We start from the raw sequence: 144,179 nt of genomic DNA, 5'->3' as shown, positions 1-144,179 counted from the left end.
AATAATAATTCAAACCATATATATTGCTCCAGGAATTTTGTGAGTCTCAATTGCTTTGAAGAAGCCACATACTTTGAAAACATCAGATGTCATGATGATAACAGTTATCATCTCAATTGTTCATATAATATGAAGTATAATGAAAGGATTTAAAAAAAATGATTTACTTACCCTTCTACCTCAAGGTCAGAGAATTATGTAGAAGTTTTTTGATTTTTAAGTTCATAAAGATTTACTTTTTTGTAGTTTATTTCAGGAATAATTTATTTAAGAAGTAGAACCAAAATTTCTCAGTGAGCATGACAAAATGCATATAGGTAGAAATCTCTACCTTCTATTCTAAACACTTAGGAATGAGAGAGAACTATTAAATAATATATACAATCACATTTACAAACAACTGAAATAACCATTATGAACAAACACAGAGAGGGAATCTACAAAGGTACACAGCTTCTTCAGGAAGCTGAGATTGGAAACAGGAAAAGGACATTAATGCCTTCATAGGAGCAGAAGCTAACCATGCTCCAGTCATGATGAAGGTGGAAATCAAGTTCTTTTTTTTCAATAAGGGGGACAAGGGCTATTTTCTTTGCATTCAAATGTCCTGTGTGTCCTGTGTTTAAAGACAGGAAATAAATTCACCTATCCATCTGAGATCTGTCCAAGCTGATAGTTGAAACAGGTTTCTGTGTGAAACAACTGGTGAGGCAAGGGTGAGGTAACTAACTCTGTCCTACACATGGGCTAAATATAGGAGAGATGCTGCCCTGAAAATGATCTTTCAAATAATAAGAACACAAGGACACTCAGTGTCAGGAAAAACAGGTTATAGAATCCATAAATTTAGAAACTTCATCACCATGGAAAGAGTGCTAACAGAATAATCTGTAAGAACCTTAGAATTTAAAACCATCGAAAAGGAAAGGAAAGAAAGAAAAGAAAAAAGGAAAGAAAAGAAAAAACAATTCATATAAGGCAAAGTTATCATCCATAAAATAAGGTTAGGATTTTATGAAATAGAGTCGGATATAAGAAAGAACTTATTGGAAATCTGGAAATAAAATATAGTCACAAAGTTAAAAAATATAATGAATGAGCTAAATAGTAATTTTGAAAAATCCAAAGAGAGAGTTAATGAGTTGAAAAATAGAAGAAATCTCTCAGGAGACAAAGACAAAGAGATGTGAAAATAAAAGAGAATTTGAGAAATATAGAAGGTAGAATGGGGTTCAGAGCATTAAAAAAAGTTAAAATTTGAGAAGTCACTAGAGAAAAATCACAGATTACCTACAATGATATATCAACCAGGTCAATAGTAGACTTCTCAGCAATAGCAATAAAAGCCAGACAACGATGCAGTTATTTTTTCAAAGTACTGAAAAAAATAAACGTAAACATAAAATCTGACACTCAGAAAAGTTATTTAAGAAAGAGTTCTAAAGAAAGCACAGTTTTTAAAAACTATATGAGGCTTATGAAAGCTTACTACTGACAAACTCTTATAGGAAAAACTATTGAAAGATAAACTTCAGCAAGAAGAAAAATGAATCCAGAAGGAAGAATTGTTATATGAGAATCTTGCGTGTGCCAATTAATCTTGATAGATCTAAATAAGTGTTGGTCATATAAATAGTAATAATGATGATAATAACAATAATGCTGTTGACATTAAAACAGAGAACTAAAGATCTAAACAATAATTACATAAGTGTTGGAAGATATCAGAGAGAATGAAAGGTTCTAATGTTCTTGTCTTAATTTAGAAGGAGAATAGAGATGCTGAGTAAGTTTAGGTTTTAATGCAAAGTGAATATATATATCATATATATATATTGGATTATTGAGTTAATCCTTCAAAGAATAGAAACAAAATAATTTTCTAGTCAATAGAGGGAAAATGAACAGAGAACAAAACAAAACAACGTTATGATACCAGGCAGGGAAAGAAAAACTACTAGTAAGGAAAATATGTGGAAAACATAAAATGTTAGAAATATTTCAGAACAGTCTCATAAATATAAATAATTTGAATCCACCTATTCAAAGATATACATTCAAATTAAATTTAAAAAGTTATCTGTAGTTCAGAGAGACATATAAAGCAAATTATACATATGCTAAAAAGAAAGAAATTTAAAAGTTATTAGATTTGTGGATAAAACAGTTATAAATGTTATAAATCAAAATAATAAATGTTATAAATCAAAAAGGAATATGAAATAATTATGATTTCTGGGATTTCCATTAAAATATTCTAGGAGAAATAAGGAAAGAAAGGGAGAATGAAAGAAAACAAAACAAAATAATTAAAATGATGGGAATAAGCATAAATATAACAAGACTGGCAAAAAATTTGTAATCACTAAAACTTAAGGTTTGTTATATTACTTCTATTTTTGTGTGGTTAAAAAGTACTAAAAAGGGAGGAGAATTAGAATAGATAAGGGAGAATTTGAAAAAATCTAGGAAAATACAATGAAAAGCAGTATTAAAATTATAAAAAGATGATATGGACAATTTTCTAGTAATATAAATTGCTAGAATAGACATAAGAAGAAATGGAAAACTTATTAAATAGGACCTCTAACCATAAAAAAAATCATGAAATTAGTAGTCAAAAATGTTCTCTGACACTTCAAGAAGATCACCAGGCTCACATACTGTAGTTTAATAGACTCGTTGTTGTAAACCTTAAAAAAAAAAAATCTATTTTACACAAACTGTTTCAGCGAAAGAAGAAAAACAAAACAACCTACCTATCAGGCTAGTATAATCTGGATGCTGAATCTAAAAGGATTGATTATAGAACTTGGATTAAACATCAAACTCAGGGCAGTTGTTTTATCTGGGGAGGTGGGAAGGAGCACAGAACTGGGAATTGTAGTTCAACAAGACCTCAGCTTTTTCCGTAATATTTTAGTTTTCTTATTTAAAAAAGACAGGAGACAATATGACAAAGATATTAGGATTTGTTAATCTGTAGAATGAACACTTTAATTATTTTTTATATTTAAAATTTTTTAAATGTTATAAAAAATCTACAACAAATTACATTGTTTGCTGTTCAACTTTAACAGCAGAAAAAAATCATTTTTTTTTAAAGCTTATTATATGCCAGTTGTCAGACTCGGTCAGTGGTAACAGGCATATTCTTAAATAAAGACATCATGAGTAAGTAGTTCAAGTTACTCCAGGTCTTGTTACATCACTATCTTTTCTCACATAAATTGATAAAAGATTGGAGTTTTATTATGAAAATATTCATTTACCCATGACTCTCCAGAGTTGAACAGTTATTAATTAATCAATCACTTTACTTTTTTTTTCTTGTGGCAGAGACAGAGAGAGGGGCAGATAGGGACAGACAGACAGGAAGGGAGAGAGATGAGAAACACCAATTCTTCGTTGAGACACTTTAGTTGTCCATTGATTGATTTCTCATATATGCCTTGACTGGGGGCTACAGCAGACCGAGTGACCCCTTGCTCAAGCCAGCGACCTTGGGCTCAAGCTGGTGAGCCTTGCTCAAACTTGATGAGCCCACACTCAAGCTGGCGACCTGGGGTCTCGAACCTGGGTCTTCTGTGTCCCAGTCCAATGCTCCATCCACTGCACCACCGCCTGGTCAGGCTACATTTTATTTTTTTTAATTTTTATTAATTTTAATTTATTGTGTTAACATGGATTAAAATGTCCCATTGAATATAACACCCTCACCTCCTACTCTTGTGTCCCTCTTTACACTCTTTTTGCCCCCCCAACATTCTCCTCCTTTCCCTCTGGGATTTGCTGTCCTGTTATCTGTACCAGACATATTTTTATTCAACTAAGTTTTATGGAGTGCCCATTACATTCTGTGTACTACATGACTAGGAACTGGTTCTACAGGGGTGAGAGACAAATCCACTCTTGAAGAGAGGAGATGGACAATGAGGTCAGTGCAATGGAGAGAAACCAGTGGTGTTATATGGCTGCAGAGATCACAGCGATCCATCTACTCCAGCATTAAGGATCGGGAACTACGATGCTTGAATCAAGTATCATTGTTGATCATCAAACAAAGGTAGGAGGTGTTGAGGGAAGGGAAGAAGAAAGATAAGCAAAGGGATTGGCATATGCACACGTGCAAAGAATATCTGAACAAGTGCAAGTTTGAGATTTGCTGGAGAGGAGGTTTGAGAAGTGAGACACTGATAGGGTCTTGCCTCTGCAGCTGAAGATTTTTAACTTAATTTGGGAGCTACAGGAAACCATTGAAATAAGAAATAAAATTCAGAGTGCAGAGAAGTCAATTTCTACTCTGACTCCAATGGAAAAATAATTGGTAGAAATCATGACATTTCCAAGGACACTGATGGGGTGGGGTCTCAGCTTGAGCCTCAGATGTATCTATGATGCATTTCAAGATATGTCAGCACATGTCTCATGTACCGATGGGGCAGACCAGATAGAAGTTGATTTTCTCTGGGAACCTAGACACCTCCTGAGGGATAGTTTACCCTAAAAGAAGGAGAGTTTAACATACTATCAACCTTAGAGGGGGAAGGGAAGAAGTGGGTTTGAGATAAAATGTCTATTACATCTATATATTCCTTAGCTGCACTTCCCTACAAACTCATATCTGGAAGGACACTGGGGTGATAACAAAGAAGTATTTCTTTGGTACTCTTTAACAAGTGCGACCCGAAGAAAGATGCACATTTCTTCACCTCCACTCCTCATTTTGCATCAGAAGTAAGTGTAACTTTGATTTCTCCAATGCTCAGAAGCTGTGGTGCCCAGCAGAAAAAGGGCTATCTTGTCCTTTGTTGGTACTCAGTGGGAATAGTTGACATGTAAGTGCCTGGTAAGTCCTGTGACATCTAGCAAAAGAGGAATGGAATATAAGAAGAGGAAGAAAATGTTAGCTTGTTGAATTTCTGTTAGCACAAAAGGTATACCCCCAAAACAACACAGCTACAATTGGCCTGAGGTATGGACCCCCTTTTCTGTTCTACACTGGCAAACGAGGGCAGGAACTGGCATGGTGCAAATTAAAGAGAGTAGGCCTGAAGCATCTTTCCCAGACACGCTGCCCAAATCCACGGAATACCAGCTCCTGGCAACTCCACATTCACTTACTGTAAAAGTGTAAAAGGTTAGGTTACTCCCTAGGCTGTAGAACAAGTGTCCAGTTGCCCTCACAGATAGCACATCTCTCATCAAAAAGGAAACCTAGCCTGAAGCTTGCGTCCAGCTAATCTTCCACATGGCTGTGTCTAGGCACTTCCGTTTTCTCATTGCTTTCACGGGGGGTGGAGATAGATTTTCATGATTCTTCACAGGCGCTGTTCTCTCTGCTTTGAAAGCCAACAGCTAAAGTCAGATGAACTCGTTCACAGAGAACAATAAACAATTTTGTCTGAGTTTTATTATTATTGCTGAAACTGCAATGGTGTTTTTCTGACTGACAGATTCTCAAAAGAGAGTCATTGAATATATCCTTGATCAAATTCACTAAAGAACAGAATGTTTCAAATGGGTGTGTCTGGCTAGAATCATCCTTAATGATTTGGTAACAGTCCATCAAAAAGATGGCTGAATTTTATTTCCCATCAGAAAAATAAAGCCAATCTGAAATCTGGGAGTTTTTGAGGGCAGATGGTATTAGCCTAGTTGTAAACATATTTTTGGCTGCTTCTCCCCCCCACCCGCTCCACAGTAGCTATGTTTAATGTGCTGACAGAAACTGTTTGCTTGCAGAATGTTATTTCAGAGCAGAAATATACTTGTTCCGGAGAAGAGGAATTCAACTGGTTCCAAGTCAAATGATGTTAACAGCTGTCACCTTACCAATTCAGGACTGAAATGGGTTATAAACAGGACTAAAATGAATTTTTCTGGTTCTTGATACATCTTTTATGCAAGACTGCATGTCCCTGTCATGTTCCTCCTGATTATTTCCAGAGATCCTGGGGGGGTTTCACATGTGCTCACACACAATTCCTGTTGGAGGCCACACTGTGTCTGCCATTTTCTTGCTCTTTAGCCAAAGCTCCTCTCTGCTGCTATTGTAAGGCCTGCACAGATTAATATAACCTTAAATAAATCAAATCAGTATTGCTGCTTCTGCCAGGCTCGGAGACACTACAACAGAAGGCCATTGCATTGCTAGGTCCACGGATGTGCTGAGGTCCTCAAGATGGCACAGGTAAAGGGGAAGAACTCTCTCCCCCGTCCGCGTTCCATACTGTTGATTGAGGTTCATTGTTAAAAGAGTTATGTGGTTTTTATCTATAGCTCTCTGTCTTCCTAGAACCCCGACTCCAAGCTGTAGAGAAGTGGCAGGGTAGTATGTGGGTATGGTGGCCACAAGAATGTGCCTTTCAGATGTGACTGCATAGTAACTGAGGTGGACCCCAGGTGCTGCACTCTGAAATCATGATCATGTTTGTGCAAAGGCCACGCTTTCTGTGGGCTTCCCCCAGTGAATGACGGAGTGTGGGGAGAATGGGAAGGTTGGCTCATCCCTGGAAGACATAGGACACCTCTGACAGGTGAGTTTAACTTGAGGTTTCATAACAGACTTCTCAGACTTTCCTTAGAACTGAATTGCAGTCTAAGATGTTTCTATTCAATGTTCCCTTTTTCCTGTCTCTTGTTATTTGATGACTCTCTCTGTTTCCCCAGTCTCTCCATATTTTTTCCTTACAGGCATTTCCTCAATATATTTTATTTTTGTACATTTAGTCCCACCTTGGCATGTACTTCTCACAGGACTGGACTAACCTGGAGAATTTGTGTTATGTGTGGTGGAATGACTATTCTCTCTGTTGCTGAACTACATGTACCTTCTTGATTACTTCCCTTCAGAGTTTTCTCTCTCAGGTGGCTTCCAGTTTTTTTATTAGTAGATTTGATGTTGACTTCAACTTCCCCCACTCATGTTTGCTAGGCATGTCCAGATCTCAGAAGAAGATGTGAAGGAGGCTCGGAATGAACCCCTTCATCCTTTATGATTTTTTGCTGGTTTGATGCACAGCTAGAGAAACAAAAGAAATACAAGAAATGATCTCTGCCTTTGAAATTAAAATCCAGTTAGTGAGACAAAAATCACACATGTGCCATAAATGGTTAAAGAAACAGCTAATAATCATTAACTTTTCAAAGACATGGAGAGAACTTCAAGAACTAAGATTCCCTCTTTCACTAGGCTTTACTGTGTGTCTGAAATCATGAAAGAGAATAGCAGAAAGCTGTTCTTTTCTTTCTAAGCAGCTTCATGACCAGCTGGATGTGAAGATGTGAAGGTGAGAAAGGCCCCATGATCATCATACTCATTACTGTGATGTGCTAAGAGCTTATCGCCTATCATGAGGACCTTGCTGAATTCTCCCATTGTGTCACAGACTGGAAGAATTCATGGACTGATATGAGGTTTTCACTTTTTGCTTCCCAAAGTAAAAATGTGATGGATGGAAATGGGGAATAAATTTGAAAAGCTAGTTTAGTTCTTAATCAGGCACAAAAGTTCAGTATGGATTCTCAAAGGATATTTATTTTACATTTAAAAATATAGATAGTGGTGATGGGGATAAATGCCGTAGATCGTCAATACCAATGTCAATTGTGAATGTTGTTTTCTTGACATTTTTGGTCCTTGGCTAAATTCTAGATTAATAGGTACAGAAATAATATCAATGATTATTTAGTATGTTCTCCTGATGATGGGCAGAACAGCACCTTGAGAGGAAGTTGGTGTATAATAAGTGCTGCTAAGTCATGGGAACTGCTCACAGAAAAAGAAATGTTAGCACGATTAAGTAAGGCTAATTGAAAGGGATGAAATTGCTTTGGCACTGAGATTTGAAAACTTGTTATTCTCAGTTTCTTAAGTGAGAGACAATGATATTGATTTTTTTTAATGGACTGGTATTGATCCTCATGGTTAAACTCTCCCTTAGGCCTTTGAACAGTTGTCAGGTGACTCCGGGTGGCTTGCTTACTGTTCTGGAGAGGGTTCAGTCAAACTAATGACAAGCTACATTCCTAGTGTAATTCCACTCTCATGATGTCACCGGATAAACCATGAATGGGTAGAGGCTTCTGAAGTCTCTATCTGGGGATTTGTGAATGTACTGGGCGCAATAGTCCCTGGTGTAATGTTGGATAAACTTAAGCAAGACAACCAAATAGACAAATCGAACTGACTCATGAATAAGTGGTAGGATTTCCTTCCAAGTTACACTGAAATTAAGCAATTCAACTAAATTGACCAATTGGTGATGTTTTGTGGTATGTTAATATTTCCCTATTGTAGTTAATGTTTTCAATATTGTAGAGCTAGTTCCTATTGTAACATATACAAAATATATGCTCATCCCGTAAACTCAATGCCAACGCATGGTACATAGTATGAGTAATTTGATTCTGCATGAATTAAAAAAAAAAAAGATGTTTCAAGTATCAAATTCCTTTACCAAAAATATCAGGAGTTTGAGACTGTATCTATGCGACCTCCAACATGAATAAAAATGTAACATAACGCTTTTCTCCTCCCTTTGGTTGCTGAAATGAAAGGTAATTAAAATTTTCTGTATACTTTAATATTTTCAATTTTTTTTACAAGAAATATATCTTTTTAATTAGGCAAAAAATAATTTTGAGTGGTTAAAAAAGGGACAGGTGTAGTTTGGTGACTAGGAAAACATTCCCAGCGTTTGAAACAATCTGGCAAGGGCTTGGAGGCAAAAGAGAGAAAGCTGACTACATTCAGGGAGTCTGCCAGATGGCAACAAATGACAGCCGGTGTTCAGTTTCGCTATGATTATTATATACTATTTGTCACTTCAGCAAGCTATCTTTTTACAAGGCATGTGGCAACAGAATGTTGTTTTAAGATTACCCGTGGTGGGGTTTATTATACTGAAATGAAGAAATGGAGTGGAAGGTCTTTGAGTAATGTCGCAGGGCTGTGAGCATTTTGTTTGTTTACGCCTCCTGGGAGTGCACTATCTGGATTAACCCTGATTGGGAATTCAGAGGGGAGATTTGCCTTATTATCTATAAAGAAAGGATTTGCTGAGCAAACACTATTTTGGGGATCATGTGTAAAGTGCTTAAGTGATGTGCTTTCAAGTTTAGTTAAACACTTTAGAGAGGCTCCTTTGTACCCCAGACATTTGCAATGTTGATTACAAACTCAACAGTCTAGTTTTAGTCAGTGCTGATATTCAAAAATGACACTATTTCTTTCTGATATATATTCTATGAATTATGTTTTTCACTAGTTTTGACCAGTTCTCCTTCTACCTCCGTTCTATCCAAATGACTGAGTTTTGCTGTTTGACTTCACTGATGCATTATTAGTTTACGGATACATGGCTTCCACAGCTGTTTTCGATGAAACTGTATATTCATGTTTAAACTTGCAACATACAGCTTTAGCTGGAAAGGTATGCGGAGCAGGAGAGTGAGGAGATAAATTTTCCTGCTTGGACTAAAGTTAGTTCTTAAAGAGAGATTTACTGAATTTAGAGAGAGAGAGAGAGAGAAAGAGGAAGGGAGAGAAAGAGAAACATTTATTTGTTGTTCCACTGAATTTATGCATTCATTAGTTAGTTCTTTTATGTGCCCTGACTGGGGATCGAATCCACAATGTTGGTATGTCAGGAGGACACCATAACCAACTGAGCTACCCGGCCAGGCTAAAGTCAGTTTTGAAGGAGCTAAGATGCCTGCTGAATTTGGGTGTGTGTGTGTGTGTGTGTGTGTGTGTGTGTGTGTGCGCGCGCGCGCGCGATTTGGGATATGCATGTGCAAGGCAAGAACTCTTCACATTTCAAATAGCTAAAAAATGGGTAGTAAAATGAAGTCCCATTTTACACTCTCGCATGCTGAGCACGAGAAACAGCCAAATGCAGCATTGATTTGTTAACATTAATCTATCGCTTTTGGTTTACGATGTTTTAAACACATGTTAAATATATTCATGAAGATGTAAAAGATAAATTTAAAACCTGCATCATTTGTAACAAAAGGCAAATGGAAAGAAAAGATTTTAAGTCCCTGGGTGTTCATACAAATTGGCAACCAAAAGAACATAGTCTTAGTCAACATATTTCCATGTCCCCCTAAACACAAATAGCTTCAAACCTTTGGAGGCTGTTCCTTTGAGATGTTTCATCAGTGACATCACAGTGATTGCCACCTCCCTGGGACTACTTTAGGCCCTGCTCAGAGTCCAGGACTCCACACAGCCCAGGAACCAAGCAGGAGTTGGACCCTGAGTTAGAGAGAAAGACGGGAGAAGCCTACCACAGCAGGTATGTTCCTGACCCTCTTCAAGAACAGCAGGATTTTTATGCTTAGCATACGGGGTGTGTGTGTGTGTGTGTGTATACAAGTTGCAAATAAGGAAGGCAGAGGAATGTTGACATTTCTTAAAGAAATAGGCAATGCTCATTTTACATAGTATGTCTTAAGATATAAAGTGAATACTATTGATTTTTGTTTTTCTTTTTTTTAACCTCATAATATGCATTTTCTCTCTTCCTTTAAAAATTTTTTTATTAAAATTTTTTATATCATGAAGAAAGTTTGTCTTCCATCTTTTCAAAGTCTCCATTCAAAGGAAGTCAAGGGCAAACAATTTATTCAGAGTGTATTTGGTTTTTATTTCATCCATATGGCAATCACTTTGGATCAGCTGGTGTGGTCTTGATTCCAGGGAAAATTTAAAATAAAAACAAAAATTGTCTTTGCCGCAGAAAAATGAAGGTCGCTGATCTGAATTTTTGTCTAACTTTGGTATAAATGTGTGTAAAAGTTAAGTCAAGTCTGTCCCTTACAATAAATGTGTATTGATTGAGTTGACGTCATTAAAAATTTTCACCTTAACTCTGTGTTTTATTCATTAAAATACAGAAAACACCAAATATTTAAGTTCACCATCAAAGCACAAGAAAGAGATTACTGAAAAAACGTGAAGAGTTTGTAAAATATAGTTTGACTCTAATTATAAAGCAACACCTGTATAACTATTACTCAGATGAAGAAACAGTCTTGCCAGCACCTCAGAAATCCATTCCTGGTCACCTCCCCCTTGTGCCCCCCATTTGTAATCACAATCAAGATTATTGAGATAATTTTGTCCATGCTTCTCTTTATATATTTTTTATCATCTATGTCTGCATTCCTAAACAATATGATTAAGTTCCCTGTTTAGACTAATAAATGGAATCATATTTTATGTTTCTTTTGCCCAACAATTAGTTATGAGATCTACCCATTTTGTTGAGTATTGTTAGTTTATATATTTTCTTAAGTCTATAGCATTCAAGTATATAAATATACCATGATTTATCATCCATTCTATTGTTGCTAAACATTCGAATTGTTTCCAGCTTAGGGATATTGTAAAAATGTTGTTGTGAACATCCTTGTATAAGCATCTTGGTTCATATGTGCTTGAGTTTCTAAAGTAGAAGTGTAATCACTGGATAATAAGAAATGGGCACTATCAACTTTAATAAAAAAAGTCAAATTGTTTTTTCAAAGTGGTTGAAGATTCAAACTAACTTTGTTTAACTAGGGCAGTTAATTGTATTAGTAACTCATTCTTATAATCACTCCTAGGGAGTAATCACAATTCTAGCAACTAGTTCTAGTCTGCAGTGCTAGCTCGGCCTCTAACTTGCTATATGTTGTCACACAATTTAACCTCTCTCTAACAGCCACTGTCTTAGCTGTAATCTAAGAGATAACAATCATAATAATATTTATACTTGCCTGAGTTGTGAAGGTCACCGAATTGTTGTGAAGGTCACATGACAAAAGCTATGGTCAACTTTCAATTACATTTTCCCAGTATGTTCTTGTTGGGCCATTCTGAACAATTCCCTCTATTTAAGAACTTAATCTAAAGCAGATCAGGTGGGATGGTTGTTTTGTCCTCCCTAAATTGTTTTGTGCATCTCTGCATTTCTTCAGAATTTACCCAAATACGTGGGTATTTGGACCAGGACTTGATTTTATTAAGAGATTCACAAGGAAAAGTCTGTATTTGATTCTCATGCCTTTGCCTCCAGGCTCCCTGACTGCATTCAGCATCTTCCTGTTCCCCTCTGTTCTTTTGTACATTTTTATGCATTCTCTCTACTTCCTTTATCCATTTATTTTATTCTGTTTACTTTCTACTTCAGGCATGTATTTGTATAAAGATCTTTAATGGCAATTTACTATATTTTTCATGCAGAGGGCCAAAAGATGAGTAAGAGTTAGAAGGAAAATAAAACATAACTCAATCATCACTGGCCATATTTTAAACCAAGATTCAATAACCTACCGATTCGCACCATATGATCTGAATTTATGTGTTATACTAATAATTAAATAATATAAAAAATGATTATTCAGCTGCTTTATACCATTAATAATTTGATCCACTAATAATCCAACAAATGTAGTCAAGTTAGATGGTTAAAAATACTAGTCAGGACAAAAACTTGCAAAGGATCATTTCTGCCCCTTGCCTGGCCTGAGGTGGCCCAGTGGATAAAGCGTTGACCTGGAACGCTGAGGTTGCCGGTTCAAATCCCTAGGCTTACCTGGTCAAGGCACATATGGGAGTTGATGCTTCCTGCTGCTCCCCCCCCTTCTCTCTGTCTCTCTCTCTCTCTGTCTCTTTTCTCTAAACTAAATAAATAAATTTAAAAAAAAGACCTCCCACCCCTTAGAAAATAAAAATCACCTTTTCCCCTTAAACTTCTTCATTCTATAGGAAACTTTTGTCCTAAGTTTCTAAAATATTATCTTTTATCTTTAATTTTGTTTGGTTTTCATACACAAAATGTTAATAATGCCACATTACTGAAGGTAATATTTTGATTGACTACATTTGCATATGTTCTCAAAGTACAATTTCCTAAGTGTAATATATGTACAAACTATAAAGATACCATCTCTGCTCTTTGAAGTGTTTACAATCTAGGCACATCCTAGGCCTGCTAAAAATAGCTGGCACAAGCCTTTGTTGCAATAGAAGTAGCCATGAGGTTAACACTTGCTCTTTGGATTGAGTACTTGTTACGTGAGGGACTTTGGGTTGACTCCACTAGGCTCTGTGCCCAATGCAGTGCTTATAAAAGGCCAAACAGATGTTGAAACTACTCATGCTTTCCACAGAGTTAGATTAAGCCCTGTAGCAGCCTGAAACCTGCAAAATTATGGTGTTCTACTTCTATATTTAATTTAAAGTAAGAACCATATTAAAACATAAATTTTTTTTTCTGTTTTGGTGATTTTGCTGGCTGGTAAGTTAGCAGAGCAAGTGCACACATACACACAAACACAGAAATTGGAAAGAGAAAAAATATAATATTTTGCATTTTATCAAAAGTATCAATATAATCATTACAGGAAAAAAAATCAGGACTATATTGGTTTCTTTGACATCAGGCAGAAAACACAGTCTGTCTGTACTAGTTAGGATTCTTCAGAGAAATAGAACCAATAGGATGTGTGATTTTTTTATATGCATATATACATTATATATCTATAGATATATAATTGGCTTATGCGATCGTGGAGTCTGGCAACTCCAAAGTCTGCAGGATAGGTCGGCAGGCTGGAGAACCAGAAAGAGTTATAGCTATAGTCCAAAGATATAGTTTGGAGGTTAGAAATCTGAGAGCAAGGTGTTGAAGAGTTGATTTCATCTGAGCCCTCTCTCCTTGGCTTGCAGATGACTGTCTTCTTCCTGTCTTCACATGGTCTTCCCTTGTACATGTACGTGTCCTAATCTCCACTTCATATAAGGACCGTGGTCATATTGGATTAGGGCCCATTTTCCTGAACTCATTTTATCTTAATAACCTCTTGAAAGACCCTATGTCTAAACACAGTCATATTTTGAGATATTGGGGGTTAGGAATTCAACATATGATTGGGGGGGGCACAATTTATGCCGTAACACTTTTCTCTTCCACAGTGCTTCTGTTTCCTTTGAGGAAGAAATGCTCACCGATCTTTCCACGTTTTCTTTGTCACTTTCTGTTAGGAGGTGAGGACAAGCAGGAGGTCTCTGGTGTGCCCTCAGGAATCGGCCTTCGGTTCTCCCTGAGCCACTCTGAGAATGGAGCGATCGGGCCGGGAGCTGTGTCTCAACTTCGCTATTGTCCTGATTACAGTTCTGCTTATGTGGCTTATTGTGAGGTCCTATCAATGACCTGAGCCGGCATGCCACTGTCCTGGGATTGACTGCAACGCTCCAGAGCCGCCTGCTATCCCTGGGATCCCATTGCTGTGATGGGATGCCTTCCTCAGCACCCTGAGGCTGTGTGTGTCTGTGTGTGTGTCTGACCTGCACACACAGTATCTGAGGTTCCTCCAGTGTCAGGATCAGTTGTGTGCTCTCTAAAGATGCTGCTCTCAAGAGCTGTCAAGTGTTTGCCAGTGAACATTAGATTTTCTCCCCAGCTCTTATGGCAAATGTGTTAGATAAGCCACAAGGTTAAGATGAAGCTGGATTCATGATGACATAGAATTCTAAAAAGCCCCTCATCTGTCTCACCGCACATCCCTTCAGCCCATCCTGTCTGCAGCCAAACTTGAAATCACCCTGCCTGAAGAAAGAAATGCTAGAGGAAGTCTTTGTCAGCCCCTGTCACAGCTATCATGTGAATAAAGCTAAGTCAACCACAAAAATGATGTTTAGAATTTATTTTAGCTTCTATTTGTGATGCTGCATTTGACCCTTGGCTGGGATTGAAGTGACAAATGTTACAGTATTTCCAACATTTGAGCTAAGCCAAGCTGCTCCAACTGCTGAGGATTTGAAACCCAGTCAATTAAAAGTGTCACATTTCAAATAATTCCATTGGCTCGGTGCACCTCAAATTTTCCTTCTAAACTAGTCCCAAGGGCACACAGAGAATAAATCCATTCCACCAGGAGGCCCAGGCCAGAGCCTGACGTGTCCACTAAAAGCACAATATTTCTTTGAAATCTTATGTGTTATTTTTAAAATTCTCAGGAAATGTATATTATATCCTATAGTGTCTCCATGTTTGTTTTAATATAAGTATTTAAAATTATTTACCACAGAGTGAAAGTAGAATATGAGTCATGTTTCATGATTGGTTATTCCAGTTTGGTTATTGTCATTATGCAAATAAAGCTAGTCATTAATAATCTACAATTATAACAAAGAGGAATACAGAATATACAAATTTAGATGAATGTTTATAAAAGAGACATATGAAATAGGCATTTCTTAAACATGTTGCTAGAACACCCCACATAGATAGACCAGATTTGTTGTTTGTGCCAATTCTGAGATAACCGCGGAGAAAGGGAATGCTGCTAACCCTCACTGGTCAAAGCAGTAAGGGATCCCAGAGGTGGTCCAACCTAGAAACCAGGTGGATGCAGTCGCAATCTTGATTTCTGCCCTTATGTGGCATAAAGTCTCCCAGGGGCTGGAGAGGCACTCCATGTTTCAGCTCTACAGATATTTTCAATTTCTTGAATTTGTTATGTTCTCTGACCTTTGGACCTTTATTCATGCTGTTCCCTGAGGTTCCAGAGAAAGTTATACATAAAAAGAGATTTATAAAGCCCTGGCTCTTCAGCTCAGCCTGTTAGAGCAGTGTCCTGAAACACCAAGATTGAGGAGGATTCGATCCCCAGTCAATGCACATACTGGAGGTGACCGATAAATGAACAACTAAGTGGAAAAACAAATAAATACTTCTTTCTCTCTCTTTTTCCTTTCCTTTTGCTGTCTCTCTAAAATCAACCAATAAAAAATAAATTTTTTAAAAAAGGAGATTTATGTCAGACTGAAATTTAGCCATAATGACTACTCCTGAATGTGGGAGAAATTAGGCATCATTGCTAGCCATACAACTGAGATTGCTAATGGAAGTCCCACTCAAAAGGTGGCCCATGATGTGGTCTGTAAATGGGTCCTATCAGTGGATCCCATCACAGGAAGTTACGAAGAGAAAGGCAGGAGAAAGGAAGTGAGGACTGACAAGCAAAGAGAAACTACAAAGGGAATTACCAGTGTTACTTTTATTAATTAGGCTATTTTAGAATGCTAAAGAATGTGAGGGTAATAACATAATCAAATGGTTTGGAAATCTCTAACAAAGCCTAATTTTATGCAGTCCCCCGGCAGAGATTAAGATGATACTTTTTGCCTGGCTTCATTACGTCTGGTTATGTGTATGTAAGATCTATGATCCTCAGTTCCTGTATCTGCTAAATGGCATGTAATGTATGGAAAGTGCCCAGTACAGGGCTTCACATGCAATATGTTCAATAACTGATACTTGTTGTAGATGTTGGCACCAGGGACTCAGCCATAGGTGGAAAGCATATCACTCATTTTGTTCATTCCCCTCCCTGCCATTATATACACATTTTTTTCTCAAACACCGGTAGATTCTCTGAGGGTTTTTTTTGTTGTTGTTGTTCATTTGCTTTTTTTTTTTTTAAAATTTATTATTTTTTGGGGGTATTTTTCTGAAGCTGGAAACAGGGAGAGACAGTCAGACTCCCGCATGCGCCCTACCGGGATCCACCGGGCACGCCCACCAGGGGGCGACGCTCTGCCCACCAGGGGGCGATGCTCTGCCCCTCCGGGGCGTCGCTCTGCCGCAACCAGAGCCACTCCAGCGCCTGGGGCAGAGGTCAAGGAGCCATCCCCAACGCCTGGGCCATCTTTGCTCTAATGGAGCCTTGCTGGGGGAGGGGAAGAGAGAGACAGAGAGGAAGGAGAGGGGGAGGGGTGGAGAAGCAAATGGGCGCCTCTCCTGTGTGCCCTGGCCGGAAATCGAACCCGGGACTTCTGCACGCCAGGCCGACGCTCTACCACTGAGCCAACGGCCAGGGCCGCTTTTTTTTTTTTTTTTTTTTTGAGTAAGAAAAGACTAGTAACCAACTGCCACGGGACCTAGAGCCTCATATTGATGAGTAGGGATGCTGCACACCAAATCATTAACAATAGCACAACCATATGTGTAGTTTGGCTCTGAAATTAGGAACAGGACATTGAAGACCATACACTACTATATCTCAACTTTGTCTGGGAACCCCTAAAAATAATAACATTTCCCCTTTAACTAGATCAAGGTTTTTACTCCTAGTTACACATTAAAATAATTGGAGTCTTTCCAAAAAAAATGATCAGATTCACCCCACACCAGTTAAATTAGAACTCTTGGGAATAGCTTTCAAGTTTGGGTTTCTAAAAGCTCCAGGCAACTCTTTTTTTTTTTTTTTTTTTTCCTAAGATTTTATTTATTGATTTTTCAGAGCGAGGAAGGGGAGGGGTGAGAAGTATCAACTCACTGTTGCTTTTTTTTTGTTGTTTGTTGATTGCTTGTCGTATGTGCCTTGACCAGGCAAGCCTGGGGTTTTGAACTGGTGACCTCAGCATTCCAGGTCAATACTTTATCCACTGCCAGGCCCAGGTAATTCTAATGAACTAATTCATGTGTAGACCATAGACCATAGCATTGGCATCACTTAGGAGCTTGTTTAGAATGTAGAATCTCAGGCCCCAGTCCAGACCAAATCAGAGTCAGACTGAATGAGAGTCTGCACTTACAAGGGACTTCTCTCAGTGGCTCACGATCACATCAGAAGTTGATAAGTACTGATAGGTATTAGTGAGGCTCAACTCTGGCTACACATATAATCATCTAGAGGACTTTCGAAAAATGCAGATGCTTGGACTCTACCCCCTTAGTTTTTTATTTAATTGGTCTGAGTGGGACCTAGCATAAATATTTTGAAAAATCACCCTTGAGTGTACAAACTAATTCCTTCCACATTCAAGAGTCCTAGTCATTATGACTAAATTCCAGTCTGATTTATAAATCTCTTTTTTTAAAATGTTATTCTTAATTAATTAATTTTAGAGAGACAAAGAGAGGAAGGGAGAGAGAGAAGCATTCCATTTGTTATTTCACTTAGTTGTCCATTCATTGGTGGCTTTCCATGTGTACCTTGACTGAGGTTTGAACCGACAGCCTTGGTGTTTCAGGACGATGCTATAACTGACTGAGTTAACCAGCCAGAGCCTTATAAATCTCTTTTTATGTAAAACTTTCTCTGGGACCTCAGGGAACAGCATGGAGAAATTTCCAAAGGTCAGAGAGCATGACAAATTCAGGAAACTGAAAATATCTGTAGAGCTGAAGCATGGAGTGCCTCTCCAACCACTGGCAGAAGTTATGCCACATAAGGGCACATATCAAAATTGCATCTGTCTGATTTCCAAGTTGGACCACCTCTGGGATCCCTCATGTCTCACTCACTGAAAAGGATCTCTGCCATCAACAAGTGTCCAAACAAAGTTTGAACTTGCACAGAGCTTAGAACTGAGCCTTGGAACACCTGGCTGCCTTTATCCATAGCAGCCTGGTCAGTTCTTCCCATTCACTATTTCACCCTTTGAGCAGCTCTCTGTTGAGTGATGGTCTTTTTTTTTTTTTTTTAAATAATTTTATTTTTTTAATGGGGTGACATCAATAAATCAGGATACATATATTCAAAGATAACAAGTCCAGGTTATCTTGTCGTTCAATTATGTTGCATACCCACCACCCAAAGTCAGATTGTCCTCTGTCACCTTCTATCTTGTTTTCTTTGTGCCCCTCCCCACCCCCTATCCCTCTCCCATTCCCCCCTCCCCCCCGTAACCACCACACTCTTATAAATGTCTCTTAGTTTCACTTTTATGTCCCACCTACGTATGGAATAATACAGTTCCTGTTTTTTTCTGATTTACTTATTTCGCTTCGTATCATGTTATCAAGATCCCACCATTTTGCTGTAAATGTTCCGATGTCATCATTTCTTATGGCTGAGTAGTATTCCATAGTGTATATGTGCCACATCTTCTTTATCCAGTCATCTATTGATGGGCTTTTTGGTTGTTTCCATGTCCTGGCCACTGTGAACAATGCTGCAATAAACATGGGGCTGCATGTGTCTTTACGTATCAATGTTTCTGAGTTTTTGGGATATATACCCAGTAGAGGGATTGCTGGGTCATAAGGTAGTTCTATTTTCAGTTTTTTGAGGAACCACCATACATTCTTCCATAATGGTTGTACTACTTTACATTCCCACCAACAGTGTATGAGGGTTCCTTTTTCTCCACAGCCTCTCCAACATTTGCTGTTACCTGACTTGCTAATAACAGCTAATCGAACAGGTGTGAGGTGGTATCTCATTGCCGTTTTGATTTGCATTTCTCTAATAGCTAAAGAAGATGAGCATCTTTTCATATATCTGTTGGCCATTTGTATTTCTTCCTGGGAGAAGTGTCTATTCATATCCTCTTCCCATTTTTTTATTGGATTGTTTGTTTGTTTGTTGTTGAGTTTTATGAATTCTTTGTATATTTTGGATATTAGGCCCTTATCGGAGCTGTCGTTTGAAAAAATCATTTCCCATTTAGTTGGCTTTCTGTTTATTTTGTTATCAGTTTCTCTTGCTGAGCAAAAACTTCTTAGTCTGATGTAGTCCCATTCATTAATTTTTGAATGGTCTTTTTTTCCATAGCTCTGGGCTGCCAAGATCCCAGCACATCTTAATGTTGAAATGCTCATATTTCAATGCCAACAAAACATGAACTTTGAAAAGAGGTTATCTTGTGGTTCTGGCTTAGTCTTTTCTCCCACTCTTTCCTAAACTTAGTACTAAACTGGACATCATTTGGAACATTTTATTTTAATTTAACTATTTTCTTATACCGAGAAAACACACAATGTTTTATCGATTTCTGGCAGTCCTGACACCATATCTGGTCACCAACTCCTCTCCCTAGGATTGCCCTATAGTTGGGCTCATAGGCATAAAAAATTATCCAGATAATTCATCCCCAAGCCATGGCTCTACAAAAGAGCCCCAAGGTACTTCAAGAGCTGGGGCCAGAAGACCAATAATTAAGTGCTCTTAGCAAAAACTGACTTAAGGATATGCACTTTGGAACCTCACTTTGACTCAGTTTGTCCATCTGTGAAATAGGATCACTGAAGGTCCAAGAGAGAGAATGAAGGGGTGAAATAACACATTTGAGAGAGGCTGGTAGGGAAGAGGGCACTGATAAGAAGGGACAAGAATATTGATGGGTGATTAAGCTGTTATCAATGTGTTAGTGTCATCTAGGGAGAGATTAAGTGGAAATGACAGCTTCACCTACATCATTGGCTAGTTATACACACTTGCAGGAATTTGTCACGTGGAGATGTTTTCATCTCTTAGAATATTTTAAAATAAAGCATTGGAAAAAAGTACTGTCAAAAAACCCCACCCTGTCTTTATATTTATAGATTGTATTTTCTTACTAATATGTGACCTCAGACAAGTTATTAAACTTCTGTGAACCACACAAAAAAATGAGTGTATACACACACACACACACACACACACACACACACACACGGGCTCTATAGCCATATAAACAGGGTGAAGCAAAAGTAGGTTTATAGTTGTGAGTACAAGAGACAGAATTTTTTCTAGTATCACTATTTAATTACTGTATTATTTTCCACATGAACACCTGTAAACCTACTTTCACCCCACCCTGTTATGTATGTATGAAATACATAAAATCAATGTATTTTATGTTACATGATGAGGAAACAAGAGATGAAAGAAAATAAGATTACCTATATATGCACAAATTCATATACTTAAAATATTTTTTATTGACTTCTTTGGGATGACATTTATTAATAAAACTCTACAGGTTTCAGGTGCACGATTCTATAACACATCCTCTGTGTATTGCACTGGGTGCTCACCACCCCGAGTCAGGTATCCCTCCATCACCATTGGTTCCTCCCTACCTCCTCTACCTCCCTCCACCTCCTTTTTCCATGCTGCAATCTCCACACTGTTCTCTGTGTCTCTAAGTTTCTTCTTTGCTTAAGAAAAAAGCACTGTCAAAAAAAATAAAATAAAAAAGCACTGTTTTTATATTTACAGATGGTATTTTGCTTACTAATATGTGACCTCAGACAAGTTTCTTTATGTATACTTTTATGTATATATAAAATCTTTGTTTTCATATATATAAAAATAATTTTTGTTTTCTTCCTTCTCTTATTCCCTCATAATTTGGCATAAGATATATTGACCTTATATTATAGTATTTAAGTATTGTTAATTTTCTTTTTTTTTGAATTGCTACCAACTATATAGTTTTATTTTATTATTTTTAAAAATTTTTATTAATTTTTAATTTATTGTGTTTACATGGATTCAAGTGTCCCACTGAATATAACTCCCTCACCCCGTACCCCCGTGTCCCTTTTTATACCCCCTTTGCCCCCTCCCCCTAATACCTCCCCCCTTCCCTCTAGGATTTGCTGTCCTTTTATCTATATCTCTGTGCTATGTATATATAGTTTCACTAATCCCCTTACCTTCTCTGATCCCATCCCCTCATCCCTCTTTCCTCTGACTGCTGTCCCTCTGATCCCTGTGACCCTGCCTCTGCCTCTATTTCATTCTTCAGTTCACTTTGTTCATTAGATTCCACATAAAAATGAGATCATATGATATTTTTCTTTCTCTGCCTGGCTTATTTCATTTAGTATAATAATCACCAGATCTATCCATGCTGTCACAAAAGGCAAGATTTTCCTCTTTTTCACAGCCTCATAGTATTCTATTGTGTATATGTACTACAGCTTTTTAATCCACTCATCTACTGATGGACACTTGGGCTGTTTACAGATCTTGGCTATTGTAAACAATGCTGCAATAAACATGGGGGTGCATATCTTCTTTTGAATCAGTGATTTGGTATTTGTAGGATATACTCCTAAAATTGGGATAGCTGGGTCAAAAGGCAGTTCCATTTTTAATTTTTTGAGGAATCTCCATACTGTTTCCACAGTGGATTCACAAGTCTGCATTCTCACCAACAGTACAGGAAGGTTCCTTTTTCTCTACACTCTCCCCAGCACTTACTGTGTGTTGTTTTGTTAATGAGCACCATTCTGACAGGTGTGAGGTGGTCTCATTGTGGTTTTAATTTGCATTTCTCTGATGATTAGTGATGTTGAACATTTTTTCATATGCCTATTGGCTATCTGTATGTCCTCTTTGGGGAAGTGTCTATTCAGTTCCTTTGCCCATTTTTTAAATTGGATTGTTTATCTTCCTGGTGTTGAGTTTTAGAAGTTCTTTATAAATTTTGGTTATTAACCCCTTATCAGACGTATTGGTGAATATGTTTTCTCATTGTGTGGGTTGTCTTTTTATTTTGTTCATGGTGTCTTTTGCTGTGCAAAAGCTTTTTAGTTTGATATAGTCCCATTTGTTCATCCTGTCCTTTATTTCACTTGCCCATGGAGATAAATCAGCAAAAACATTGCTACGAGTGATATTAAAGAGTTAACTGCCTATGCTTTCTTCCAAGATGTTTATGGTTTCATGACTTACATTTAAGTCTTTTATCCATTTTGAGTTTATTTTTGTGAATGATGTAAGTCGGTGGTCTAGTTTCATTTTTTGCATGTACCTGTCCAATTTTCCCAACACCATTTATTAAAAAAACTGTCTTTACTCCATTGAATGCTCTTACTTCCTTTGTCAAATATCAATTGACCATAAAGGCATGGGTTTATTTCTGGTATCTCTGTTCTGTTCCATTGATCTGTATGACTGTTCTTATGCCAGTACCAAGCTGTTTTGAGTACAATGGCCTTGTAGTATAACTTGATATCAGGAATTGTGATAACTCCCACTTTATTCTTTATTTTCAAGATTGCTGAGGCTATTCGTGTTCATTTTTGGTTCCATATAAATTTTTGAAATATTTGTTCCATATCTTTGAAGTGTGCCATTGGTATTTTAATAGGAATTGCATTGAATTTATATTATAGATTGCTTTGGGTAATATAGACATTTTAATGATGTTTATTCTTCCTATCCATGAACATGTTATATGTTTCCATTTGTTTGTATCTTCCTTGATTTCTTTTATCAATGTTTTATAATTTTACGAGTACAAATCCTTTACCTCCTTGGTTAAATTTGCTCCTAGGTTCTTAATTATTTTTGTTGCAATAGTGAAGGGAATTTTTCCCTTAAATTCTCTTTCAGACAGTTTATTGTTGGTGTATAAAAATGCCACTGACTTCTGAACATTAATTTTATATACTGCCACCTTGAATTCATTTATCAGGTCCAGTAGTTTTTTGACTGAGACTTTATGGTTTTCTATATACAGTATCATGTCATCAGCAAATAATAATAGTTTAACTTCTTCTTTTTGAATTTGGATGCCTTTTATTTCTTCTTGTCTGATTGCTGAGGCTAGAACTTCTAGCACTATGCTGAATAAGAGTGGTAAAAGGGGGCACCACTGCCTTATTCCTGATCTTAAGGGAATTGTTTTTAATTTTTGCCCATTGAGTATGATGTTGGCCATGGGTTTGTCATAGAATTTCTTTATTATGTTGAGGTATGTTCCCTGTATTCTCACTTTGCTGAGAGTTTTGATCATAAATAGGTGCTGGATTTTATCAAATGCTTTTTCTGCATCTATTGATATTATCACGTGATTTTTATCCTTCCTTTTGTATATGTAATGAGTCACATATATTGATTTGTGAATACTGTAATAGCCTTGCCTCCCCAGAATAAATCCTACTTGATCATGATGTATGATTTTTTTCATTTATTGCTGGATCTGGTTTGCTAATATTTTGTTGAGAATTTTTAGCATCTAAGTTCATCAGGAATATTGGCTTATAGTTTTTTCTGTAGTGTCTTTACGTGGTTTTGGAATGAAGATTATGCTTGCCTCATAAAAGGAGCTTGGAAGTCATTCTCCTCTTGAATTTTTTGAAATACTTTGAGAAGGATAGGTGTTAGTTCTTCTTTGAATATTTGGCAAAATTTGCCTATGAAACCATTTGGTCCAGGACTTTTGTTTGCTGGGAGTTGTTTGATAACTATTTCAATTTCATTTGTTGTAATCGGTCTGTTTAGGTTTTCTGAATCTTCCAGATTGAGTTTTGGAAGTTTATGTGTTTCTAAGAGTTTATCCATTTTATCTAGTTTGTCCAATTTTTTGGCATACAGATCTTCATAGTATTTTTTTTTTTACAATTCTTTGTATTTCTGTGGTGTCCATTGTTACTTTTCCACTTTCATTTCTAATTTTATTTATTTGAGTCCTCTTTTTCTCTTGATGAGTCTAGTTAAAGGTTCATCAATATTGTTTACCTTTTCAAAAAAGCAGCTCTTGGTTTTATTGATCCTCTGTATTGTTTTTTAAACCTCTATGTGAGCGTCGGCCTAGCGTGCGGAGGACCCGGGTTCGATTCCCGGCCAGGGCACACAGGAGAAGCGCCCATTTGCTTCTCCACCCCTCCGCCGCGCTTTCCTCTCTGTCTCTCTCTTCCCCTCCCGCAGCCAAGGCTCCATTGGAGCAAAGATGGCCCGAGCGCTGGGGATGGCTCTGTGGCCTCTGCCTCAGGCGCTGGAGTGGCTCTGGTCGCAACATGGCAACGCCCAGGATGGGCAGAGCATCGCCCCCTGGTGGGCAGAGCGTCGCCCCTGGTGGGCGTGCAGGGTGGATCCCGGTCGGGCGCATGCGGGAGTCTGTCTGACTGTCTCTCCCCGTTTCCAGCTTCAGAAAAATGAAAAGGAAAAAAAAAATTAAAAAAAAAAATAAACCTCTATGTCATTTATTTTCACTCTGATCTGTATCATTTCCTCCCTTCTACTTCCCCTAGGCTTTATTTGTTCTTCTTTTTCTAGTTCTTTTAAATGCAGGTTAAGTTGTTTATTTGAGCTTTTTCTTGCTTTTAAGGTATGCCTGTCATGCTATAAACTTCCCTCTCAGGACTGCTTTTGTTGTGTCCCATAAATTTTGAGTTGTTGTATGTTCATTTTCATTTGTTTCAAAGAAATTTTTGTTTTTCTTTGATATCATTGTTAGCCCATTCATTATTTAATTACATGCTATTTAGCCTCCAAGTGTTTGAATGCTTTTCAGTTTTTCTATTGTAGTTGATTTCTAGTTTCATGCCATTGTAATCAGAGAAGATGCTTGATATTATTTCAACCTTCTTAAATTTATTGAGACTTATTTTGTGCTCTAACATGTGGTCTATCCTAGAGAATGTACCATGAGCACTTGAAAAGAATGTATATTCTGTTGCTTTAGAGCAAAAGGTTCTGAAAATATCTATTAAATCCAGTTGATCTAGTGTGTCATTTAATGTTGTTGTTTCTTGATTAATTTTCAGTCTGGAGGATCTACCCATTGATGTTAGTGGGGTATTAAAATCCCCTACTATTATAGTATTGCTGTTGATCTCGCCCGTTTTGTCCATCAAAATCTGCTTTATATATTTAGGTGCTCCTGTATTAGGTGCATAGATATTTACAATCGTTATATACTTCTGTTGGATTGCTCCCTTTATCATTATGTAGTGACCTTCTTTATCCCTTTGTTTTAAAGTCAATTTTGTTTTAAAGTCTTTTTTTATCATTATGTAGTGACCTTCTTTATCCCTTTGTTTTAAAGTCGATTTTGTCAGATATAAATATTGCTACCCCAGCTTTTTTTAATTTTCCATTTGCATGAAATACTTTTTTTCCATCCCTTCACTTTTAGTCTATGTGTATCTTTTGTTCTGAGGTGGGTCTATTATAGACAGCATATGTATGGATCCTGTTTTCTTATCTACTCAGCTACCCTATGCTTTTTTATTGGAGCATTTAATCTATTTACATTTAAGGTTATTATTGATATGTAGTTGTTTATTGCCATTTTATTTTTTAAATCTACAATCCTGTTTTTCTCAATTTCTTTTTTGTTCTTACAGCAGGCCCCTTAACATTTCTTTCAGTACTGGTTTGGTTGTAATTAATTCCTTGAGTTTTTTTTTTTCTTTGTTTGTTTTTTGTCTGGGAAGCTTTTTATTTCTCTTTCAATTTTAAACAATAGCCTTGCTGGATAGAGAAGTCTTGGTTGTAAGTTCTTGCTTTGCATCACTTTGAATATTTCTTGCCAATCCCTTCTGTCCTCAAGTGCTTCTGTTGAGAAGTCTGATATCATCCTTATGAGGGCCTCTCTGTAGGTAATTAACTGCCTTTCTCTTGCAGCTTTAAGTATTCTTTCTTTGTCTCTTAACTGACACTTTAATTATGATGTATCTTGCTGTAGGCCTCCTTGGGTTTCTCTCTTTTTTTTTTTAATTTTTATTTATTTATTTATTTTTTACAGAGACAGAGAGTGAGTCAGAGAGAGGGATAGACAGGGACAGACAGACAGTAACAGAGAGAGATGAGAAGCATCAATCATTAGTTTTTCATTGCGCGTTGCAACACCTTAGTTGTTCATTGATTGCTTTCTCACATGTGCCTTGACCACGGGCCTTCAGCAGGCTGAGCAACCCCTTGCTGGAGCCAGCGACCTTGGGTCCAAGCTGGTGAGCCTTGCTCAAACCAGATGAGCCCGCACTCAAGCTGGTGACCTCGGGGTCTCGAACCTGGGTCCTTTCGCATCCCAGTCCGACGCTCTATCCACTGCACCACCACCAGGTCAGGCCTTGGGTTTCTCTTTAATGGAACTGTCTGTGCATCTTGAACTTGTGTGACTTTTTTTTTTGTGTATTTTTCCGAAGCTTGAAACGGGGAGAGACAGCCCGACAGACTCCCACTCCCACATGCGCCTGACCAGGATCCACCCGGCACGCCCACCAGGGGGTGACGCTCTGCCCACCAGGGGGCGATGCTCTGCTCCTCTGGGGTGTCGCTCTGTCGCAACCAGAGCCACTCTAGTGCCTGGGGCAGAGGCCAAGGAGCCATCCCCAGTGCCCAGGCCATCTTTGCTCCAATGGAGCCTCACTGCAGGAGGGGAAGAGAGAGACAGAGAGGAAGGAGAGGGGGAGGGGTGGAGAAGCAGATGGGCACTTCTCCTGTGTGCCCTGGCCGGGAATCGAACCTGGGACCCCTTGCACGCCAGGCTGACGCTCTACCACTGAGCCAAGCCAGGGCTTGTGTGACTTTTTCCTTCATCAATTTATGGAAATTTTCAGCTATGCTTTTTTCAAACAGATTCTTTATCCTTTGTTGGTTCTCTTCTCCTTCAGGAACCCCTATGATGTGGATGTTTTTTCTCTTATATTGTCACAGAGCTCTCTTATATTTTTCTCAGACTTTTTGAGCCTCTTTTCTTTTTGCTGCTCTGCTTCTTTGCTTTCATTTATCTTGTCTTCTAAATCAGTGATTCAATCCTCTGCTTCATGCAGCCTGTTATTAGTTCCTTCTAGTGCAGTCTTCATTTCTGATATTGTTTTTGTCATTTCTGACTGGTTCTTTTTTATGATTTCAATGTCTTTTTTGTTGTTGCTATCTCTTTATTTAGGTGCTCATTATGTCCATCCATTGTAGCTCTAGATCCTTGAGCAACCTAAAAATCACTGTTTTAAACTCTGCATCTGCTATTTTGGTTACTTCCATCTCATTCAGTTCTTTTTCTGGGGATTTCTCTTGTTGATTCATTTGGGTCACATTTCTCTGTCTGCCCATTTTGTCTGTGTATTAGGTAGCGCTGTCTGACTTTGAAATTTTTGTGTGGTCTTTATTGCCGTGGACCTGAGTGGCTCCTAAGAATGGTGCAGAATTAAGGAAACAGACTTATTAAAAAAGATGGGACCAGGAGGACTCTTCAAATGCTGATGGCAATATTCGAGCACCCCATAGCCCCAGTTTGCTTTATTATATAGTCATATGCAAATCAAGGAAGTCCTTATTACAAAGTTACACATCTGAGGCTAAAACAGAAACTCTCCCAAGGCATAAACAGGAATCTCCCCACCATGCATAAGTGAAATCAACCAACATCTGAACAAACAAAGAGTAAGAGGAAGGACATGTAAATTGTTTCCAGCAACTTAAGGAAGCAAGGGAAGTGGGTGCAAATACTCAGCATCATAGCCAATATGGAGGTGGTGGGGTGAGAACTTAGCCTTTTGCTAAACCTCGAATCTACAATGGCTTTTTGCCATTTACGGTCCACAGCACTTTATGAAGAAGATGGGTTTGGTGGTACTGTCCTCCAGGCCTCTTGTTTTCCTTGATCTAGGAATGCTTCTTGAGGGTACTATTTTCCCTCTTGTTGTATGTGAGTATTAGATGCAGTTGGTCCTTTTGTGGGTACATTTATCCCTTCAGGCTGGCTGGCTCTAAGGGTCAACCTTGATTATGTGTATTACACACTGTGCAATGTCTGTCCTGTTGGTCGTATTTATTCTCCACAGTGTTTGGTGCCTGCTAGACTCCACCTTTGGGTGTGCTGATTGTGTAGGTAGCTGAGTCTAGGGTTGGTGCTGTCTGCCACTCACTACCAGTAGTGTTGGCTCTAGTTCACCTTGAGTTGGCATCAGCTATTTTTTGTAACCCACTGTGGGCTACCAGTCTGCAGCTACTGCACTTTTTGCTGTTTGTGTCTGAGAACTGTGGGAGGAGCCAAATTTTGTATAAGGATCAGCTTTCTCATGCTTAGAGATGACAACAGCTCCATAAAAGCCCCAAGTTCTATAAAATTTGCCTCTACTTTTCAGCTGCTCCACCTCTTCTTGCAATTGCCTGGTCTTCCCACAGAGTCTTCTGTAGAAAGACTGTAGTGTGGGCTCAGATTGCCCTCACCTAACCAATCCCTCTACAGGTTGTATGCTTGGTGGGTTAGGGCAGCTGAGGTTGTGAAAACAACTTTTGTGGGACCCTCTACTTCAAGGGTCACTTGGTCAGGAGCTTAGTATGGGGAAATTGGCCCCTACTCCAGAGCTTGATCCCTCAGCCACTGCTGGATACTTAAATTTTATTTCTCCCCAACAAGGTGATCAGCAAGTTCAGACCATGTGTGGCTGACAGTCCTCTCTGCAGAAGTTCTTTCAGCTGTTGAGACCCTGGTCTCAGGGAGGAAGAGAGTGAGTCCTCTCCTGGGGCTGACTGTGCCCCTCCCAAACGTGGCTAAGCCCTTTGACCAGATCCAACAATAGATTCACAAGGATGCACACTTTAAATGTCCATGCTCCAAGCCTCTCTCTCTTCCCCCTGTGGAATCTAGCCTAATTGGACAGAATATTCATTGCCCAGGCCAGCTAACTATGAAGCTCCACCGTATCCATTGCACATGAGCCACTGTGGTGGTGCTGATCACAGAAAGCATAATTCACCCCAGCTGGGCCCAGTGTGGGAGCTTTTCCTTAGGATACCACTCTAGCAAGGGTTGCTAGGTCCTGAACCAATGCTTTCTGCAGCTGGCCCCTGGATGTGCCAGCCCTGGGACTCCCAAGCAGGAACCCAGTGCAGACCAGTGGGAGACACTGCCTGTGACTGGCCCTCAGCAACCTTTATGGAGCTACAAGCAATTCAGAGTTCGTGGCTGCCTCTGCTGGGCCCAGGTGCACATGGAAATACCATGCTGCACTCCTAGGCCTGCTTTTACTTACTCTAGTCCTGGGGGAAAGTTTGCTTAAATGCCAAGTTTTCCTGAGTCCCACCTCCTTCAGCCTGTCTGCTGGCTGCTTATTGGGCTCAGCCACTGAAAAAGCCTCTGCTAGAGTCTAGAGCCTGCAGCAATTCAGGAATTAGGAAGGTTGGTGGGTATGCCTCCACCCCTCACCCCCAGGTATCAGTCTGTCCAGACTTTTTTCACAGACCTCTGGAGGGTGTGGCCCCAGGAGTTTGGTGAGTGTGGCCTCTGAGACCCAGAGGTGTGGCCTGCCTGCCCACTGTTTCAACTGAGTCTCTTGTGAGGTGGAAGCAGCAGTCATAGACTCAGGAGAGTGTGGGGGAGCTCTGGTCTCAACACTAGAAAACGGAGTCACTGACGCACCTCCCTGCTTCTTAGCATCTCAGAACAACCCATTGCCATGATGTAGGAGCAACTCTCCAGGGCAGAGCAGTTGCTTTTCCCCAGGCCAGTGCCACTCAGAGGGGATTGCTCCACCCAAGAAATATGGCAACTGCAGTACTGGAAAATGACTCAGCACAGGGGTTCCAATGGCCGTCCCCCATAGTGTTTCTCCCTGGGCCTCCAACTTTACAGTCTCCTTCCGCAACTCCAGTCTTCTCAGCTCTCCCCCACCAGAGCTCTGGGTAAGTGGCTGTAAACGAAGGTTTTGCCCAGGCCCTTTAAAATGAAGTCTGCGTCCAAGAGCTGTGTCTCCTTCTCACAGACAGAAACTTGGCTCTTTTCACAGCTAAATGCTGTCTGGGTGCCTCTTTTAGGCTCTGGGCCTGGAGCTGAGAACCCAAACTTCTCAGGGAAACCCACCCCACCATGAGTCCCTCTGGACCCTCACCTGCAGTTCGCTCCTGGGAGCAGGCAGCCCTTTCCGCGTCTCTGCCCTTCCTACCAGTCTTGGTGTGATCCTTGGTTATATACTCCTCTTAATTTAGTCCAAAGTTGATTTTTTAAGATGATTGTTCTTAAATTAAGTTGTAATCCAATTTGGTCCTGGGAGGTGGCAGTTAGAATGTCTGCCTACTCTGTCACCATCTTTCTTTCCCCCTTGTTAATTTTCCATCATAGTATTTAAGTTATTGTCTATCAAGGAGAAGAGTAAACATTATTCAAAGACTTTACCTTCTCTTTTGAAGAAGGTGAAGAATAAATGAGTTTGACCAGGCAGTGGCACAGTGGATAGAATGTCGGCCTGGGACACAGAGGACCCAGGTTCAAAACCCCGAGGTCGCCAGCTTGAGTGCAGGGTTGCTGGCTTTAGCAAGGGTTCACTCACTCTGCTGGTGCCTTCTGGTCAAGGCACATATGAGAAAGCAATCATTGAACAACTAAGATGCTGCAATGAAGAATCGATTCTCATCTCTCTCCCTTCCTGCTGTTTGTCCCTGTCTGTCCCTCGCTCTATCTCTTTTTCTGTCTTGCTAAAAACAATAAAAGAAAAGAAAATGATTAGTTCTGTTACTCTGGAGAATTCTGACTAGTGCAGACATATTTCATAACTTTTAGTTTAAATATGTTATGAGTTCAAAGGTTTGAGATCAAGGCCTCTGTAGCCATATCTATGTGATTAATGTTCATGAAGTAATATAGAGGAAGAAAGGGTGTGGGGTGTGGTATATATTTTTTAATGTGGTGAAAACCTTTTACTTATAGAAAATATAGAATCCCCTTAAATTAAGGCTTCCCGTTGGGTGGCACCCAGTGATGGTACTTAAACTTGACCACACATTGTAGGCACAAAGTTAGACAGGAAGGCAGGGGAGATAGCCCCACAATACTTTGGAGCTAATTTCAAACAGAGGATGTAATTGTCTTTTCACTACCAGACCTTCCAATAAGGTTTCTGGAATGTTTCAGCTGGAGGGGACTTCAAAGATACTTGATTCAACAGTGAAGTATTATAGAAGGGAGACAGGCTCAGAAAAGGTAAGCAACTACTCATGATTCTTTAGTGGTAATGCTGGGGTGAGAAGCCAGATCCCTTGAATGTTTAGGCCAACATTTCTGAACTGGGAACACTGGACAAATGGATTCCTTTACTGGGATCTCTCTTCACAGCTCTCAGATGGGGGGAAAAAAAGGCAGATTCTAATTCTTTTAGGCTGTGGCCCAAAGAGTTTATCTCACTCCGCACGTTTCTCTTGCTATGGGCTGAGCAGTATATTACCACTTTATTTTAGATAGGTGGTCAGGCCCCTCTACTTAAGATTCAGCTTTCTGTTAGTGCAGTTATCAGAAAAGAGTGGACTCAGGGGTGTGGGAATCAGAAGCCAGTGGAATCTCTCAGCATCTTTCTTATGCTGATTTAATGATAAACACTTTCTTTCCCTTCATTATGGTTGAAAGTAGAAAGAAAATTTCAGCAAGTCTTGAAATTTTATCTGTGGGGAGGAATAAATAGCACCTATGACCTCTGAGATTTGCTACAATATCATGGATGGTTTCCCTGAGAACTTTCTTTACAACTCTCAGATGCTAAAACCAGCTGCTTACGGATATCTTTCCCTACTCTCAAGGAACATGATCTAAACATGAATCATCATAGGCACCAAGATCTTGGCTAGGAGATCTTCCTAGTGACACAGTGTTCTATTCCCTGAAAGTTGCCAAAGGAATTCTTTCCACAGCATCTTCCTCAGAAGAGAGGTAACAGGGCATAGTGGAAAATGCCCTGGCTTTGGCAACCAACATTCAGACGTAATCCTGACTCAGCCTTTTATGAACTGTTTGACCTACGACAAGTAAAATCTCTGAGCTACAGTTTTCTCATCTAAAACTGGAGACAATATTACTTACCTCATAAAGTAGTGGGAAAAGGAGAAACAGTGCATATAAAGTATCCAAACATAGAAGGTTCTAGATTAATTATAACTTGCAGTTATGACTATTAGGTTGAGTCTGAGTGATAGAACGGAGCGCCATCTCTCTCTGTAAGGTAATCTTTTGAGAGTTGAATGCCCGTAAGTCTCTCACACTAATCAGTGTATGTGTGTATGTGGTGGGGCTTAGGGGTGGCGATGAGGGACAGCAAGAATAATTGTAATGACTATTTCTCCTTATTTTGTTATAAACATATTTATGATAGAAACAAGGTATGAAATAAGAGCCAAAACATTTTGGTTCTTCGGAAAACAACACGATGGTGGCATCTATAAAACAAAGAGCCCGTGTATAGCAATGGGGAGGGGAGCAGTACCCCTTGGTTAAGGAAGTAGACCTTTAGCCTGGAATGAGCTTTTAGGGAAACTTGCTAGCTTTATTTGGAGTGCTTCAGAAGTTTCACCCAGATGTATGAACAGACTCATACACAGCAGAGGGCGCTCCAGTATAATACAAGAGCCCAGGGCCACTGAACCCCCCCTCCTTAGAGATTATTGGATCTGTGCTCAGTTCTTACACATCTGGTGATATCTCTTCAACACACATCTGTGAGTGTTTACTGTACGCTAGGCACATATATGCATTAAGCACTTCAGACATAATGATGAATTTGGCTCAGTTCCTGCTATCAAGAAACTTACACACAATCAAGTAGGGAAGAGGAGAATATGTTCTAATTAAAAGGAACAACTGCTAGCCTTTATTTCCCACTTACTATTTTTCATGCATCATGTTAAAGGTTTTGCCTTGATGATTTGGTCTTTCTTCATAAGATTTCTTCAGGTTAGGTACTGTATTATATCTGGTATTATACTATGAGAAGTGCTGTATTTGAGAAATGTCAATGCTTGGGAAGAAATAGAAAAGACTGAAGTCTACTTAAGAGAGGTAGGGAAAGTGATAAGAAAGAGACATGAGCTATTTACTTGTGTAACTTGTCTTCAAGTGTGAGCAGAGTAAGTGTAGACTGTGTTTAGCTCAGTTTTGAAGCTTTAGTGCCTAGCTTCAATAAATATTTCATAAGTGAAAGAATATTTGAGTTCAATCTTAAATGATGAGTAGATTTTCACAAGACAAGAAAAGAAAAGGGCCTTCTAGGCAGAGGGTTAGCATGATAGAGGCAGTAAAACACAATTGTGAGATATTCAGGGGCTGTCAAGTAATTTGGGTTGCTGGAATATTGGGTACAAGATACTGAGTGGGAGAAGAAGCTGGTTAGCAAGTTGGTGTCTCAGTTAGCTGTAGCTGTATAACAAGTTGCTTTAAATAGAGTGACTTAATCAATAAGTATTTATTATTGCTTATGAGTGTACAACCGTGATGGCGAACCTTTTTATAAAAACCACCCACTTTTTCAGTGCTGGTCAACCTGGTACCTCCTGCCCACTGGTGGGCGGTCTAGCTTTCATCGTGGGCCAATCACGGCGCCGTTTGGTTGCTCCACTACCGCCCACCATGAAAGCAGGAATGCCCACTAGTGGGCGGGAGGGACCAGGTTGACCAGCACTGCAAAAGTGGGCAGTTTTTATAAAAAGGTTCGCCATCATGGGTGTACAGGCCAATTGGGGGATTCTGCTGATCTGGGCCAGACTTGGCTGATTTCAGCTAAGCTTGGTCATATCTCTGCAGTGATTTGATGGGTAGGCTGGCCTAGGATGCCTCATCTATACATGTGGTGGTCTGATGGATGTGCCCAAGTGGGTGGTGGTAATTGGACCATGTGTCTCTCACCATTTAGTAGCCTAGTTTGTTCACAAAGCAGAGGCAGGATTCTAAGAAAGTGAGTGGAAGTGGGCAAAGCCTCCAGAGGCCTAAGCTTGGTATTGTTACTTACTTATTTCTGTTACATTCTATTGACCAAAGGAAGTCAGAAGGCCAGTCTAAATTCAGAAGGTGGGGAAATAAACAGACTCCACCCTTTGACTGGAAGAACTGCAAAGTCAGACTACAAAACATAGGGAAACAGAGAAAGATAAAGAATTAGAGACATGTTTGAGCTCAATCTATTGTAACTGAGGTCAGATAACAAAAGGTTATCACCATGTGAATACCTAGTGTGGACTTTATTTTGTAAGAATGGGCAGCTTTCAAAGGCATGGCAGAGATTTGAGTTTTAGAAAGATATCTCATGTGGTAGTAAGATACAAAGTTTGGAGGGAGGAGAGGTTAAAGGCAAGGTGCCTCTGAGGAAGCTAATTAAGTTAGGTGGGTTTAAATAGAAGCTATATTACTTCACTCTAGTCTGCCAAGTCAGAGCAAGACAGTCTCTCTTATGCTCTGCCCCCACCAATTCATTTTGCGTAAAGATAGAAAGATTTGAGTTTAAATATGTGCTTGCCCACAACCTAACTTAGGTGGCTTCTAAACTTCTTCCCTATGTTAAGTTCCTGTCATTCTAAGAAATGCCTTGTGGATAAAATATTGTCTAAAAGTTATTATATATATATAATATTATATAATATATATATTACATAAACTAAATATGTGTTGTGGGGCATCAAGGAAGATTTTTGAAGAAGAGAAAACTGTGATAGATTCCATTGGAAAGTCAAATTTCATAATGAAGAGTAGGATAGGTTGATGGGAGAAGGTTGCGGTGGGGGAACCATTTGTAACCCATATAAATCATTCATATCTAAATTCTTAAAGCCTGAATTAGACAGGGTGAGGGGGCTGGGTCCTAGGAGTGGATAGGGAGGAATGGATGTACAGGGTGCTTTTATTAAGAGTAGAAGGAACTTAGAGCCGGACTGGATGTGGGGGTGGGACAAGGAAGAAGAAGAGTTGATAAATTTATAGATTAATGTCAATCTGATTCATTTTTACCTCCAAGATTATATTTTAGAAAAATTAAATTTTATTGTTTATAAAAGTAAGACCTAGTCATCATAGAAAATACATTAGCTCTTATGTCCACTTACTGAACAAATAGTTCGGGAGGGTCTCCAACATGCCAGTCATTATTCTAGGCACTAAGGATATAGTAAAAAACAAAGTGAAGCAGAAATTTCTCCCCTTATAGAGCTCATGTAGAGAAAAGTAAGGACAAAAAATAAGAAAAATCACCCAGGTCCTTTATCCTGACCCAACTTAACATGTTGGAGTATCTTCATTCTCTCTCTCCTTCTCCCTCTTCCTCTGTCTCTCTTATTCTCTCACGATCTGTGTGTATGTGCTGTATATTTGTTATTTGTCTAGCAGCCTTTGATCGCTAAATAAAAATACTGCTGTCTCCCCATGCCAGTACCTACCGTTACTGTCCAGACTAGCTGTGTGAACACGGGCAACCTCTGTGCCTCTGTTTTAGAAGTAAAATAATGGTAATGCTTCCCTCATAGCATTGTTGTGAGGGCTGAATTAGTACATTTAAAATGCAGAGAACAGTCTATATAACAGTGTAAGCACTTAATGAATGAGGCAATAAGTACTTTTTTTTTTTTCTGAAGTTGGAAATGGGGAGGCAGTCAGACAGACTCCCGCATGCACCTGACTGGGATCCACCCGTCATGCCTACCAGGGGGCAATGTTCTGCCCATCTGGGGCATTGCTCTGTTGCAACCAGAGCCATTCTAGCGCCTGAGGCAGAGGCCATGGAGCCATCCTCAGTGCCCGGGCAAACTTTGCTCCAATGGAGCCTTGGCTGCGGGAGGGGAAGAGAGAGACAGAGAGGAAGGAGAGGGGGAGAGGTGAAGAAGCAGATGGGCGCTTCTCCTGTGTGCCCTGGCTGGGAATCGAACCTGGGATTCCTGCACACCAGCCAATGCTCTACCACTGAGCCAACCGGCCAGGGCCAATAAGTACTATTTTTATCATTAATATGTTAAAACATGATTACTTACCACTATACTATTGTTTTTAATTATTTACATTGCTTTTATTTTAAAGTAACACTAAATAAACATCTCTTTATATGAAGCCCCCCCCCCCACCCAGATTATATCCTAGGAACTGATTAGACAGTGAATTACATGGTTAAAAATTACACATGATTATTGAGCCTTCTGATTTGATTTTTGGGGTGTTGACTGACCACACAGATTAAGCTAACTACTTGCGAACTCTGCATTTCTCTGTGTTGTCACAGAGATTCCAGATTGACTCTAGGCAAAGCTGAGGTGAAGATGAAAATTATTTACTTTCTTTTCTATTCTCTTTTTATGCTCTTCCCTTCCTTCATTCAGCTATTTTGCAGAGCACTTGTGTGGTAGACATTGTGTCGGGTACTGACTGGGAAAATAGCCCAGCTCCTGCCTTGAAGGAGCGTGAGATTCAGAGGCGCAATTAAAACTTAGTGAAACTGGTGGCAGGACGAGACATGAACTAAACTGTGGCAGCACCAGAGAGCTCCCACCACCCGGGTGTGGGGTTGCAAGGCTTTCTGGAGGAGATAAAGCAGGGGAATACAGGCAGCAGAGTTAGTCAGACACAGACATGAAATGGATCCTGCCATTGTTATTATAGTGCAACCAAGCCAGCTTTTAACTTCTCTGAGCCTACTTTCCTCCCAGGTAAAATGGGAATGACTATATTCTACTTGACAAATTATTGTGAAAGTCACAGAGAATTGTTTGTAAAGTCTTGGCAATAGCAAACAATTATACAGCCCTTAACCAGACATTATTCTCATTCAATATGTTACTGAATTTTTCAGGCATTATAACTCATTGAATCCTCATTACAATCCTATGATGTGGATGCTTCTATTATATTCATCTTGCAAATGAAGAAACTGAAACCAAAGGTGATGACAACTAGTTTGTTACATACTTTATAAGTGCATAGACTAGAATGTAAATCTATGTTTTAAACTGCTATCTATAGGTTAGTCTCCATAAAAAAATGCAAAAATAGTCTATTATTAAGGGAGGCAGTGAAAATGACAGAAAACAGTATATAAAAGGACAGAAAGTAAGAGACAGCATAACACTTTGACTAAGTATAAGACTGGTTTTGAGCCCTGGCCAGTTAGCTCAGTCGGTTAAGAGTGTCATCCTGAAACAACAAGGTTGTGGGTTCAATCTGTGATCAGGGCACACATGGGAAGCAGTCAAAAAATGTACGACTGGGTGAAACAACAAATGAATGCCTCCCTTTTCCCTTCCTTCTTTCCTTTCCTCTCTGTCTCTCCAAAAGTCAACTAATAAATAAAGCCTTGGCCCCATAGCTCGGTTGGTTGGAGTGTCATCCTTGTGTGGAGGTTGCTGGTTTGATTCAGCCAGGGCACACCTAGGAGCAGCTTGATGTTCCTGTCTCTCTCTCCCTGCCTTTCTCTCTCTCTCAAAAACAAGGACATTTTTTTTTTGAGAGAGAGAGCAAGAGCAAGATAAGGACAGAGAGGGACAGACAGGACAGACAGGAAGGGAAAGAGATGAGAAGCATCAATTCTTCATTGCAGCATCTTAGTTGTTTAATGACTGCTTTCTCAAATGTGCCTTGACTGGGGGGCTACAGCAGAGCAAGTGATCTCTTGCTCAAGCCAGTGACCTGGGATCATGTCTATGATCCCACACTCAAGCCAGAGATCCCATGCTAAAGCCAGCAACCCTGCACTCAAGCCAGTGCTCAAGCTAGTGAGCTCTCGCTCAAGCCGGATGGATGAGCCCGTGCTCAAGCCTTCGACCTTGGGGTTTGGAACCTGGGTCCTTTGCATCCCAGTCTGAGGCTCTATCTGCTGTGCCATCACCTGGTCAGGTGAAGAAAAGGACTGGTTTTGGTGGAATATTAACGTATCAGTTAAGATTCTCAGTTACCAATGGTAGAAACCCATTCAGAATAGCTACAAACTAAAGGGGACTCACACCATAGATGAGAGGCTTGGAAACATGTAAAATCTATGAAAATTCATGGAAACCTTAATAGGCATATGGGAAAGGAACAGTGGGGTGAACAACACCTGGAAAGAATAACAACCAACCCTCACCCCGCTGACACAGTTCAGAGTCTTCAGAGAGTGACTTATTGGCCAATAGTGTGCCTCACCCGTGGGACCAGGGGAAGGAGGATATGAGTCCTTCATCTTCTACTATAGGAAATGATTTCCTGGAATTTTCCTCTTTCCAAGATGACACGTGGGGAAGAGTTATTTCTCTACAAGAAAATTGGAGGAGGGGTGCTTTTAGTTTGGGGATGGGTGTTAGAAGCTAAATAACGTGATCTACTACATTATTAATAGAGCATTGACAGTTGATACTGAGGTACCATTCCTTACATCATCAAACACTGAGATGTTTTGAACACCGAGGCTTTGTGTTTCAAGAAGAGAAAGCCATTTGATCATTTTCACATCATCAAAAAAGTAGACAGAGGCCTCATTACACTTGGGAGGTTTGAAACATTTCTGGAAAAAGATAATAGACAAGAGATTATTCTTTTTCATCCTGTATTTGAAGCCTAACGTGTATCTCTCCCTTAGCCTCAGCTTTTAAATGATAGTTTGCCGGCATTTTCTCCCCTCTTTTAGCTTTCTGGTGAAGAATTGATTCTTGGACCAAAATTAAGGTAGAAGAAATACCCTAGAAATCATTTCTGTTTTATAGTTGGGTTCTTCTTTCATATAGAGTTGGAGAATTTTAGAAGGAAATGGTAGAGATTACCTAATTTTTTTATTTATAAAAGATGAGGGAACTAAAATCCAAAGTGATCCTGTGGCCTGCCCAAGGTCAAGCAGAAGCAAAACTCACATCTCCTGATCTCAACTCTTCACTTTTCTATTATAGCACATAACCAATTAAATAATTTTTCCATTAAAAGATTTGCAATGTAATGGCAATTTTGCAATGTAAATTTGAGCTTCTAAATCTCTGAGGATTATGTTCTTCTGATTTCAGGGGAAAAAATGGCTGTTTTTCTCCTCCAGTTTTTTGCACCCCAGTGCTGTCTCCCTTCTGCTGTTTCTACCAGGCTGAGCTCCTGCCTCTGGCCAGTGTGCACTTGATCACATCACAAGGATCATCATGCTCTGCTTATTTCATGAGGTATGAATCTCCTCTCCTCACCTCCTTTCTCTTTGCCCCAGGGCTTAGGCCATTGCACCACTTAATAGTATTTCAATTTCAATAAATGTGCAAATGGAAACTTGTAAATTGACTGGTTTGATTCTCCAATCACTCTTTTTTGCAACTTACTTTTGGCTTTTAGTACTTCTTGTTCCTGTTCTCCAAGACCTCAGGCTGCCAGCATGCCCACTGTACCAGCTTACTCAGGCCACAGCCAGGAGTCTGTCTTTTTCCTGTTATCTCCTTAAATATTAAAATAGAATATTTGAAAAGAGACAACAAGAAACTGGATAGGAAGATTTCATATTTAAATACATAAAATTTCCATAAACCAGTCTACAATTTATTTTAAGTGAGAGAGAGAGAGAGAGAGAGAGAGAGAGAGAGAGAGATAGGGACAGACAGACAGGAAGGGAGAGAGATGAGAAGCATCAACTCTTCCCTGAGGCACTTTAGTTATTCAGTGATTGCTTTCTCATTTGTGCCTTGATGGGGGGGGGGGTACAGCTGAGCCAGTGACCCCTTGCTCAAGCCAGCAACCTTGGGCTTCAAGTCAGTGACCTTTGGGATCAAGCCAGCAACCATGGGGTCATGCTTATGATTCCACACTCAAGCTGGTGAGCCTGCAATCAAGCCAGTGATCTTGGGGTTTCGAACCTAGGTCCTCAGCATCCTGGGCTGATGCTCTCTGTCCACTGTGCCACTGCCTGGTCAGGCTAGTCTACAATTTTTTCTATTTATTGGTTCCTTCTTCTCTCATTCCCATACTCTGATACTTTTACTCCAACCTTTCTGTTGGTCAAATAAGTTTATAAATATGATATATATGTTTGCTCGCTTATAGTTTGTATTGGGTGTGGGGGACATGCTGTAAGCAGACTGGGTCGTTATAGCCGCCTAAGGCTTAGTTTTAAGACTAAGCTTTTCCCCACACCCTTGACTGATTGCATGATGTGGGGTGGTGCACTCTCATGAGGAATCCCATTATGCCTCAGATAAGTGACTTTGTATCAGAGACTTTCTTGTTTGTATATAGGATTAAAGGTTTTGGTTTCAACACTATAAAGTGGGGCAGAGCAGGAGCTTGCTCTCTCTTGGTTCCTGAGATTAGCATTAGAGGAGAGAGCATTAGAGATGAAAGCAGAGAAAGGCCACGTAAAGGAGAGGAGAAGCAGCCAAGATGGTGGAGTGCTGAAAGAGAAGTCAGTTAGTGCAGAGTTTGTGTAGAGAGAAGGAGATAGGGAACAGATGTGAATAAGGCTGGTGAGCTAGAAACCTTTGATTCTAGGAAACTCAGATAAGTCAGTGGCTTTGGGAGCCCTGAATGGAAAGGGAAGAGTTTTCCCACTGTGTGTATTTCTTGCCCACAGTGCAAGCTAGGATTATAGATGATGGCCCTCCAGTTTTTGGTTCCATTGTTTCATTACCATCTGTCCGAATCTAATGCGAACCTGCATGGGCCAGGCGGCTGTGATAGTGGCTGTGCCTACTGGCTTTACACTTTCCAAGTGCATATTCTCTTCTTCCTGTAATCTGGTACCAATTCCTTCTAATTTAGTCTTTAAAATAGTTTCTGCATCTGTTTACATACCCACCCCTACAATTCCAGCTTGGTCCACCAAAATGTGTTACCTGGACTGCACTACTAATCTCCCAATAATAATACTGTCCTATTATTTGACCCCTCAAGTTCACCTTCAAGTTCTAGCTCATTAAAAAAAGCCTTCAAGGCCATTCTCATCCCCTCTCCTGTGCCCTCTGACAACACTGAGCTTTTTGTGATGCTCTGCCCAGACTGAACACCTTTTGCCTTCATTCATGTTGTATGTTAAGTGCTATCTCCCATAGCACCTGCTTAGCGCTGACCATTGAACTCACCTTATTGTCAGATGGTAGGCTGTTTACGTGCCTACCTTCTGGTAAGATTTGCAGGCAAGGAGCTTGTCTTATTCTGTGTATCCTGGCACTTAGCACAGTGTACAGCAGTTTATCGGTGAACATTTGTTTATGAAGGGATGAATGAGCGTGGTTCCCTAGCTCTCTGATGCACGTGAACAGAAAATGAATATTTTTTTGAGGGGTGTTCCACCTGCATAACAGGACCATAAGCAAGTCTACAACAAGGTGTTTGGAGCTGCTGAGTGAGAGGAAACAACAACAGCACATTTGGGGTTGAGCAGTGAGAAGAAAACAAATATGGTCACTTGCACTGAAACTGTCACTCCTCGCAGTAGGGATGACATGATATACATATTCATGGTGCCATTATTCAGAGAGTTATGAAGTGTTAGCAGAGGACGTGCTGTCTGGAATTTTTGCTTCAGTGCCTGAAATTATTACTCATAAAATTTTTAAAAAGAGAAAAATCAACATGCTAGTGCTCTGGTGCGAACCAGTGAGATGATGAGACACTCTCAAGGTAATGGGTCGGAGGAGGGTCATGGCCAGCACCAGCCCAGGGGGCTGCTGTCTGACAAGACCTTTCCTGGGGATATGGTAAGGGTTGGCTCTTGCTCCTACTGGCAACCCGGGCCTGAATATTGAAGACAGTCTCTTCTTCCCTGCCAAAGAACACGCATCGATTTAGATTCCCAAGGCCCTTCTTCCTTTCTCATTGGATGTTTTTTATTATTTAAATGAAAACATTTATTATTTTCTTCAGATTATAGATACCATGCACACTCATGAGAGAAAATCTAGAAAACGTAAACATTTATAAAATAAAAATTACATAATTCTGCTACCCAAAGGTAACCATTTTGGTACATTTTCTTTTGGTCTCTTTTCTGTAAAACAGAATTTAAGTTCTGAACTGGTAGGCTGTGGCACAGATCTGTGTGATAGGGACCCGGCCTGTCCCTAGTGTCTTTCCTGATATGAGCTCTAATCCCATTCTTGAGGCTGTTCCCTCATTCCCTCATCACTCCCAAAGGACCCACCTCCTAATGACCATCAGATTGGGGTTTAGAATTTCTATGTATGAATTTGGGAGGGATGCAAACATCCAGTCCATAACGGCCCTCTAACTCCGGTTTTATATCTCTGGGTGGATGACAGCAGAACATACTAGAAATGGGTACAGGGTCAAGCTATACTGACAAAGTAAGTTGAAGGAAAGCAAAGGGAATGCTTGACTTATTTCCAAACTGTTAACAGCTGAGACTAAACCTGATCAGGTTTCAGTGGAGAGTGACCAGATCAAGAGCACTGCTTCTCAAACTGTAGTGTGCCCATGAATCATCTAGAGAGAATGTTGAAATGATTCTCCTTCAGTAGGTCCAGAAACGGAGCAGTGATGACTAATTTCTAACAGTGTCAGTAGTCCAAAGATCAGACTTTCAGAAGCAAGGACAATTTAGATGATTTAGAGGAGGTCCATGACAAAGACACTGTCTTCTTCTCCACTGTATCCCTGGACTTGGTGTGATGCCTGGCACAGAAATAAGTTCTCATTAAATATTTGCTGAATTGAATTGAGGGAGGACACTGGCTCCAAGGACAAATTTTGTAGCTGAATTTTCCATTAGGGTAAGATCATAACGAAATGGATGAAAAATGAACATAATCCAACACGTGTTCATCTAGCACTCTGGCATTTCCTACGTGCTTTAATGAATGATTGCTTATTTGATTTTTACTCTTAAAATAATCCTCTGAAGAGGAGGGTAAGTCATTGTTGGTCAAAGGAAGGCTAGCAGCAAGTCCACTGGAACAGTCTCCTGTTAGTGTGTCTGTGAGCTGGTTTTTTCCTGCTGTACTCTAAAAAAGAAGTAATAACTTGACTAAAAGTGGATTATGAAACTCTTAGTATTATATAGCTTGAGGCTGTCGATGTCCCTATTCCTCTGAAATTGCTACATATTTGGCACAGAAGAGCTAATATATCCAGAATATAAGTGTATGGGTGTGATATAAGATATGTCAAAAAGAAATAACTCACACACTTTCTCTGGGCTGCTGGAACGAGCCAGCTGTGCCTGAAGGTTTGTCTCTCTCTCAGCAGAAGAGGTTCTATCCTAGCTCAGCTTCCCTCAGGACCAGAGCTTTCCTTCCCCACACAACATCTCTCAGACCCCAGTGTCTGCAGGAGCAAGGCAGTGGGTACTCCCACACGGCTCCCGACAGCAGACAGCCAGACCCAGACGGCCTGGCTGCAGAGTGATCCTATCAGATCATCAGCCCTCTGCTAAGTTTTTCTTCAGGCTTGCCCTAAAAGAAGAGAGAAAAACATCAGGCTGGGGCTCTCCCCCTGACTCAGACTTACAGTGAGTCTAGCATTGCACACAGGCCCTGGCATGTCTTGGGACAAGGGGAAGCATTTGCACCTTCTTTTATCTTGCTGATCCTTGGTTTAGAAATTTCCCTAGTAAAGTCTATTCCAAAACCCATGCCTTGTGATGCCATGGAATTCACCTGGGCCCTTGTACCGTAGGCAGCAATCCTGAAGGGACCCACCTTTATTCCCCTCGTATGACAGAGGGGGCTTAACTAGTTTTACATGTTCCGATCCAGTCTTCCCTCCTCTTTCCACACTTTTCTAGATGCCATAAACTTTTTTTGCTGTAGCTTCTTTCCTAAAGCAGACCACATAAGAGATAAAATAACAGAAAGGTACCAAGTCAATATTTTATTTTTTGTAACCCTGTTCTGACCCTTCTCTGTGGAGCATTCATGGTTGTCAATGGACAACATCATACCTGTTAGTGTGTCTGTGAGTAGTAGCATTCTGGAGACTAAGTCAGGTCAATGGGGAATAAGAACCTCAACAGTGAAAGGAGTGTTATATTTACGAAGAGTTTGCCTGTCCAAAGTCCTACATGTTTCTCTTTCCACGGAAATGCCTGTAGTTTCCAGCCTGAATGTAACAGAGGGCAGGATCTGTAAGCCCACCTCCTTGAGATTTCCCATAAGCCAGTAGGAAGGGAGAATGCTGGCTTCCAGTGCTCTTGCGGAAGACAAGGGTCAGGAGAAAGAGCTCACAATTTTGTCAGAATTGTTCTTTGTGAAACAAGGAAGAAATGTGACCAAAAATGTAAGAAGTCTTGAGGGACAGAATGGTAGCATTGGTGATTTGCAGGTATAAATCCACCCTACAGAAATCTGAGCAAAAAATGTTATTTACAAATATATTTTGACTTGGGGGTTGGGTGTGTATGTGTGTTTATAACCCACCAGTTCCCTGGACAGCAGAGAATAATTTTAATTAGGTAGGGCAGCTTAATGGTTAAAAGTCTGGGCTTAAGGTCCTGGATTCAAGGTCTAGTTATGCCATTTACTTTTTTGGGGGGTACTTTTTGACCATTGTAACCTATTTTGTCCCCCATCCCCACCACCCCACCTCTGACAACTAGCTCTCTGTTCTCTGTATGTATAAATTAGTGGTTTTTTTAGATTCCACATATAAGTAAGATCATGTGATATTTGTCTTCCTCTGTCTGACTTATTTCACTTAGCACAATAGACTCTAGGTCCATCCATGTTATTGCAAATGGCAAGATTTCATTCTTTTTTATGGATGAATAGTATTTTATTATATATATTACATCATCTTTATTCATTCATTTAACGATGGACACTTAGGTTACTTCCATGTCTTGGCTATTGTAAATAATACTTTAATAAGACAAACTTCTGCATGTGTCCTGACCAGGATCCACTCGGCAACCCCATCTAGGGCCAATGCTTGAATCAACCAAGCTATCCTCAGCACCTGGGGCCACGCTTGGACCAATTGAGCTACTGGCTGTGAGAGGGGAAGAGAGAAAGAAGGGTAGAGGGAGGGGGAGAGAAGCAGATGGTGGTTTCTCATGTGTGCCCTGACTGGGGATCAAACCAGGGACATCCACAATAGGCCGAAATTCTATCCACTGAGCCAATCAGCCAGGGCACTTTCCTTTTTATCTGTTCCCTTTTTTTTTCTACCTCCCATCCTCTGTCTACACACTACACTAACTCTGGTCCTTCCTCATTCCCATTTAGTTTGGATATGGCTCCAAGTGTTTATAGATCAAGGTAATTTGTAGCCATGAAGTTTGATGGCCAAGTTTTATTTCCCCATTGCTGACTTGCTAGAAACCCAGCAACTTCAGCTGACCTTCCAGCTCAGACCAAGCCCACCCTCGGATGGGTCTTTAAGATTTCAGGTGGTATTCTGGATATATTCAAAATATCTATGTACTTATAATGTACTTCTCCTGCAAAGGTTAGAAAGTGAAGGAATTGGGTTGTGTTCATCCAATTAAGTTGTGGGGAGATTATCTTTATTTATGTCTGTCTCTAGGTCTTTCTTAATCACCTAACATCTGTTTCCTTTAACTGTCTCAGTTTATCCTATTGTCCTAAAGAAATTTTAATAACATCCTCTTTCTCTCTCAAAAGTGTCCTGGTTTGGAGCATACATTGTAAAGTCATCCTATCATTTGGGATTGGCTTACAGGGGTGGGCAAAAGTACATTCATAGTTATGAATGAGTGAAAGTTTGTTCTTGTATTGTTATTTGTTAATTAGTGTATTATTTGTATTATACTGTAAATCTACTCTTGCCCATGCTGTAGTAGTTAAGCTTTTTTTTTTTTCAAATAGAAAAGATGGTGGGCTACCAGGCAAAAGATATTTTATAGCACAATAACAAGAACCGTGAGTACGAAAGTCAGGTTGAAGTTGTAATTTTCAGAAATGGTGCTCCAAAGAGATCTTTTTTGTTTTGTTTTGTTTTGTTTTTCTGTAGTGTGAACTGGAATGTATTTTTTTCATAGCAAGTAGTGTTTTGGAAAATGTGGAAGAGGCTTGCTATATCATTTGCATTTTCAGTGGTCAACCGTTGTTCTGTGGAATTAGTAAAAGCAAGCTAAGAATGCTCAAGGGAAACACATCACACATTTTTAATGCTAACCTTCTGCTTTGCTTTTCTCATCTCACTTCACGAATGTTACTGGGTAGAATGCATATTCCACCATGAGGTGTGAATAAGAAATCTAATAATACTCTGAACTAGAAAGAACTGGCAGAGTTTATTTTTTCCCCCTAAAATTGTGCAGCCTTGTTCAGATACAACAGACAGAAATTATTCAAGGACCTGGAAGTGGAAACTCCCAGCATTGTTACCGTCAACTATCTCTACCCGAATTGAAGAGACGTGAGCTGGTGTAAATGCCACATACCATCAAGCCACGTCAGCGACGCAGACCACAGTGGCTAGACAGAGACAATACACACACATGGCTGACAAAGGCTGGGCTGCATATGGAATAATGCTTTCATCTATGTCAGCTGCAGCTGCAGTAGAAATTCAGGGCTCCCAAGACAGGCCATTTACCTGGTTCACAGGTTCTTACCTCCTCAGAGAGGACTATATATTCTTAACATTACACACAGTGCACATCATGTGTTAACCAACTCCGCCCCTCCCCCCCATTCTAAGAAAAGGCACAGGGCTGTAAGAGATGCAATGCAAAATGTTGCCACCTGGTGCACAGCTGAGAGGGACAGGAAAGCCAAATCCCAGCTGAACTAGAATGGACGCAAAACAACAGGCAGCTTAATGTTTCCTTTATTGGCCGCCTAACAGCACACAAATCAGGCTTTATAGGAAGCTACAAAAAAAAAGGTGGATCTCATTCTATTGTTAAAGCACCACCAGGCCTCAAGAGCAGTGAAATAAAAGGAGTTTCTCAGACATGACACTCTTGGATGTATTTCTGGTTACTCTGAAGGATGGCATGATGTATATTCAGCCCCAGGTGGTCTGTCTTTGATAAGCTACCCACTTGCATATTTACATATTCAGAAGATCTATGAACAAAAAGGTATGAAAATGGAATCCACTACTACATGTTACAGTAGAATGACATGTAATTTATTCATATAACCGACAGGCAGTACTCAAAATTCATTTAAATAAGCAAGTGATTACACAAACATCTAATAATACTAAAATTGATAAAAGGTATAAAATACCATGGGTATGAAATGCCATGGTAAATACTACTCAACAGACAACAATCATAATTCCAAACTAAATCATGAATTTTTAAATGATGTTTAGCAGTTTTGGAATGATTTGATCTTTTCCCCCTTCCAAGCAATTTATTTCTTCTTTTGATATAAGACAAGGTCATTATTTTCAAGAAATATTGCAGAATGACATAGCTTAGGTTACTCTTCTGCAACACATTTTTTTTCTTGCAATTTTTTAAAAAAAATATTGCCTCTTGACAGAGAAAACAAACCAGTCAGCACTCAGTTCCCCAAGCAAAGATGCTTGGATCAGAACAGTGCCAGGGTGTAACTCTGAATTCAGCAAGAGGCAGGCAGTGAAAAACCTTTTGCAGCTTTTGAAGTAGGTATACATTCTTCTTTTTTGAGGTGCTAAGCGTCATAAACATATTTAGGCATCCAAGCTCATGAAATTATGGGAACAAAATAATTTTATATCCAAATGACTATGACAGATTTGGGGGTAATTACAATATAATTCTGCAGTGCTTCAAACAAAAACAACACCTATCTAAATTTGCTCCTTTTAAGCCTCGTTACAATTTTGTGAAGCGCGGCTACGTTTGCAGGAATGGTTTGGCTTATCATGTGTCTGTATTATTTTAAAGTCTTATACTTTATTGGAATGAGTCCCAGGCATAAACCTGGCTTGAAAAGCTAGCAGCAGCAGTCATGAAACATATCAATAAATTAAAAGGCTTCCACAGAATAAGAGTCAGCAAAATCTCTGACATACAAAATACAGCGAGAGAAATACAGTTCTTCAGTGCTGAATTATGCGAGGGAGGAAAACAATCTAAAAAAATAGAAAACTTTTTCCATACCTGGCGTCAAGGCAGGATGTAACACCGCAAAATGCCACAATATGAGCAGTCACTGGATGACAGATACTCCAGAAATAGTGGTTATCTGGGCATCTGATAATTATGACAAAGAGATGAAAATACTGTACCAAAAGGCATGCATACAATCAGTGTGCATTCAGTGTGCGAGCCGGGACCTAAGCAGAGATCTAACACGACAATGAGGCAGTGTTCCGGGGTGTCCGTTAAAATCAGTGTGGGCAATTACATGTTGATTAAACCTTCTGAGGCAGCAAAGTGTGGGCACAGAGCCATGTCTGGGTTCTGCAGCTGTTTTACGATCCTCTTGCGGAATTTCTCCCGCACGCGATTAAATTCCATTATGTCCATGGGGTCCTCGTCAATCCAAAACTTGTGAAACTCGTGCATCAAATAGCCTGTTAGAGATAAGACAGTGATAAGAACACAGGAGAAAAAATATCCTTAATCACATTCAAAATCATCCTGAATGGCTCAAAGTGTTGTTAGACCAAACAGCAGCTCAAAGAAATAAAGGTATTTCACAGCAAATACTACTGTTAAAAATTATTCTTTAAACCAGTGCAGTAGGAGCTATTGATCTATAAGATTTTTGCAATTAGTCTTGGAACTATTCTCACCCCTCTCAAGCAGGAATACGCATAGATTCTGCCATCTCCTGAATACGAATTTCATCTGCATCATATTCTGAAAGGCCAACAGCGACAGCGACTACTTCATTCTTCCCCTCCTGATTAAATTAACATAATGGTCTAATTTTTCAAAATTACTCAACTCAGTCTTTTCTTTCCTCCTGATACCTAATTTGAGTAAAGCTTTATATTACCCTGACAAATCAAACAAATGCATTCTGACAATCTATTATGAGACAATAAAAATTATAAATCAACTCTAAACAACACAGACTGGTCATTAAACTACATGAAATTATTATTATTATATTATTATTTTTGTGTGACAGAGACAGAGAGAGGGACAGATAGGAACAGACAGGAAGGGAGAGAGATGAGAAGCATCAACTCTTCCTTGCAGCATCTTAGTGTTCGTTGATTGCTTTCTCATATGTGCCTTGATGGGAGGAGGGGGGCTACAGCAGACCAAAGACTTCTTGCTCAAGCCAGTGACGTTTGGGCTCAAGCCAGCTACCATGGGTCATGTCTATGATCCCGAGCTCAAGCCAGTGACCCCTGTGCTTAAGCTGGATGAGTCTGTGCTTAAGCCAGCGACCTCGGGATTTTGAGACTGGATCCTCTGTGTTCCAGCCTGACATTCTATCCACTGTGCCACCGCCTGGTCAGGCTACATGAAATTATTAATAAGACTTCCTTGCTCTGAAGCATAACTTCATATTCAACTACTTTTTTTTTTTGTATTTTTCTGAAGTGAGAATCAGGGAGGCAGAGAGATAGACTCCAGCCTGTGCCCCACTGGGATCCACCTGGAAAGCCCAGTAGGGGGCAATGCTCTGCCCATCTGGGGTGTTGCTCTGTTGTAACCAAAACCATTCTAGTGCCTGAGGCAGAGGCCATGGAGTCATCCTCAGCGCTTGAGCCAACTTTGCTCCAATGGAGCCTTGGCTGTGGGAGGGGAAGAGAGAGGTAGAGAGAAAGGAGAGGGTGAAGGGTGGAGAAGCAGATGGGAGCTTCTCCTGTGTGCCCTGGTTGGAAATCGAACTCAGGACATCCACATGCCAGGCGAATGCTCTACCACTGAGCCAACTGGCCAGGGCCTTAACTACTCTTATATCTCCAAATGTTATCTATGAATGATCTGGATTGAGGAAGTTTTTGGAATAAATGTTAAGTGTTTGACAGGAGAATCTATTTATTATGTTCTGTTTCCCTCCACCACATTCAGAAGGGATATATGAGCAGTTTTTTTAAAAAGATAATGATATTTATATATAGTAAACCTATTGCAAACTCAAGTGTCTCTGTATATTTTTTAAAAATTGAGAAAATAATATAGTTGCAAATATGGCCTGACTGGTGGTGGTGGAGTGGGTAAAGTGTTGACTGAGATGCAGAAGTTCCAGGTTTGAAACCCCAAGGTTGCCGGCTTGAGTACAGTGTCACCAGCTTGAGTGCAGGATCATCAGTATGATCCTAAGGTCGCTTGGTTGAGCAAGGAGTCACTGTTTTGGCTTAGTTTTCCTCCCCCAATCAAGGCATGTATGAGAAGCAATCAGTGAACAACTAAAGTGACTCAACCATGAGTTGATGCTTCTCATCTCTCTCCCTTCCCCTCTCTTTCTCAAGAAAAAAAAAATAATGTCAAACATTACAAAAGGTTTTCTTTCTTTTTTTTTAAATTATGGTTTTTAAAATAATTTCCCCTGATTTGAGAGAGAGCAAGGGAGAGAGGGAGAAAGAGAAGCAACAACTTGTTGTTTTACTTAGTTGTTCCCTTTTGCTTGTGTACTCATCAATTGCTTTTTCTATATCCCCTGGCCAGGGGGTGAGCCTGTGACTTCTGGCATGTTGGGTCAGCACTTCATCTACTAACCCACCTGGCCAGGGCCCACAGGCTTTTCCTCATGTTAACATTAGAATGCAGTAGAAAGTAGGAGCAAGAATTTTGGAGTCAGGAACCTGGTTTGAATCCCAGCTTTTTCATCTCCGTTTGAAAGGAGTGAGCATCAGAGATGATAAGAGGATTTTGGTTTAACACATGCAATTCTAATTGTAAAAAAAAAAAAAAAAATCAATACTTTTTGCTTTTCTGATAACTAGTTACTTATGAGAAAAACTTTAAAATAATTTTATAAACAGAATTTTAAAATTTGTTATTCATATCTTACTATAATACAAATTGTAAAAGTGACCTTTGTTCCCAATTACTGCTAATACACACTGCCAGATATTGGTCCACTTCCACAAATCCATGTGATTACTCATTTATTACATTGCTAGGTGTGTTTGTGTCTCCTTAAGGATATGGTCTCTATACAACTACAGGAGGAAGGGTACTAAGAGGAGAAAGAAATTATATTGCTTTTCTTTGGCAGTTGACTGCTTCATTTCTTTTAGGACTGGGCTGTCATTGGGCCTTCCACACCCATTAGCATGTTATAATTTGTGTTAACACAAGTTAACACAACCGTCTCTGATGGGGACATACACCAACCCTCATCCACATGCCTCAGTCATGAGACACAGTCATGAGAACGTGATGCATCTGAGCAGCCCTAGATCAGAGGTATCAGCAACCCCAGGAGACGTCCATCTACCTCTGCCCCAGCCCACACTGGGATTTACCCCAGCACCATCCAGCTGGGACTCCTCTGGTGGCAACTCTGACATTAGCCTGTTCCATGGATGAAGAATCTGATTTTTATTTTTCCCTCAATGGATAATAGGAATTTATTTTCAGGAAAAAAGTTCAAATGAGAATGGAGTTACTTGAAGCCTACAAGTTCTATCTAGGTAAATTATCTCTCTCTCTGGGTCCTAAACAGAGACCTCTAGATGAAACTTTGTTTTTCTTTTTTTTTTTAAATTTTTTATTGAATTTATTGAGGTGACATTGGTTAATAAAATAAATGTTTCAGATGTATAATTCTATAATATATCATCTGTATATTGTATTGTGTGTTCATCACCCCAAGTCAAGTCCTCTTCCATCACCATTTATCCCCCACATGCCCTCTTCTACCTCCCCCCAACCCTTCCCCTCTGGTAATCACCACACTGTTGTCTGTGTCTATGAAGTTTTTTTCTTAATCCCTTCACATTTTTCACCCGACCACAAACCCTCTTCCTTCCTGAGAGCTGTCTGTTCTCTAAGAGTCTGTTTCTATTTTGTTAGTTAATTTTGTTCATTAGATCCCACATATGAGTGAAATCATATTTCACTTAACATAATACTCTCCAGATTCATTCATGCTGTCGCAAAAGGTAAGATCTCCTTTTTAATGGACAGGTAGTATTCCAAGAACCTGATTCTTAAAAGGTTCTTCCTTTCACCTAGCCAAACTATGTTGCCCTGTATTTTGGGGAACAAAGTCAATACTTCTCCAATTCAAGTACGTGAAGTGCCCTTTCTGCTCTGAGCTTATCTCCTTTCCAGGTAAAGCATCCAATTTCTCCTCACCATGGCTTGCACACCATGACTTGGAGTCCGCTTATCAAGCTGGGTTTGCAGTGCACACCAACAAAAACTTATTTTCTCTAATCTCAGTACCTTAGTTTACCAAAACAGTTCAATCATTTGGCCATCTCAGGAACTGTGCAAACTCCTCTAGTATGCCAAAAATGGTGTAGGGGTCCCTGTTAAAAATGCTGACCCTCCCAGACTCAAACAGACATCACAGTTCAGTTAGATGAATCTCATTCATGTCACCAAAGTGTGAGAACCATTGGTCTAGAAAAAACACCCTCTTTTTAAGGTCCTTTGGCTTCTTTATAAATATTATAATTTTTATGGTTCTAAATGAAATCTATGATCATTTATAATTTCTTCTTTCCTTTTATATAAAATACAGTTTTCCTGACTTGGCCTCTGAGCTCAAATAAAAACACCTGATATATATATTTTTTTAATATAGAGCCAGGTTTCCAACATAAATTAAAATCATCCATGGTGAAAAAAAGGTATTTCATTATATCTCATGAGTTCTCAATTCCTATTGACAATAATAAACAAGCACTGTGAAAAGTTCTCTTTAATGAAGGATTCATGTTTCCACACTACACATAAAAATGTTCACTCTTCTATAATGTGCAGGTAAATTGGCAACAGTCTAAAGGTGATGTAGTATAGCACAGAGTTTTATAAGAATACAGATCCATTTGGTTTCCCCATTTTTCTACTTTCATGCAAAAATGTACATAGAGAAAAATGTTTTGAAAAGTTGAAAAGTGAGGATTCCAAGATGGCAATGGAATAGGCGGATGTTCCAACTGCCACCTCCCAGGACCAAATTGAATTACAACTTAATTCAAGAACAATCATCTTGAAAAACCAACTTCAGACTAAACAAAGAGGAGTCTATAATCAAGGATCACAGAAAGAAGCCACACTAAGACTGTTAGGAAGGGTGGAGACACAGAAAGGACTGCCCAGCTCCCAGGAGGACTCTCACTGTGGGGAGGTTTTCCCTGAAAGGTGTGGGCCCTCAGCCCCAAGCTCGAGCCCCAGTCTAGAACCTCAAAGCCTAGAAAAGGTGCCCAGACAGCATTTGGCAGTGAAAAGAGCCAGAGTTTCTGTCTGTGAGAAAGAGACAGAGCTCTCGGAGATGCAGGCTCCATCTCAAAGGGCCAGTACAGAAAACCTCATTCACAGCTACTTACCAGGGGCTTTAGCAGGGGAGAACTGAGAAGACTAGTTACATGAAGAGAATCTGATGTTGGAGGCCTAGGAAGAGACACTGTGGGGATAGCCACTAGAACCCCTGTGCCGAGTCATTCTCCAATACTGCAGTCACCATCTTTCTTAGGTGGAAGTCACCTCTGAGCGGCATCAGCCTGGGGAAAAACAACTGCTCTGCCCTTGGGAGTCTCTCCTGCTCCAGTCAAGGAGAAGGGTCATTCTGAGAGGCCAGGAAGCAGGGGGAGCATCAGTGACTCAGTTTTCTGGTGTTGAGGCTGGAGCTTTCCACCACACGCTTCTGAGTCTAAGACTAGTAATTCTGCCTCTTGGAAGACTCAGTAGAAACTGTCCAGACTGTGGGAGACCACACCTCTGGGTCTCAGAGGCCACATCCTATAGATGTATGTGAAAAAAGTCTAGACAGACTGACACTTGGAACCAAGGGGCAGAGCCACATCCACTGCTAACTCAAGAAGATTTAGAACTAACACAACAGGTGGTGGGTGGCAGACAGCACCAACCCTAGACTCAGATAGCTATACAAGCAGTATGACCAAAGAAGGAGTCTAGCAGGCACCAGAAACTGTGGAAAATAAATACATCCAACAGGGCAGACATTGTACAACATGTAATACGCATGATCAAGGTTGACCTTAGAGCCAGCCAGCCTAAGGGATAACTGTACCCATGAAAAGACCGACTGCATTCAATACTCACATACAACAGGAGGGAAAATATTACCCTCAAGAAGCATTTCTAGAACAAGGAAAACAGGTGGTACTGAGCTTCTACACCTGTGGAGCTCAGTACCACCGAGCCTATCTTCCTCATAAAGACACCACAAATATTTCAAAATCTGACAGTGCTACCTAATACACAGAGAAAATGGGCAAAGAAATGTGACCCAAATGAATTAACAAAAGACATCCCCAGAGAAAGAACTAAATGAAATGGAAGTAACCAAACTACCAGTCACAGAGTTTAAAATAATGACTTATAGAATGCTCAAGGATCTTAGAGCAACAATGGATGGTCATAATGAGCATCTAAATAAAGAGATAGAAAGCATCAAAAAGAACATAGAAATCATGAACCAGTCAGAAATGACAAATACAATATCAGAAATGAAGGCAGCACTAGAAGAAATCAACAGCAGGCTGGATGAAGTAGAGGATCAAATCAGCGATTTAGAAGACAAGGTAAACAAGCATAAAAGTAGAGTATCAAAACAAAAAGAAGTGCAAAAAGACTGAGGAAACTCTAAGAGACCTCTCTGACAACATGAAGAGAAACAACATCCATATCATAGGGTGTCCTGAAGGAGAAGAGAATGAACAAGGGATAGAGAATCTGTTTGAAAAACCATAGCTAAAAATTTCACTAAACCAATGAAGGAAAAAGTCACACAAGTACAAGAAGCACAGAGAGTCCCATTAAAGAGGAACCCAAGGAGGCCTACACAAAGGCACATCATAATTAAAATGCCAAAGAGACAAAGAAAGAATACTAAAAGCTGCAAGAGAAAAGCCATTAATTACCTACAGAGGAGCCCCATAAAGATGACATTGACTTCTCAACAGATACACTTGAGGCCAGAAGGGATTGGCAAGAAATATTTAAAGTGATTTAAACAAGAACCTATAACCAAGACTACTTTATTCAGTAAGGCTATCATTAAAAACTGAAGGAGAAATAAAAAACTTCCCAGACAAAAAAAACCCAAAAAACAAAACTCAAGGAATTCATTACAACCAAACCAATACTGCAAGAAATGTTATGGGTCCTGCTCCAAAAACCACAAAGGAAAAATAAAATTGAGAGAAAGAGGATTGTGGATCTAAAGAATAAATGACAACAAATAAGTACATGTTGCCTGACCAGGCAGTGGTGTAGTGGATAGAGCATTGGAATGGGATGCAGAGGACCCAGATTTGAGACCCCAAGGTTGCCAGCTTTAGCGTGGGCTCATCTGGTTTGAACAAAGCTCACCAGCTTGGACCCAAGGTCGCTGGCTTGAGCAAGGGGTTACTCAGGCTGCTGAAGGCCCATGGTCAAGGCAAATATGAGAAAGCAATCAAAGAACAACTAAGGTATCACAACAAAAAACTGATGATTTATGCTTCTCATTTCTCTCTGTTCCTGTCTGTCTGTCCCTATCTATCTCTCTCTCTGACTCTCTCTCTGTTTCTACAAAAAAAAAGTACATGTCAATAATAACCTTAAATGTAAATGAATTAAATGCTCCAATAAAAAGATATAGAGTAGCTGCATGGATAAGAAAACAAGACCCGTCTACAAGACCTGTCTACAAGATGCTGTCTACAAGAGACCCACCTCAGAACAAAAGATACACATAGACTGAAAGTGGAGGGATGGAGAAAAGTATTTCATGCAAATGAAAATGGAAAAACAAGCTAGGGTAGCAACACTTATATTGGACAAAATAGACTTTAAAACATAGGCTATAGTAAAGGATAAAGAAGGTCACTACATAATGATAAAAGGAGCAATCCAACAGGAGGATATAACCATTGTAAATATTTATGCACCTAATATAGGAGCACTTAAATATATAAAGCAGATTTTGATGGACATAAAGGGTGAGATCAACAGCAATACAATAATAGTAGGGGATTTTAATACCCCACTAACATCAATGAATAGATTCCCCAAACAGAAAATTAACAAAGAAACAGCTGTCTTAAATGACACTCTAGATCAACTGGATTTAATAAATATCTTCAGAACCTTTCACCCCAAAGCAGCAGAATATACATTCTTTTCAAGTGCTCATTGTACATTCTCTAGGATAGACCACATGTTAGGACACAAAACAAGTCTCAATAAATTTAAGAAGAATGAAATCATATCAAGCATCTTCTCTGATCACAATGGCATGAAACTAGAAATCAACTACAATAGAAAAAGTGAAAAACATTCAAATGCTTGGAGGCTAAATATCATGTTATTAAATAACAAATGGGTTAACAATGAGATCAAGGAAGAAATAAAAAATTTTCCTGAAACAATTAAAAATGAACAGACAACTCAAAATCTATGGGACACAGCAACAGCAGTCCTATCAGGGAAGTTCATAGTATTACAGGCATACCTTAAGAAGCAAGAAAAAGCTCAAATAAACAGCTTAACCCTACACCTAAAGGAACTAGAAAAAGACAACAAATAAAGCCCAGAGGAAGTAAAAGGAAGCAAATAATAAAGACCAGAGTGAAAATAAATGGCATAGAGGCTAAAACAAAACAAAACAAAAGATCAATGAAACCAAGAGCTGGTTCTTTGAAATGGTAAACAAGATTGATGAACCTTTAATCAGACTCATCAAGAAAAATGATAAAGGACTCAAATAAATAAAATTAGAAATGAAAGTAGAGATGTAACAACTGACACCACAGAAATACAAAGGATTGTAAGAAAATACTATGATGGCCCTGGCCGGTTGGCTCAGCGGTAGAATGTCGGCCTGGCGTGCGGGGACCTGGGTTTGATTCCCGGCCAGGGCACATAGGAGAAGCGCCCATTTGCTTCTCCACCCCCCCTTCCTCTCTGTCTCTCTCTTACCCTCCTGCAGCCAAGGCTCCATTGGAGCAAAGATGGCCCGGGCACTGGGGATGGCTCCTTGGCCTCTGCCCCAGGCGCTAGAGTGGCTCTGGTCCCGGCAGAGTGACGCCCTGGAGGGGCAGAGCATCGACCCCTGGTGGGCAGAGAGTCGCCCCTGGTGGGCGTGCCGGGTGGTTCCCGGTCGGGCGCATGCGGGAGTCTGTCTGACTGTCTCTCTCCATTTCCAGCTTCAGAAAAAATACAAAAAAAAAAAAAAAAAAAAAAAGAAAATACTATGACAATATATATGCTAAAAAATTGGAACACCTAGATGAAATGGATAAATTCCTAGAAACATACAATCTTCCAAAATTCAATAGGGAAAAATTAGAAAACCTAAACAGAAATATTATAGCAAATGAAATTGAAACAGTTATCAAAAAACTCCCAGCAAACAAAAGTCTTGGACTGGATGGCTTCACAGGCGAATTTTACCAAACATTCAAGGAAGAATTAACACTTCTCTTTTTCAAGCTCTTTCAAAAAATTCAAGAGAAGTGAAGACTTCAAGGCTCCTTTTGTGAGGCAAGCATTATCTTTATTTCAAAACCATGTAAATACACTACAAAGAAAGAAAACTGTAGGCCTATATTCCTGATTAACATGGATGCTATAATTCTCAACAAAATATTAGCAAACCAGATCCAGCAATACATCAAAAAGTTCATCCATCATGATCAAGTGGGATTCATTCCAGGGAGGCAAGGCTGGTACAACATTCACAAATCAATAGATGTGACTCATTACATAAAAAAAAGGAAGGATAAAAATCACATGATAATATCAATAGATGCAAAAAAAGTATTTGATAAAATCTAGCACCTATTTGTGATCAAAACTCTGAGCAAAGTGGGAATACAGGGAACATACCTCAACGTAATAAAGGCCATCTATGACAAACCCACGGCCAACATCATATTCAATGGGCCAAAATTAAAAGCAATCCCCTTAAAATCAGGAACAAGGCAGGGGTACCACCTTTGACCACTTATTCAACATAGTTCTGAAAGTTCTAGTCACAGCAAACAGACAAGAAGAAGAAATAAAAGACATCCAAATTGGAAAAGAAGAAGTTAAACTGTCATTATTTGCTGATGACATGATACTATACATAGAAAACCCTAAAGTCACAGTCAAAAACTACTAGACCTGATAAATGAATTCAGCAAGGTGGCAGGATATAAAATTAATATTCAAAATTAGTGGCATTTTTATACACCAACAATAACCTGTCTGAAAGAGAAATTAAGGAAAAAATCCCCTTCACTATTACAACAATAAAAATAAAGTATCTAAGAGTAAATTTAACTGAGGAATCAAAAAAAATTATATGGAATCAAAAAAGAACACAAATAGCCTCAGCAATCTTGAAAATGAAGAATAAAGTTGGAGGTATCACAATTCCTGATATCAAGTTATACTACAAAGCCATTTTACTCAAAACAGCTTGGTACTGGCATAAGAACAGACACACAAATCAATAGAACACAACAGAGAAACCAGAAATAAACCCAGGCCTTTATGGTCAATTGATATTTGACAAAGGAGGTAAGAGCATACAATGGAGTAAAGATTGTCTCTTTAACAAATGGTGTTGGGGAAATTGGACAGGTATATGCAAAAAAATGAAACTAGACCACCAACTTACACAATTCGCAAAAATAAACTCAAAATGGATGAAAGACTTAAATGTAAGACATGAAATCATGAACATCTTGGAAGAAAACATAGGCAGTAAATTCTTCTATATCTCTTGTAACAATATTTTTGCTGATTTATCTCCATGGGCAAGTGAAATAAAGGACAAAATAGACAAATAGGACTATATCAAACTAAAAAGGTTTTGCATAGCAAAAGAGGCCATTAAGAAAATTAAAAGAAAAACCATACAACGGGAGAACATATTTGCCAATACATCTGATAAAGGGTTACTAACCAAAATTTATAAAGAACTTCTAAAACTCAACACCAGGAAGGTAAACAATTCATTTAAAAAATGGGCAAAAGAACTCTATAGACACTTCTCCAAAGAGCAGAGACAGATGGCCAAGAGGTATATGAAAAAATGTTCAACATAACTAATCATCAGAGAAATGCAAATTAAAAAACCGAGATACTACTTCACACCTGCCAGAATGGCACTCATTAAAAAATCAACACACAATAAGTGCTGGTGAGGGTGTGGAGAAAAGGGAACCCTCCTGCACTGCTGGTAAGAATGCAGACTGTGCAGCCACTGTGGAAAACAGTATGGCATTTCCTCAGAAAATTAAAAATGGAGCTGCCTTCTGACCCAGCTGTCCCACTTTTAGAAATATATCCTAACAATACCAAATTACTGATTCAAAAGAAGATATGCACCCCCATGTTTACTGCAGCATTATTTACAATAGCCAAGATCTGTAAACAGCCGAAGTGTCCATCAGTGAATGAGTGGATTAAAAAGCAGTGGTACATATACACAATGGAATACTATGTGGCCATGAAACAGAAGGAAATCTTACCTTTTGTGATGACATGAATGAACCTAGAGATTATTATGCTAAGTGAAATAAGCCAGGCAGAGAAAGAAAAAATATGATCATATGATTTCATTTATATGTGGAATCTAGTGAACAAAGTGAATTGAGGAATGGAATAGAGGCAGAGGTAGGGTCACAGGGAGCAGAGAGACAGCAGTCAGAGGGAAGGGGGATGAGGAAATGGGATCAGAGAAGGTAAAAGGATTAGTGAAATTATATATACATAACACAGAGATATAGATAACAGGACAGAAAATCCCAGAGGGCAGGGGAGAGGGAGTTTTAGGGGAAGAGGGAAAAGGGGGTGTAATTGGGGACATAGGGGTAGAGGATAAAGGTGTTATATTGAGTGGGACACTCGAATCCATGTTAACAGAATAAATTAAAATTAATACAAATTTAAAATAAGTTGAAAAGACAGGTTAGGATAAGCATAGAGGAAAGGGTAGTTAATCATCTGATACCATCCTTAGGCTCCTTCCTCTTAAAGTTGCAAAAGTCAAGGTATAAAGCTTATACATTGAATTCCTGGGATTCTCTCTCTATTAAAACAATAATTAGAGACCGTATAACATGATCTTAATCAAAATGCAGAAATAGTGGCGTGGCTTCCAGGGTACATATTATAATCATAAGTCTTCACACATTTATATAACATTACAGCGTGTTCTTTAATCTGTTTGGTCAGTTGGTCATTGGCCCATCTTCCAACTAGCAAATAAGTAGATACAAGAACAAAGTAGAATTCCTACACCCCCCCCCCCCCAATTTTCATTCTTTTAGAGAGAGGAACCCAGGTAGATAATTTCAGATGATTATTGATTAGATAAGGAAACTAAAATAGTGTGGAAAGCAGAGAAAGGAAATGGGCCAAGCTATTGTTTGTAGTTTCTTATTTAATTCTTCCAACAGTTTTTCAGGGTAGGTAATGCTGTTATATTGTCATTTTGTAGATGAGGATGCCAGGTTTAGAAAAAATACTTGAATGGGGTACAATTACACAGAGTATACAGCTGGAGTCTGGAAGCCAGGACCTAAAATCAGTTGCCTTTCCACTTCTGTGCCAGCTGCCTTTTCTAGTGTTCTCTTTTCCTCTGGTTCTTGTTTCCACCAATAGTTCCTTTTTTGAAGGTCAGAGGAAAGATAATTCTTTCTTGTCCTCTGGCCATTTTACTTTCTGTTTGCTCATTACAACTAAATTTACTTCATTTCAATGGACCTATTTGCTCAGTGGAGCTTTAGATTGAATGCAATTTTTGTAGAATACCACGTTGGTAGTGCAGTGTTCACTGAGTAATATTGTAAAGGCAGACTGATAGAGCTATTATCTTCTTACATTCCTTCACCTAGATGAAACACCTCTTTTGAATACTGATTTGGCCTTCCAGTCTAAGCCTGTAGCGTGTTTGTTGGTGCTTGAATATGTCTTGGTTTTGCTTCACCGCAGTCAGTGAATAGATAGTAGAGACAGATGCCAGGACGCAGGTAAATTGCGAGATTTTTACAGGGGAAACAGGCAGAACTGATCGTGTCGGATGGAGGAACAATGAATTCAGAGCACTGCTTTCTTCCTCTAGAAAGGCCTGAGTACCTCTGCTTAGATGCCAATTGATAGGGAGATTGCTGCTCTTTCTATAACCTGGTGAAAGCCTTGGGAAAAGTAACCCTATTGCATGCTTACTCAACTGGGCTAAGGTTTCTTGGAAGCATATGAATTCAGGCCAAGGCTAAATTTGTGCCGAGAAACTAGACTCCCTTTCTCCCACAAAGGACATCATCCAATATTTTAGCCTCCCGTTCATCTGTCCATTCACCCGTCCATCCATCCATCCATCCATCCATCCATCCATCCATCCATCCATCCAACAAATTTCAGTAAGTACCTACTCTGTAGTAGGTTCTATGCTGAGGTTTCAGCAGTGAACAAAACAAACATTCCTGTCCTTAAATGTCAATTGCTCTGATTCTAACTTTGATTCTCTCCTGTAAGAGTTCCCCCACTGTGTGGCTGATTTTTTCCTCAATGCGGATGAGTCTCAAATCTGCCCTTGTAATTCTTCAGAGCTCCAGAGCTTTTCACTAGAGTGCCCACTATGCCACTCCATGTGGACTTCCCAAAATGAACTCACCCATGGTGTGCCTAAAACCAAACTCATTCTATTTTCTCTCAAAGCTGCTTCCCTAAAGAGCATGGTAAGCATAGAACAGGCTAAGTACAAGGAGTAAAAAAACTTAGCAACAGGTCTAACTTATGTACATGTTTATGCTCTTTCAAATGGTTTAAAAGCTCTTCAATATATGTGCCCCCCATTCCTGCTTGTACTATTGACACCTCCAGCCACCAACCCCAACCCCCAAACCCTGTGCTCTTTCTTGAATCTGCCATACTCTCTAGCCCTGCAGCCTTTGCTGTGCCACACCCCCTGGCTGGACCACTCAGCTGCCACTGCTTTTTTTCCTGCCACTCATCCTTTGGGACTCACGGAGTGGTATTTGCTTTGAGAAACTTTCCCTGACTCCCCGACTAAATGAGCTATGCCAGCCAATGTTTTAAAATTTTAAAAGCAATATCTTTACTTCCTCAATCATAAAATTCTTCTTACTATGTTTTAATTACTTGTTTCAATGTTTGTTTTCCTTAATCAGAGCCTGATCTGTAGTAAAACCTCAATAATATTTGTTGGATATGATCAGAATTATTACAGGAGTAAGTATAACCATCTACTTGTCAGACTAGGAACCATAATCACATAGGTAAAGGACTTCCATTTACCATTAAAATGCCATAAAGCAGTGGTCCCCAACCTATTTTGGGTCACGGACTGGTTTAATGTCAGAAAATATTTTCACGGACCGGCCTTTAGGGTGGGATGGATAAATGCACAAAATAAAATTATGCGACCGGCGTAAAAACTGTGGTATTTTTAAATATTATTGTTGAACTTACGATATTTATTGGGCTAAGTTAAAGGAGGAACGAGCATGTCCTCATTATTCAGGCTGTATTTAAATTTGTTATTCTGACAACGTTTCATGTCTGACATCAATATGTAATATGATAGGTTCAGGCTCACTACCAATTATGAACCTATGACAATAAAAATAAACATGAATCCACTGTGTACTCGTATGCAACTTTATTAGACGCATCCTCTTAACATCACACAACAACATAATATGAGTAACATCCTCTCTGCCTCCAAACACTTCCCAGTCGCTATGGTAACGTTTAAACATGATACAACACAAAAACAAATATAAAGTGCATGAAAAATACAACTCACCATTGTTATGAGTATTGTAAGTTAAGGGTTATTTATTATAATGTTTATATAGAATGAGAGATAGTAGCCTATCTCTCAACAACCATAACACTAAATTAGTGGGAGCCCTGAGCTTGTTTTTCTGCAACGAGACGGTCCCATCTAGGGGTAATGGGAGACAATGACACCCAAAGTGTGTTGCTTATGTCCAGTCTATTCCGTAATTTTGTTTTGGTTGCTGTCACTGCAGAAAATCTCGCTTCACACAAATAGGATGTCAGAAATGGCAACAGGGTTTTTAGTGCTTTTGTGGCGATCTCGGGGTATTCTGCCATGACTTTAATCCAGAACACCAGCAGAGTTGTAGTCTCAAACATATTTTTAAGGCTGCCGTCATTTGCGATCTCCAGTAGTTGATCCTCTTCTTGCATAGACACACTTGATTCACCTGGTTTGTTGACAAATGGATCGCGGATCCATTTCTTGGCAACTCGTGTGTCTTTTGTGGTGGGAAGTAGCATTCAAACTCTTTTAAAAGCAAATACAGGTGATCGTGCACCATCTGGGACAATGAAGGCTTGGGCTCAGTCTCTTCCAAAATTCCCGTGAATGTTTGAAACATGTCAAATATACCCCTGTTCACGCGTTGTTCCCACAAATCCAGTTTGGCTTTAAATGCAGCTACTTTAACTGCCAACTTGAAGACAGTTGTCATTTTAGCCTGAAGTGACCGATTGAGTTCATTGAGGTGGTTAAATATGTCGCACAAGTAAGCGAGTTTTGTGAACCATTCCTCGTCACTGAAATGTGCTGCTAGTGGTGACTTTTTTTCTGAGAGAAATCTCTGCAGCAGCTCTCGTAATTCAAACACTCTGGCCAGGGACCTCCCTCGGGATAACCATCTTATTTCTGTGTATAAGAGAAGGTGTCTGTGCTCCGCATTCATTTCCTCACAAAGCTGCTCGAACAGGCGCAAGTGAAGGGCGTGTGCTTTGATGTGGTTAATAACTTTAACAACATCATTCAATATGCTGTTAAGTTCTGGTGGTATATTTCGGCTAGCCAGCATTTCCCTGTGAATGACACAATGCGTAGACTCGCATTCAGGTGCAACGTCCTTAATCCGAGTAGTTAAACCAGACATCCTTCTGGTCATGGCAGCAGCTCCATCTGTGCATATGCTGACACAAAAAGACCATTTCAGTTTTCCTGATATATAGTCATCCATCGATTTAAATAGTTCTGCGGCTGTGGTTTTGGTCGGAAATGATAGTGCACATAACATATCCTCATGCACATCCTCTTGATAAAGATAACGCATGTAAACAAGTAGCATTGCCTTGTCAATATCTGTAGATTCGTCAACCTGGAGAGCGTACCACAGTGATTTATTAATCCTTTCCAACAATTGTGATTCAATGTCCTCTGCTATTTCCTCAAAGCACCGTGTGACGGTGGTAGCCGAAAGAGGCATCTGTGCTATCTTTTTAACCGCAGCCTCTCTTAGAAGGCTTAGAAGTTTACAAATATCTTTAGTGGCTGGAAGGATCAATTCTTCACCAATGGTGAATGGCTTCTTAGCCTTAGCAATACGATTAGCCACCAAGTATGATGCTCTCAGTTCACTCGCATTTATTGATGTAGTAGCCACCAGTTATTGTTTCTGTCCTTCTTGTTTATGCTTTTTACTTTCGAAATACTCAGAAGGCTTGTCTTTTAAAGTAGGGTGCTTGGTCTCCAAGTGCGAAGCAATTTTGAAGGCTTCATTGCCTCATTACTTAGCCAGTCACCACATATTATGCAGAGTGGCCTTGGTGCGTGAGAATCACCAGTTGCAATAAATCCATACTTCAAGTAGGACTCCTGATATTGTTTGTTAAATGAAGCCTTCTTTTTCTTCGAGGTCATAGGTTCTTCTTCTGTCTCCTCACTGGCCCTTTTCCACTTCACAAAAAAACTTTCGATGGAATTTTGTTTTTCACTCATTTTGCTAGTTTATGGGTTTAATTTTAGCAGCAACATATCACGTGACCGAGACAAGTGTCAGGAGTGAGTCTTAGATGGATGTAACAGAGGGAATCTGGTCATTTTAAAAAAATAAAACACCGTTCAGACTTAAATATAAACAAAATGGAAATAATGTAAGTTATTTATTCTTTCTCTGCCTACCGGTACCAAATGGCCCACGGACTGGTACCGGTCCGCGGCCCGGGGATTAAGGACCACTGCTCTATAGCATCTTGTTCCTGTTTCATAGTTGCAATTTCTTTTCTTATAATTTTGGGGACATTAATGATACAGATTTTTGAAGTTTTCTTCTCCATGTATAGTTTCTATTTCCTTTGAGTGACTTTATTTCTGCTGTTTCATTCTCTTTCATGCTTGAGGCTTTTCTCACTGTTTGTTGTTATCAAGCGCTGCTTCATAAATTATTTCCAAATCCAGTGGCCTAAGACAACCATTTTTATATACTCATGAATTCAGTGGGTTAGAAATTCAGGAAGGGCATTGGAGGGATGGATCCACAATGTTCAGAGTCTTGACTGGGAGGACCTGAAGGTTGGGTATGACTTAACAGCTGGTGGTGGGAACCATTTTGAGACATCTTACATGTCTGGTGGTAGATGCTGGATATCAGTTGGGACTGCATCTGGAGCTGTCAGCCAGATCACCTACAGTCAGCTGCTTCATGTGTCCTAGACTTCCTCACAACAGGAGGAACTGGAACCCTTACACAGTGGTTCATGCCTCCAAAGGTGGCTTAGTCCCAGAGAACCAGACAAAAGCCTTTTCTGACTTAGTCACATAGTGTCAATTCTGCTATACTCAATTGATCAACCAACAGTCAGTCCAGATTCAAGGGGTGAAAAGGACAAATAAATATTACTTCTTAGTGGGAAGAGTGTGAAAGAATATGAAGATATGTGTTTAACTACCACATTCAGACATCTGATAATCACTGGCTGTCCGTGAATATGTTTGACTGAAGAAAAAGCTAGCTGGACAAAAATCTGATTGGGAGCTCTGAGCACATAGGTAGGGTTTGGTGGCTGTGAGCATGACTGTAGAATGACATGGCTGGGCTACTTCATTGGGGAGATCTAGATCAGTACCACCCACTAAACCCATACCTCTTTCTAATGTTCAATGAGCACTAATTATGGGGCTAGCCAATAAAAACTTTTTATCCTCATCTCATTTTATCTACATAACAGCTCGTAAAGAAAAGACTCATTTTATAGATGCAATAACTGAGACTTAGAGAGGTTAGTAAACATTGATCTGGGAGTTGACTCAGGTTGCCTTGAGAGCCTGTACTCTTAAGTGCTATGCCAATGCCACGCTGGATCAAAGGGAGAGAGATACCCAAGATGTCTTAAATCAGACCAAGATGTCTTAAATACATTGGATAGGATGCAATGGCTGGGAAAGAGGATAAATCCTGAAAATATAAATGTAAGAAAAAAAAATCAAACCAAAAGAGGAAATTCAAAGTTCTCAAAGCAGCTAAATCACAAAGCTATCTCCCCTTCGTCCCTTGTCTAGAGTGTTCTGTAGAACACTCCACATTGTTAATTGAGCAACAGGACACTTACAGAATGTTTGTTGGAAGTGTGACAGCGTTGGAGCTTCTGGAGCGATGTTATAGAAATGAGTTTTGAGAGCTCCGCTCACCAGTAGATTATATGCCAGGTCAGTTATGTTGATTCCCACGATTGCAAAGGAGTACCTGTAAAGTGTAAACCACAAAACCAATTGTGTGTCACATATGGGAAATAAGATGTAAAAATATGATACTCTGATTTTTAAATAATTATTTGAGTAGCAGTTTTCTCTTCCCTTTCTACCTTATCAAAATTGAATTTTGTAATTTACCAGAAAATTTCAATAATGTATACCAAGATAACTGAGAGTTCATATACTTGGACTTAGTCATTTCATTTCCAAATATAGGAGAGAAAACAATACCAGTTGACAAAGCTTCATATGCAGGAATACTCATTATAGCATTATTTATAATGGCAAAGAGATGGAAACTATCCAAATATCCTAAAACAGGTGATTGGTGAAACAAATTATGGTAATCTCATGCAAAATATTCAGTTAATAAAAACTATATTCCTAAAGACTATTTAAGCAGAATGTAAATAAAGCATTATATATTGAATAAGCCAAGTGTTATTATATATACACGCAAATGTGCACACAAAACAGGCTAGAATAAAATGCTATAAAATATTAATATGGGTATATTAGAGTAATAAGATTGGGGTTTTATATTTACTTTTGTTTACCTTTTTATATTTACTAAATTATTTATAATAAATCATATATTCTAAAATGAAGGAAATAAAAATAAGTATTTTAATGCTCAGGGTATATTTTCTAGACCCTTTTCTACAATTAAATTAAACAGTTCTTAAATCCTATTTGGTAATATGTACCTAGCACATTAAAAAGAAAGAGTTCTCTGTTCAAATTATTTTGAGATGAAATGGGCATTATAAAAAACCTCCTATAGTCAATTTTTATCTAATAGCCTGATACTTGATAGAAATCCTTAAAAGAATACCACCACATACAATTATAAAAGATGATTTCTGAAAATGATTTCCATATAGTTATAACTTTCTAAACCTTGTAGTTGGTGATGGGCAAAGTAGTATTATATATATAATCATACAAATATAAATATATCCAAAACCATAAATAAGTCCTTTAAAAAATCCAATTGGACAATATATTTCTATCAGGAGAAGTTGGTTTTCATCCCTGTTATCTTTCACAGTGCTCCAGGGACATTTCTGTTCTGGTGCAGACTGCCAACCTTTATTGAAATCCCACACTCACCCAATTGCTTTGTCCATCCTTTTCTGCTCCCATTCTGCTTTGCTGAATTTGCTGAATGAACGAATAAATAAATAAATAAATAAATAAATAAATAAAATTGAATCCCTAATTGGTACTTGTTCTCTCTCTCTCTCTCTCTCTCTCTCTCTTTTTTTTTTTTTTTGTATTTTTCTGAAGCTGGAAACAGGGAGAGACAGTCAGACAGACTCCCGCATGCGCCCGACCAGGATCCACCTGGCACACCCACCAGGGGTGATGCTCTCCCCCTCCGGGGCGTCGCTCTGTTGCGACCAGAGCCACTCTAGCACCTGAGGCAGAGGCCAAGGAGCCATCCCCAGCTCCCGGGCCATCTTTGCTCCAATGGAGCCTCGGTTGCGGGAGGGGAAGAGAGAGACAGAGAGGAAGGAGAGGGGGAGGGGTGGAGAAGCAGATGGGCGCCTCTCCTGTGTGCCCTGGCTGGGAATTGAACCCGGGACTTCTGCACGCCAGGCCGACGCTCTACCACTGAGCCAACCGGCCAGGGCGGTACTTGTTCTCTTTTAATGAGCATGTTGAACTATTGACTAGATACAGAGATGTCAATAACTCAGTTATCAAACACCAACCAATTAAAATGTTATTAACTGAAAAGCCACAATACCATTTATATAGACCTCAGAAATGGAATTATTTAAAGCCATGCTACTTATGCCCCATTTCACTTTAGTTCAGTTGTGGGAGATAGCCCTAAAGGCCAAACTTTAAGATCCTCTTTTACTCTCTCATTAATTACCAGACAACAACTCCTCCATGGAATCTCTCCTGGTGTCCTTCTCCTCTAACTAGGTGCCACTTCACTCTCCCGTGGTTCCCCATGCTTGGTTTTATCTCGTGGCTTTTATCCTACTTAGCTTTGTTTGTGATGTCTGGCAAACAGTAGATGCCAAATAAGTATTTATTTATAAATAAATAATTGAATTAATGAAGAAAAGGAAGGAGGCAAGAAAGGAAAAAAGGAAAGGAGAGAAAGAGAGAGGGAGGATGGAATACCACATAGGTTTTAAAAATTCCGTTTCAACAAGTGCTACGGCATTTCCTCTCGTTAAACTAAAACGGTTATGCCATCGAGTTCCACTCCTAATCCATTTTTTAATCTGAACTTCTGATTAAGACTGTTTGAAGAAAGGATTCTATGGTTGAAGTATTCTGAAAACACTGCTGTGCATTGTATTACTGTGTGTACTGGCACATGGCTCCCCCGTCTCACCCCCTCTGTATTGCTAATGACTTGTTGGCAGGAATCATGTTCCACGCTTCCTTGTGGCTAATGGGACCTTCATTCAGTGTTTAACACTAAAAAATATGGTTAACATTTGAACTAAATATAAATTCAAAACTAGAGTTATTATGAGCATTCAACTTCCATCTAAGTAGGAATTTTCTATAGTACACTGCAAACATTACATTAAAAGACACACATGTAATACACACAGCACAAGACCACAAAAACACAATGCAAAGCTTATATTTAACTTCAATATATGGACTTGCTACACTGTAAATGATTACCTGTATTTTTCAAAGCAACAGTCTTTAACTTATGATAAAATATGCCACCTCTTTTTAAAGTAAAACTGCCAACCAGCAAACCAATCAACCAACCAAAGAACATCAGTAAATTTTTACCTTAAAAACTCATATTCAAATTAAAATGAATTGTGTGTGAAATTTAAGAAACTTTATGTAAATGAATTTGTAAACACCTATTTTCTCTTCAAAATAATCACTCCATATTTGTTAAATCTCTATATGCATTGAAAATGTAAGAAAAGGCCAAAGGACTTCCACTCATTTGATTACCTATAGGATACCCTGGTCCCCAAAGAATAAATTCTTCTTTTCAGGAAGCACACACACTCCTCAAACAAACAACCCTAATAGTTAAAATTCTCCTTTTGAACTTGAATCTACTTTTATCCCTCAAGTAACTTCAGGACTCAATAGATGGATGTTCACAAGAGTAATAACATATAATGCTTGCTGAAGGATAGACAGGAGACAGTTTTCCTTAGTATGTATAGGCTTTGCCCTGTTGAACACATGAAATATTCAAGGCATGACAGAAGCTATGTTGATATCACAATCAGTAAATATATACTTCTTTCAGACATTAGTGAAGGACAGTAACATTTCAAAACATTCTGATTTGTATTCAGTGACATTTACCATTGATTTGAAGTTATACATTCTTGAACTCCATCTAGTCAATTTTGTAGCTTGGGGGACAAAGCAAGATGGTTTTATCTACACAGCCTGTGTGAGTGTGTGTGCATGCGCGCGCACACACACACACATACACACATATATGCTAGTCTCTCCTTAAAATAGGAGTAATTACACAAACCCTCAAATACTTCTTATCTGACGGCTGACACAGGAGATAAAATTAGCATGCCTTTCTCTAAAAATGGCTGAAGACAAAATTAATCTCCCTCCAATAGTTAATCAAAAATATTTTAAGTTTATTGTCTCTTCCCAAGGACCATGGAGGATTCATGTCCTTTGGCAGAGGCTCGTCCAGGCAATATTACCTGACAGTGCACAAAGAACCCGCGGTCCATTGTAACTAGAGGGAGTTCAGAATCCCTGCACTACCAAACTATGCAATTCAGAAAACGGAGCTAAAAAAGTAGCTCAATTTTAACCATGTAATATATCAAAAAAGAGCTGATTTTAGTGGTTTTCCAAAGTAAATAAAAGATGAAGAAAGTAATAATTTAATCTTATGAAGGATTATAAATATAAATTTGAGAAGTAGAATATAAGTAAATGAAACTTAACCAATAGAAGCTAGAATTAAGTATAACAGTAAAGTGAAAAGGGGACCCCAAAGTCAATCTGCTTTTGAATTTTGAGAATGGTATGATAAAACTTAGAACTTATTTAGAAAACATTAACACTAACAAGGAACTTGCCATGCTGAGGAGAAAAAAGTGATACAGAACCATGATTACAAAATAGCAGGACTCCTTATAGTATGAATGACTAAAACATATACAATAACTACTATATAATAATGAAACTAGAAAGATATTAACAGAAGAGCAAATTTGCTCTGTGAAACAGAACTCCCACATAAAATGTCCCTCTCTGGGGAGCAGGTGGGGTCAGAGCATGTGTGGAGATATGGTCAGCCTTTAGGTAAAATGTTCAAAATGTTTCTCCAACCCAGGTATAGCCATGGTTGTAGAAAGAGTTTGTGACATTTTCTATCAGGTTGGTCTAACTGGTTTTTTTTTCTCCCTAAAACAGCCCAAATATAATAAACTATATTAAATTAAAAGATAGAAAATTCTTGCTTTTTGAAAAATTTTCATGAATTTATATTTCTCTAAAAATTATTATTGCCCATACTTATTCTAAAAGGAAATAAAAGCAACAAAACACAAAAGCAAAGAACAAATACCTTATTTCCTCTTTAGTGATATCCCTTCATGTAATCAGTTAAAGAGAAAAAAATTTAGAAAGGTATGAAAATGCAAATAATTTAGAATTTAAAATTTTATTAAAAAAAAAAGGCCTCAGCAACTCCAGACATTTTTCAGTGAGCCCTTGATTTCATGACTCTCATTCTCCCGCCACTCCCTCATCACGCCCCTTTGTCTCCGAATTTTTTCTTCCAGACTCTACTTTCTCCTTCTCTGCCCACCTTCTCAATCTTCCTGGACATCACTGATGTTATCTGTCCCTTTAAATACATCTCATTCTAACGATTTTATTTATATCTTCAATCCCATAAGTACCTGAAGTTATATTTTTTTTGTAGGCGATATCAATTTACTTCGCAAATAAGCATGTTTCAGACCTATGGTTCTCATTGAATAGCAACAAAAACAATCTGTACAGAAAATCCTAAGGCAAACATAGAGCATAATATGTAAATATGCAAATGTACTTTAAAACTCGAGTTATTCTATAGTATTTGTAAGGCAGAACTTTTTAGTCACTAAGGTATCTTCTTTATGCTAGCTAATTTAATAATCCTTTCCAAGTATAACCGATGCAAATAAGTACCCGAGATTTTAACTGTCTTATTCAGAATTTGTCAGAAGGGCTTGTTTGAAAGAGCTTTAAGCCTCACTTTCGGAGGGTTTACTCCCGAGAATCTTATCAACAGATTCATGTAGAAGATGAAGTTAATTCTACCTCATCCATAAAGCCTAATCCACCTTTTATTTTCAACAATTACCTGCATTTTGGATGAAGAGAGTCAGAGAGGACCTGCTGAGCTGCTGTAGCATCCCTTTCCGCAAAATACCTGCATTTGGAGGAAAGAAAACCATGACTCCATACCTGTCAAATACATTTATTTTAATCCAATTTGAGGCCATTTTGGATTCAGAGAGGGACACTAGCATGAGACTATCACTTGTTTCAGTTCCTTAGAGAAAAACGTTCCCTAATAAAAATTTCCAAAAATAATGACAATATAATAGAGTAGTTGTAAAACTTATACAGATTTAGGAATGATTCCATTAGGTTTGAAATTTTAATTACAAACTTTGCCATTCCCCACAGAGTCAAAGCTATCCTTATTAAGAGGGGCTACAGACCAGGGGGTGGGGGACAGAAAGAGGCCCTGCAGAAGGCAGAAGAGACTGGACGAAGGGACATGATGGGGGACTGTTATAGCCAAAAAACACAGAAAGAAGGACATTAGAGGAGAAAGGATGTGTTTCAAATGCATTTTTCTTGGAGAATATTGGGATCTTTGAATTCTGGATGAATGGAGAATATAGAGCTTAAAGATGTTAAAAATAAAATTTTATTCTTGGGAAAAGGGGGAAATGAAGTTTCCTAGAATATAAAACTATAGCATGGTTATTTAATTTGATGTGAATATATTTCCCACATAAATCTAAAGAATAAAACAAGCTCTTGAATTTTGTCTCAGAAAATTTCAAACTGAAGTCAGCAAATTTAACACACATGGCAATGATTGGTAATGAAATTGAATGTCTTTTTATACTTTTGTCAGTCATCTAGGTTTTCTCTTTTCTGTCCTGTCTGTTCATTTTTCTTGGTCCAGTATATCTGAAAATGTCCTCATGTTAATAAGACAAATAAGCCTGTAGAGAATAATGTAGTGCTGGAGATGGATCCTTTGTCATTTATGTGAGTGTCAGCCTTGGCTTGTCTTTTCACTTTGTTTATGGTAGCTTATCTTATTGAAGTTTTCAATTTTAATGTGTGAAATTTACTGATTTTTCTTCTACAGTTTATGCCATTGAGGTAGGTAGAGATTTAATTTAATTTTCCTAAGTGGAAGGCCAAATGTCCCACCACCTTTGTCATCAAAAACCTACTTTTTATTCATTTACATTACATAATAATGTAGCATTTATAACATTTCATAAAAGAATGAGTGATTATAAAACTTCCTAAATTTAAAATAAAGGTAAAGATCTAGTAAGGAAATGGGGTGTCATCAAAAATGACTAAGGCTTAATTTCTTTTAAAAAATACATCATAGGCCCTGGCCGGTTGGCTCAGTGGATAGAATGTTGGCCCGGCGTGTGGACATCCCACGTTCAATTCCCCAGTCAGAGCACACATGAGAAGCAACAATATGCTTTTCTTCTCCTCCTTCTCCCCTTTTCTCTCCCTTCCCTCTCACAGCCAGTGGCTTGACTGGCTTGAGCATCAGCCTCAGGTGCTAAAAATAGCTTGGTTGATTAGAGCATCATCCCCAGACAGGGGTTGCCAGGTAGATCCTGGTTGGGCACATGTGGGAGTCTGTCTCACTATCTCCCCTCCTCTCACTTAAAAAAAATACATCACAGTTTTTGCTAATAGTGTATGTCAAAAGATAAAAGAACCAACTTAAAAAGACTCCCTTTGGCTTGGAAAATGACCACACATGATTCATGAAAAAATAATGAGCAAAATTAGTTGAATTGCAATAAACATATAAAACCAGGATTACAAATAATATTTAAAATATAGAAAAATAAAGTAAAAAAATGTTGTTTGATCACTAACATGGGAACTAGGACACCAAGTTTTCATGCCAAAAAATTGGCAACTTAGTTAGTGAGCATCTGTCCTGCCTATATTGTAGAGAAACCAAATAACCATTGTTGATAAAGGAAACTGAATTTCTACGGAATTCTAGCCAACAATTGTGGAAAGAATAACAGAGTTAGAGAAACAGTTTCTGCACAATTACTTAACTGGTTCAGTGAACCCCACTGAAGGAGGAAATAATTAGGATGACGGGGGAATTTGCAATGCAGCCCTCAGACTGTGCTACCTCTGACCCATCTTAGCTTAGGAATGAGAGTGGGGACACTGCAAGCCTCCCACTGTGATGTCAGCCGAAACCTGTTCAAACCTCTCTGATTACCTGCGATTTTCAGGACATAAAAGGGAGGGGTATAAATGCAAACAGACAAGTCTAACCATGGACGTTTTGCAGGATAATTGACTGGCAACCTAGCACAAATTAATGACACGGCAGAGGGGCAAGGGAAGAGGGAAGAGGGAGACAGACTGCTCTCTTTAATAAAGACCAGAGAGACATCATAACAAAGTACAATATGGAGATCTTGAATAAAATTGGATTAGAACAAACCAGCCATAAAAAGAGATTTTTGAGAGACCTGGGAAAATTGAGTATGGACTGAATATAGAAGAAATCAAGTAATTATTGTTAATTTTGTTAGGTGTGATAATGGCGTTTGGGTCAATGGAAGGTAATATTGATGTTTCTTAGAGCTTAAGGGGGAAGTGAATACCAGTATGAGATTTTTATTAACATGCTTCTACCCCCCCAAAAAAAACCCCCAAACAGGACAAATATTTCAAAGCCTTGATAATTACTGAATCTGGGTGATTAGTATAAGGCAAGTTCTTTATAATCTTCTCTCTGTTTTTGTATATACTTAAAAATTTTCATAATAAAAAATTAGAATAAATTTGAGGTTTGCTTAAAAGGATTCATGAAGTTTGCCAGATAAAAGTAAGATGGTTGCAGCTTTTTAAATTTTATAAACCTGCATTATCTCTCAGGGGACTCGAATGTTTTCTTGGTGTCTTCTTGGAAGTGGATTTCAGAACTAATAGCTCAATTTTGTCATTTCAATATGAGGAGACCTGAATGTCACTTTTTTACTCACCCGCCTTCATTCTACTTACTGCAAATTATACAGTCCCAGAAGTCCCATTCCTCGGAAATCAGTTTTAGGGTCATCGCCTTGGAAACCAATTTCACACCATTGCTTAGAAATCCGAGATTCCAGTGGCGTATTGGGCTTCAAGAATTTCCATAACTGGAGAAAAGAAAGACAATTGATCTGTTGATATACACACATAAATATTCTTTCCTGCGGGCTCAGATTTTGTAAACTACATCATTAGCAGGAGCCTTGTAAGTTGAATATATGTAAATGTATTACAATTAAAAATCAGATCATCTTTCTGTTATCTACGACAGCAGTTTTCAAACTATTATCTGAACTCTCCTGGAGGGACCCCATGGCCTTTTCGGAGGGGCTCAGAGGTAAAAATGATTTCATAATAAAACTGAAGGTTATTTGCCTTTTTGTTTCTCATTTCCTCATAGGAGTACTCCAGAGTACAAAGGAGTGCTCCAGAGACTGCATGACATGTGATAATGACATCCTCTGAAAGCAATGGAATGCGTACTTTTATATTTTAGTGATTTAAATATATTTTTTGATTTCTAATCAATATTAGATCACCCACAAAAACTGTTTGGAGTCCTCCAAAAATATATAAGATAATAAAGGGAAGAAGAGAACAGAAAATTTTGAGGCCATGCATTATTCAAATCTTCAGAAGTGTTTATCATACTTTATAGCAAAATTTTTAGCAGCATTATGAACCAAAGGAAAAGTGAACAGACTTGAGTTTTATTTCTTAGGGCTCACTTATAATGAGGTAAGAGTAAACCTCAGCTAGCTAAGGAAGGCCAGAAATGTTCAAGAATAAACCTAGGCCCTGGCTGGGTGGCTCAGCAGTAGAGCGTTGGCCTGGTGTGTGGAAGTCCCAGGTTCAATTCCCGGGTAGGGCACACAGGAGAAGTGCCCATCTGCTTCTCTGCCCTTCCCCTCCTCCTTTCTCTATCTCTCTCTTCCCTTCCTGCAGCCAAGGCTCCACTGTAGCAAAGTTGGCCCAAATGCTGAGGATGGCTCCACAGCCTCTGCCTCAGATGCTAGAATGGCTCCAGTTGCAATGGAGCAATGCCCCAGATAGGCAAAGCATTGCCCTGTGGTGGGCATGTTGGGTGGATCCCGGTCAGGCACATACAGGAGTCTGTTTGTCTGCCTCCTTGCTTCTCACTTCAGAAGAATTAAAAAAGAAAAACAACCCCAAAATATAATATTATTTTTAAGAGTTACCTTAAAATGTTTCAATTACAATCAATTTCATATTAATGGACAAATACAAATTCTAAGCACTATGTTCTTCACTGCTTAAGAAACCAGTTCTATTTTTCTAAGTGTGCTGTAAAATGGTAAGTTTAATACGTCATTACCTGAGAGAGAAAGAGATACCACAGCTGTGTAAATATGTAATACTCTCTTAGTTCTTTCTAATAAATAGTGGTTGACATATAAGCAAATTTATATTTAAGAATATTAATAATATTTATATTATATTTTCACTCTAGAGATAAAAGTAAAATTTCCTTATTACTATTTTGACATAACTTAACTTCTAAATTGCTTAGTCTATGCTATATAGATTTTAAAGTTTAAGCACAACTGGAATACACAAACATCTAGCTTTATGAACTAGATGAACTGTCACATTTCGGACACAGTATAAAACAATGTTCAACAACAGAAAACAATGTATAACAACCAAAAAGAGTTATAATTCATCAAAGTTATTTTAGGCACTAATCCAAAATTATGTGTTATTCAAATGATATAATATTTTATTTTAGTGGCACAACCAGTAAATTCAATCTAAAGAGTGAGAGAAAAATTTCAGAGGAAAGAAAGTAAATACGTCATAATTGAAAGCAAAATATGAAACATGAGAATAAGAAATATCTTTTCATATTATCCATATAAGAACTTGCCAGTGCTCTGTATTCATCAGAACAGAAAATGTTTCTGAGTTCATTGGAAGAGTACTAAAAAATGAGAGAAAAGCTCTCTTTTTAAAAGCCCTTTAGGAACTGATTTGGTTACTGTCACAATAGGGGGAAAAACAGACTGTCAAACTCATGACACTCATGTGGAGAATAATTTAAAGTAATTACTGGATTCTTTTCTAATAGATAGGCGTGTCCCAGAGAAAATTAAGGGTAGGAGGCAGGGAGCCCTGAAGGGTGAGGTCATTTCTTGCATGTTGGAAGCCAGCCTGAAATGTGAACTTAGGTGTTGGGCCTCTGGTGGGGGCTTCTGAGGAGTCCAGCCATCTAAGAGTGTGCTACTGGGAGTAGAGTAATTACAGAGCCACCTGCCAAGAGCAGGAGACCAGAGCTAAAAAGGGTGATTCCCGTGGCAGAGACAAGCTGCAGTGTGGAAGCTGCAGGCTGAATCAGACTATTATCCGCCAGGACTGTGCTCTGTTTAGCTCTGTTCTCTTCGCACTGAGCCTTTACTGCCAGCTTATTTGAACACTCCTGCCTTGTCTCAGGTCTGCTGCCGAGCAAAAAGGCGAGGCCTTTCATCTACCTACTCATTCAAAATCAGCTTTTCACTGAAACCACCATGAGATTGCCTCTTCCCATCAGGAGAACATCTTTTATTTCTGGGTTATATTTTTTCTATTAAGTCAGGAATCCCCCTAAAATTTTGCCTGTATTATTAATTTGGTTAGAAATGTTTAATAGAAATGTCTATTTGAATAACTCATATGGACAGTGCCACAGAAATATAAAGTGATATTATTCAGTGTTATTCCAGCCCATGTTTAAATGATTCTAAAATCCAGATTTTTTTTTTTTTTTTTTTACAGAGACAGAGAGAGTCAGAGAGAAGGATAGATAGGGACAGACAGACAGGAACGGAGAGAGATGAGAAGCATCAATCATCAGTTTTTCATTGCGACACCTTAGTTGTTCATTGGTTGCTTTCCCATATGTGCCTTGACCGTGGGCCTTCAGCAGACCAAGTAACCCTTTGTTCCAGCCAGCGACCTTGAGTCGAAGCTGGTGAGCTTTTGCTCAAACCAGATGAGCCTGCGCTCAAGCTGGTGACCTCAGGGCCTCGAACCTGGGTCCTCCGCATCCCAGTTCGACACTCTATCCACTGCGCCACTGCCTGGTCAGGCTCTAAAATCCAGATTTCATTTATCCTTCAGTTGAAATATTGATAATAATATCCTATGTTTACAAATCAAAGCACTTAACAATATGAAAATATATTAAAGCTTCAAAACCAGTAGTCGGCCAACTTTGTAAAGGTCCAGATAGTAAATAGGCTTTAGTGGCCATACAGTCATTGCTACAACTACTTAATTTTGTCACTGTAGTTACAAAAGTAGCCACAGACAATGCATAAATGAATGAATGAAGGAGTTCCAACTCAACTTTATTTACAAAAATGGGTAGCCAGCCAGACCTGGCCCACAGACTTTAATTGCCCCAAACAAATTTATGAAGTAGGTAACAAGGGTATTATTACCCAATTTAAAGATGAAGAACCCTAAGCTCAGTCAGTTAAGCACAAACCATGGGCCAGCCCATGGAAACACAAATGGGAACAAGACATGATGTTTCCCTTGAGAGGCAGTGCAGTGGAGTGGATAGAGCCCTTTCTAATTGTGTGAGATTGGGCAGTCACATAACTGCCCAGCTTCAGTTTCCTCACCTAAAAGATGGGGATAATACCAATATCTCACCATAAGGTATTGTGACACTTCCTGATATGATTGGCACATACTGAACACGCAATGAACGTTTTATTATGACTGACTTTGTTATTATCATACTTGTGGTTTGAATAAACTGAATAGAGACCCTACTCCTACATTTGCTCGGGGAGGCTACAAAAGATTTCTAAATTCAATAAATAAGGATTTACAAAAATTGAGCAGCTTCTGCTATGAAAATAAAGGTAAGAGGGAAGAGCACGAGCAAATACCTGGGCCTGGGGGATGGCGTAGCCTGTTCTGGGTCAGGTAAATGGCAGGGCATGAGGGAAAAGTGCTGTACAGGATGGGACTCAGGGGAGAGAGCTTAAAGAAGTAAACTGCAAAAGGTCCAAAACACATGCTAAGATGCACGGGCTTTCTCCTATTAGACATAGGGATCCTGAAGCTTTTAACCTATAGGATGACATAACTACCAATAGATAATCCCTCCAACAGTATTTAAGGAGACAGGAGGAAGGAAGCATCAGTGGCCTAAGTTGGAGATCATGGCTAGAATAAGATAGCGGGCCTGGAAAACATTTGAGAGGTATTTGTGGAGTGCTCTATAGTAAGATTTAGTGATTTCTATAAATGCACAATATCTCTCCAATTAGAATGATTGCAAACCACTTAAGGATAGAAAAGGTGCCTTTCCTCAAAGTGCCCCACATAGAGGTGAACAGTCTTGGCTTTGTAATTTCTTCACTGTGTGAATCAGAGCTTAGTCTAAAATGGCTGTAGTTTGCTCACCTCTAAGGTAGCAACCATTACCTCCCCTACATCTTATGGCAATGACCATAAACAATGATAACACATACGATACTCAAATCATGACCACAGACAAGTCATATCACAAAAGTTCCTACATGAACTACAATAATTCAAGCTTTCACCCATACTTGTTACAAACCTACTGTGTGCCAGCACACATACAACAGATCAGCTAAGACGGTACACTGCAAGAACCCAAACGTCACTGACTCAGTGAGCATCTCAGCCATTCGAATGAATTATTCAGGTGCTTGTGGCCAGTCTGCTCATTACACCACCTCATTTTTCTTTCAGTCACCTCTTATTTCCCACCTTGAGATCATTTCATTGAACACAATTACCAATAGGCAATAAAAGGAAATGAAGCTCAGTCGGTGGATTGGCTAAAATTAAGCAGAGGAGAAAGGGAAGGAGAAAAATTTCAGCTTCTTTAATTTTTAATGATTCACTTCTGATCTAGCAGTAGTTAGTGGAGACAAATGAGTCATCTGCTTAAGTACTTAGACAAACAAAGACACAACAGGATACACTCTTAAATTTATATCTTCTATCAACACTGTTCAATATAATAAAGTTAAGGCAGCTAAACAAATGTTTTCTTCCAATTTTGTTACTGCCTTTTTAAAATGTAGGCACTGCTCTGGACATGGGGACACAAAGATGAGTCAGACATGGGCAGTGGACTAGTTGGTAAAGCCTACTTTTCTTGCTGGTTCAGGTGTTAGAGGTAAATTTTTCATTAGAAAATTCATGTGAGAATTTAGATGTAAAAGCCAATTTTCTTTTGTGATCTGAGAAAGCATCAGAGGTGCACTGGTGTAGGTTTTCACATTTGGCTCAAGTTTAGATTGTCTGACAGTGTTGAAAGCCAACAAAGTGTCCTGGGTTTCCATTTATGACTTTTAAAAGACAGCAAAGAAGATGAAGTTGGTTTCTGCTTCAGCAATAGCCCTCTTGGGAAATTCACCAAGATCTTAATGATGATGATTTTTTAAAAACCCTTTAGCTCTAAGCAATTATTTTACTAAGTCTCCTTTTTTCTTTCTCTCTCTCTCTCTCTCTCTCTCTCTCTCTTCTTTCTTTCTTTCTTTTATTTATTAATTTTAGAGAGAGGAGAAAGAGAGAAAAAGAGAGAGAGAAAGGCAGGGAGGAGCGGGAAACATCAACTCATAGTAGTTGTTTCTCATATGTGCCTTGACCAGGCAAACCTGGGGTTTCGAACCAGCAACCTCATCATTCTAGGTAGATACTTTATCCACTGCACCACCACAGGTCAGGCAATGATGATTATTTATCAGTGTAACTTGGAGAATATTAGAAGAGGAGATAAAGGTTTATATCTGGTGCATTTAAACTGTTGGAACACTAATATGCAATTATAAGTACTCCTTCTGGCTGTCAAAACAAAACCTTAGGAATCTTATATGACCTGATGGGGTATTAAGAAATATTAATAAAACGTTACCTCAAAGTCCTAAGTTTTGAGTTAAAAAATTAAGACAAAATTTTAAATCAACCTTTACAACTACCCATCTGAAACTTTTTCTAAATTCACGTTTTAAGACGGAGAGCCTATCACACAGCAGATGCCTGGTAAACATTAGCTGACCCGAGCGAGGGCCTGGAACATGTCCGAGGACTAACCTTCAAAAGCATTTCCTCATGTTGGGGATTATCGGAATCATAGGGTTCTCTGCGCAGTTTTTCTACATCTGCAATAAGGTTTCTGTACCCAACGATTTGCAGAAGACAAGCTTGAAGAGAGATTCCCAACCTAAGGTGTTCAAAAAGGAAGAAACACACGTGAAGGAAAATGAAACATAGTTTGGTATCTGCTCCCTTGAAGTGTGCAGAACAGGACTTTTCATATTCATTTCATACTGATGCTCAAATAGGCTCTAATTGAAGCACAATCTTACTGAAGCTCCATGGACAGTTGTAGAGTAAAATAAAATAAAATTTGAAACATAAACACCTCAAACACCTCTGCTTGGGAGCATTCCCGATAGCTGAAGCAATGCCAAAAGAAGGAACTCACTGCTTTCACAAGATTTGCCGTTCCATTCCAATTTCTCTAGCTGTCTAAACACATTTTTTATTTGTTTTTTGTTTTTGTTTTTTAGGCTGAAATAAAATCTGGTTTTCTTATCACCACATGGTTCAAATTCTGTTCTCTGAGCAAACGGATTTACACCTTTCCCCTACCATGCCTATTTATTTTAAGATAGTGATTCTTTTTATTTATACTAGTCTCATCTCCAGGGTTAAAAAAATAAAATCCCCTGTTCCTCCCATTCTTTCTCATGTGACGTGGTTTTCAGATGTTTCACTGTCTTGCTCAGTCTTCTCTGAATGTATACTCTTTCACAGCCCCATCACAACACATCACTGGGACAGAAAACATTTGGTAAGTACGACACCCACAGCAACATTACTGATTGTGACCTGAATGCTGTTTTTCTCTCCTATAACCTAGAAAGTGAATTAGGGTTCTTTAAGCAGTCACATAACATTACACGTTTATTAAACAGATGGCCAACTAATCAACAAGATCCTTTTTTCATAAAAACTACTGTCACATAATTTATTCCCCTACATTTGTTTGAAGGCATTAAAATTTTTTTTAATTATTTTATTTTTAATAAGAGGGAGAGAGAGACAGGTGGGAAGGGAGACAGGTGAGGAACATCAACTCGAAGTGGAAGCACCTTAGTTGTTCACTGATTGCTTCTCTTTTGTGCCTTGACCGGAGAACTCAAGCAGGTTACTCAAGTGACCTGTTGCTCTAGCCAGTGACCTTGGGCTCAAGCCAGCAACCGTGGAATCATGTCTATGATCCCAAGCTCAAGCCAGTGACCCTGTACTCAAGCTGGTGAGTTTGCATTCAAGACAAGCGAGATGAGCTTGGGCTCAAGCTGGCTACCGGGTTTTGAACCTGGGTCCTCAGTGTCTCAGGTCTATGCTTTATCCACCACTGGTCACACTGATGGCATTTTTAAAATATGAAGGTGGTATTTCATGTTTTCTTATTCTTGTCAGATTCTTTACAGTCATTAGTTTTTTGTGGTTCAAAATAGTTGAACATTGGCAATTTCATATAATTTCTGCTCTTAATTCATTAGTAAATTTGAACATTTTTGTTGTTGGGTGGTCATTATAATCATGATGACAGTGTCATCACCATCTTTTTGTTGGGGGGAAGAGAATAAGATGTATAAAAATTTAAGACTAAAGTTGGGAGCAATAGAGAATTATATTTTAGGATTGTATACGTACCCCAAATGTAGAGGGCAATGTTAGATAACCCAGAATACTAAAAACTTAAATCAAACTGAATGTTCAATTAAATAGACCTTATAATTAATTGTTACCTTAGCACAGGGGTCGGGAATCTTTTTGGCTGAGAGAGCCATGAACACCACATATTTTAAAATGTAATTCCATGAGAGCCATACAATGACCTGTGTACATTACACATTATCCAATAAAAATTTGGTGTTGTCCCGGAAGACAGCTGTGATTGGCTCTAGCCACCCGCAACCATGAACATGAGTGGTAGGAAATGAATGGATCGTAATACATGAGAATGTTTTATATTTTTAACATTATTATTTTTTTTATTAAAGATTTGTCTGCGAGCCAGATGCAGCCATCAAAAGAGCCACATCTGGCTCATGAGCCATAGGTTCCTGACCCCTGCCTTAGCACCAAAAAACTAAATCAGTTACTTTAGTATAGGAAAAGTGAACGGTGACACTGGTCACCCAAGAAACCAATGCAGAACTGAAAAGAGTTAAATTTGAGGCGAAGTAGAGAAATGAAAGAATAAGGAACAAAAAAAGCCAATTCACTTTTTACTGTAGTAATTCTTACCAGTGCATCAGTAGCACTTGAAAAAACACAATGAAAACAAAGTGAGATTTAATAGTAGTAATGGCTTGATAAATTCTAAAATATTTCCGTCCTAGCCCTCTCTATTTCTTGATTTTTTTTCCAGAAAACTATTAAATTTTAAAAATCACATTTGTCAATGTCAATCTGGGGAAAAAGTACCAAAATCCATACTGAGATGTAAAAATACAATCTACTACCAATAAGGTTTTCTTTTCCCCCCTAGAGTAAATGGGGAAAAAAGGCAAGGAAATTCTCTTGAATGAAATATATAACTTTTATAGAAGAGATAAAAAACTTGCTATTTAATCTAATCCAATCCCTAAATATGATTATAGGTCTAATATATCCCTCATGCCTAATGGTAGTCTTAGACTTTTTGTTCAACTTAATTTAAAATAAATTGTCCCATTATCACCTTCCCCGAGAAATAAAATATATGTCAAAAGGTTCAAAAAAGACATTTATTGCATGATGAAATCACTTTTAATGCCTGAATAAGAAAAAGGAAGCTAATTTAGGTGGTGGCTGCAGAAGAATGCTATGAGACCACCTGGGAATGGAGTTTTGTGATGAGCTCCAATTAGCTAGTACCTAGAATCTCTCAAAGAGACAGACATCTGATGCAGAGTGAACTCTGAAATCCCCTTCAACTACAGCCTGCCTTTGGCAATTAAAAGTGTTTCTCAGTGACAACATCTGACATTCTCATGCATATCTAAAAGACACTTTGATTGCTACCTATCTAAACTGTCTCTAAATATATCTACGTGCACAATTTATTCTACCCAATATCCTTAGCCCAATTTTTTACTGAAAATTCCTGTTCCCAATGGAAAATATAAAGCTAATTTTAAGTGTCATGTACACTGCCAAATGCATTTTAATACTTCCAAGATTAGAGGAATAGATTACAAAGTTCTAAAGTCTTTATATAAAAACCATCTCTCCCTCCCACACATGTCTGTCTTCTTGACAAGCAGATAGGAACTGTCTCCAAGATTTTTAGCCTGTAATGAACTGACAGAGCAGAGTCAGCTTAGGCACGTTTACAGTTTGAAGTTGTACTGTAATGTAGAACAAAGGCATTGCATGGAGTGACTGTTGATGAATGGGCTCCCTTTATTCATCTGATACCAAAGGCATCCATCATATTTCTTACATTCATTGCATCTCAAAGCATAAGCATAAATCACAACGAAGTACATAGTTGCTGCTATTTGCAAATATTAAAAAGGCACTCTTTTTCTTTATTCTTCATTTGAAAGTTAAAACATCGCAGATGACTGGGAACTGGAGAAATGGACAGATTGAGAGAGAAAGAGAGAGAGATTGAGAGAGAGAACAAGTGATCTATAGAAATAATAAATATATAGCCATGACTTGTGTTCAATATTTACAAAATAATAAACATAATTCTTACTGTGGATTTATGTCAGGGTTGATTTTTTTCAGTTCCATAATGTCTTCTATAGTTTTTTCAATAGCATCAGGGTGAACACTCACTGAAGTCTGCAACAGCTGGAAAACACATTTCAATCATTTCCCTTGTCACAAACACCAGTAGCTTAAGTGGGATCAATTTAGGGTCTATTTTGACAGGGGCTTCAAGTATTTGTTTAAAGCTTCTCTATAAAAATACTTAAACTAAATCAAAAGGCCAAAATTGATTTATATTTAAATTCTAGTAAATTTGATATTTTTATGATGACATTTTCCTAAATAGTATAATTAAAATTTTTTTAACCATTTTCATCTGTTTTAGACTACTTATATTAAAATATTACATTTTTTTCTCACTCAATATACCTGGATTCCATTGTTACTAGGCACTATATCTATAATTGAGTGATGTACATTAGAAATATAATCTTAAGGATGCCAAAATTAAATAATAATATTCAAGAATCTTGAAAAAATAATTTTTCCCTCTTATGTGGATACTTAACTACGTGCTCTAATAACTAGAATAGTGGCTTTTTTCATTTTCTTGGAAACTCTTGAGTAAAAAGTTAAATGATTTGGATATTGAGGAAACACCAGAAAGTTAATGTTGCTCTTGTTGTCAAGGAATATTTATTTTATGATTTGGGAAATAATATATAAAAGATGAATTTAACAGAGAAGTAATAAATGCACCTTTCATCTGCTTAAGAATTCACACACAGTGCCTATTTTAAAAGTAAAGATAATTCTTTCTTCTCAGTTTCCATTAGTTTTTATAGCTAGTGGTATATTTTATTTCTTAAAAGTTTTACTTTTTGATGATGAAGGTGAGCTTCCAAGTGAAAAGTTGATTAAAAATTTGGAAACAATTTTACTTACCTTACTCTTTGAATCCCTCAATGATGTTTCTATAAAAGAGACAATTTTTAAAATCATTCAAAAATCATCCTTTACAAGTGGTTTAAATTTACTATATTGAAATAGAACACTGTATCCTCAATCCTGCAAAGCCGACATTTTGCTTACTTCCTTGTTTCAAACTTACCAATTTTCATGGTTCTAGAAGCTCCAGGCTTGGTATTGTAACAGATCCGTTGCAGTTCACATCTTCCGGTCAGCTTCCTCATTACAAATTTCAAGCAGCGCCACAAAAAATTACAGTAAAAATACAGGCACACCTGGATCAACATTCTGTCAAAAACAAAAGACAGCACCCTTCCACTAGAACTCTGCAAGAGAATAAAAAGCAGCCACCACCAACAAGAAAAGGAGCCCAGAAGAAAATCAGCCATTAGATTTCTGGGTTTACAAGCTTATTTCATTTTTCTAATTTCCTGTTGTTTTATCTAAGGTAGCTACAAACCCATCGTTGGGAGGGGATCCCAGAACTGTGAGGACATACTTACTATGACTGCAAGCAACTCCAGAATGCCCTATTCTAGTAAAATTGATTTTCTATCAAACTGATCAAGAGGCATGGAAATCCTCTCCTTTCCTACCTTTGCCTAAAAACATTTAAAAAACAAATCAGTGCCTTTTCAATAGTATCTAGTTGGGAAAGAACATGCCATGGCAACTCTCCTCTTCTACCTCTATAGACAGCCTCTCGGCGCATCCTGGTTCATTTCCAACCCACCTTAGTGCTCTTTTTTTTTTTTTTTTTGCCACTATTTTATTTCTTTCCTGTTTCTATTCTTTCCTCCTTCCCTCTGCTTTCCTTTAGGTACTTTTTTCCTTCTTGAGGACTTGGTTGCATGGCTACCTGTCTTCTCTGCTGACCAATGCTGACACTTCCTGGACTTGCTGAAAGGCCTCCTTATCCGCTCACGGAACAAGAGTATTGACCTTTGTTTTTTCCAACATCCCTGATTTGAACCTTCCCCAAACTCTACCTTTAGACAAGTTTGTTCTTGACTCCCACTAAACAGTTTTCTTAACTGCCCACCCTATCACACTCCAATAATACCTCAACAGATTATGAAGTATATTACCACTAATCATGAACTTTTCTATAATGTCTCTGACATGTGAATATGTTTGAAGCTGCTGACTTTTATTTTCAATATGTCAGTGCTCACTACTTCATGGTACTGTTCAAAGTCTCAAAATGACTCAAGCTATAACAAATAGAGGACTTAAAAGCCAGAAACTTATATTTAACATATGTTCTCTTAATACCATGCATTCCTAGTACGCAGAATTATTTATAGTACTTTCTATTGGTATCATTTCTAAAAGACATTTCTTCTCCTTAAATATTCATTAAGTCCCTCCAGCTCTAACATAAGGTAATCCAGGGTCATTCAGATGGTTTAGAGTAGTTAGCCAATAGCCTCAATGATGTGGTCCATCCTTGAGTCTGAACCAATGCCTTGATAGTTTTTCTTTGTTCATTTTCCCTGGCTCCAATACCTTGAACAGCCTGTGTTAAAATAAAAATTCCCAAAGGCAAGACCAAAACTTTAAAAACAGAGATGAAGAATTCAATACATGAACTGAAAAATGAGGTAGCAAGTTTAGCTAATAGAATAGGCCAGGTAGAGGAGAGAATCAGTGACATCAAAGACAGGCAACTAAGATGATATAGAGGGAAGATGATAGGAAAGACTCATGAATTAAAAGAAAATGATAGAGCTCTGTAAAAACTGTCTGACTCTATCAGAAAGAGCAATATAAGAATAATGGGTACATCAGAGAAAGAGAGGGAGAAGGGAATGGAGAGCCTATTCAAACAAATAATTGACAAAAAATTCTCAAGGCTATGGAAAGAGATCCTCAAATCCAAGAAACAAATAGAACACCTAGTTACCACAACCCAAACAGGCCTTCTCCAAGGCATATAATAATAAAACTGTCAAAAATCGATGACAAAGAAAGAATCCTCAAGGCAGCTATGGAAAAGAAGAACATAACATATAAATGAAAGCCCATCAGGTTATCATCAGACTTCTCAGCAGAAACTCTATAAACCAGAAGAGAGTGGACCAAACATTCTGAAAGTACTGAAAAAGAGAAATTACCAGCTAAGAATACTATGTTCACCAAACTTATCCTTTAAATATGGAGAAAGAAAAACTTTTGCAAACAGAGAGAAGCTGAGGGAATTTATCAGCAGAAAACCCCCACTGCAGGAAATACTCAAGGGGATTATTCTACAAAGAACAAAAAGACACAAAATGACAAATAAAAGTTCCAACATGGTTACAATATAAACAAGGATAATCTGTGAGAATAACATAAAAAGGAAGAAGATAAAGATCTGCAGTAGCAAAGGAGGATGGAAGGCAGAAGCACTTATAAGACAAAAGACCCTTGTACATATGACAATTTTTTTTCTTAATAACTTAATGGTAACCACCCATGAAAAAACCCCAATACTGGAACATATAGCTTAAAAAAGGAGGAAACAAAGAAAAGAAGCACAGAATACCACCAAACAAAAACAACTGACAGAAACACATAAGAGAAGAATCAAAGGAGACACAGAGCTACCAGAAAACAAAACATAAAATGGCTATAGGAAACCATCAAGTGTCAATAATCACCCAGAATGTAAATGGACTAAACTCACCAATTAAGAAGCACAGAATAGCAGATTGGATCCAAAAGCAAAACCCAACCATATGTTGTCTTCAGCAGACACATCTAAGCTGCAAGGACAAATGTAGACTCAAAGTGAAAGGCTGGAAAATGATTCTCCAGGCAAAAAAGTACCCAAAGAAAAGCTGGTGTAGCCATATTTATATCTGAAAATACTGACTTCAAGACAACAAAGGTAACAAGAGACAAAGATGGACATTGCATAATGAAAAGGGGACACTATATCAAGAATACATAACACTTCTTTATATATATCTATAAATAAAATCAGGGAGCACTGAACTATACAAGACATCTAATAACAGATCTAAAAATAGAAACAGACAAAAACAAAATTATACTTGGAGACCTCAACACACCATTTGTGCTTTTAGATAGATCATCCACACAGAAAATCAATAAAGAAATATCGGCCTTACTGACCTGTGGTGGTGCAGTGGATAAAGCGTCAACCTGGAACCCTGAAGTTTCCAGTTCGAAACCTTGGGCTTGCCTGGTCAAGGCACATATGGGAGTTAATACTTTCTGCTTCTCCCCCTGCCCTTCTCTCTCCCCCCTCTCTAAAATGAATAAATAAAATCTTTAAAACAACAACAACAAAAAACCTTAAAAAAATAAAAATAAAGAAATATCTGCCTTAAATGACACACTGGATCAGTGGTAGTCAACCTGGTCCCTACCGCCCATTAATGGGCATTCCAGCTTTCATGGTGGGTGGTAGCGGAGCAACCAAAGTATAAATAAAAAGATAGATTTAACTATAGTAAGTTGTTTCATAAAGATTTATTCTGCCAAACTTAGTGAAAATGCGACATAAAGTACTTGGTAAGTAATTATTATTATATGCTTTAACTTGCTGTAACTCTGCTTTATAAATTTTATGAAGTTACTTCCCTACTTTATAAATCACCATTATTGTGGAACCAGTGGGCAGTTAGAAAATTTTAATACTAACAGAGATACAAAAGTGGGCGGTAGGTATAAAAAGGTTGACTACCCCTGCACTAGATCAAATAAACATAATAGATAGTTATAGAAAATTTCATCCCAGAATGTCTGACTATACTTTTTTTTCCTGGGTGCATGGAATAGTCTCAAGAATAGACCATATGCTGGGCCACAAAACTAACCTCAACAAATTTAAAAAGATTGAAATCATACCAAGCATATTCTCTGCCCATAAGTCTTTGGAACTAGAATTCAACTGCAAAAAGGAAGTAAACAAACCCCACAAAAATGTGTGAATTAAAAACATACCTCTAAAAAATGACTGGATCAAAGAAGAAATAAAAGTAGAGATAAAAACAAACAAATGAGAATTACAACATAATATATACAAACAAATGAGAATTACAACATAATATATCAAAACTTCAGGGATGCAGCAAAAGCAGTAATAAGAGGGAAGTTAAATCACTACATCAAGAAACAAGAGAGATCCCAAATAAACAACCTACCACTATATCTTAAAGAACTAGAGAAAACAAAAACAAAGGCAATTCAAAGTCAGCAGAAGAAAGGGAATAGTAAAAATTAGAGCAGAACTAAATAAAATAGAGAAAAACAACAAAATAAAATAGAAAAAATGAATACAACAAAGAACTGGTTCTTTGAAAAGATCAATAAAATTGACAAACCCCTGACTAGACTACTAAGGAAAATAGAAAAAGGCCTCATAGAAATAATATCTGAAATAAAAAAGAAGAAAACTACCATCATAAAAATAAAGGATCATAATAGAATACTATGAAAGATTATATGCCACCAAAATTAACAATCTGGAAGAAACAAATAAGTTCCTAGAACTATACAATTTTTTTGGAAGTAGAAAACCTAAATAGTCCCATAAGCAGGGAGGAAATAGAAACAACCATCAAAAACCTCCCCCCAAATAAAAGCCCCAGAACAGAAGGCTACACTAATGAATTTTACCAAACATTCAAAGAATATTTGGTACTGGTCCTTCTAAAAGTCTTCCAAAAAATTGGAGAAGAGGCAATACTTCCTAACACATTTTATGAGGCCAACAGAGCTCTGATGCCCAAACCTGGCAAGGACAACACAAAAAAAAGAAAACTACAAATATCTCTAATGAACACAGATGCAAAAATCCTAAACTAAATACTAGCAAACTGAATACAAGGATACATTTTAAAAATACATCATAATCAAGTGGGATTCATTCCAGAGCACAAGGATTGTTGAACATGTGCAATGCAAATCTATCAACGTAATACACCACATCAACAAAACAAAGAATAAAAATCATATGATCCTACAAACAGATGCAGAAAAGGCATTTGATAAAATACAACACCCATTTATGTTTGAAACACTCAACAAAATGGGTACACAAGGAAAGGATCTCAATATAATAAAGGTCATATATGACAAACTATCAGCCAGTATCATACTAAACTGTAAAAAGCTGAAAGCTTTTCCTCTAAAATCAGAAAAAAGACAAGGATGCCCACTCTCTCCACTCTTATTCAACATAGTACTGGAAGACTTAGCCAGAGCAATCAATCAGTAGAAAGAAATAAAAGGCATCTGTATTGGGAAAGAAGAAGTAAAGGTATCAGTTTTTGTAGATGACATGATCCTGTATATAGAAAATGCCAAAGACTACCGAAAAACTATTAGAAATTACAAACAAATGCAGTAAAGGGACACTAAATCAATATACAACAGTCTACTGCTTTCCTAAATGCCAAAAATGAAACTTCAGAAAATGAACTAAAAGCAACAATTTCTTTCACAAATGCAACAACAAAAATAAACAAAATACCTAAAAATAAAGTTAACAAAGAATGTGAAGGATCTATATACTGAAACTTACAAAGTATTATTGAAATAAATTGAAAAAGATATAATGAAATGGAAAAATATTGCTTGTTTATGGATTGGAAGAATCAACATAGTTAAATGGTCATATTATTTAAAGCAATATATAAATTTAACACAATCGTCATTAAAATCCTAATGTTATTTTTTTAAGAAATAGAACAAAATAATCACCAGATTTGTACAGAACCATAACAGGTCACAAATAGACAAAGCAATTCTGAGAATAAAGAATGAAGTCAGAGAAATCACACTACCTGAGTTCAAATTATACTACAGAGTCATTATAATCAAAACAGCATGGTTTTGGCAGAAAAACCAACACACAGACCAATGGAGCAGAATCAAGAGCCCAAAAATAAAACCACTTGTATATAGGCAAATAATTTTTTTAAAAGATTTTTTTTTTTTTTTACAGAGATAGAGAGAGAGTTAGAGAGAGGGATAGATAAAGACAGACAGACAGGAACGGAGAGAGATGAGAAGTATCAATCATTAGTTTTTCATTGCAACACCTTAGTTGTTCATTGATTGCTTTCTCATATGTGCCTTGACCGTGGGCCTTCAGCAGACCAAGTAACCCCTTGCTCAAGCCAGCGATCTTGGGTCTAAGCTGGTGAGCCTTGCTCAAACCAGATGAGCCTGCGCTCAAGCTGGCGACCTCGGGGTCTCAAACCTGGGTCCTCTGCAACCCAGTCCGACACTCTATCCACTGTGCCACCACTTGGTCAGGCAAATAATTTTTGACAAAGGATCCAAAAACACACAATAGAGAAATAAATGGTGCTGGGAAAATTGGGAAGCCTCATGCAAAAGAATGAAACTTGATTAGTGTGTTCCCATGCACGAAAATTAATTCAAAATGCATCAAAGACCTAAATATAAGATATATGAAACAATAAATTACATAGAAGAAAACATAGATACTAAACTCATGACCCTTGGCCATAGAGAAAAATTTATGAATTTGACCCCAAAAGGAAGAGAAGTAAAGGCAACAATAAATGAATGGGACTATATCAAACTAAAACGCTTCTGCACAGCAAAAGAAACTGACAACAAAATAAAAAGGCAGCCAACCAAATGGGAGGTAATATTCACAAACTACAGCTCTGATAAGGGGTTAATATAAAATATATAAAGAACTCACAAAACTCAATAACAAACAAGCAAACAATCTAATTAAAAAATGAGGAGGGGACCTGAACAGACATTTCTCCTAAGAAGATAAACAAATGGCCAACAGATATATGAAAAGATGCTTATGTTTGCTAGCTATTAGAGAAATGCAAATCAAAACTCCAATGAGATACCACCTTCACACCTATTAGATTGGCTGTTATCAATAAGACAGGTAATAACAAATGTTGGAAAGGCTGTGGAGAAAAATGAATCCTCATTCACTGCTAGTGGGAATGCAAACTGGTACAGCCATTGTGGAAGAAAGTATGGTGGTTCCTCAAAAAAATTAGAAACAGAATTACCATATGATCCAGCAATCTCTCTAACTGGGTGTATACCCCCAAAACACAAAATCATTTATATACAAAGACACATGCATCCCGATGTTTATCTCAGTATTACTCACAGTGGCCAACACATGGAAACAAAGTGTCCCTTGACAGAGGACTGGCTAAAAATGATGTAGTACATATATACAATGGACTACTACTCAGCCATAAGAAATAATGACATATTGCCATTTTTGACAATATGGATGAACCTTGAGAACATTCTAGTATAGTGAAATAAGCAAAGGCGGATTAAAGTCGGTTGAGGTCCTGGGCACAGAAGAAAATATTGGTCCTCTTACAATAGAAAAAAGTGTAAAGTTGGGATTTTGTGGGGCCCTTTAGAAGTCAGGGCCCAGGGCGTGTGCCTAGTGCACTTGTTGTTAAATCTGCCTCTGGAAATAAGTAAATCAGAAAAAGCTAAGAACTATACGATTTCACACATAGGTAGGATATAAAACTGAGACTCATGGAAATAGATAAAAATGAAGTGTTTACCAGGCAGAGGGCAGTGGGGGAGAAGGGAGAAAAGAGGGGCAAATATACGGAGACAGAAAATAATTTGACTTCAGGTGATGGCACACAACACAATCACCAGTTCAAATGCTATAGAAATGTCACTTGAAACCTGTGTACTCTTATTGATCAATGTCACCCCATTAAATTTCATTTCTAAAAAAATTATAAATGAAAAATTTCCCAAAGGCTAACTTGAACCAAAGCAGAGGACCTATATCATATAGATGCAAAGGGAATGGAGGAAACAGTGTAAGTAACCAAACTGCTACACTAAGAAAACATAATGGAATCCTTCATTGGAGATAAAATTATTCTCTATAGTATCTAATGACATGAGAAAATGTCCATAACATGCTTATCAAATAAAAAGAAATTAGGAAGGAATTGGTATGAGATGATTCACTTTCTCATTAAAATTCAACAAAATATTTTAATGGTGATGTACAAACAAGAAAAAAAAAAAGAATGGCAGGATACACAACAAAAATGCTAACACTTAAAAAAAAATGTTAACACTTGTATTTCTGGTAATAAAATTATGAGTACTTTTTACTTTCTTTTTTGGTTAAGTATATTTTCATCTTTTTTCTCTAATAAGTATATGGTATCTTATTTTTAAAAAATGAAAGTGTATAAAATAACCACCAAAGCCATTATAAAAGTATATATAAAATTTCCATGTGAAGTAAGATTCTGTTAAAATAAAAAAAATTAATTTACTATGTTGTTAAGTCTGAAATTCAATCATTTTAGTCAAATACATTTTAAAATCTATTAGGATTTAGGTTATCAGCTTTCAAAAAAATTAATTCTAAAAATAAATTTAGTGGAAGATTTTAATTAGTTGAGTGAGAAATTTTATTAAACTTCAACCTGTTTTCTTGGAAAAAGTTTTCCATTTTTCCAACTACTGTACTGCATAGCTATGCCAGAGAAAACAGTTGAGCACTATCATTGTGAAATGGTTACCAGCCAAATGGCAATGATATTAATTACTGTTTGGCATTATTCCTCTTATTAAGTCAAAGGGAAGAAACTTTCCATGATAGGTATCCTTATGGTATCATGTGCGATTTCAAGTGAAGTCTGCCTAGCATGTGGCCCAGCTTTACAAATGAAGCCTCTTTTAAACCTGAGTGTCAGGACTCCATGATAATTCCATTCTTGTGCTACTAAATCTTCCTAGAGAAGAGGGTTCCGATACAAGCCATCAAACTTCATTACAGCTTACATTAAACTACAGAGACCTTTCCTATACAACTTCTCCATTGCATCTATACTAAGATGTAGCATGAGACCTTGAAGTGTCATCCTAGGTGGCAGGAAGTATCCAGATGTAGAGTAACACAGCCCATCTGCAATTTTTCCCTCTGGCCTCCTTGTATGTGAGAAAATAAAACCTGGGAAACTATTTTGTTTCAAGACAGCCTTACATAAAGAGAGAGAAAGGACATGATATTCTATTTGTTTTTATCTCTTTCTTTAACTCCCCTGAGAATGTTCAACAGTCAATGACAGGGAAACACAGCGGAAACCTACAGCGAGGGGTTAGAGATGCTGCACCGTTTCTTAGGACTCACCACTCTGAGGTATATCACATCCCTCTCACATACTCACATACACAATATCACACGACAAGAAAGAAAAATGTCCATTTCAACCGTAAAGTGACATTTATACACTGCTTCCTTACCCTTTCATAATTTCTGGGCCTGTAGTCCTGATGCTGATGCTATTTATTGCCAAGGATATGTTTTTATTTTTTTCTTTGTTTTTCTACTGGGCCAACATACCTATAGATATTTCATATAGTGCCAGGCACTGTATTTTCCTGCTACACTAGAAACTATATTTTTTCAAGCCACATCATCAGACCAAATAATGTTTAGACAGATATACTTTATTTTGCATAAACCTAAGGCATGGTCAGAGATCAAAACACCAGTGCTATCCCTTTCTTTAAAAGGCTTATTTTTGTCTGACTGCTTGTGGCGCAGTGGATAGAGCACTGACCTGGGATGCTGAGGATCCAGGTTCAAAACTGAGGTTGCCGATTAGAGTGCAGTCTCATCCGACTTGAGTGTGGGCTTACCAATTTGAACATGGAATCATAGACATGACCCCATGGTCTCTGGTTTGAACCAAAAGGTCACTGGCTTGAAGCCCAATGTTGCTGGCTTGAGCAAGAAATCACTGGCTCGGCTGGAGCCACCCCTCCCTACGCATGCACTCCCCCCCCCTTCAAGGCACATGTTAGAAACTATCAATGAACAACTGAAGTGTCACAACTACAAATTGATACTTCTCATCAGTCTCCCTTCCTGTCTCTCTCTCTCTCACTGAAAAAAAAAAATTCTGATGACAGAAACAATACCAGTTTGCTTCCTCATGAAAGGGCCAGATCAGCCAAACCTCCATATGAGCATCTCAGAATGGCTGTTCTTCACCAAGGGCTGCTAGGAGCTCACTTCTTAAATTCTGGGATTTCTTTAAGTCCTTACATTGTAAAGGTTATGGAAAAACTGCTGAAGGTCCAGGGAACAGTAAACATAATTAAATATTTTGTGAGCGTGTCAAATTGGTTAGGCATGTCTACCCTGAAAAGGAAGAAATTAAGAAGTGAATCTTTAAATGCTCTTAAGCTAATGAGTGGTTGGTTTAGAAAAAAGGAAGAAAGGGAGGAAGGAAGAAAGAAGGAAGGGAGGGAGGGAGGGAGGGAAGGAGAAAGGAAGGAAGAGTCTACTTCTCATCTGAGTTTATGGACTTTTGGATTCATAGTATCTTTCTTCCTTTTAATTCCCCCCCCTCTCCCTCTCCTTATTTGGCATGCCTTGAGCAGAGCCATTTCAAATGCACCTACAGGCAGGTCCCACTTGCTTTCTTTAATCCCGTCCTTTGGTTCCTACTCTTAAGTTTTTTTTCCTTACTCATAAGTTAGGTTCCTACTCTTAGGATAAGAATTATAGTCACTCTCTCTCCATCATCTGAATCCTATGTTCAGGGGGTTTGTCTCTCTGTTTTTAACTTTTGTCTTGAATCATCAAACCAATAAGCTTAGTTTTAAAGAGGGGAGTATTTTTATTTTTTTCTTCATAACACTAAGTTTTCTTAGTTCTGATGAGAGATTCTTACTACTGAAAAGATGTGCTGCATTTTGCAGTAATAACAATCAAATTTTCAAGACTATGACGAGAAAATACTGATCACCATCTCCTATTTTGAATGGCTACATGCATAGATAGTAGTTTTTTGTATTTGTTTCTGTTTTTTTAATCACAGGTTTGTTTGTTTTTTTGATACTGTTCCAAGAGGAGTTACTGAAGGAAGAACTTAGTCTAATAAGAAACATAACAATAAGTTGAATGACTTGTGTAAGCACTAGGAGAATTTGATGTAATAATAAGAGCTATTTACACATTTTCTATTTCCAAAATCTTCTCTTACTGCCATTTATTAGCATGCTGCAGAGTGAAGTTTATGGCTGAGTTCACAGGAGTGTGCTTCTTAAAGACAGTTATGATCACTTTTATTATTTAACATTCATTCTCTAACTCGAATCAGAATAGCAACCCAATGTAAATTATTCAAAATGGATCATATCTCTGCTACCAAATAAAAGTGAGTCCCTGTCTTGTGTCTTAGAAGACTCCTTTAAGCAGGGATGAGGCTTTGGAAACAGGAGATGCACCTAGAACCACGTGGCCTCCTGCTGGTGGGGTGAGGGGTTGTGGGTACCTGTAATGCAACACTACTCCATCACCTTAAATTTGTGACTCTGATGTCTTCTTTTGGAATAATAAAAGAAAAGTGGTTTATTTTGAACAGTTTCAATGAATTTAATAATTAAAGTTAATTCTTGCTTGAAGAAATCCTGTAATAAATAAGAAGCACACTATTGGTGAGGAAGGAAATGTACAAAATAATCACAATCCTTTGTTCAAACCCAAATGAAACAATTGTTATCTAAACAGCCACTAAGAACAACAGCAAATTGCTCAATGTTTCCAGCATTTGATGCACTTTCTAAAATGACATTTTAAAAATTTTCAGTTGCTTTTGATGAGAGCCTCATTTTGTTTTGTGGTCAAATATGTCAATATTTTACTTTGAAAAAAATTCAGTTGCTCGACTGATATGACTAATCAGGGACACTGGCCATCAATTGGAAAATAACTTGCCAATTGGTTTAGTAAATGAGACCCTTGCTGTAATGAGCTTCCTACTAGAAAGAGGGGCTTCAGAGGACTTGATACATGAACTGGAAATGTGAAATCACACAAGCAAACCATTGGTGGGCCTATAGAAAAACAGGAGTGTGTTTTCTCCACCGAGCAACTGCGAGGCAGCCTGGTGCCCAGGCAGGGCAGCACACTGGTTTTTTCCACCATTCTTTACCTGAAGAGATCACGCTGCCTTTGAAAAGTGGTAGGTGTCAGTCTATCATGGATTGACAGTATTCCAAACTCTACTGCCACAGTAAAGAGCACAGCTTTTACCTTACAGGCAAATTTTATCTGAGGAATTAGCACTAGCTGACTATGGGATATCTAAAAACCTCAATGGTTTATCTTTTTTCTTTCAAAGAAAATGAGGCACAGGTTTATCTTAATTTATTAATGACATCACAATTTAATCAGAACTTTGATGTTTAAATACATATATTGTACAAGACTTATTTTTAAAAGTCAGATTTTTTTTGTTATTTGGATAATATTTTTATTGACTTATTTAGTAATGAACTAATGAAATGATCCCTGAAAGTGTAGTCTTTATTGACTTATTTATAAAGGAAGCAGTGAACACATTACACTTTGACATTTAAAAATATTTAAATGCAATCTAAAGTATAAACTTTTACTGTAAATAAAAATATTTTTAAAAGAAATAAAATTAAGTAAACCTATAAGTTAAAAAAAGTCATCACCCATACTAAGCCCCAACATCTTCTGTAGAGGATGAATGGGCCTTTTAGTATTATAGATACACTACATAATATAATTTAAATACATATATATGCACACACATATATACATACACCACCAAGACCTGGTTGGAGGATATTCTCAATATATAAGTAAGTTAATTTCTATTGAATAAAAACTTAAAGTAGTTGAAAGAGAGATTTTAAATGCATTGTGGAAAAAGTGATCACTGAAAAGTTCTTTATTTATTTCTTCCCTAAACTGAGCAAATACCAAATGAGAAGACTGGCTGTTTCATGCAGGAGGAAACAGAGTGGGGACTATGGTGAAGGAAAAAGCAAAAATGAGCCAAGAACTTATTTTCACTGCAACCACGTCATCCCTGTCCACAGGAACTTAAAGTCTTGTAAGGAAAATGACAATAAAAACAAAAAATAAGAAGGTAGTGTGATAATTCTATAAAAGAAATTGGTTGGAGTGGCAGAGGAGAGAGAGGACCTTCCTCTGAGATTGCACAGTAAAGCCAACTGTCAGTTTCCCTGACAAGGAGACAAGAACAGAGAAACCAGCATTCCTCACTTCAAAACAAAAGTGAAAAATACAACAATCAAATGAATAAAATCCAAACCAACATTTACTGAGTGTCCCGGGCTTTCATTTATCTCATGCTCTCTAGGAGGGGCTGAAGTGAAGCATCAAAGTGAAGCGTCAAAGCATCATGAGAAGCTGAGGGGAACCCAAGGGTCAAAGGAGCAGCATGTCGACCATCAAGCTCTGAGGGCAGCTGGTCAGAGACGGGCGGGCTCTGGAGGCGTCACCTACAGAATACTGCTCAGGAATCTACTCAGGTGAACATGTTTCAACAAGATTGTGGAAAGCTTTTGCTTAAATGCCAGGAACAAAATCAGTTAAAAATCTATGTATGTGTAGATATATGTGTATGTAGTGTGTGTATTTGTGTGTGCATATACATACATGTGTGTATATCCTGGAAAAACAACAACAACAACAAAACTATGGCTAAACCTACCAGTCTACAGGGAGAGTGGCATTTGGATGTTCAGGCCACACACCCCTTTTCAGGATTTAGCTTCTACATCTCACAAGCTTAGTCAGCGCCTTGAGAAATGCAAACCAAATTCTGGAACAGCATGAGCCTGTACTTTCTGTCCCTCAAAGCAGTGGGAATTGGGTGCTAAATGAAAATACTGCCAAACTAAAAAGGGAAGTGTCTGGAAGTCTGACTTCAAGTCTGGTGTCACTCTCCCGTTCTGAGCCGTATGACTTGGACAAGCTACTTCGCTTCTCTGGGCCTGCGCCTCCCCGTCTCTCAGGTGGCAGGAACAGACTAGACTTCCAGCTCTAAGGAAGGCTAGACCTGTGTTGCAAGGGAAAACAATTTTTCATCTACTCTCCCTTCTTTGTAAGGTCTACTTTAAGTTTAGGTGAAACTGTTACCTTGCTTCTGGGCTGTTTCATGCCATGCTCACCAAGGTGGCAAGAACTGCCCCTGCCTCTGCCCTTGCATCGTGTCTCCTACTCACGCTAAACCGGGTCTCCAGCAACCAACCTGGACCACTTGCTGCGTCTGGCAGCTGAGCACACTTTCTCAGGCTCTGTTCACAGCATCTTTTCCACCTCCCACCCCCTCATGTTTATTTAAAAATATGAACATCCCAGTCCTCCTTTCCACTCAGTATCATTCAGTGAAGCCTTCCCTGATTGCTGCCATGACACAACCTGTAGCACGTCACTGATTACATTCCTCTTTGTATCTTAGTTTTGCACACGTGTGCCTCATTGCCTTACCAGGTACCACGTTACTCTGCAGCAGAGACCACCTCATGTTCCCTTTTGTATCCCCCACAACATCTCACAGTAGACACACAATGATGGAGTGACACAATGCAGAAATTATGAGAAACAGTTTTGAAGTCAGAGAGGCCTGCGTTTAAATATCAGTGTGCCCTTGCATGAGTAACTTAACTCTGCTTAGCCTTAATGCCCTGAACTGTAAAATGGGATATTAATTCCTACTTTATTACAATTGTTATGAATAGAAAATAATAATTAAAAATGTGGCACAGTACTACAATTGTTAGCAGTAAACGAGTCAGGGGACCTAAGATATTAATCAAGTGTGAAGGACTTATAAAACCCAATTTACAAATATTTTTGCTCATTGGAAGCCTTTATTTTCCTAATATAGCAGTAAAATGCTTTTTTTCCTCTCCGCTGCTCCACAGCCAGAACTTGGGTACAAGTCTGCTGTATTGCTCCAAGGGTGGCCCATGGAGGTTTGAATTTGCAGACACCTTCCTTTCCTGTCTTCTGTCACGGGGAGGAAACTATGCAGTGAAGTCCATGGTCAAGAAACTGAGATCCTGAGGCCAGGAGCACTGGAAGCAATTATTTACATCGGCTAACTTATAAGATTTCCTGCATTAGAAAATTTCAAAGTTATTAATGTCTGATGACTTCAAAAAATATCATTTTAATGAGTAAATCCTAGCAAGGGAAAAGATCTTCAGCACAAGTCTTAGGCCTTCTCTATTATATGCATTGACTGAATTAAAATTAATAGAATATATTATACAATCTAACCCCTAAGCCTCAGTTCTATCTGGGGCTCCAAAAGTGCCCTCTCTTTTTCTGATAACACATAGAAACACTTTCTTCTCCATTTAAACCCTAGTTTTCTTTTAATGCAGACCTCTAGCTAAACTCATAGTGGGCGACTATGGTGTACTTATCTAGTAGCCCATTTCTACTCTTTTTTTTTTTTTTTCATTTTTCTGAAGCTGGAAACGGGGAGAGACAGTCAGACAGACTCCCGCATGCGCCCGACCGGGATCCACCCGGCACGCCCACCATGGGGCGACGCTCTGCCCACCAGGGGGTGATGCTCTGCCCATCCTGGGTGTCGCCATATTGCGACCAGAGCCACTCTAGCGCCTGGGGCAGAGGCCACAGAGCCATCCCCAGCGCCCGGGCCATCTTTGCTCCAATGGAGCCTTGGCTGCGGGAGGGGAAGAGAGAGACAGAGAGGAAAGCGCGGCGGAGGGGTGGAGAAGCAAATGGGCGCTTCTCCTGTGTGCCCTGGCCGGGAATCGAACCCGGGTCCTCCGCACGCTAGGCCGACGCTCTACTGCTGAGCCAACCGGCCAGGGCCCCCATTTCTACTCTTGATTTAAAATATACCCTTCAGTCAGGTATACTAATCTATAGCATTTATTTCTAACATCTCATGTAATTAAAAAAAACCCAGCATCAAATGTTTCCTCATTTTTTTATACTCTGAGTAGTTATACCACTAATATAGTTGATGGTAACAGTGAAGAGGAGAGGGCAGAGTGTGGGTATCATATCTCTTAAATGTGGATTGAAATCCATTCTTCCCCACAACCTGGATTCTTTATGATTAACCACATTTCTTCTGAGGCCATACATGGAGCATTTCATCCTAGAGCAACTCAGAAGCTGACAGATTAATCACCCTGCAGGCTTTTAAATGATACTGAATTTTTCTCAGTGAAAGTCAATTCCTTATTCTATATAACATATTTGCTGAGCTCAGGAATTAACACCTGATTTATTCAGGCTGTGTTTACATAACCTTCTCTTTGGTTCAAATAAAAAGATTGCCAAATTGTCCACCATCTGTGGGAATGAACTACAGGAAATAAAAGGCAATTTAAATTATCTGATGGAGGCCCTGGCTGGTTGGCTTAGTGGTAGAGCGTTGGCCTGGCATGCAGGAGTCCCAGGTCTGATTCCTGGCCAGGACACACAGGAGAAGCTCCCATTTGCTTCTCCACCCCTCCCCCTCTCCTTCCTCTCTGTCTCTCTCTTCCCCTCCCGCAGCCAAGGCTCCATTGGAGCAAAGTTGGCCCGGGCACTGAGGATGGCTCCATGGCCTCTGTCTCAGGCACTAGAATGGCTCTGGTTGCAACAGAGCAACGCCCCAGATGGGTAGAGCATCGCCCCCTGGTGGGCATGCCAGGTGGATCCCGGTCGGGTGCATGCGGGAGTCTGTCTGACTGCCTCCCCATTTCCAACTTCAGAAAAATACAAAAAAAAAAAAAATTATCTGATGGAGCTTGTAATGCAGGATTATTACTCCTTGTCCTCTTAGCCTTCCAAATTCCATAACTGTTAACATATAATAAACACACACATATTATGACTTATTAAAAGCTAAAGCCAAAAGCAGTAATCAACTAAGAAGGGGCAACAATAAAGTTTCCCCTATTATCAAAACCAATGGTCAATGAAAATCCTCAAGTTTCTTTCTTGATCTGTGACCTATTATCTTAGCCTCAGTTTCACATAAATAATCAATGTCAAGTATCATTTATAAAACATATGTGACAAGTTAAAAGAGAAAAAACTTGTATCAGAACACATAGCTGACAGAAATGTGCCGGTTTTGTTATCCCTGGTCCTAATCCGCAAAATCACACTGGTACATTTCCCCCATATCAGTTCTAGATCATCACATACAACTTAAATTTAAGACATTATAATATGCACCAAACACAGGGTCATACCTATTCAGTTGAACAAAAAACTAACAGAAACCAGTGCTCCGATATCTTCTAAGATGGCTGGTGTTGAAGGTACTCAAGTGTTCCTAAAACCAGTACGACACTGAAGAGGAAATCCAGTCTTGGCATAAACTTGACCACTATCATCTCCTCTTTTACAAAGATAGCTCCTGCTGACCAAGCCTCATCTAACACTAGCGCTTTCTGTTAACATGATTCTATGACTGAAAGACACTACAACTGAAAGACTCAGGAGGGATTTGTAAGTACCAATTTTTCATGTATGTGTAAACAGGTGGGTTTATTACCATGGCAACCCAAAACACATCTGATCAGATATTTTGTTGGCAAATCTCCTAGTGATTTTTCAAATACTATCCTTTTATTCAGCTGAGATAAACAGGTTAAAGAGCTGGTCTATAAATGCTAATGGCTATGAACTGTTTAATGGTGACTTTCAGAGAGGTCTTCACAATGGTAAGATCCAGTAAACATCAGTAGCTGCCCTGAAACATAGTGAATCCCACACAAACTGACATACGTGCTCCAGAAACAAAATGGTCTAAACCAGGGGTCAGGAACCTATGGCTTGTGAGCCAGATGTGGCTCTTTTGATGGCTGCATCTGGCTCGCAGACAAATCTTTAATAAAAATAATAATGTTAAAAATATAAAACATTCTCATGTATTACAATCCATTCATTTTCTACTGCTCGTGTTCATGGTTGCGGGTGGTTGGAGCCAATCACAGCTGTCTTCCAGGACAACACCAAATTTTTATTGGATAATGTGTAATGTACATGGGTCGTTGTATGGCTCTCATGGAATTACATTTTAAAATATATGGCATTTATGGCTCTCTCAGCCGAAAAGATTTCCGACCCCTGGTCTAAACAAAACCCATAGTAAAACAAAATCTTAAATTGCAGCCACTGAAAGAATGAAATCATTTCCTAAAAGAAGCAAGCCCACTAATTATTTGCTCAGGAAAAACAAGCCAAAGCAAGAGACAAGATTGTATAATAGAGGTAGGCCACCATCTTGAAGGAATGAAACTCAATGTTATGAAAAGTGTTTTATTTTCTATATTTCAGGGCCAGACCAACTTTATATTTATCTTATTTTAATCTGATGTAAAATTTATTTGAAAATTTTATTAATATATTATGAATGACAATCAGTGCTCTGGAAAATAATTACAAATATAGGTCCAGCCAAATGGCTTTTAAAACAAGATCACTCTAAAATGAACCAATATACATGGTACTCTATTCATCTGTCTTCAGGGAATCAACAATTAATGCATATTTCAGGGGCATCCCTGAGGCAGAAAAAGCAGAAGCTTGGAACACATTTTTTATATAAAAAAAAACCACACACACAAAAAAACAAACAAAAATAACCATTTAAAAATACATGTATGAATTGGCCAACCAACCAAAACCTATATTAAGAGATATTTAAAATTATTTAGTTCAGGAAAATGATTCTACACAAATTATATTGATGCTTTGACTATTAATCCTCAGACCTCAACTTTAAGGCCAGCAGCAGACCACTCTTTAGAGACACGTAACATCAAGGTTGTCCAAAGCACTCCCTGCCCCCTGCTTTTGTGCCCATACTCTCTTGCAGTGCTCATAACCTGTCACTGTAAGTTTTCTCTTTTAGAATCAATGTGCACATAGAGTCAGCAGTGGAACCTTGTGACCAAATTTTTCTTGGCCAAAATACAATGCAAGACCTGGTTACCAGATCACAAACGGTGAACAGAAATGCTACACCAATCGGCAGAAAGTTTTCTCCATTTCAGAGGGCTCACCCAGGGAACTAGAGCACTTACCTCAGGAAGTGCTTCATTGTGCCTGTTTTGATTATCCAGATGTTATCCCAACTGTCCTCAAGTAACTGCTTTCAAGTTTGCTTTTGTCAAAATAAGTACAAGCTGTGGGAAGAAATTAGATGTATTTAATTTCTGTTAAGGGGACTAGAAATCCTAACCCCCAAATTTCTGCTTACCTAAGTAAGCAAACAATGTTATATGGCACCCAGAACATTATCAACCAAACTGCCCACGAAGCAACTTAATTCTATGAAGACTTTGTAATTAACAATTAGTCTTTAATTTTAAGTTATTTGTTAGAGCAATTATTAGTTTCATGAGAAATCTCATTGATAGTAAGCTTTTCCTTTATTTGGGGTATTCCTACATTTAGAGGAACAGTATTTATTTAAAAAATTAAAATAAAGAACCATAAAATTAATTATCCTGATTTCCAGATACCCGGTGGTTTTAAGTCTGGCAGCCCCAACCTCCCAGAAGTACAACTCAAAAATAACTAGAAACAGCTGGTAATGTCTTTAAGCTAAAAAAAAAAAAAAGCCGCTATAGTGCCAACGACTCCAAATGAGCAATATGCCCAGCCTCCCTGGGTTTTTTTTAAATGTTTTATTTTTTGCATTGTGACTAGAACAGTGAGATTTTATATTTGTCTAGTACCTTTCAGTTTGTAATTTGCTTTCACAAAGTCTACAATATCAGGTTATTGGTCTTATTCTTTCCGATAAGAACACTAAAAGCTGCCTACAAAGCTGGGATTAACTAGACTAGGGAAGAGAGAGGCGGAGAAGTAACCGCAGGAGAGAAATCATAAATGGACACCAGTTGCAATGGCAACACGAGGAACTGAGTGTTTGGACAAATGGCTGAGGGAAGAGATAGAACTACCAACTAGAACAGCCCAGAAATGTGGGCAATCCAAAATCCAGTCTTTAACATATATTTTAACATATATTCCATACATGCTCGAAAAAAGAAGTGTACACCTCAATTTAAGACTATGGTTGCTTCTGGAAGGATGGGGAGAGGTTTAAGATTAGGGGAGGGAAAACTGACCTCCAAATTGATAGGACTTTTATTTCTTAAAACATAGCTTAAGCAAAATAAAGGGAAAAACAACATTTGTTCATTTTAGTGATGAGAATATATATTATTCTTTGTACTTTTGTGGCCTTTATAAATTAATCCAACTGTTGAATAAAAAATGTCAGTGTCCACCCAAAGCCCAAATTATCATTTCTAAAATATTCTCAAATATAAGGAACCAGGGCTTCTTGGAGAAATGGCTGATTCCAGTGATAGGGCAGGGAATATAAAAGGTGAGTCAAAAGTGTCTTGTTGTGCCAGAAACCAAGGAAGTGCTCAGAAGATAAATAGTGAAAGATATGTCAAGTAAACACAGGAGCTAACTGAAAGAGCTCCTACTGGTCAAAATTGGAATGATATGAGTAACAAAATACATAAAGTAGTATTAGATTATGACTCAAAGTATAAAAAGTATCTATGGTTTCATACTGATATAAATAAATGACTGAATAAATAAGTAACCGGAAAATAATATATAAATCTCCTGTACAAAAGGCTTCCAAATAATTTATGTAGATACTCTGCCCTTGAGAAAGGGGAGCATAATTCTTAATCCTTTAAATGGAGTTTGAACATAGTAACTTCCTGAGACAGCTTGGAAGGTGGGAAATAAATAACTTTATAGTAGAGAAACCCGACAAATGCTATCTCAGGTGATCAAGGTTAATATCACAGTGATAAGTCATGGTGATAAAATGTATCCTTGATATGCTGTGATGAAAATATCACTTTACCTTCATGGTCTTCTTCCTCCCCACCCATTACCTCAGTCTAATCATAATCAAAACATCAAACTCCTATTGAGGGATAGTCCACAAAATACCTACCCAGTACTCCTCAAAGTTCTCAAGATCATTAAACATAAGAAAAGTCTAAGAAACTACACAGCTAAGAGGTGCCTAAGGAGATAGAACTACTACATGTAATGCGGTTTGCTGGATGGGATCCTGGAACAGAAAAAGAACATTAGGTAAAAACTAAGGAGATTGGAATAAAGACACATTTTAGTTAATTAGGTATCGATATTGGTCCATTAGTTGTGACAAATATATTAATATAAGAAACTGGATGTCAATAAAGGAACAGGTTCTGTACTCTTTGTAACTTTTCTGCAAATCTAAAACTATTTGAAATTTAAAATGTATTCCAATATGTTAATACCCAAATTTCGGCATTAGGGATACAGGGTGAATAGGAGAAGCCTCGGTTCCATCCTCCAGACCCAAAAGTCTTGAGAGAAGATTGTAGAGAAGATCATACAGAGAAACAAATAGGTTCTTAAACAGTTTTACAAGTGGAAATGGTGCTGTGATAGTGACTGTGAGAGATACTTACCTTAGATGTAGGGATCAGGAGGTCCCCTAGTACTTGTAAGATCCTAGAAGCAAGAGAATACATGATGTATTGAGGGGAAATGTTCAACATGATCTAGTGACCTGGTGCTTGGTAAGAGGGACAGGTGAAAAAACAGGGTGGCAAGGCATGAAAAACCAAGATTTGTCAGGTCATCAAAGACTTTGTAAGCAATATTAAATAAGTTTGAACAATGAGGAACTATTGAAAGTTTTCAAACTGAGATGTGAGAGGATCCAATTTCTAGTTTAAAAATGCACTCTGATTGTAGTATGGAGAATAAATTGGATTGTGGTGAGATTATTGGAAGGGACACCATTTAGAAGGTTGTTACAAGAGTCCAGCAAAGAAAATAACACAGAATAAGAGAACTGATAGCGACAGAAGTATGATAGATTTGAGATATTTTTAGAAAGTAAAATCAATAGGACTTTTGTTCATTGATTGATTGGGGAATGGGCTGGTGAAGAAAAAGGAGAAGTCAAACATTATGCCCATGTTTATGGTTGGCATAGACAGGGGAGATGGCAGACTCTCCACTAAGACACAGAATTCTGGAGGAGCAGATTTGGGGGTCTGGGTGTATTTGAGGGTCTTTGGGGGCATTTTGAGCTTGCAGGGTCAAGCAGTAGCATGGTTATGCATGGATCTGAAAATCAGAAGAGACATTCCTATTGGAGACAAAGATTTGGGCTTCATCGGCACCTAGATGGTAATTAAAACCATAGCCCAGAAGGAACTACTAAAGAAGTAGCATATACAACATTTGTTGTTAATAACTCTAGTTCTTTGTCATTAGGATATTATAAAATTAGAATTGTCATACTGCTAAGGCAGTAAAAAATGGAATGCATTTCAGAAAGATTTTTTACCAATATTTTTTTTAAAACTTAAGTGGTTTAAGTTTAGTTAAAGAGAAGACTGGTTTAACTTTAAAAAAAAAGCCAAACTCATTTCATAATGATATGAGATAAATGAAGCAATATAATAATACTTCAGCTTCCCGCCCCTCTACACAGACGTTCCTGCGTCTATCCATTTAATAATAACAACAACAAACACCTTCTATACTGCTTTTGTGCCCAGCATTGTTCTGGGCAATGCAACATCATTTAATACCACAGGTGAGCCCTACAATTTAAGGGAAAATTGGGCAAATATGGCAGAAAGTGTGCATGGTGTTTAAGAGCACAAGCTTTGGAGACAGAGAGTTCATATCTGGGATTTACCACTAGCCAAGTGCTTGACCTCTCCAGGGTTCCATTTTGTTCCTGTTAAATGGGAGCACTGTTATTATTACCACCTTCTAAGGTTGTTCTAAGGATTACAGGTATGTAATTGCATTCAATGAGTGGTACTCATTACTAGTATTATTATTTTGCCATTCTTATTATATCCCCCTCTAAAGTAGAAGATCATTTTGTTAAGTGAAGAATCACTTAGGAGACTTAAATTCCAGCAGTCATGACTTAAACTGGGGCAGTGAGAATGGTGATGGAGAGAAGTGAACAGAGGTGGAAACTATTTGGGAAATAGACTCACTTGAGCATACTGATTGGATGGAAAAAGTATAGGGAAAGAAAATAATTAGCTCCAATTATCCATCCCCAAACAAGATACAAAACCAATTAGTTCTAATTATCTGTATCCCAAACAGGACACACCAAAAATGGCTTTGGGGGGTAGAAGAAAGCCTGTGCAAATAGTATTTAACTCATCGGTCACTGGTTATTAAAAAATAAATGTTTTCTATAGAAAAACAAAAGGAATTACTGCTTACTTTATTTTTAATATCTAGTCTGGTTTTACAAGAGGTATACTTGTTAATGTCCTATTTACTGCTAACTAGAGAATTGGTGTAAAAAACAGGAACATGAAACAAATCACAATTGGTGTGCAACAGACGATACCCTGAGCCACTATTGATAAGAAATATCCTTGAGTTTTCCCATGAGCGGTGCTGAGTTAACATACTCTTTGTGTTCAGCCTCATTTGTAGCCAAAGCAACATTTCTCAAGTTTCTGGGCAGGACCTAAGGTCAGGGAAAGTTGGAGTTTGCTTCTTGTCTGCACAGCACTAACAAAACAGCAGCACAGATAGACTGCTCAAGTATTTTACCCACAGGCTGCTGATGTCAACTGTAAGTTACTTGCCTTGTATGTATCTGTCTCACTAATTGAAAAATGTAGATATTAACTTTGGGTTTAATTCAGATTTACAGAGGTGTTATTTATGTGAAGTTTGGCCTTCTTTGGTCAAACATGAACTCGAATGCCACCGCGTCCACAGCATGCAAGGAGAACGTGCCAACTTCCGTGCGTGCTGTCCTTTCTCTACCACTGCCTCGCGTACCTGGGCGCACCTCAGAACTATCTGCTGTATTTTAAATCTCGCCCACTGTTCTGAAACAATCTGTTTCATGTTTCTCCCCTCCCCAGCCCCTTCCCCCTACTGCATGCTCCTCAGGGCAGTCCAGGGCCTGATACAATGCCTGCCACACTGAGTGCTCAATTCAGATTTGTTGAAATAAACTTTGCACGCTTTTAGAGAAATGCACTTCTTTAAAAGCACTACTATTTTAAAACCTACTAAAAATCTCCCCACTGGAAAACCCCCGCAAGAACCCGTGTAAATCTCTTTTTTAACCCAAATAAAGAGTATGATTATTATAATCCTGGAGTTCCTGACACGTTCAGTCTATCTGCACTAATTTCTCTCCATGTGTACAGGGACTCTGCCCTGACCTAGTCCCAAGGGAGGGATCAAATGATAGTGCTTGATGGATCAAAAACCTCAGAGATCAATATACACTTCAGTGCTGTGTGCAGGGTTGTGGGCCCCTGCACTTCTTTTTCCCAGCTGGGAAGAAAGGGGCAGCGGGGGGTGGTCTGCTACTCCACTACTTCTGAAAACATCCTCTGCCCGCCATCAAGGGACTTGCCCTGCCTCCTTTGAACAGGAGGCCCCTGCAGCTCTTTTGTAAAGTACCACAGGGTGACTCTATGTCTTAGAAGCTGATCTATCTATTGAGCATCCCGAGAATGAATTAGAGCAGGGGTCCCCAAACTTTTTACTCAGGGGGCCAGTTAACTGTCCCTCAGACCATTGGAGGGCCAAATATAAAAAAAAAACTATGAACAAATCCCTATGCACACTGCACGTATCTTATTTTAAAGTAAAAAAAACAAAACGGGAACAAATACAATATTTAAAATAAACAACAAGTAAATTTAAATCAACAAACTGACCAGTATTTCAATGGGAACTATGGGCCTGCTTTTGGCTAATGAGATGGTCAATGTGCTCCTCTCACTGACCACCAATGAAAGTGCCCCTTCTGGAAGTGCGGTAGGGCTGGATAAATGGCCTCAGGGGGCCGCATGCGGCCCACGGGCTGTAGTTTGGGGACCCCTGAATTAGAGACTCAACTAGAGGAGACAGAACTCCTTTCTCTAAAATCTCAATACCCACATGAGGTGAGAAAAACTATTTTCTATGTAGCCCTTCAAATTCTAACTGACTACATCCCCTATAATAAGCAAAATTCTTGTGGACTCATAATGTTAATATGATTAACATTAAAAGACAAGCCACAAAGTAAATTCTCTTCTACTCTTAAAATTTGCCTAATTTGGGATCATCCCAGTTTTTTTTATGCTTTACAGAGCATACTTAAAAATAAATTTTCATTCAAAAATTAGTCTCTTATGAATAATAGCTAGTATTTACAAAGTGTTATCTATGTGTCAGGCAATATTTTATGGCCTTTATTTATAACTCACTTAACTCATCTATAAAGTGAATAAAAATCATCTCCATTTTATAGCTGAGAAAACTGAGCAAGCTTCCAAGGTCACAGAGCTAGTACCTGGCAGAGCTGAGATTCAAACCCCCCAAGCCTGGCTTCTTTTTTTTTTTTTTTTTTTTTTGTGACAGAGACAGAAGGGAACAGATAGGGACAGACAGACAGGAAGGGAGAGAGATGAGAAGCATCAATTCTTTGTTGTGGTTCCTTAGTCTCCTTAGTAGTTCACTGATTGCTTTCTCACGTGTGTCTTGACTGGGAGTTACAGCAGAGCAAGTGACCCCTTGCTCAAGCCAGCGACCCTGGGCTCAAGCCAGCAACCATAGGACCATGTCTATGATCCCACGCTTAAGACAGGGACCCTGTGCTCAGCCAGAGGGTTCCGAACTTGGGTCTTCTATCTCCCAGTCTGACGCTCTATTCACTGCACCACCGCCTGGTCAGGCCAAGCCTAGCTCTTAAAGCAGTGTTACTATTGATACTCCTGTGCTGCCTCTGTAAACCTCTGGTAAAATTCTGAATTGACTTAAGAATAAAGAGAATAAATAGTGTATCAATTCAAACTAAACTGTAGAGCTGGGAATAGTCGAGGCCTGGATGTGTACCTTGCCCTCAAAAGTTAGGAGTGCTCTTCTAGGAGCCAGCTGGAGGACTCCTGTATAACAAGGGTACCTATGTCACTGCAAATAAACCTCTTTCCTTTCCCAAAGCAAATGTTCTAGAGATCTGAAATTTTCTAAACAAGGACATTTTATAGGAAGAAGTTATATAACAGGCTCAAAGTGCAGGTTTTAAATATTCTTATTGAGGTTACATTTCCAAGGAGATAAGAATCCTTGGTAGTAAAACTCTGAAATAACTCATAGTAAAAATATTACTCCCCCCATGTAAATCTAGTGCTCCTTTGGGTTCAGGAAATCTAATAACACTTCAACTCCAGCCCCAGTCCGCTGTATGTGTGGTGCTTTCAATCTCCCCAGATTACTCTGAGCCATTGGACAGTGTGATAGGGTTTTCAAATCAGCACTTTCCCTCATTTTTTTCTATTTATTTATTTAGAAACATTAATTTGTCGTTCCACTTATTTATGCATTCATTGGTTGATTTCTGTATGTGTCCTGAGCGGGAATGGAACCTACAACCTTGGCGTATGGAGCCAATGCTCCACCAACTGAGCCCCCTGACTAGGGCTTCCTTCATTTTTCTTTCATTTTACCTCTATCTTCTAGTTTTCATAATACATTCCATTTTTTTCCTTTGTGGATAAAATATATTCTTACCTTTTTTTTTTTAGCCAACCATAAAATATTACAAATCTACCAAGACATATATTAACTTGAATGAGTTTTCTTAAACTCATTGAAAAGCAAAAGAAGTTCCACTTTCCCTCAGGTTTCCCTAATTGCTTCTTGTTGTTATTGTTTTCTTTCTGTGCTACAACACAAGGAGAAAAAAATCAATCAATGGGGTCAACCTCAAAATACAACTTAGTGTAATTAATGATAATCAGAAGAAGAAAAACACTTTCCACTCTCCTTCCTCTGAATCTAGATTGAAAAGTAAAAGTTTGGGCAATATTTTTTTAGTGAAAAAAAATTCATTTAGCATTTCTGGGTTGGGAGCACACACAAAACTTTTCTGGGCAGATGTTAAATTCAAGATCAGCAATATCAAAATTATTTGCCATTGACTTAATTTCCTCAGTTTGGATTATTCTTATTTCAGGGAAAAGAAGAAAGAAAACAATATATGTGGAACCATAAGATCCATAAATAATAATTTTTATAATTTTCTCCCCTAAAAATTAGTTTGATCCAAAGCTGCTTTTGGGTATCAGAAGAAAGCCTGTGATTAATTTGGTTCACTTTCATTATATTATACTGTTTTTATTATACTATATCACTTTAAATATCTTCTAGAGGCAATTGAGAAAATTCTAAGCTCCAAGTAAATTATCTTAACCTATGTGAACATTTCAGTTTTTCTGTTGAATAGTCTTATGGCTGGGTTTGTGCCCTGCTAGAGTCTAATGAAATCAAAATGGTGACATCCTTCAGCCAGATAGAGATTTTAGACTATTGAAGAAACAGATAGACACTTCTCTCCCCCCCCCCCACCCTTTTCACAGCCATGACTATATCTGGGTGGAGAAGATAAAATGGAGAAGAAAGGCAACTATTCTGATAAAGTTCAAAACTTACAGGTAACGGAAGCCAAGGTGATGGTTAAGATGTGATGAATTTAGCTTGCAGCTCCCATGAATTCTCTAGTGTGTTCAGCATGTATGCATTCTCATGGATGGTTTTCAAGAGATTAGAGAAAGTTATCTAACATAACTGACCTCTCAAGAGGAAGCATGTCTCTGGGGACTGGCAAGGGCACAGATGGCCTGTGGCTAGTACACTACCTGCCACATGAGGGGCTGGGGTGTGGCCAAAAAATAACCCAAGGAGGTCAGTCTTCTTAAATCAGGTGGGCCAAGTATCAGATTCAAAATAGGCAAATAAGTAAGAATCTGAGTTAGCAAATTCAAATGATGGTTAGCTGTGCATCATTCTTCATATCTTGTCAGTGTGAAGCACTACAGAGTCAGTGCAAGGGAAAGCTAAACAGGGGAGGGGCTCGCTCTTCAAAGGAAAGGATACGATCAGACTTACCACATGAGAGGAAAAGTGAATAGAAAGGAATGGGAGGGGAGACAAGAGAAAGGAAAAAAAAATTTCTAAGGCTTTTCATGAGCATTTGAAACACGTATAAAATGTAATTTTTGACTTTGACACAGCAGTGATTTTTTAACTGGGGTACCACAAGGATGCTTAAAACATGCAACATCTGACTATTTAGTCAAGGGCACTGACATTTTTCCCTTAGACTGTCAAATAAAAAAAGGACAACAGTCAACACAACAATAGCCATTCAGTGTGAATGAATCAAAGTTATAATGATTGTTTTTGTTGGATTAGTAAAAATTGTATATTTCTTTGGTGTGCCACAGAATTTCTAGTAGTTAGTATATGTGTGCCATGAGATGGAAAAGGATGCACAGAAGGGGAGAGAATAAACTGTGTGTAAATTTCTCATTCCAGGGAAATGAAAAATCTTTCAAATTATGCATTTATACATACAAATGCTATCCAGCATGTCATTAAGGTATAATGCTCATGTCTAACCATCTTCCTAAGGCCACATTCCAGAGCTGTCTTTTCTTCCTCTTCTGGTGATTAGTTTGAACAATACTTTGTAGACACTCGCTAAAATGACAACTAAGAAACATTCCCCCAACCCCCTGCTTCTTCAGAAATAAAATACTCATCCAGGGTTTATTTTTGTGATTTACAGCAACAGAGGTCCATGACAGCCACAGAATTCAGGGCTGCCTGTGAATACATGTATGATCTGTTTTAAAGGTACAGTGATTTTCTGGCTTTCACTGTGTCTTTCTGTCTGTATGTTCTGTTTTCATGGAGGGAGCAAAGGTGGGGAGAGTAGGATTGATAAAATTAGTCTTCACAAGAGAAATTTCAAAATCTAAATATTAATCAATTTTTCCACAAAAATAATCCAGATTTTTGTACATTCTTAATTATAAATTTTAGTTTAAGAAGAAGGGTTAAATTTATGTTTGCATAAACATTAAATAGATAGGTTTAGCTTTCTGCAAAATTTTTACTTTCAAAGAATCAGAACATAGTGAGGCCATCTATCTAAAAACATTTGGGGCCTGACCTGTGGTGGTGCAGTGGATAAAGCATCGACTTGGAACGCTGAGGTCACCGGTTTAAAACCCTGGGCTTGCCCAGTCAAGGCAGCTATGGGAGTTGATGCTTCCTGCTCCTCCCCCTCCTTCTCTCTCTCTCTCTCTCTCTCTCAAATGAATAAAATCTTTAAAAAACAAGCAAACAAACAACAACAAAAAACATTTGACAGAAAAGTCCAAGCAAATTGGTGTATTTCCAAGGACCTGAAGGCAAATAGAGTAGCTTACTCCTATGGTAAATGCTTACCCTGACCTTACACATGAGATAAGAGCATTGACTAGGTTAGGCTTTTGCAATAACTTGTACTGTAAAACAAACAAAAAATAGTTTTAAACTAAGTGAATGTTATTTTATTCCTCCCAATGGTATTTCATCAGTGTCATCAATGGTAAAGTGCACCATTATGTTATGTGCCCTTAAGGAAGAATAAAATGCTGCTAATCAAACTATAATGCACCCTGTTTAATTGATGTTAAAAAAAAGCATCTTATAATCAATGAAATATTATAAGACTGAAGCCTACTTATTCCAGATTCCAGGCTATGACATTTCTGCAGAAGAATCTGTGGTTGATGACAAAGAGAACTGAAGGCCTGCAGCAAATCACATTAAAAGATTTTTGTTCCCTGACTCAAACATCCAGGTTAAGCCACGTTAATTAAGTAATTCCACAATATGTTACGGGTTGATTATACATGAGCAACTCATGTCCTTAGCTTCCCTGGAGTTCCTCCTAGCCACTTACGGAATGATCCCTGGACTCTGGTTCCCTTCCCGTATCACAATGTCTCTACTATACACACACATGTATGACTCACACACATACACATTCTCATTATAAATACACAAAGCTCAAGACAACCTCCTTATCCTACAAAGACAGCTCTGACCATATACATCTCAGGAGTGGTGAGTACTCCTTATCTACACAAAGAGTTAGTATGCAAGTGTGTGGGTGAAGGCAGAGCATAGTCTTATCCAAGCTAGTGATTTCACATGATGTTGCTTCTGGATAGGCCCAGTTTCCCATCTCTCTCCCACTCTTCTTCTGCCTACCTTTTAAGTGTAGTTTCCCCCCAATGGTCCATTCTCAACCCTTTTCTTCCTCTACTCCTCTCCTAAGTGAACTTCTCTCTTGGATCTCTCTAGCTCAACCTTTTCCAAGAAATGACTTGTCCAGGACTAGACAGCCAGTTGGTATGAAAAGACCTCAGCTCTTAATTCTAGTCAATAACTATTTATTGTACACTTATTATGTTAAGTTCTCTCTAGAAAGTGCCATTCTGGAGCCAGTATAGAATGTCTGAGCTGTCTCAAATGAAGATACATTTCAGCCATGTCATACTGAACCCTAAGATAAGGGTTCCTAACCAACATGTCAAAGTTTTATGGACTCTTCACAGATGTGTAACAAAATTTTGATCATTGAATCTATGAAACTCTCTCTCTTTTTTACAACTAGGGGTACATGTTATTTATAGTAAGTAGTATGTGTTAGGTGAAATATTTTGCTAAAAAGGTCATATGCTTAGGTTCTACAAGAAATTCTCCAAGAACTAAAGAATACGAGTCTCCAGATCTAAAGGGCCCACGGATACCCATCTCCTTAAATAAGAAAATATCCTCACTGAAGCATGTCATAATGAATTTCACAACATAAAAGTTTTCAGAGGGGGAAAGAAAACAAACAGGTTTTCTTATCACAGAGGGGTAAGAATCAGCAATATCCCAATTGTCCATAGGAACATGAAAGCAAGAATAAAAACTCTGAGAAAAAAATTTTTTCAGGAGCTTCTGAAGGAAGCACTCCAGCAAAATGAAGGTGGAAAATGAAAAAGACATTGGACTCAGGAATCAGAAGATTTCATATTGGAGAAAGGTGAAAACAATTCTCAGAATGATGGTGAATGAGGCTTAAGAAAACAATGTCTCCATGTAAAACAAACAAAAGCGGCACTGGCAGATTATTTGTCACATATGAATGTATGGAGAAAATATTTACAGTTCTATTGGTTTGGGGATAATTTTGTAATATGCACAATAGAAAAAGAAGCAAATAAAAACAGATTGATTACTAATTATTGGGAAGACAAATTAGTACAAAATAATATAATCAACTCTAAATAAAAATTATATCATCAAATTAAACATTGAATATTTAATAAAAAATAGTGATATTGGAAGAATTGAGGAAAGAAGTATATGTGTATAAGGGAGAGAGATTAGGTAGAAAAGTTAAATTTTCACTTCTATAGTAGAAAAATCAATAGATCGTATACTTAAAAATATTGAGAAATAGCAATATAAGTAAATTATTTAGAAGGAAAGTGGAATACACCACAAGAAGCAGGTGAAAGAATTAAAGTGAGTGTTTCTCAGAAACAAATCTAGAATGGAAATGGATTAAGGCAAGAGGACTTTTATTCTTCACTATGATTTTTTTAAATGATGTGTAAGTATTATTTTGCTAAAAACAGAAACCTGAATTGAAAAAAGATAACACAGAAAGAGTGGCACTTTTAGGCTCCTGAGGTTTAGCACAATTAAATACTGTGAACTTACATTAAAAAAAAGAAAGAAAGTAAAAGAGAAAAAACTAAGACTCAAGGAACATGAGAGTTGTGTCTGCAAGAAGTGGATGGGTTTGAATCACTCACCCTACCCCTAGAATGATAACAGACCAGGCCAAGCATTGCAGGCGGTGTGTGAAGTTGACACAAGAGGAAGAATCATTGGAAATATTTTAACAGGAAAGTGGAACAGTCTGAGTTGACAAACGTTGCCATGGTCCAATGTGATATATGCTCATTATGTAACAGAATGTCCAAATCATTTGATACAGTAATTATTAATCCTCCCTTTGTGAACAAAATAATAAAGGAATAGATATGACTTTTCCGTAGATTGCTTTGGAAATGGCAAGAACAGCAATATATTCTTTTTGCAAATTCTCAACTAGAGAACATATTTTAATGAAAGCTATAGAATGGAAAATCAAGATAGTATGACCTGCCAGTATCACGTAAGTTTCTTAAAAAGAAATAGGTGGACACTGAAGTGGACATAAATTGGTTTCTTTTAATCCTCCTCAAAGACCTAATTAAAATGAATATACAATTTTTAAATTAAAAATGGGTGCCACAAATTATAGATATTAAGAATATAATAATGATATTGTGATCATGTGTTTTTGAAAAGTCACTATATTTTAAAGATACTTACTGAAACATTTACAAATGGTAGGATATGTATCTCAGATTTGCTCCAAAATCAAATGGGGCAAATAGAGAGCAGGATTAGAAATCAAAGAGCGCTGGTCATTAGTTGATGATTATTGGTGATTGGGGTCCACTATACTACTCTGTCTACTTTTTTTTTTTTTCTAAAGCTAGAAACGGGGAGAGACAGTCAGACAGACTCCCGCATGCGCCCGACCGGGATCCACCTGGCATGCCCACCAGGAGGCAACGCTCTGCCCACCAGGGGGCGATGCTCTGCCCCTCCGGGGGCATCGCTCTGCCGGGACCAGAGCCACTCTAGCGCCTGGGGCAGAGGCCAAGGAGCCATCCCCAGCACCTGGGCCATCTTTGCTCCAATGGAGCCTCGGCTGCAGGAGGGGAAGAGAGAGACAGAGAGGAAGGAGAGGGGGAGGGGTGGAGAAGCAGATGGGCGCTTCTCCTGTGTGCCCTGGCCGGGAATCGAACCCGGGACTTCTGCACGCCAGGCCGACGCTCTACCACTGAGCCAACCGGCCAGGGCCCTATTCTGTCTACTTTTTGAATATATTTGAAATTTTTCAAATAAAAATTTTACTCCCCCCCAAAATGGTGCTGTCCACAAATTTGATAATCACTGTAAGTATTCTAGGCATTTTTATAGCCAAGCAAGGCCATGATAATTAGCATCTGAATTCGTTCATAACAGAAGTTAGAGGTAAATCTATTACTGTTCAACAGCTTTGTTGTTTAACAACAGTGAACAGGTATTTGGCATTTAATCCACATTATTTCCATTAATGATTCAGTTCTCTTAGGATATTTTTAAAATTCTCTACTCTAGAGCCCCCAGTATGATGTTAGGCATCATCATTTTTTAGTAATTATGGTACTTGTCAACCTTTCTTCTTCCTGGTAAAAAAAAAATGTAATGGTGTATATCAGTGATATCTTGGATTTGGTGATATATGGTAAACAGGTTAAGGAGAAAAAAAATGTCAATTAAAACATAACATAGTTTAACAATGTGTTTTAATTTTATAAATGTTAAGACAAAGAAAAAATTTGCCTCTGGAAATTGATGAAAAACAGTATTTTTCAAAAAGTATTCTTTCTTAACCTAACCTTTCATCCCTACATTAAATCAATCTTTGGAATCAGGAGCTCCACATAAGGATCTCTGCCTAGATCTTAGTTTGCAATGGGATTCCTACCTCCTCCCACTTGTCCCCATAGCATTAATTTGAAGATACCAGCGTTGTGTGCCTTTCCTTCTGCCCAATGCCAAGCAGAGTGAATTATTCCAGAAATACTCAGAGAATAAATAAACATTTCTTTTTGTGCCTTTCAGAGTGTTTTGTACTCAGTGGTTCCTGGTGACTAACATGTCAATGTAAGCATGAACTTGCACCCTGACCAGTTAAGGGCTTATTAGCACAAAAAACCAGACACTAGCTCTGCCTATTTAAAACTTTGTTCTAAAGGTAACCCACAGGAACTTCAGGAGGGCTAGAGAACTGAGTTTAGAGGTTACATAGCCAAAAATAACTCTTGGAATGATGACACAGAGCTGGTCCCATATAGAGACCTCTCCTGCTGTCTCAAGGTCCAGACTCTGGAGCTGGATCCACTGATCAGCCCCCAGCTGCAGGCACTGGTAAAGGGTCATTGCTGACTGGAACATTTGGGGTAGAGTTTGGGTCATGGACCCATGCTTATGTTGCAAGGATGTCTGGGAAGGAAAGCGTCTGGCGATTTTAGCTCCTATAGAGGGAAGTGGGCTCTGCTTCATAATGGGGGAGAGCCCCCAACACAGACAGGAAAAGGGTTCAGATGGCCATGTTCAAAAGGAATGACAAGTGTCGGCTCAATACTATAAACAATTACATTTGAAAGCCAAAAACATAATACAGAGTAAGAGCGTACACACAGAGTACACAGAGTGAACATTTGCCTTTCATCTTTGTCTAATTTGATTAGGTGTACTATGCAAATTTATTTTAGAACCTGAACACATGCTTATTTTATGGCTCTTCAAGATACCTATAGTTTTGAACTAAGAATTTTAAGTATGGCCTGACCAAGGGTGGTAAGTGGATAAAGCATCAATCTGGGTTGCTGAGGTTCCGGGTTTGAAACCCTGAGGTTGCTGGTTTGAGAGTGGGCTCACCAACTTGAGTGCAGGGTCACTGACTTGAGTGTGAGATAATCAACATGATCCCATGGTCACTGGCTTGAGCTCAAGGTTGCTGGCTTGAGCAAGGGGCCACTGGCTTGGCTGGAGACCCTGGTCAAGGCCATATGAGAAGCAATCAATAAATAACTAAAGTGAAGCGACTATGAGTTGATGCTTCTTATCTCTTTCCCTTCCTCTCTCTCTCTCTCACACACACACAAACAAACAAAAATTTCAAGTATGATCTTAGGTAGTTAAGGAATACCTAGAATAGCCTGTTTATTTTAACCCAGTGGTGGTTAGTTGATGATTGAATAATTATCTAGAGAATAGTCATTAAGTTAAAAAGAATAAGGATATTTATTGTAAACCAAGGAAAGGATGTAAAATAGTTACATGTTACATAAATGTCACTAAGCTGAATTAGACATTGGTAGATCCATGTATAAGTGCCCGGAAGTGTACATAACATAAACTGCATATCAGGTTTAGGAGGTATTTTTAAGGTCATGTGAGACAAATTCCTAACCAGTAAAAGCATTCCCTCTTATATTTTTAACAGGTGGCCCAAAAGGCATCACTTTCCATACAGTGTGTTATGTTGTTCGTTCTGACCTTTCTGAAATGGACTCTATTCATCTATGAATCCAAAGATAGCATTAATTTCTTCTGTGCTGTTGGTTAATACTCAAGTGAATTAAAGTGACTTTTTTTATAACCCAAGCTGTTGTTAAGCTAGGACTTCCACTCCCTGTCATTGGGCAACTTATTTTAGAAACTAAATAAAGCCAACATCTATTCTATATTAAATATAGTCTAAGTTTTAGCCCTTGCTTTGGGCTAAGGAATATCAAGTTTAATCCTGATTGTCATCCAAATTCACTAGCGCTCTGAGCTTTGCATTATCAACAAACCTGATATATGCATGCTCTAACTGTATCTAAGCTGTTAATAAAACTGTAGAAATGTTAGGGTCAAGGGAAGAGCTATGAAGCTGGACAACAGAAACCATTCCAATGTTGGCTTCCACACCTATGAGCATTGATCAACGCAGTATTAGAGCATATCCTAGACCTCATGTCTGCATCTCACCCACAAAGATTACTCAAGAGCCTAGTTGATAGATGTGTCCCAGAAGGATTGTGTAGATGTAAAAATTTTATGAGTCTGGATCTTTTAAATATCTTAGATTATCTACAGTTTAAAGGAACAGTAGGAGAAATTTTTGCTACAACACAGAACTCTTTAGTAAAACAATTACCATACAATCCTTCTGTTTTGTAAGCCTTGACTTTCATATACTGGGTTTACATATTGGGCTACATACATGATATACATCAGAAAGAATATGAAAATAGAAATTGTATACTGGATATTTTAATATAGGTTTTTAAAATAATGACTAAATGATATGCTTAATATACATTTTAATTAAAACAGTTTTGATAAAAGTTTACCACTTTAAGAAAATTTATGATTAAACTTCTTGTTTAAAACAATTGTTTTAAATTTCTTTCTAATTTAAATGGGTTCTCAGAACCAATGACAATACAAAATTAAAATCTAAAAGTTCTATTGCAATATAGAATCTTCAGAAAATCTGCCTTCCAAATTCTGAAGGGTAGAACTTTTTTTTTAAAGATTATGTTTATTGATTTTACAGAGAGAGGAGTGGGAGAAGTGAGATGTATTAACTCATCTTTGCTTCACTTTAGTTGTTGATTAATTACTTGTCATATGTGCCTTGACCAGGTGACCTCAGCATTCCAGGTTGACACTTTATCCACTGTGTCACCACAGGTCAGGCAGAACATTCTTATTCTACTTCAAAAGGGAAAAGGAATAAATGTATTTGCATAGTACATTCATTCGAGAGACTGATTCACATTTAAAATATTTATAATGTCAGTTGGAGATATCAAAAATTAGGGAATGAATCTTATGATGTCACTGATGGTATTTGCTAAACCAAAAAGCAGCTGTGGAATAAATAAATTATTAGTTTCATTGTGAATGAGACCTTCAGAACATATGGCAGTTTTTCCACCATGTACTTATCCAAGGGAAATAGGAAGAAGAGTTACAGCAGTTGAAATAAGCTATTATCCCAAGGATTCTAATTAACCAAGTCCTAATCCCAATAATTAAAATGGAAACTACATTTAAAAGCTATGTATAGACCTTTGAATCTGCAGGCCTTAGCTTGCTTGTGACTGATATTTTAAAGGGGCTTAATGAGATCTCCTTAAGCAGTTACAACAATTATCTTGTTTTGTATTGAACGAGCAAAGAAAAAACATCAAACATAGCAAATTGTGAAATATTTCTATGGCATCTGAAACACCATAGAGAGGACACAGACAATATATAAATTGTCTAATTACTTTGAGAATGAAATTATTTGTCCCTTAGAACAGTGGTAACAATAATTATTTTATAGACATAGAGGATCAGAGTTGGCATGATACTCTTTCTTTACATGTTCATTTTTTTTCTATTTTAGAGGATAGAAACTGATGTATAATAAAACTTGCTCATGGTTAGCATAAGTGAGCTGAAGTGTTAAGAGCTCCTGGGATGCAAGAACATAGTGTCTTCAGATTTGTGAATTGAGCACACAATTTCAGTTAAAGCACTCTCTGGATGATAATCATAAACTGTCATTAAAGATCACTGCAGTAAGCTTTTCTTTAATAAGTCAGATCCAGGTGAAATCTAACATCAATATGTCCTTGGTCACTTTTTCCTATATACTATCAGACTTATAAGGCAGGACATGTCTGGCAGACACTATAAAGAGGAACGGTACAAATACCTAAAACTGAACTGTTTTCTATTCTACTTTAAAGGATGATTATTTGTTAAGAGAGACCCCAATTAACATCTCCTTTATACATTTTAGCACAGAGTAATTTTCATGATTTTAAGAACTTATTGTACAGCATGAAGTGGGAATTTAACCATACATAAGGACACTCAACTATATGAGGCTCTTCTGAAGATGGTCCCAAAGATAATGAGGGTTGTCGACAGAAATGCAATCTAGAATGGCATTCTATTGTCATTTCCTTGAGACTGGCGAATTGGGACACTTTTTATGCTGATCAGTAGTGAAAGGATCTGCTGGGTCTTCAAAGACACCAGTGTGAGTGGTGTGCAATTTTTTGGAATTAATTGCATTTGGAATATTCTGAGTAGGTACTCTCTGGTCCTACAAGCACATGATCATTTTCACATAGTGCTGTGTCGGTAATATCTACATTCTTTCCATCACCAGAATCTGCTTCTTTAGGGATAGCTGGACCAAATCAGAAGGTGAGTATAATTTAATATCTTTTGCCAAAACCAAAACATCTGATTATTTTATTTTAGAAATTTGTGCCAGAAGCAACTGAATATTGATCAGCACCTCAAATATTACATTTAACTATCTACTTTTATATAAAAATAGAAAGATTTTTAAATGCTGGATTCCAGTATTGTTTGACCTTTTATCTGAGGAAATCAGGATAGTAGCAGAATCATAGAGGAACATTTTGAACATTAGTCAAAGGACAGAAGAGCTGCTTTTTAAAATGCAGTGAGAGCCTGACCAGGCAGTGGCGCAGTGGCGCAGTGGATAGAGCGTCGGACTGGGATGCAGAGGACCCAGGTTCAAGACCCCGAGGTCACCAGCTTGAGCGCGGGCTCATCTGGTTGAGCAAAAAGCCCACCAGCTTGAATCCAAGGTCTCTGGCTCCAGCAAGGGATTACTCGGTCTGCTGAAGGCCCGCGGTCAAGGCACATATGAGAGAGCAATCAATGAACAACTAAGGTGTTGCACGCGCAATGAAAAACTAATGATTGATGCTTCTCATCTCTCTCTATTCCTGTCTGTCTGTCCCTGTCTATCCCTCTCTCTGACTCACTCTCTGTCTCTGTAAAATGAAATAAATAAATAAATAAATAAAATACAGTGAGATGTATTCATTCAAGTACCATTTACCAGTCCCTGCACTTGTCCCTTTTCAAGTTCCGCTTCCTTTCCCACCAACAACTATATATTTAAAGCCTTTCTTTTAGAATTCCCTTCTCTCTTCCATTATTCTCAGCAGATCACTCTTTCTTCTAACTGAGGCCATCAGGTAAAATCCTTCAACTTCCCGCTCCATTCCATGAAGTATAAATCATTGTGGGTTTTTTGTTTGTTTGTTTTTTCCCCTCCTTTCCTCCCAGAATAAGATCTCACTTTCTTATTCAAAGCCAGACTAGTCAAAAGCTGCCCAGCAGAATTCAGTGTCCTTCCCAGCTCCTGTGGGCCCCACGGATCTTTGGCAGTGCAAGTCTCACATCTTATAAAATAGACCCCCTCCCTTTCCCTTCTCATCTTTGTATCTTTGGCACTTCTCACTAAGCCCAGCAAGCAGAGGTACTCAAGAAATATGTGTTGTACTGAAACTACTTACTTTTAAGCTTGAGCTATTTTCAATAGCTTGAACCGGAACTGAGCTTGTCCCAGATTGCAAAACAGCATATGATTTCTGCTCCACTTTATATTTCAACACTTAAGTGACCCAAAAAAAAGAGAATGAGAAATTTTCAGTGACTAGAGTTGCCAGGTAAAATACAGTCAAAATTGAATTTCAGATAAACAATAAATAATATTTTAGTATAAGCAAGCTCCAGATAGTGCATGGAACATACTTATACAAAAAACAATTGTTTGTTGTTTATCTGAAACTCAAATTTAACTGGCAACCTATATTTTTATTTGCTAAATTTCACAACTCTGTAGTGACTCTAAAAATTCTCAGAAGACTCAGGGAATACAGTTTTAGAGCTCTGGGAGATTTGTATCCAAGCTCTGAAAACTTCTCAGTTGGCCAGATATTAGTCTGTGAATGCAGCTAGGTATCCCTCTGAGCACCAGTCACAATTTTTAGGAAAAGTTGTTTATTATGTAAATTTTTCACTTATTTTACTATTTCATAGAATTCCCTTCTCATACCCTCTATCAATAATTTTAGAAAAAAATACTGTAATGTGCAATATTTCTTGGAAAGCTGGTATTTAGAGTTATTACTATTAGTACACATAGTCTTGGCTACATTTTTGAAATGTTTTTTGAAAATTTTGTATTTTTAATTAAACCAGCAAAACACAGTAAGGTAAATAAATAAGTCTTTTTTTTTTAAATTTCCTCTCTTCATTAATCAAACACAGGGTGACATACAGTCCTCACTAACAGGCTGGGAAGAAGCAGTGTGGCAGGCGGAGGTGGAGCCTGTGATGTAACCACAACCGTCTTTGTTGGAAAAGCTTTCCCTAAATGTGAAATATCTGTAAGTCCACACACTGAAGCTTTACTGTGTATGGGCTGGCAAGAGGAAAGAGTTGCCTCTTTTAGAATCTTGTAAAATTTGGAGGCTTGAAATTTTGATCTACAGAGGAATGCTTCACAGGTTGTTTAGAGACATACCTATCCCACGGAAGAAAAAGCAGGTTTCTTCTGCAAGGGAATACCATTGTTGAGTAAAAACTGTGTGCGGGTTTATTGATTAATGATGATGGTTCAATGGAAGTTATAACGCAAAGTGGAAGGAAGCATGCCCTAAAACTTGTTCCAATCCTGAGTTTCCTGCACTAATGCGTTCTTCTTTCAGTCTTCTTGACAGGGATCACAGAAAAGATATTCATCTCTTACTCCAATGAAAGAATTAAGGGTAAATAAATACCTCCCAACATAGGGGGATACAAGAATGTGCCTTCCTCAAAATTTCAACTAGACTGGTCTCAGAGACGACTTCTAGGGAGTGAATGACTAAGTCTGCTGTAACTACTGGTGTCCTAAGATGATAATGAATTTATCCCAAAACAAGCATTACCTGCTTTCCACCATATTGGCAGCTCCAGTTAAGGATGGTTGTCAAGCTACCGCACACACGCACACTGCAGAGATGCAGAACAATGCCTGGATGCCTGCCCAAAACTGGTCTCTCCAAATGACAGGCTCAATTTATGTTTCCAATCTAAAGCTCACTGAGGATTAGTAGTATTTTTGCCCAACTGGTGTGGGAAAAGGGTTAAATTTGGAAAGCTCAAAGCACGGGTCTTCCACCTGCCTGTGTAAAACAGAAAGGCTGACAACATATTCATTAAACTTGATCTGAAGCTTGGGAGCCTGCGAGGTCTTTCCTGAAATATTCATAAGGTGTGTTACCGGATTCGCCACTTAGAGGTTGAGCAGAAACACTGAGTAGGAGCAGTCCGCACCCACACTTGGAAAAAAGGGCACCCACAACAGCACACCCCACCGCCACACTACACTATTCTGCTTTTAATAGCTCTTTAGGGCCGTGGCTCCCCATTCGCCAGTTCAATCCTACCTGCCCAGGGATGACAGAAGATCGAATTAGTGAGGACTTTCCCAGCAGTTGGAGGAGGAATCGCACGCCGGCCCCATAGACAGCTCCTCCCCGCTGGCAGCTCGGATGACCCCCAGCCCCGCATTTCGCCAACACGTAGCCCTGCACTACCCCAAGGGCGAGGGACAGGGGGACCCCAGGACCCGGATCAGGCAGCCCTTTGAACCCGCTTCCCATTTTGGCCTGTGCTAGGAATGCCTCTTTTGGAGCCCTCATCATTCAGTTGCTAGGTGACCCGCTTCGGGGAGGCGGGGGGTGGGGGGTGGCGGGATGCAAACATCCTCTTGCACCAACCTGCGGGTGTTAATTTAGGGGACAGGAGGGGGCCGGTTACCGTCCTAGGTGACCCTGAAGCCCCTGCTCTAACAGTGTATAGTTTCATTCAAGTCCCCTCTCTGACCACAGCCTTCATCTCTGCTGCGCCCCAGACGCCACCCAGGAGGCACGGTGCCTCGCGTTCTCGGCGCCACCTCTCTCCTTTCCAAGGGCATTCGCCCCTCGAACCACCCGCTCTGCTGGGGTCGGTCCTAGGCTCCGCTACTCACTTGGGCTCCGGCGGCAGCAGAAAGCTCAGCAGGTGCTGGCACCCGGCAGGAGGGTCTCCATCCCCGCCTACCCCGGCGATCCGGCTGCGCGCTCCGCAGCCGCGGTCGTCGCCGTCTGTCCCCGGAGCGGAGGCTGGACAGGGGTGGCCGCAGCTGCCGCACTGGCTGCGGGCGCGGGAGGGGCGGGGCCGCAATCTGGGTCGCGTGGAGCGGAGCAAGCCGGGATGCACCCAGGGCGGCTGGCGGCGAGTAGGCGAGAGCGCTCTCCGCGGGAGGGCGTGCAGAGGTTTCCCTGGGAGCACGACGCGGGCGGCGACTGAGCATGCCCAGTCCCCGTGCCCGGGGAGCCGCGCGGTCCCCCGCGCGGGAGTCTGGCGGGGAAAGGGTTAAATCTGCGGACCCTGCTGCTGTGGGCAGAGAGTGGGGAGTTGGCTGCAATGGCCCGGTTTCCCTGCTCCTAGGTAGACCACCCCCACCCCCATCCCCACCCCCAGAGGAGCAGGGACTGAAGATAATGAACCTCAGGAGACTTGTCAGTAGAATTCCGGGAGTCCTGGAATGAAAGGTCAAGGTGCGTTCCTTGCTCCCTTCCCAGAGAATTGTACAAAAGTCAAAGTTTGTTTTTAGCTTTGTCCTAACCTCTGCAGACTCACGGAGTGATTCCCCCAATCCTGACTCCCACCCATCTCCCGCTTTCCCGTACCTGGGGACCTGACCTGGAGGGGTGCCCAGCAGCCCCCGCCCTTGGACCAGTCGGGTCAAGTTCTCAAAGAGCTAGCTCTTTAATTAGGTGTAATTGAGAGATCGCGTCAGTCCTCCCAGGTCACATATCTGCATTTCAACCAGGACTTCAGAAACAATACCTTAGCCCCGGGGTTAATTATAATAGATGAATTATAGACAGAGTGGTGTGGCTATTTGGGAAACATTGCTTCACATAGAATGTGAAGAACACACACACACACACACACACACACACACACACACACACACACACACACACGGTGACTTGTGCCTTTCTTTGGTATTGTATTTTATGTTTGATGGAAAATGTTTTCTCTGTATCTAATGAAAAGAAAAAAAGAACCTTCTCATGTTAGGGTAGCATAGGGTCGGGGAAAGAGGATGAGCTTAGAGGGCAGCCTTGATTTCAGTCATTTACCACGCCAGTGTGTTCCTAGCCATTCTGCGCCTCCTGTCTCCTCTTCTGTAAAATGGGGAGTGGTTATTCGTCTCTCTGGGAGGCTGTAAGGATTAAGTGAGGCAGTGTCTGCAAAGCACCTGTTACATACTCCATGTTCACTAAATAGAAATCTCTGCAGGATCTACCTCCACTCTTCTGTTTTTATGAAAGGTTGGGTTAGTGATAATCCTTAAACAGTGAGCATTTATCGTGTTCCCTCCTCACATTGAATAATCTTAAACCCTTGATCTAATTTTTTTTATCATTGTCAAAAGCATTGGTCACTATTGCCTTTTCTTTCATCTCACCAGTTTTTTCAAACTTCCTTGAACAAATCTCTTGGAAAAAGCTAGACCAAGGCCATATGTCAGACCTCTTTGGAACAAAAAGCTTTTCAGGGGAGATCATAGGCAGCTTTTTCCACATGACAAAAGAATTTCACCCCATAGTCTTTTAGAAGCTATTTCATTGACTTTCACTCTCCTGTGGTCCTTGCTTCACAACTGTTGCATAAAAAAAGATATGTTTGTGTGGAAGGAAACCTACTTTCCACTAATACTGTCCACATTTTAAAGTATTAGTGATCAAAAAATAAACTTTTCACTATCTGCCAAACATATTATGCTCTTCACAATACATTGCCTTAATTTATGTTGTTACACCCTTTCTGGAATACTCTTCTCTTTCCATTCCACTTCACAAAGTCCTACCCACTCTCCAAGCTCAAATGCCACCTTCTTTCTGAAGGCCTCCCCACATCCCGAGGCAGAGTTAATGCTCTGCTGCCCTTGCACCAGTGCATACTGATGTCAGAGCACTTATTACAAGCTATTGCTACTGTTTAAGCAATATAAAACACTATACCGAGCAACTATTATGTGCAGGTACCGTTCTAGGTGTTCAGGAGAAAAATAAAGAATAAGACTGGCAAGGTCCTTGTCCTCATGGAACTTAGAATCCAGTTTGAAGAAGATAGGCAATGAACACCTAAACAATAAATAATTACCAAGGACACAAGTCAGGTATTTCTTTTTTGTCTTTGTGCTATTTGCCAAGTTAATCTAGATGGTCATGATTCATTCTTCCAAAAACATCAATAAAAGTATTAATATTGGTCCTAGGCCAACCAAACATGGATTTGGATCCCTGCCGGTTTGTTGCTGAACCCATGAGTTTTAATCTTTTCAGTGGACTCCTTCAGCTAACTCCTCTAGGTAGGTACCTGTAATCTATATGATAAATGAGAGCTGATGAGGGAAGGCCCTAGAGTTTAATCCCCACACCAAATTATATCTTTCTCTAACCTCAAGGAATAGCAGTTCTCCAATGGCCAGATTTATCCTGGACTTCCAGATCTCCTGCATCGCAAACATGTCTTCCAGAATCATATACCACTCTGAAACCCTCACCCTCTTACTCCTCTGGCCTCTATTTATGTCCATAGTTATTCTCTGTTGTATATCATTTGATTGCTTGGATCTACCTACTTTCTGTTCCTCTTATTACCTGAGTATAAGACAGATTTGGCACCACTTAGACCTTACTTTTACAAAGCATATTTGTACACATGTATTCCATAACAATTAGTGACAACCTTGCCACTGCTAAATGTTTAACTCCAGGGAAGGTTCTCATTCATCCTTGTATTACAGAATCTAGCAGACAACCAGTAAGCAATAGATAATAAAAGATTGTGAAATGAATGAATGGATGCATACAGGTTCTCAACCCTTCTTGATTTCTCAGACCATAATTATTATTGGTCTTTCTATTAACCTTGGTCTACTAATTTCCCTCCAGTCACAAATTCACAGATTTTTACACAGCAGGGTCCACAGAGCTTTGTGGAGGAAAATCTTGGTCATAATTCATTACAAATTTGTGTTTTAGCTGAAACTACAATGTATCATCTATAACTTAGTGCCAATATTGCTTTCTCCAATCCACAGCGACTATCTTCATTGTTTTTCTCTTTTTCACCTCTCCCACCAACCATGCTTTTAATAATGTTTGTCTGGCTCTCACCACCACAAGAGAGAAGACAGACCATCAAGTATCATCACCCTAGGAATTAGCTCATAATTGCAAATACATCCTCCACATTCTTTCTTTCCTCTTCCTCCTCAACCCTGAAGACTAGATAATTCTCTTTATTCTTGAATGCCAGTCTGTACAATAAACTATTCTGATCCATCTTTAGTCCCTCTCTTCTGGCCATCATCACTTCTCTTTCATCTCTCTCAACCACCTCTGTCTTCTAATAAATATACTCAGAGTTTGTTGGGAAATCTGATTTGACCCTTATGCTGTGTCTAAAAATAAACTACAGGGTGTCTCCAGGTTAGAACACAGTTCCATTCCTACAACAGTGATGTAACCTGAATTTTGGTGTAGGTCGAAACACACCCTAGCCTAAGTCACTTATCAATCCTAACACCGGTGTAAAATTATAATCTAGAACATAAAAATACAACTAAGCCACACAACAAGGAAAAGGACATAAATATACTGTAGTGTACACTGGATTGCGTATTCTTCGAGTGCACAACCAAACTAGTTTGCCCACATAGTCCATAAATACGATGCCAGTGGTGTAAGCCAAAACACTCATGTCTCGATTTTTAAAAGTTTTTATGGGAGTTGAGCATTGTAAACTTGAAACGTCGTATGTCAAGATGGTTATAACCCGAGGACTCCTGTAGTGTAAAGTTCTCAGGAGTCCCCTTAAAGAAAACTCTCTGGCCCTTTCCCATCTCCAGGCATTTCTTTTGTGCTTCATCATGACTACAGTTTATCTGGCAGTCTTGTACATACACACAGATGTGTGACCTTACGCTCTGCTAACCTGAACTGACTCTGCTAGATATCCCCATAATCAAACATCTTTTATCTTTTAGAGACCTAGGTACTGTTCACAGAAAACTACTTGATATACACATTTGTCACCAGAAAACAAATGAAGCATTTTTCATCAGATAATACAGTGGTCCCCAACCCCTGGGCCACAGATCAGTACCAGTCCGTGGGCCATTTAGTACCGGTCTGCAGAGAAAGAATAAATAACTTACATTATTTCCGTTTTATTTATATTTAAGTCTGAGCGATGTTTTATTTTTTAAAAATGACCAGATTCCCTCTGTTATATCCATCTAAGACTCACTCTTGACGTTTGTTTCGATCACATGATACATTTATCTGTCCCACCCTAAAGGCCAGTCCCTGAAAATATTTTCTGACATTAAACCGGTCCGTGGCTCAAAAAAGGTTGGGGACCACTGAGTTAATAAACACTAGAAAAATACAACTAATAGACAATCTAGTGGGATGACGTACAGAGAGGATTTTAGAACCTCAGGTAATAGATTTGCTGGAGATTAGCACATCTTCGAATTAATCCAGGAAGTCCTCATACGCTTCCAAACTGGCAGAGATCCAGTTTGGAACTAATAGTTAGTTGTTTGAATTAAGAAAATAACTTGTTTGTTGATATTTGCTAGAGTAGTGTTACCTAATGTTTAAGCACCAACGTGGAAGTTAAGGGATCTGGGCTTCTTTCCATTTGTATTTCAAAAGTGAAGATGATAACAGAGTTGTTTACCTCACAGTGTTGCTGGTAGGGTTAAATTAGTCATGATTTGTAAAATACTTAGCATAGTGCCTGGCCGATAGTGCTCAATAAATGTTAGCCATGAACCCAGCTGCATAGTTCAGCTGCCTATGTAACAGAATACCATAAGATCAACAGACAAGGTCATTTGGAAACTGAGGTCACCTGATGGGGCATTTAGAAGTAATAGTTGAAGAATTCATGGAGGAGGAAGTGCCTCTAAATCCTGCCCCAATTACAGTAGTGGTGCTGAGAAAAAAGGAAAGACCTAGGAGATGCTATACTTCAGCATCTACCAGGACTCCTCATGGGCCCATTACAAGTAACACAAGGGTTGGGTCTTTTCCAGAATGTGGGCATGCTGCCTTGCTCAAGAAATCTCACAATGAACATCATCCTTAGGCATTTATTTGAATAAAAACTTCCCCACCCTTAGCAATCTAACCCTTAGCAAGGTTAGATTGAGCAAAGAGCAGGTAGGAATTTCCTGCCTAGATCATTTTGTGGGTGGGGTAGAAGTCATGGCCTACTTATTTATTTTGTGCCAGAGACAGAGAGAGGGACAGATAGGGACAGACAGGCAAGAAGGGAGAGAGATGAGAAGCATCAATTCTTCTTAGTTATTCATTGATTACTTTCTCATATGTGACTTGACCAGGGACTACAGCAGTGTGAGTGACCCCTTGCTCAAGCCAGTGACCTTGGGATCAAGCCAGCAACCTCGGGCTTTAAGCCAGCAACCTTTGGGCTCAAACCAGCGACCACAGGGTCATGTCTATGATCCCACGCTCAAGCCAGCGACCCTGCGCTCAAACTGGTGAGCCCACCCTGATTCTGGATGGGCCTGTGTTTAAGCTGGCAACCTAGGAGTTTCAAACCTGGATCCTCTGCATCCCAGTCCACTGCGCCACCACCTGGTCAGGTGAAACTGGTTTTGATTGAATGGGAGGAATGGGGCCAGGAATACTTGGAACAGTAATTTTGCATAAGAATCACTTGAGTCACCATTTTCCAAATAAACATGTCAGAACATCACTAGGTCTAGTCAATCAGCATCCTTGGGGAATGGGGCCCATATATATGTTTTCTTTGAAAACTCTCCTAGGTGATTCTAAGGTACACAGCTGATTAAGAACCACATACTTAGGAGGTAAGCCAAGTTCTATAAAACATCAACTGTAGCTCATTTGTTTCATATTTTATTATACTCTTAATATACTCTTGTAATAAAATAATACAATTTGTATGTTGCCTTAGGCTGAACCATCTAAACATGCCTATTTTGAGTAGACTACAATGTGGTTATTTCCTTTCTTTGCCTAAGTTTACTAGCAACTAGTGTTTACAAAAACAAGAGCATTTAATTGGCACTCCAGAGAGAGAAACAATGCTTGCCATTAACATTTATTAGTCTGTGGTAAGCATGGTAAGGCCACAAGAGACTGAGCCAATTCATTTCCAGAGGAACAGGATGCAGCGGACAGAGGGGGGGGGGGGGAAGGCCTGAAAGGAACACATTTTTTAAAAGAGTAAGAGCTTTACTGTGTGCCAGGCCTTATACCAAACACTTTGCTTGTATTATCTCCTTTCATCCTCCTAACAACCCTAAACATAGGTTCTATTATTATCTCTACGTTAAAGGTGAAAAACCTGAGATAGAGAGGTCCAAGTCACAAAGCTAGTCACGATGGTCACAAAGCTCTCAAGAGTCCAGGCAGTCTGACTGCAGAGCCCACATTGAACTACTCTGTGTGATATTGTGTCTCAAAGTCATAGAAATTGACTGGTATTTGGTGAGAAGGAATAGAATGCAAGTTTCATTGTTCTGTTTTTTACTAGATCATTAGTCAAAAGCAGCCCCACGCACATTGACAATTGGGCTGCGTTTAAGAGAAGGGGCAAGAGGACTCTATGCCGAGACCATACACACCTCCTTCCTCCTTCATTCCTCTTGCTTTCCTGCTTTCCTTCTTCCCCATCACTTTTCCTCCATTGCTTGGGTCGTTGGTCTACAGACATCAGCCACAGAAATTTCTTAATGTTTTTGGGTATTAGAACCTCAGGTATAAATAGGCAGAGGGGGAAAAAGCTAAGCATTATGTTAGGCAGAGAAGGAATAGTAAGAAATATGAAGTGAGAATGCTATGAGGGGAAATATGAAGTAAGAATGCTATGAGGGGAGAAGCCAAGCTAAGTGGAGGGAGGCCTGTCCCAAGTGACTTTCCCAACCAATTAAGTTCATAGGAAACTGGAGGAAAGGAAGGTGGCTACACATTGAAATGACTGAGCTGAGAAGTACAAAAGAGGTAAGCAGTTAGACACACACAACATAGCTATCTTTACTTCTTCTTTGTCAGATTGGGAGGTGTCACTGGAGAGACCACTACTTAATAAGATACTTGTCCCAAGTAAATATCAATGGAAATATCTAATATCTAATATCAAATGTCAAAACCAATATCTAACATTGTGTTGTGTACCTGAAACAGATATAATATTGAATGTCAACTGTAATTGAAAGGCATCTATATAAATACACACACACACACACACACACACACACACACACACACACACACGGGAAAAAAGCAGTTAAAAATAGAATTACAAAATCATGTCGTGTTAGAATGAAAGGGAACTTTGAAATAATTGAGTGAGGTAATTAAAAAAAAATTAGCGGCCCTGGCCAGTTGGCTCAGCGGTAGAGCGTCGGCCTGGCGTGTGGGGGACCCGGGTTCGATTCCCGGCCAGGGCACATAGGAGAAGCACCCATTTGCTTCTCCACTCCCCCCCTCCTTCCTCTCTGTCTCTCTCTTCCCCTCCTGCAGCCAAGGCTCCATTGGAGCAAAGATGGCCCGGGCGCTGGGGATGGCTCCTTGGCCTCTGCCCCAGGCGCTAGAGTGGCTCTGGTCACGGCAGAGCGACAGCCCGGAGGGGCAGAGCATCGCCCCCTGGTGGGCAGAGCGTCGCCCCTGGTGAGCGTGCTGGGTGGATCCCGGTCGGGCGCATGCAGGAGTCTGTCTGACGGTCTCTCCTCGTTTCCAGCTTCAGAAAAATACAAAAAAAAAAAAAAAAAAATTAGCCACAGGACCCCTATGAATGACTTTCCACTGTGACCCTCAAAATGTAAAACCAACAGAAGTAGACCTGCTCTCAATACAGTGGTCATGGGCCAGAGTCCACCTCTTCTCCCCACTTCCACTGGGCATCGTGAGTACCTGAGCAACTCTAGAAACCCTAAGGCTCAAAGGGATGCAACTTAAGAATCAACAGTTTGGTCCTGGCTGGTGGTGTCGTGGATAGAGTGTTGTCTCTTGAGTGCTAAGGTCATCAGTCACCAATCCTGAGGTTGCCGGTTCCCTGGGCAGGGAACATGAGAAGCAACCAATGAGTGGACACTAAGTGGAACAATGAGTTGATGCTTTCCTCTGTCTCTATTTCTCTCTCTCCCCCACTACCCCCTTCTCTCTTTCAAAAAAAAAAAATCAACAGTTTGGTCCAACTGCCCCACTTTAGAGAAGCAACTGAGGTGCAGTGAAATGATAAGACTTGCCGGAAGGAAATACTCCTCGCTTGCGCTTCATGTAGTGTGTTCTCTGCAGTACCACACTGCCTTTAAGCCAGTGAACAGATACTGGGAGAACCACCGATTGGACTTCTTTCATCTGACTAATTGATACCCTGGCTTCATTCCTTATCACTGTGTTCACTCTAACAGCTAATCAAAAGGAAGGGGGCATCTGTGACCTCCCACTGGGCATCCCACCATTCCATTCTAGCTACTCTCATAAGCACCTTCAGTACGGCCCAAGCACTGAACTAATCCCAATACATGATGGCTCTCAATTGTTAAAATACCTCTTAGCCCAGACTCTGGTCCTCTTAGGGAGGCCTGCCAATAGGCTCCCCACCACGGTGTATTCATTGGCAGAACCAGGGGCTCAGTTTAGATCTTTGGCACTGGCCACTGTGTCAACATTTTTGGTTCCCAATTTACTATATGCTCTGTGACCTGTGGCTCTTTTAAAGCCTGTTCAACTTACTGCATCTTATTATACTGCTTTGGATTTTGTAATTTCTAGTTAACTTTTCTTGGTGTAAACTGAACTGACTGCTGAGTGACCCTGAGTTACCAAGGCTTGGTAACATCTGCTTAATAATTCTTAACCCTTGATTTTAGTTTATAGACTCCAATTGGACTCTGAACAGGAGAAGCCTGGGAGCTTCAGTGATGGGGTACTCCCTTAAAGGCTGTCCATCACCAGATGCCTTTGGTGATTCCAGAGCTCTTGAGGCAGGATTCTGATTTCCTAGTACTGTATTGGTATTTGCCCAGGATACCTTTTTCTGGAAGTTGCTGCTTCCACTGCTGCCATCTCCTGGCAGAGCTGCCTGCTACACTGAAAGGAATGTGGCTATGAGTTTACAGTATTTCTTTAGGCCCTCAACCTCCATTTCTCTAACATTTTATCCCTAACAACTTTTGTTTCCTAAATTCTCAGGCAAGGCTTGTTAACTGCCCCACCCCACCCCTGTCTCCGTGGGTTAGATTAGAACCAATAAATACAAAGACACTGTCACAATAACATTTATATTCACTGGACTGAAAGAGCATTTAAAACTATGGAGGAACTTGTAATAAAGGGGATGCCTTAGGAATCTGTCAGAGACTCAAACCCCAAACAATTATTTTGATAGACATGGAAAATATTTTTTAACTTGAGATCATGGTCTACCTGTATCACCACCTCAATAATTTAACTTCACTGAGTTTCTTGTTTCAAATGATTTTTCAAAGCTATCTATTTTCATTATGGTGTGTTAAATTTCATGTAGAGTTCCATAATCAATGCTAATTAATTATTAATTCTTCATCTTGAGAATGTCAATAGGCTTCCTAGAGATGTTGAAAAGTAAATTCTAAGTCCCCTGAGCCATGATTTCAAATAGGTGGGAAAATGATAATAGCCAATTTCATTTCCAACACTGAAAGCTGGAACAACAGAAGAAAACAGGACAATTAATGCTGCTTGTCTTTTTAAAAGTTAATGCTATACCATCTATACTTTCAATTAAGATCTGAACACACTATCTTTATTGAAGGTTTAAAACTTATATTATGTAAATTTAAAACATTTTTGTTTTATTCAGTGATGGGAAGGAAGGCAGAGACAGACTCCTGCATGTGCCCTGACCGGGATCCACCTGGCAAGCCCACTAGGGGGTGATGCTTTGCCCATCTGAGGTGTTGCTCCATTGTTTAACAACTGAGCTCTTCTTAGAGCCTGAGGCAGAGGCCATGGAGCCATCCTTAGTGCCCAGGGCCAACTCGCTCCAATTGAGCCATGGCTGCAGGAGATGGGGAGAGAGCAAGGGAGAGAAAGAGAGAAGCAAGAGGAGGAGGCGTGGAGAAAGAGATGGGTGCTTCTCCTGTGTGCCCTGGCTGGGATTCAAACCCAGGACTTCCACACGTCAGGCCGATGCTCTACCTGAGCCAACCGGCCAGGGCCACATAAAACATTTTTCATGTTTGCCATGTCCATATTTGTCTTTTAATGCTTGAAGAGACTTCAACAAAAAAAAGACAATTTCTTTGCAGTGGTGTCCCTCAGCATAATGCATTCAATTGGAAAAGAGTAGGAACCTCAGGTTGGACTCCTGCCTCTGTCACTGTGTGTGTGATCTTGGAAAAGTTGCTTAATCTCTCAGAGCCTCAGATTCAATTTTACATTTGTAAAATTGAGAGCATAAAACTTACTCCTAGAGTTGTTTTTGTTAGGATTAATTAATAACGTATGTTAAATGTTTAGTACTTTAATACCTCTCTAAAGAGTAGTTGTAGATATGTATATATGACTTGTAAATGGAGCCCTTTTAAATCGTGTGAGAACACAGACATGAATGTGTATCACTCAAAAATATCTCCTACTGAAACAGCTTATATACTTTCTCTTTCAGTCACAGTAGCTGTATCTATAAAATGGAATATGGACATGCCAATAATTTAGAATGCTTTTGAACATAATTTTGTGCATTCTTTAATAATTTGATAATCTGAGCTCTGTATCACCTGGCTTCTTGGTCCTTTGTAGCTTATAAAATTAAAATGTTTTGCCCTGGCCGGTTGGCTCAGTGGTAGAGCGTCGGCCTGGTGTGCAGAAGTCCCGGGTTCGATTCCTGGCCAGGGCACATAGGAGAAGCGCCCATCTGCTTCTCCACCCCTCCCCCTCTCCTTCCTCTCTGTCTCTCTCTTCCCCTTCTGCAGCAAGGCTCCATTGGAGCAAAGATGGCCCAGGCGCTGGGGATGGCTCCTTGGCCTCTGCCCCAGGCGCTAGAGTGGCTCTGGTCGCAACAGAGCGATGCCCCGGAGGGGCAGAGCATCGCCCCCTGGTGGGCAGAGTGTCGCCCCTGGTGGGCGTGCCAGGTGGATCCCGGTCGGGCGCATGTGGGAGTCTGTCTGACTGTCTCTCCCCGTTTCCAGCTTCAGAAAAATAAAAAAAAATTAAAATGTTTTACCTAAAATAAAACCCCCAAATATATTAGAAATATATCAGCTTGTTACTCTGGGAAAATTCGCAAAGAGTTCTATGTTGATGAATAACACAGAGTATTTTTCTACAATGGTTGAACACTTGCAAAAGCAGGGCTGCCCCAGCCCCAGAGATTTTGAAACACACACTGTAATTTATCGGGGTTCAGAGGAACTATTACAATTTATCATTGCTTTTGGTTGGCTCATGCCCGCTGGGCTCTGGAACTTCATATTTTTAACGAGTTCTCCAGTGATTCTAATGCAGTATGTCTAAGGATCATCCTCTGAGAAACAGGCCGTAGTGCAGTGGCCTCTCATGGGCAGTCTGCACAACTTGGGTGTCTGGAAGAATATGATGGAAGTTCTATTTATAGTTTTATTTAAAGCATACTAATCTCTACTCACATTTAGTATACAGGAGGCTTCATCATGTCTGCATGTCTGATTGTCACATGTCACAGACTTCAGAGGAGCTCTAAAAGAAGAGTGGAGTGGGCGTGGGCTGCCGCGGGCAGCCTCCCTCCTTGGTTTCCAGCAAGCCATGTTTTTTGTGCCTGGTAATGCTTATATAACCAAAAAACTATTTTTGCAAAATGGACAAGTGGGTTAAAAAATTCTAAATTCTCTACAGTGAAGATGAATAAAGAGAGCAATTAAAGTACAAGTAACAAATAGAAAATGACAAAATTGATGGTCCTAGTATCCTAATAGGAAGTCTTAGTTAGCCATAATGTAAGTAAAAGCTAAGGCCATATAATCAGATCTAACAAAAAGTCTCCCCAAGCCCTGGCCAGTTGGCTCAGCGGTAGGGTGTCGGCCTGGCGTGCGGGGGACCTGGGTTCGATTCCCGGCCAGGGCACACAGGAGAAGCGCCCATTTGCTTCTCCACCCCCCCTCCTTCCTCTCTGTCTCTCTTCCCCTCCCGCAGCGAAGGCTCCATTGGAGCAAAGATGGCCCGGGCGCTGGGGATGGCTCCTTGTCCTCCGCTCCAGGCACTAGAGTGGCTCTGGTCGCGGCAGAGAGACGCCCCGAAGGGGCAGAGCATCGCCCCCTGGTGGGCGTGCCGGGTGGATCCCAGTCGGGCGCATGCGGGAGTCTGTCTGACTGTCTCTCCCTGTTTCCAGCTTCAGAAAAAAAAAAAAAAGTCTCCCCAAATTAAGGATGATCATGAAGATATAATGTAGAGATTGGCATACAATACAGTTAGTGATGAAGCTTGCCTTCTTTGGACAAGTATTACATCTTTGTATTTTTGGATCTTTGAGAGATAAATGACAGTGTGAAGCCATTGAAGTAGATATTTTATTTTATTTAGCAAGTGAGAGACAGAAAGTAGACATTTTAAAATAAATTGTTTATAAATTTTAACAGATATTTTTCCTGTAGAGTTAAACAAGTTTTTAAAAATTGTTCCAGTTTATCATAACCTTAAAAGGCCACAAATCCCACTCCTCTGGACATCTCAAAGATTTTCCTGCACCCTGAGTTGTTTATCTCTTTGTTCTCTTCTACTTCAAAGTATGTTGCAGGAAAAAAAAATATTGTGAAGTAGCATGCCTTCAACCTCAAGAATAAATAAACCATTTGGGGGGAGGGGCAGTTAATGCTTTACAGCTAAATCTTGTTTGGGAGCTGACCAAAACACAATCTTCAAAGCAGAAGTTTTTATATTTTGTATTACAGAATTTAAGACTAGCCCCTTATCTTTTTTATATATATAGTTTTTTGGTTACTTTGTTCTAATTACTGCATGGGACTACTTTCACCATACAATTTGTAAAACTGCAACTTTTTCATTGAATTTTTACCATTATAGCCTGAACAATGCACTGTGCCTTGAAACGTCACAGTGAACATCAAATGGTTTTACATAATACATTATTGCTGGAGTTTCAAGAAGCCAGCAATCCAGGAAAGCAGCAGAGAAGACAAAAGTTTGAAAAGGATATTTGATACAAATTGATCATTTATCCAGGAGGGATGAAATACGTAGCAAAAAAAGTGGAAAGACTCTGAAATGAAAGTGTGTGTGTGTGTGTGTGTGTGTGTGTGTGTGTGTGTGTTGTAACCATAAACATGAAAAAAAGCAAAACTAATACACTTACTGCTGAGGAGAAGTGGGGAAAAAATAAGAAGGTAGCCAAAAACAAACATGATCTGGGGTGAGGAGAAGAGGAAGGGAAATTAGAAACCTCACGAGTATAGGAATTGAATTTGAAACTGCAGTAAAACAGTATCACATTTTGGAACCATAGTAAAAATATAACAGTTTTCAAGGATTTTTGGGAACATTTCTGATCCTTTCTGATTGATGAATCTTGAAGTAGAAATGTAATAGCTATTAGAATTCTACCTTTGAATGCTTTATTAGTTAGGAGAGTGCTTATAGCATCCCTTTCTCTCAGGTTTTGAGATAGATCATATTATGATAATCCAGCCAGATGGTGTTCAACCCCCTTATGAAACATTCTGTTAATTGTCTACCCAATAACTATTCTAAATTTTTTTTGCTAATATAATCTTAATTTTATTTTTCTCTAGCTACAGTGTAGTCTGTCAAAGTCTCTTGATCTCAGAGATAGGCCTCATCCCAGCCCTATGGTATTAATCATGACTGTCCTAAAGCAGTCACAGTAATTCTATTTCCTTTAGCTAGTGATTGGTCTATACAATAGTTTTCTATTGCTGCTGTAACAAATTAGCACAAGCTTATTATTTTACAGTTCTGTTTGTCAGTAGTTTGGGTTGGCTTGCTTGGTTTTTCAGCTTTGAGTTTCACAAGGATAGAATCTAGGTGTTGGCTGGCCAGGCTCTTATCAAGATGCTCTGGGAAGGATCTACTTCCAAGTTTATTCAGGTTGTGGGCAGAATACCCATTCTTTGTGGCTCTAGGACCGAGGTTCCCATTTCCTTGTTGGCTGTCAGCTGGGGGCTGCCCATAGCTTACAGAAGCATCTATCCAGTTCTTGCATATGGACTTTGAATAATGGTGTGTTGGATCCTTCACACTTGGAATCTTTCTGACTTTTCCTTGATCCCCTTTCTCTAGCCAGAGTAAATGTCCTGCTCTTAAGAAATCATGTGTTTTGGGAGGCTCCAAGATGGCAGCGGAGTAGGCGGACGCACAGACGCCCAGCTCTCAACACCAAACTGGAATACAAATCAATTTAGGAAAACTCAGCATGAAAAACCAACACTGAACTGCAAGAACAGCTCTCAAAAACCAAGGAGCAAAGAGGAAGCCACAATAATCCTGGTAAGGAGTGCCTGAATCTCCTCTGCTTACAGGAACGGAAGGGTGGGGGGTGAGGCTGAGAGCCCAGAGAGGATTTTACAGAGGAAAAAGAGCAGAAACTACTGCTCACAGCCACTTACCTGGCGACCAGGGAGCAAGGTGGGTTGAAAAGACCAGTTTATCTCCCAAGTGGAAAGGACAGGGAGAGGGACAGACTGTGAGGGGCTAAGGTATGCAAGAAACAAAATAAAAAAGCTGACTCATTCGTGCTGGAGGCGGCCATAGCTGGGGGAGGGACTGAACCTTTCACAAAACAGAGCTGAAGTGCTTCCGGTTCAGAGCTCTCTGGACATCTATCCAGCTCCAATCAGCACAACAAGACACAGCTGAAAACAAGAAGTGGGGAGGAGGGGCAGTAACTCAGCTCTCCATGGAGATCTGAGATACACCTCCCCCTACTGAAGCTGAGAAAAAACCCTGCCCCCAGTGAGATTAGTTGGTGGAAGAGACCTTCAGCATCTCAGGTTACACCCACAGCATTCCTGGTTACAGTTTCAAGGAAGCCCCCTGCTGAGATCAGTTAACAAGACTATCACCTGTTAAGAAAACAAACAAATCAAGACTTCAAAGCTTCCAAATCTGAAAGTGGATTACAGATAACAGCTGATACCAACCCAAGAAGACCTAGAAATAACACAACTGAAAACTGGAGGCAGACAACACCAAGCCTAGACTCAACCAACTCTACAAATAAAACAAACAAAAAAAAGAAGATGAGAAGACAAAGGAGTGCAATACAAATGAAACCACAAGAGACACCTTCGAGAGATGAACTGAATGATATGGAAATAATCAAACGTCCAGATGCGGAGTTCAAAATAATGATTGTAAGGATGCTTAGGGATCTTAAAACAACAATGGAGGGGCAGTTTGAAAACCTAAATAAATAAATAGCAAGTATAAAAAAGAATCAGTTGGAGACGACAAATACAATATCAGAAATAAAGACCACAATGGAAGGAATTAAAAACAGGATAGATAGAGCAGAGGATCGAATCAGCGAGTTAGAGGACAACTGGAATGAAGGCATGAAAGCAGAGAAGAAAAGAGAAAAAAGACTCAAAAAGTCAGAGGAAACTCTTAGAGAGCTCTGTGACAACATGAAGAGAAATAACATCCGCATCATAGGGGTTCCTGAAGAAGAAGAAAAAGAACAAGGGATAGAGACTTTGTTCAATCATATCATAGCTGAAAACTTCCCTAAATTAATGCAAGAGAAACTCTCACAAATCCAAGAAGCACAGAGGACTCCATTAAAGAGAAACCCAAAGAAACCTACACCAAGACACATCATAATTAAAATACCAAAGCTAAGCGATAAAGAGAAAATATTAAAAGCTGCAAGAGAAAAAAAAGTTATCACCTACAAAGGAGCCCCCATAAGGATGACATCTGACTTCTCAACAGAAACACTTGAGGCCAGAAGGGAATGGCAAGAAATATTCAAAGTAATGCAGAACAAGAACCTACAACCAAGACTACTTTATCCAGCAAGGCTATCGTTTAAAATCGAAGGAGAAATAAAAAGCTTCCCAGACAAAAAACAACTCAAGGAATTCATTACAACCAAACCAATGCTGCAGGAAATATTAAGGGGCCTGGTGTAAACAGATCAAAGTGGGAAAAGAATACAGAAAAAAAAAAAAGAATACACCTTTAAAGAAGAAAATGGCAACAAACAACTACATATCAATAATAACCTTAAATGTAAATGGATTAAATGATTCAATCAAAAGACATAGGGTAGCTGTGTGGATAAGAAAACAGGACCCATACATATGTTGTCTACAAGAGACACACCTTAGAACAAAAGACACACATAGATTGAAGGTAAAAGGATGGAAAAAAACGTTTCATGCAAACGGAAATGAAAAAAAAGCTGGGGTAGCAATATTTATATCAGACAAATTGGACTTTAAAACAAAGGATATAGTAAGAGATAAAGAAGGCCACTACATAATGATAAAGGGAGTAATCCAACAGGAAGATATAACTATTATAAATATCTATGCACCTAATATAGGAGCACCCAAATATATAAAACAGACTTTGATGGATTTAAAGGGCGAGATCAACAGCAATACTATACTAGTAGGGGATTTCAATACCCCACTAACATCACTAGATAGATCCTCAAGAAAGAAAATTAACAAAGAAACAGCAGACTTATTGGAAACACTAGATCAACTCGATTTAATAGATATCTTCAGAACCTTTCACCCTAAAGCAGCAGAATATACATTCTTTTCAAGTGCTCATGGTACATTCTCTAGGATAGACCACATGTTAGGGCACAAAAGTGCTCTCAACAAATTTAAGAAGACTGAAATCATATCAAGCACTTTCTCCGATCACAACGGCGTGAAACTAGAAATGAATCACAGCAGAAAAGCTCAAAAATTCTCAAACACATGGAAACTAAATAGCAGGGTGTTAAATAATGAATGGATTAAGAATGAGATCAAAGAAGAAATAAAAAAATTCCTAGAAACGAATGACAATGAGCATACAACAACTCAAAATTTATGAGACACAGCGAAAGCAGTGCTGAGAGGGAAGTTCATAGCACTACAGGCACACTTTCAGAAGCTAGAAAAAGCTCAAATAAACAACTAACCCTGCATCTAAAAGAATTAGAAAAAGAACAGCAAGTAAAGCCCAAATGTAGTAGAAGG

At 39.0% G+C, this 144,179-nt stretch overlaps 2 protein-coding genes across 6 annotated transcripts; one reads left to right on the top strand and one right to left on the bottom strand.

Annotated features, from left to right (window-relative positions):
* The first annotated feature begins 10,185 nt into the window (after positions 1-10,185).
* SLN (sarcolipin) lies at positions 10,186-14,706 on the top strand. The gene is made up of 2 exons (XM_066360754.1): positions 10,186-10,307; positions 14,042-14,706. The coding sequence occupies exon 2, from the start codon at positions 14,117-14,119 to the stop codon at positions 14,207-14,209; it is 93 nt and encodes a 30-aa protein (XP_066216851.1). The 5' UTR covers positions 10,186-10,307; positions 14,042-14,116; the 3' UTR covers positions 14,210-14,706.
* Positions 14,707-47,214: 32,508 nt separating this feature from the next.
* ELMOD1 (ELMO domain containing 1) lies at positions 47,215-127,128 on the bottom strand. Of its 5 annotated transcripts, XM_066371593.1 has the most exons (14): positions 126,888-127,128; positions 124,384-124,481; positions 106,966-107,008; positions 104,548-104,649; positions 85,808-85,953; positions 85,642-85,670; positions 84,740-84,837; positions 81,070-81,199; positions 74,959-75,092; positions 72,011-72,079; positions 71,228-71,251; positions 67,783-67,833; positions 66,528-66,661; positions 47,215-48,616 (listed from the first exon to the last, which is right to left on the bottom strand). In XM_066371593.1, exons 4-14 carry the CDS (start codon positions 104,562-104,564, stop codon positions 48,444-48,446), a joined length of 1,005 nt encoding a protein of 334 aa, XP_066227690.1. In that variant the 5' UTR covers positions 104,565-104,649; positions 106,966-107,008; positions 124,384-124,481; positions 126,888-127,128; the 3' UTR covers positions 47,215-48,443. The 5 variants fall into 5 exon arrangements, with proteins under 5 accessions (XP_066227690.1, XP_066227689.1, XP_066227692.1 ...); XM_066371592.1 differs by lacking the exon at positions 106,966-107,008; XM_066371595.1 differs by lacking the exon at positions 124,384-124,481.
* Between the last annotated feature and the right edge of the window lie 17,051 nt (positions 127,129-144,179).

The sequence above is a fragment of the Saccopteryx leptura genome, chromosome 1 (genome assembly GCF_036850995.1).
Source record: "Saccopteryx leptura isolate mSacLep1 chromosome 1, mSacLep1_pri_phased_curated, whole genome shotgun sequence".
Lineage (NCBI taxonomy): Eukaryota > Metazoa > Chordata > Mammalia > Chiroptera > Emballonuridae > Saccopteryx > Saccopteryx leptura.
This window is presented reverse-complemented; position numbering and strand designations above follow the sequence as displayed.

Excerpts from the sequence above, each read along its gene's own strand:
- SLN (XM_066360754.1), top strand. The coding sequence starts at position 14,117 with ATGGAGCGATCGGGCCGGGAGCTGTGTCTCAACTTCGCTATTGTCCTG.
- ELMOD1 (XM_066371593.1), bottom strand. Across the intron at positions 85,671-85,807 it reads TTCTAGAACCATGAAAATTG|AAACATCATTGAGGGATTCA; the intron begins GTAAGTTTGAAA and ends TCTCTTTTATAG. Across the intron at positions 48,617-66,527 it reads ACACTTCCAACAAACATTCT|GCTATTTGATGCACGAGTTT; the intron begins GTAAGTGTCCTG and ends TATCTCTAACAG.